Source organism: Leptodactylus fuscus, chromosome 1, assembly GCF_031893055.1.
Source record: "Leptodactylus fuscus isolate aLepFus1 chromosome 1, aLepFus1.hap2, whole genome shotgun sequence".
Lineage (NCBI taxonomy): Eukaryota > Metazoa > Chordata > Amphibia > Anura > Leptodactylidae > Leptodactylus > Leptodactylus fuscus.
Window position 1 is genome coordinate 316,225,522 of NC_134265.1, and position 144,179 is coordinate 316,369,700.

The 144,179-nt window shown below is 42.6% G+C and overlaps 2 protein-coding genes across 2 annotated transcripts; one reads left to right on the forward strand and one right to left on the reverse strand.

Moving 5' to 3' along the window:
- Positions 1 to 230: 230 nt before the first annotated feature.
- ADGRA3 (adhesion G protein-coupled receptor A3) lies at positions 231 to 46,072 on the reverse strand. Its single transcript, XM_075259862.1, has 19 exons — positions 45,597 to 46,072; positions 34,220 to 34,291; positions 29,015 to 29,086; positions 28,385 to 28,456; positions 26,080 to 26,151; positions 24,267 to 24,427; positions 20,804 to 21,017; positions 20,292 to 20,456; positions 8,741 to 8,942; positions 8,273 to 8,422; positions 7,371 to 7,532; positions 6,977 to 7,180; positions 4,924 to 5,143; positions 3,964 to 4,172; positions 3,356 to 3,480; positions 3,009 to 3,132; positions 2,363 to 2,508; positions 1,871 to 1,966; positions 231 to 1,774 (listed from the first exon to the last, which is right to left on the reverse strand). Exons 1-19 carry the CDS (start codon positions 45,806 to 45,808, stop codon positions 535 to 537), a joined length of 3,918 nt encoding a protein of 1,305 aa, XP_075115963.1. The 5' UTR covers positions 45,809 to 46,072; the 3' UTR covers positions 231 to 534.
- LOC142184896 (cytosolic beta-glucosidase-like) lies at positions 43,842 to 99,019 on the forward strand. The gene is made up of 6 exons (XM_075260041.1): positions 43,842 to 43,925; positions 57,742 to 57,819; positions 75,733 to 75,960; positions 78,736 to 79,538; positions 82,555 to 82,678; positions 96,919 to 99,019. Exons 2-6 carry the CDS (start codon positions 57,753 to 57,755, stop codon positions 97,116 to 97,118), a joined length of 1,422 nt encoding a protein of 473 aa, XP_075116142.1. The 5' UTR covers positions 43,842 to 43,925; positions 57,742 to 57,752; the 3' UTR covers positions 97,119 to 99,019.
- Positions 99,020 to 144,179: the final 45,160 nt, after the last annotated feature.

Sequence of the window (144,179 nt, forward strand, 5' to 3'; positions counted from 1 at the left end):
ATGAAGAACTGGGGACTGGTGAGTATTATTTTTTTAATGTTTCACCTTTCCCGACCTCATACCACAGTTTTGTATTTCCTGGACAACCCCTTTAACAACCCCTCTATTAGCCAGTGCAGAGAGCTGATAACACAACTCTTCCACAGAAGTGCAGGATTTTGCTAAATATCAGCAGAAATGTGACAGTGACAAATGCTGTTTATTACATGTTTAAATACAAATCCGATAAGAAACAAGGCATCCGGTATATGTCAAAAAAAATACATAAAAAAAAGTTGTTTTTTTTCCCTTTTGCTTTTTTTTTTTATACAAAAAATATTAAAAAAATACTAAAAACACGCGTGGACAAAAACACTGTCTCTTGAAATAGAAAGTCACTTGAAGTTAGAACAGATCTCCTCCTTCATAGTTAGTAATCTCCCATAACGGTAAAGGTTATAAAAGTGTCTGTAAACAATCGGATTGGAAAAGCCTTTGAAGCAATGGAATTGTCCTTTTCATGTGAACTTCAAAGGATGAACCGGCATGGCGATACTACACAGTAGTTTCATGTTTCCATAGGCCAGTCCTAACATTTCCATTGCTGTCTGTGCTTATAGGCGGCTCCTCGGTCACTTCATTTTTAATCGGTTCGTTTTGGACAGCCAAATTTAGACCGTACGACTTCTGCTGACTTTCAAGTTCCACAGCAATTGGTTCCCTCACAATGTCTTTTTTGTGGTTTGCGGACGGAGGCTTTTCCATATTTCTGCTATACCTGGGAAGAGTGCTTGCAGCGTCGCTACTGTCTTGATGGCACTGGTTAAAATGGCGCTCCCTGTACGCCAAATAAGCCCTTCGGCTACGAGAGTGACCATCTGAGTAGCTCTGACGACTTTTTGGTACTGCGTTCTGTACGCTGCCGTCAACGCTGGTGGGAACATCGTAGGCGTATTCCCTTAGAACGGTGAGGCGACTAGAACGGTGTTTACTTCTGTTTTTGTGGTGCCTGGACGGGTGCCCATTGGGGCGATACTGCACCTCCACTGGGGCGACGTGCATCTTAATATCATTATCCAAGGAATGTTCCGTCAAGCTGTTGTCAAGTTGTGGCGGCGTGTTAATGGGTAAGGGGTTAGTGTTACATTGTGCCGCCGCGGCTTGTAAATTAGTCAACTTGCATCCCTGGGAGGAGTTTTTGACACTAGACGCGCTTTTATTGGTACAGGAAGACTCGGCGCTGCTGTTCGTACACTTTGGGGCATCACCGTTGGTGGCAGATGAATTAGAAGGAGGGACGTTGACTTGCACGGAATATGTACTCCTACCTGGACAGAACGTATTGATTAAGGCTCGCCTTACATCCTCCCTGTTCATACAGTGGTGAACCACTAAAAAGGCACCAAGGCTTAAACAAGTCACCCCAAAAAAGCAGCTGAAGACCAAGTCCATTGGATAATACAAGGAAACAGATAAAGCACCGAATATCCAAAGGGAAACATATAAGAATAAAGTAAGGCTGGCGCCGAGAAGCTGGGCCTGGAATGTTTGCTCGTTCTCCAAGGCGGACGTAGACACCAAAGACACGGAAAGCGAATCCTGCTGGTTCACCTCCCCGTTTTCGCTGGCTGCTAATCTCTGCTGTTCCTCTGTTTGCTCCTTTAACTCAAACACTCTTTCGGGATGACGTTTCAGCTGAATGAATATACTGAGGAAGTACATGCAGTTAATAAAGACGATGAAACTGGCAGGGCCATAGAAGGCTCCAAGGCTGGGCTCCCACGCCATCCAGCAACTAGAACACAGAAAAAAACAACCACAAAGTTATAATCATCATTACGACATTGTAAACTAACACTCTTCTTACTAGGTCAGACTACTAGACACTTACTATGGGGCAGTCGCTTGGCTCCCGTAGTTCTTAATGTTGGCTGCTGCTGTTATCCCGCAGACAATGATAGGAATGCCGCCTCCGATAAGATAAAATCTAATAGAAGCGGGTAAAAAAACAAAAATAAAGGAAACAGATAAATGACTCCAACAAAAATATTAACCAAGCACAAGGAAAAACTCAATGTAAACAAGCGCTTCCTTAATGGCTTCCTACTTCTGTTGAATTGCTGACTTATTTGACTTCATTGAAACTTCCGTTAAGCAAACATGACCACTTCATTCGTCACTTTCGCACATGTATATACAATGTCAAATGTATTTTTCTTGGAGAGAGTCCAAAAGTGAAAGCTTAAAGGGGATAGAAAAAAAATAAATAAAAAAAGGTGCCATTGGGACTCCTGTGCCACCTGCTGGATAAGCCTGGAACTACAAAAGGTTCATTTCTGTGGGTCATTACCATGTGAATATAGATTGACACATTGCTACAAACCTCAGCATTGGTCTGGGAGGGGGAGGGAGCTCATCTGGATCCTGGCAGCGCTTGGCTTTTTTGGTGACTTGCTTGTATATGTTGCGTGCGGTGACTCCCACCCATAGCACGGTGGCTAGGGTACAGTAATGCAGGAGAATCCCAATCTACAAAGCAATGGAGAGTTACAAACAATTTAGAATGAGAGTATATGTAGTATTTTTTTTACCGCAGCATATACGGGATTAAACGGCAGATATGCTTGTGACTGATAATCTTGGGGGGGGGGGGGGGGTTTGGTGATATCATGAACAAAAGTCCATGATGGCCCATACCCTGGGTTTATCTAAAGTGACAAGGACACGAGAATAAAATAATTTTCTTCTTTCCCTGCACACTGTGTTCTCATGCACACTGGTTAAAGTGAAAGCAGTGATTATATGCCCCTCCACTTTAACCAGTGATTTCTATGTGGACTACAGACCAGATCTTGGTTTTATTTTAAAGCAAGACCAAGATGGCACCTCCAGCCCCTGCAGAGTTAGACCTGTTTAAAGTGATAGTGCCCATGGACATATTACTGCTAGGGGTTAACTGTAATGCACTTTGCTTAGGCCCCGAGCAGGATTCATCCAGAAGTTTATGGGGGTTAAAAATTCATACTTACAGCTTGGCAAACGCTGGCGTTTCTTGTCTGGTTTATGCCTCCTACATACACTGCACAGGTCAGAAAGATGTGAAGGTTCAGGTTCACCAACATGTGCCAGGACTTAAGGCTAACCCGGATCACACTGAAAAATAAAACAACACATGTACCTAACAGGATCTATCAAAGTTACCTACCATAGTCACACGGCAGGATACAGAGATAAAAGGTGACCTTAAGGAACAGCTTCTGTAACATATTATACTGGAATATATAATATTATATTCCATTACCACAATAGCCAGTTTCTGCTATCCATGAATCTATTAGAAGCAGAAGATAATATATGGAGGATGACATATCCATACCTGTGATAGTACAAGTAGCTGACTATCAGCATCAGCAAGCACAGGAGCAGCACCACGGCAGAGGCGTACACCACTGGATGCAAGAGAGTCACAGGGTGCAGGTAGCTCTCGGCTCCGGTTAGATCCTTTACAGAAACGGGAACATTACAAGCAAAGTGAAAGTTGTTAGTGATCATTTTCATACCAAAAGTCATATTTACAGCAAAAATAATTTGTAGAATTTTTAGCCTAAAATATATATTTTCATGATTTTTTGCTTCTATTTTTATTGCAGCTGCTAGCTTAGGCTACTGGGAATGGGCTCAATAGAATCAGACTCCTTCCCCCTCTGACAGCTAACAATATAGTCCCTCCTTGCAGATATAATTCCCTGCTATGGTCCTGCAGAGGCACTGTTATTATTATTATTATTATTATTATATATTTATATAGCACCATTAATTCCATGGTGCTTTACATTTGCTGTTCTGTTTCTCTGACAAGCAGAGCTGGAAGCCATTTCTATTGACTGATCTGCAGTGAACAGAGGACCACTAGGCCGAGACCTGGCTGGAGAGCTGCCACTTTAATGGGGATGAGCATTAACAATGCCTGTCTGTAGGTCGTACCATTAATACAGCATAGTTGCTGAGTGTGTGGCATTGTATGGTAGTGATATTCTCATCAGATGCTAGGATACTGCAGCCTTCTGACTTCCATCCACCTTGTCCATTAAGAAGGTCAAAATCCCACTGGGCAGCCACCGGGTCCTTCCCGTGAGCAATGCGTCGGAGTGTGATGTTAATGGCCACGTTGGGAGGGTTCTTGTTTGGACCATCTAAAAAGAGAAAACAAAATACATCATACAGTGCGTGACTATGAGCCGCTACCCAACTACAGGGACACGTTACCATCCACACTGTGAGACTGGATGGATCACTACTGTATATAGTCTAGTATCAGTATCCCATCTCAGGAGGAGTCATGTTCTTTTAGCACTTTTCAAGGATGTGCACAATGTATTAAAGTAAGTATACTTTTATTTTAATTTTTTTGGATGAATCAATAGTGCAGGTGAAGGGAACACACTCTGGAATATACTTCACAAAAGAAAAATGCCTGTTCTTATCTTATTCAGTATAACGGGCTCATCAGCTTTGTGCTGGTAACACCCAGTTGCCAATGTAATCCGGGGAACAGGACAACACAGAGTTATAAGAAATGATGATCCAGAATTGTTGCTTTATGGAAAATACAAGTATTTCCTGAAGCAGCCATGTCAGGTGAGATAACAGGTCCTCTTTAAATGGGTTATCTGGAGGATAGGGCATCAATATTAGATCTGCAGGGGTCCTACACCTGGGACCCCACAGATCATTGGTACTGAAGCAATGTGGCAGAGCCATACAACCTGTATACTCTCCCACGCTACCTCGGTACTGGTCATCTGGGGGGACGAGTCCTGGGTGTTGGACCTCCACAGGTCTAATAGGATAGGCCTTAGAAACTGGATAACCCCCTTTAATATAGAACATGTTGGGGTTACATAACTGCAGTTATGTACAACTCTAGGATGTTTCATCACAAACCTAGTTTGGCTAAAATGACAGGCGTCACCACAGAGCGTCTTTTGCCATCGTCAGCGAGGTTTGTGGAGTTTCCTGTGGCTGGGAAAAGCTTTCCATTTCTGAAGGCAATGAGCTGCAGCTTGTACACATACTCATCCGCCGCTCGTCTCTCACGCTTCTCTCTCTCCTTAGGTATAAATAGTGCAGCCGGGAGCTGGATAGAAGCCTCCACAACAGTGTTCTGGGGAAACAACAGGACACACGTTACTATATAAATGCAGGAAAAACGTATATACAAGTCAATGTGACCAGGATCCCTTCACAACCCAAACAAGTAACTAGTTCCAGGGCTCTACATTCACCAAGTTCTGCTCTAGGTGAATTTGTCAAGCTGTTTCCACAAAAATTCTGTCTTGCTCTGCACCTTTGGAGGTGTTTATGAACACTATCTATGTGGCATTTGCAACGCAAATCATGACTGTTAAGTATTTTCCAGGTTTGGGTTACCGTATATACTCGAGTATAAGCCGACCCGAATATAAGCCGAGGCCCCTAATTTTACCACAAATAACTGGGAAAACTTATTGACTCGAGTATATGCCGAGGGGGGGAAATGCAGCAGCTCCTGGAAAATTTCAAAAATTAAAATGGCCGGAGTTTTTGGGTGCAGTAGTTGCTGGGAAAGGGGAGGGGGTGTTTCAGTTGTCTGTCTGCCCCTTCCCTGAGCTTGAGGACTGTTTTTTTTTCCCCCCACTTCAGCCTGGCTGTATATAGGGTATCTGAGGTGCTCCTATTAACCCCTTCCCGACGGAACAGGAGCACTGCAGATCCCCTATATTCAGTAGACCGGGCACTGTCAGACGCAGGGATACCTAATGTGTAGGCGTTTCACAGTAATATTCTACTTTTATATGTATTATAGGGAAAGGAGGGATTTACAACTTTATATTATTTTTTGAAAGCTTCTTTTTTTTTTTTTTCTTCTTCTCTATTTTATGGCAGATTCTATACAATACTTTTGTGCTGGGCGATATATATATATATATATATATATATATATATATATATATATATATACATACACACACACACACACACACACACACTTGACTCGAGTATAAGCCGGGGGTGTGTGTGTGTGTGTGGGGGGGGTGTGGCTGAAAAACTCTGCTTATACTCGAGTGTATACGGTACTTATGTATGTGCATAAACCTACACTACTCCATCGGAAGAAATAATAAGGAAAAAAAAATTACACAAGATTTTTATTCTATTATATTTTTTATATATTTATAAAATATTATATGAAAAATAGATAAAATGTATAATTTTTTTTATCATTTCTTTTTAAAGTGCCTTTGATAAATTTTGCACATTATTATTATTTATTTTTTTAACGTACATGCCTAAAATGTGATTTTTTTTTTTCCTCAAATGATAAATTCCCCTCACTATACCCAAATGTACACCCAAAAGTGGCAGTTTGATAGTAGTGCTATCCATTTAACCCATTGTCTGGTCTGTTTAATAATATATATTTTTTCTCTGTAGGCAGTAATGATATGGGTCTGGGAGTGGATTAGTCCCACGGCTGCAGCACGGAAACTGCAGCAAGATGCAAGATGATTCCCATTGAAAACAATGGAGTGGCTATGAAATATTCAGTCATGCTAATTCCTAAATAAACACGATAGGCGTTTCATACTCTAATTCAAATGCATTTTGCACCAGCGGGGAAATTCACTAAGAGGCTCTTGCCCTGCCCCAGAAATGAAATGTACACTAGTCAGGAACCTGCATGGGTGTCTGGTATAACTAATGTCAGTTGACTGTGTGACTGCAAATTGATTCTTTTCCCCCTTTTATTACTAGATGGCTCAGTATCAATAAATTAATCTTTCCATAAAAAACACAAAGCCGGCATCTCTCTAAAGTTAGCTTAAAATTTAACTTTTAATCCATCAAAAGATAAAAAATATACAGACGAAAAAAAACACAAAAAAACAACAACAACAAATCAATAAATTAATAGCGTTTCAGAAACCTGAAGCTAAACTATATGAAAAAAAGTTACCTTTAAAGCCACCCCACTGAAGGTGCTGGACATATTGCACTTGAAGCTCAATTGTTTATCCAGGTTCCCGTCTGGGTCTCTTCTTCCAAAATCAGCTAATATAATGCGGTCTGATGCAGCCAGTTTCTGGAAGACTGTGCAGGTCATGCCGGTGAAGAGGGTGGATTTTATAACATAAGCTTCCAGGGCAATGTTTGGGGAATACTGAATAAAAGAAAAGAAATGGTCACCTGAAGTATAGACCAAACATGTGCAATGTGTATGTCATAGCTCTGCAACAGTATATATACCTCCTCTAAGGAATGAAAAATGCAAACACATACTGTCCAAAGGAAGACATCTATGAATATTAGATATATGGATAGTAAAGCCAGGTCATCCTATACAGACTTACTGTGGAGTATACTTGTGCCCCATTGGCGAGCCGGTAGGTAGCAATCCTCTGTAGACACTGCACTATACGTGTGCAGGCCTTGGCATCTGTTTGTGCTGCCAACAAGACCCGTTCATCGGCCAGCATGATGTTACTTGCTATATCAACCATGACATCGCCGAGCTGCAATACATAAGAGATTAGGCACATTATAAGCAAATCAAAAGATATGGGTGCCCTATACACAGAATATCAACTGCATATAAAAGGCATTACCCCTTCATGTCAGAGACAGACTGTGCATGTTTGGCCATCTTCATCTATCAACCACTCGGAATGGAGTGACAGTGTACATGCTTGGGGGTAGCTCTATTAAAATGGGGGAGGGGGATACCAGTACTTGGTATATAAATAAATTTAAAAAAAAATTATAAACTAGAGTTGGGCAAACTGGCTTGTGCCAAGCTGGCTTCAACCCGAATAAGCCATTTTTTTTTTTTTTGAAACCGATCAAATGGAGATTTTTTATTAAGAAGAGATTGACCAATAAAAGATTTCTCACCAGCATCAGCCGACAATAATCCACGTGAATATTATAAAAAATAAAAATTTACTTTTATTCCACATAGATAAAAAGAGTAACCGTGTTACAGCCAGAAAAATATGGATTCATGAAAAGCCTACGCATTTCAGGGCACAGAGCCCCTTCCTCATGGCCAGATTTTATTATGGGCCTCATATACCTGCGGTCACCGCTGAGGTCTATGAATAGGCCTCCACCTATTATACTCTGGAGTCTCAAGAGACCCCCTCCCCCCCAGAATGATAATATCACTTTCATATTGACATAACCTTGACTGTGCTTGCCTTAGAGAGCTAGAAATTGGATAGATAGGTTCTCATACACAATCGCTTAGGGTTACCTCTTTGTATTTATCTGCAAAACGCCCAAATTTTTCGATCATTTCCGCCACAAAGATAACATCCATCTTGTCGGAGAAGTTTGCAGCTTCTACTGTGTAAGCCAAAAGTTGCTTTGCAGTTGCCACGGCATTGGTGAGGTTAAGGGGCATCTAAAAACGAGCAACCATTAAAAACCAAGAAAGAAAAATACAGTGAAGACAAAGCAAGAAAGGAAGAACAACAAGCATAGTATTATTGTACGAGTAGTATAAATCATGGGATAAAGCCCACAAACCCACTGTAGAGTCTGGTTATTTCTATATGGGAGGAGGAAGCACTGCCTACATAGACAATTCTCCTGATGCGGCTGCTTTGTTATCCTATGGTCCTTATGGGTTATAAGAATACACAGTCCTAACCTAAGGTTGGCCACGGTGACGTGTAAATCCTCTTTATGTGTGCAGCTCTTTGGCCAAGAAAAATAATACCTGGTTGAACATGTAGAGCACTCGGGTAACATCATTGGCATACTGGCAGCGGGAATAGTCTTCCTCTGCCCAGAATCCTCCTCGGTCACATCGTCGCCAGGCTCTGATGTCATCTTGCTGAGTGCCAGGATAGATGCCACCTCCGGCAGAGTAACGTGTACACAGTAGATATGCCGTGATCCCTGCCAAAGTCCTCGGCCACCTAGCAGGTTATACAATATACAGGTCACTATTAGTGTAAACAGCAATGAACAATGACATGGTCACTGACACGACTCTCCATGTAAAACAGCACCTATAGAGAAAGGCAATGCATAAAATCCATCTATATCATGTGGAGTCTTTCAGTTTGTGTACTGAGTAACACCTAGGCCTTTGTATGCCATAAAGACAGAACTGTGTTCCAGTTAGCAAACATTAAGAAGACGGCTCCTGTGCGTCTAAGGAGCACCACAATAAGGGAGTGTTCACACGTAGGAATTTTAAGCACAATCCGCCTCATTTTCTACCTCTCATTCATTACAATGGGAGGCAGTAGCTGATTTTTCAAGCTAGCGGAAAAAAATAAGCGTCCTGCTCTTTCTTGGGGAGCCTTCACACGGAGTAAACGCACGTGTATTTTTGCAAAATACACGTGTAAAAATACATGTGTAAAAATAAGACTCCCATTGACTTCAATTACAGTTTACAGGCGTATTTTTACAGGCATAGTTTTACACGTGTAAAAAATATAATTGAAGTCAATGGGAGTCTTATTTTTACACGTGAATTTTGCAAAAATATTCGCGCGTTTACGCCGTGTGAAGGCTCCCTTAAGTCCTATTCCACCTCCCATTGAAATGGATAAGAGGTGAAAAGCACGCCTTATCTGTCAGCGTGGAATTTGGCACTGTACAAAAAAGGGCAAAATACAGTAATCATACAAAAAGTAATCTCTACAGCTCATGAATGTAATAGATCAGCGTGGCCGAGTGTGCACGAAAAATTTAACCTCGGTCCAAGGCAGAAAATCCAAACAGAGAGATAAAATTTCAGCACAACACAGCCATTAAGTTAAATTTTAACTTTTAATTCCCAAAAGATATAAAAAGAAAAAAAAAAAAAAGACCACCAGATACATAAGGCAAGAAAAAATTGGTGAAAACCTTACATAGGTATTTAGAATAAACGTGTGCGCTTGTGTGAGGCACCGGATGGAATAGGACCTACGCGTTTCAAGGCAGTCACCTCTTACTCAGGGTGATCTTTTTTCTTTTATATCTTTTGGGAATTAAAAGTTACATTTTAACTTAATGGCTGTGTTGTGCTGAAATGGTATTGCTCTATGTTAAAATATAGTAATACTTCTCTAAATTCTGCTTCAAATTCAACATCCAGGAGAAAAAAAATCTGCTTCAAATTCCTTGACAAATTCAGCAAACTCCCACATGTGTATACCTCCTTATAGGGGTAATGCCCCCCACATTTATGGCATATGCGTACACATCGTAAATAGGATATGCCATAACTGTGCAGTAGATAAGGGCCCCACCTCCAGGACTCACATCTATCTTGAGAACAGGAATCCTCTGATCACGGTCTCATGGCTGCTGAGGGGATCTGCTCCACTTAGGTCTGTAGGAGTTCCAAAAATAGCTAAAGCTGCCAGGTTGGCTATTTTTGGAACTGCCTCAGACATGAAAGAAGAGAGCGGTACAGGTATAACCATTATCTGTTCTCATGAGACACAGATCCCAGAGGTTGGACCAACCTAAATAGTCCATTTATGGCCATAAATGTGCGAGATGAGAATAGCCCATCTGAGATGCCCATACTCTATGGCTGGCTTTCGAGCAAATTGCTGGTTCTTCCTCCTTCGTCCATATACATGCACACTCTGCTTGGCAGAGCATGAATGTGTTCTTAAAGGGAAGAGGCACATAACTCACTGCTAGAAACGTCTGGTATATCTCCGTGACACCAAGGGATGGGCATTTTAAAATCCAAGAGCCAGATCCTTCTGTCCCCTTATATCTACCATTGGGGAGAGTCAGGACGCCTCCATATACACCCAGTCCTGCCATTGTTTAGTTAATGTGTTAGGACACCCTTTACAAGCCAGATCCACAAGTGCCGATAGAGGGAGTTTAATGGGTGTAGCAGCCAAATGTCAGAGATAAACATTAGCTGGCGAGACATTCTTGTTAATAATCTACTACACAATGTTGTAAGACTCTGTGCACACAGACAATCATTACAGCAATAGGGTTACAGATTTCTAGGTATCCTCACTTGCACTACACCACTCCTACCGAGGCTCCCTATGTGGGTGAAAGAGGACAAATGCTCAGACTGGGAATGAATCTGCACTAACAGGTCATATTAACCTGTTGCAAAGGATTGTTGTAGCTCTGGAGACATCATGTTTAGTATAAAGATCTGTGAGACAAGACTGTGGGTGCCACTTCTGGGAGATCTACACATATGCAAAGAATTGGGGGTGCCTTGACCACTATTTTGCTTCTGAAAGTGACCACAACATCCAGATGGGGAATACATGGAAAAGGTGACAGGGCATGGCTATTTCTGTAACTCCAATGGGTATGGGTGGCATATTCTATGCTTATGTGATACATGTCCAAGGTGGTAATACCCCTTACACCTCTTTGGGGTGTTACAACCATGGAGTATATATAAACCAGAGGACAACAAAACTTTTAATCTCTACGAACTGCCCCAGTGGTTTCAGTCCCTCCTTATATAGATGGGTCTGCTCTACATCACTTGCTTCACTTACTATACTATTTTTACATGTTCAGTAAAAATTTGGGACTTTTTAGATGTGGTTTGATAAAGTATTGTGCTTTGTTGTCCAGTTCTATCCCTTTGCATAAAAGCTAGAAGCTATGCGACCATCATCCAGCTTCATGTGGAACCTTCAGTCAGATTGGACCATAAGGTTTTTCCTTTCCACATCTTACCAAACCTCCATATTGTGTAGAAGATATAACATAACTGAATAAAAGAGTATGTGCTCAGATGGTTAGGAGGTTTTTTTTTTTTTTAATTATCTTTTTATTGAAAACTTTTTACTTTAACATTAACAATAACAAAGAAAGATATGCGAGAAACAAAAAATAAGCAAGCATATTGACATAAATGAAAAATCATAGGAATACATAAATTACAAATGGTATCTTTGTGATACAAAAGTCCTGTCATATGCAATTTCTGTCATACTTCCAGTTCCAGAGAGTCGGGAAGGGGGGAGATGTATATTTGTCCTAGAGTGCCATTTGAAAATATCGAAAGGCAGAATATTCCTACGAATACGATTGAGTTGTAAGTTCCAAGGCTCTAATGTGGGTGGGGGGGGGGGGGGGGGAGAGAGTGAGGGGGTATCAGATTTGGCTGACTGGGATGGTACAGGTACACAAAGATAAATATGGGAGAGGAGGAGACCAAAGGAGAGAAAAGTGGAGATGAGCGACATAAAAACAGGAGAAAGAAGGGAAGCAGAGAAGTGATGGGAGCGGAGTGTAAAGTGTGGACCATAGTTGAGGGAGACTAGGATAGGAGGGGGGGGGGGGGGGTAAGGAAGGACGCAGGAAGGGGAGGGGAAGGAGGGGGGGGGGGGGGTAAAGAAATTGGAGGAAAGAGGAAAATCTCTACCAGGCCAGGTCCCTCCAGGGCAACCAAATTTTTAGGAAACGAGGGTGTGTTCTGGTTTTCCAGCTGGAAAGTTCCTCAAAGCGGCAAATCTGATTTACCTTGCTAATCCATTCCCACTTTGTGGGTCGGTCAGTGCTTAGCCATTTCTTTGGTATCAGGGAGTTAGCTGCTTCTAACAAATAAGAAATCAAGTTGCATTTGGAAGGTTTATATGAGGGGGTAGAAAGTGACAGCAATACCATAGGGGCAGAGATCTCAAAATCCTGAGCAGTCAAGGAACGGATAGCTAATTCTACCTCTGTCCAAAAGGGTCAAATGTTCGGACAATCCCACCAAATATGGCTCAAAGAGCCAGGCTGAGAGTTGCACCTCCAGCACACATCTGTACTCAAGAGGCCTCGTTTGTGTAACTTCTGCGGAGTGTTGTACCATCTGGTGAGAAGTTTAAAATGCGTTTCTTGCAGGCGAACGCAGGGAGAGACGCCGTGCGAGTTGGCTAGCACTTGAGTAACCTGGTCTTCTGAGAGAGAGATGCCCAGTTCTACTTCCCAGGAGGACAAAAACTTTGGCTTGGATTGCTGAAGGGGTCTTACATGTTTAGTTAGGACACATGAGGTTTTCTTAAGATAGGGACTACGCGCCATTACAGCTCTTTCAAAGGGGGTACTATTGGTGCGCAAAGGATGTGAGGCATTCCAGTCCTGGACAACCTGAACGACATGATGTTTGTGTAAGAAAGACATGGATCTGGCGGAAAGAATGGCATCAAGCCTAGAGAGGTCAATTCGGTAATCAAGATCTAGCACATCGACTAGTCTATGCTGTAGAAGGCCTTGCCACACATTGAAAGGTGAAGTGCCCACGTAGCCGAGCCACTCCGGGAGGATCCCGATAGGAGTCATAATAGAGGGAAGGGGTGAGAGTTCATCGCGAAGATCTCGCCATGTCTCACAAGCTCCTAACAATAATTGATCCAGTGAGCGACTTCGAAACCTTGGAGTGCCATAAAGCCATAAATGCACTACTGAGGACAGGTGGAAGGTAGCTAATGATAGATCAGCAATAAGAGAGTCGTGACCAAAAGTGGTGAGCTCGATCCAGCGCTTAAGCTGAATTGCTCTATAATATACTCTGACGTCCGGCAATCCGATTCCTCCCTCAAGTTTCTTTCTCAGGAGATACGAGAGAGCTACTCTCGCTTGTTTTCCATTCCAGAGATAAGAAGAGAAGATGTGTTGCATTGTTTTGAAAAAAGTGAGAGGGAGACGGATTGGAAGCATATGGAGGTGGTATAGCACCTTGGGTAGTACATACATCTGGAGGAGGTTTCGTCTGCCGAACCACGAAAAGGATAGATGTCGGTAAGAAGTCAGCATATCCCTTATTACCTTAAGAAGAGGCAAGAAATTAGTTGAGTACAGTAAAGATGGGTCAGAGGTTAGGAAGATGCCGAGATATTTAATCGAACTAGAGGTCCAGCGAAACGGGGAAGAACTACTAAGGTGGGTCGCCAAATCAGAGTGTAATGAGATATTAAGGACCTCAGATTTTCCTAGGTTGGCTTTGTAGCCGGAGAAAAACCTGAAATCGGTTAGTAATCGGGTGATGGCGGGAAGCCCTTTCTCGGGATTCGAAAGCAAGAATAAGACATCGTCGGCGAAGGCCGCAGCTTGGAGTGTATGTTTACCTATTTTGTAGCCTGCAATGTCCGGATGTGAGCGGACAGCTTGGAGTAAGGGTTCAAGGGAAAGGATGAAGAGGGTGGGGGAGAGAGGGCACCCTTGCCGAGTTCCGTTTGAGATAGAAAAGGTGGCGGACAGAGTATCGTTTATCTTAATACGGGCATGTGGTTTATTGTATAGAGAGAATATGGCAGTGATCAGCTGAGGGGGGAAGCCGAATTTTTCGAGTGCGGATTTCATATAGAACCAGTCTACTCTGTCAAACGCCTTTTCGGCGTCCACCCCCAGCAGAACCAACTTAGATTTCATTTTCCTAGCATGAGTAATCGCATGTAAAATACGATGGGAATTATCCTTTCCCTCCCTACCATGGACGAAGCCGGCTTGATCGGTATGTAGCAAGGATGGAATTAGAGGTTTTAGCCGATAAGCCAGAATTTTTGCCCACAGCTTCAGGTCCATGTTAAGGAGGGAAATGGGACGGTAGCTACCACATTCTAGAGGGTCCTTACCCTCTTTCGGCAATAAGGTAATGTGTGCTTCCTGAGCTGAGGAGGGGAGAGGGGTACCAGAAAGATGGGTGTTGCACGATAGTGAGAAGTGTGGGAGAAGCTCATTCTGGAAAACTTTATAATATTGAAGGGGAAAACCGTCAGGGCCAGGGCTTTTCCCTATCGGAAAACTATTGAGGACTCGTTTCACCTCCTCAAGTGAGATGGGTTCAAGGAGTGCCGAAGCAGAATCCGAAGAGAGGGCAGGAAGAGAAAGGGACGATAAGAATTCTTTCACTCTCGACCGGCGCAGGGATTGTGCAGAGTCTGAGAGGTCCGAGTTGAGGTTATAGAGTTCCGAATAGAAGGTGAGGAAGGAGGAAGCAATATCAGCCGTAGAAGTACGAATAACATTGTCTTTATCACGGATGGACGCTATAAAGCATTTCGCTTTCCTTTTTTTAATCATAGAGGACATGAGTTTCCCCCCCTTATCCCCATGAGTGAATAGTCTGTGTTGGAAATGCAAAAATTGTTTCGCCGACCGGGCATTAATGTAGTCTTTGAGTTTTTCCCGTAAACGACACAGGTCACTTTCTCTAGTCAATCGGACACTCGCTTTCCTAATCCGCTCGATGTTAGCGATGTCTGAGAGGAGATTATCTAAATCTTTTTGCGCATTTTTTTTCACCTTGGATGCTAAGGATATGAAGATCCCCCTGATTACAGGCTTATGTGCCTCCCAGGTGATGGTAGGGCAAGTGTCAGCATTGGAGTTTATGCTAAAGTAGGATGTGAGGTGTTGTTTTACCGCCTCGGTAATGTCGGATCGATCAAGCAGCGCTTCATTTAGCCGCCAACACCAGTCTTTGAGTGGGAGTTGGCGCAGAGTCAACGATACCCAAATGGGGGCATGATCAGAAATCGTTATGGGTTCAATTTGGGCTTTCGTGAAAGAAGGTAGAAGTGCTTTGGAGGCAAAGATATAATCTAGTCTTTGATAAGTTTTCCTCGGGTTAGAAAAAAAAAGTATAATCTTTGGTAGATGGGTTACGAGAACGCCAAACATCAGAAAGCCCTAGGTCGCTAAAAACTTGTTGCAGTTTACCAAGCGCCCTCTGAGACAGAGCGGAGGTGCCTGCTGAAGCATCAAGAGACGGGTTTAGAGCTACGTTTAAGTCACCGGCTAGGAGGATAGACCCTTCGGCAAATAGTTCTAAGATACGGAGCGTGTCCACTAGCCAGGCCACTTGGCCCGTGTTTGGGGCATATAAATTTGCAAAGGTGTACTTGTGAGACGCGATCGTGCCCTTGACAAGCAAGACCCTGCCGTCCTTATCCATATAGCTTTGAGACAATTGAAACGGTATCGACTGGTGGATCCAAATCGAGACACCACAAGAAGAGGCTTTAGGGCTAGTGGAATGGAAGCTAGTGGGAAAGTTTTTAAGGGGCATGCGGGGGACATTATTCGTTTTGAAGTGTGTCTCCTGAAGGAAAACCAGTTGAGGATGAAGTTTACGGAGCAGAGTGCAAATTTGTGAGCGTTTATTGGGCGAATTCAGCCCATGTACATTGAACGAAGTCAGAGTAAGGGTCGACATTGTAGCCCGAGAGGGACCCGGCCTGAAGAGGAAGTTAAAGGAGGGCAGGAGAGGGTGTGGTAGAGGTGGTGGAGAGAAAGAGAATACGAAAACAAGAAAGAAAGAAGGAAAGAGGGATGGAGAGAATAAGAGAAGGAGGGAGGGGAGAAGATGGTAAGGACAGGCTAATTAAATTAGCGCTAAGTTAAGGGGAAGAAAGAGAGCAATGTGTGTGTTCAGAACGCTAGGGGTATGGTGGGTTGGAACGAGGAAGTATGAACAGGTTTATGTGACGTGAGATGAAATGAAAAGAAAAGTCGGCAGAGGAGCCTGACAACTGCCGAGCTGCTATTTATCTAACTACCAAGTATTGGTAGGGTATCCAAAGGGTACAGAGAAAGTCCTAATCATGTAAACCAGGAACCTAACACCACACTTCCAAATAAAAGCAGCATAGGTTCGAGAATGGGCAAACAAACTGATCATAACTATATAAAGGGTGAGGTTAGGGGTAAATGGGACGTATGAATGAGGAGCGGGTGGGGGGGAAAGGGGGGGAGGGAAGGGAAAAGGGTAAGGAAGGAACACAGATCAACTTATCCATATACTCTAAATAAGAATACAGTAAGGCATTAAATCGAAAAGTAAAAGAACTGAGTCATATATGGTATGGAACAAAGCAGTAAATACATAACCATGTAAAAAACGATTGCAGGTTAGATGCGGAGGGGGGTTGGGGGGAGGAAAGCAGGAGGGGGGAAGGGGAGCAAGGGAAACATCGGGGGGGTCCCCTCATCCGGGGTCACACCACACGCCCAAAAGGGGGCTGAAGGCAGGGCCCCGTCAAAGGGAGTATGCCCCCAACATAAAACTAACAGCCTCACATTAGGGGGGCCAAAGTATGATTGCAACACAAAACGTAAGCCGCCTCCACGTCCTGTAAGAGCTATAGCCAAAAGTACACTGAGCCGTAGATGCCAAGATGGAGGGCCAGTTCACTCAAACATGAAAAGAGCGAAAGTCTCCATTGACTATATATGGTACCTCTCCTTAATCTGCCGTGCGGAGAAGTTTGCGAGCAGGGCTTTTCCTCGCCCCAGACGGCTTCCGCTGTGTGGATTGAGAACCATCCACGTCCGGGAGAGAAGGCCAATCTCCTATGTCCTCTGGTATTGAAAGCCATGATGGTATTTGAATGGGGGGGATATCCAGCACCGGCCAAGCCAGTTCAAGATCCGCCGGCGTGCGTATGATAATGCGGCGGCCCCGATGCATGATGGACAGGCCGAAGGGGAAGAGCCAGGCATATTGTAGCCCTTTATCCCGCAAGGCCTCCAACAATGGCCGCAGGATCCGGCGTTTCATTAAGGTGGTTGGTGATAGATCCTGGTATAAATGGACCTCGTGAGACTCGTATAAGAGGGGTTTCTTATCCCGAGCTGCCAGTAGAATGGCCGTAGTGTCCACAGAGGAGAGGAGACCACAAACGACATCTCGGGGAGGGTCATCCTGTGCTGGCTTAGGGCGAACTGATCTGTGAACTCGCTCTATGTGGATTTGCCCTGCCCTATCTGTGCCAAGGAGAGAGGAAAAGATGGCTGCCATTACCTCTTTCAGCGTGTCCGGAGCGAATGATTCAGGTAGGCCTTTCAGTTGGACATTTCGGCGCCTGTTGCGATTCTCGAGATCTTCCAGAGAGTCGTACATGCGGTTCAGGTGAGAGTGATGGTTGGACAAGTGCCGGACGGCCATATGCGAGTGTTGTACAATCGCAGATGTGGCGTCTTCCAGGTCAGACACACGGCCTCCCATGCTGTTGAGGTCGGATCTGATAGCGGAAAGCTCTTCCATTACTGGGGCCATTGCTTGAGATAGAGCTTGGGACAATGTTTTGCGAAGATAGGATTTGGAGATTGCCGAAGGTGCAGCGTCGGGTCTCTCAGCTCCCGAGACGCTGTCTATGTCGGAGTCATCCGCTGCATCTCCAGACTGAATGTCTCTCGGCGCCATCTTGCGCGCCTGTAGCGGTGATTTCTTTCGCAGGAATTTCTCCAGTCCCAGCGTACCCGATTTAGTTTGTGGGGTGCTAGGGAGGTCACCCCCTCTTTCCCTGTTGTTTTTGCCCATAATCAAGGCTAGAAATCGCTATGAAGTGGGTGAAAGATTGGTGGTTCGACGGAGCAGCAGGCTCACGCGTCCATCGAGGTTAACGGTTAGGCTCCGCCCCCAGATGGTTAGGAGGTTGCCACTGCACCCCAAGGGGTTTGGTCACCCAGCTTTCCTACAGTACTGATTGCCACGGTGTCTGGGAAAGCTGCATGACAATCCCTATGAGAGGTGTAATGGCAGCCATACAAGCTGTGACCCAGCTGATACCTACAGGCTTACGCTAGGTTCACACTAGCGTTCGGCTCTCCGTTCTCAGGTTTCCATCTTAGGCTTGCAGAAGACGGAAACCTGTCATGCTGAGCCTGGCCGTGAGCGTTTTATACGCTCCGTGGCTAAACCGTTTTTTATTTTAAACTGGACACAGAGTACTGCATGTCCGACTGTGTCCGGTTTAAAAAAAAAACAAAAAACAAAAAAAAAAAAAACGGTTTCGCCGCGGAGAGCATAAAACGCTCACTGGTGCTCACGGCCGGAGACTTTTCAAACCCATTCAAATGAATGGGTATAAAAGATGCCGACAGGTCTCCGTCTCCTGCTCTGTTTTGCGCAGGAAACGGAAAACTGCAGAACAGAGTCCTGGGTGCAGATGTGAACGAGCACTTACTCACATGGGGCTCTGGGTAGTAGTATGGGAGGCTTTGCTCAGTTAGACAAGGAATGTCTTGGCAGTTCTTCTCAGCGTTACTAACTAATCCTGTTCTTACCTTGACCTTCTCGTGCAACAGCAAATACTAAAGGTACACAATACAGAAAGCAGAGCGATACATTACCTAATTTCTCCTACCCTAGAGCCCATTACCTGTTATTTCCTAACTAGAGATGAGAGAGTACTGTTCGGATCAGCTGATCCGAACAGCACGCTCCATAGAAATGAATGGATGCACCTGGTACTTCCGCTTTGACGCCGGCCGGCCGCTTAACCCCCCGCGTGCCGGCTACGTCCATTCATTTCTATGTGAGCGTGCTGTTCGGATCGGCTGATCCAAACAGTACTCGCTCATCTCTATTCCTAACATCTAGAAGGCCTGGGCTGCAGACAAGCACCTCTTAGATTGAGGCCAACCTGGAGACTTCACAGCAGTCTCATGTGGTTTTCCCCATAAACATGCACAGTATGTGTAGAGTATATATGGTTTCTCAATAGAGACATGGATTTAGCTGCTGTAAAGATACCTCTGCCTTATGTACATGAAGACAAAAATACTGGGCATGTTGAAATTCAACATGCCTGATCCTTCTCACCGTCTGGTTCTAACAGAATGATAAATACGTACATCTAATGTGTATGCACACAAAGTTTGATAAAATGTCAAAAAAAAAAATAAAAAAAATCAAGATGTCATGTCCAACTTTAGAGACATGACCACAAAATAGTGCCCAATTTATTTATGTACCATATGGCTACAAGTCACCCATAGAAACAAATGAGTTGATGTCTGGTAGGCAGCACAGAAAATGTGTCTCTGATGGACATAGAGGGCACATTGGGGCCTGGACAGAAAGGATCAGTCTAGTGCTAGAACACCGTCCAGTCAGAGCGGGTTCACACCTGTGCCTGTTCTTCCCTTTGCAGGTTTCCGTCTTCTGCCCAAGAAACTGGACAGGAGACGGAAACTAGCAGTCAGTTTTCAAACCCATTCACTTGAAATGGTTTGCAAAATGACCACCCGTGTGTGTCCTTCTGCCTCTCCGTAGCGAAATCGTTTTTTTTTTTAACCGGACGCAAAGTTGGACATGCAGGACTTTGTGTCCGGTTAAAACAAACCGGTTTCGCCACGGAGACCAGAAGACGCTTACGGGTGGACACTGACTGCCGGGTTTCCGTCTCCTGTCCAGTCTCTTGGGCAGAAGACGGAAACACACAGAGCGGAGTCCGGGCGCAGGTGTGAACCCGCCCTCACCAAGTTGGGGAATGCATGGTGTATGAAATACCCCAATACTCTTGGTTACCCTGTGCTAAGAAATGTGCACCCACCTGAAGTCCCCTTTGTTGTTGATCACTCTGTCCACAGGGCAGTACTGTGCTGAACTCTCCAGCACCACAATGTCCACAGTCCTAGTGTTATTACCACGCCTGCTCTGAACCCGGCATCCCCAATTCCCGGTTGATCCAGCTTGTATATTGGAAATGGTCAGGGCACTAAAAAAAAAAAAAGAAATAAAAGGTGTCAACACAATTCAGCAAGACCATATACTATTAACCAAAACTCATACCAGATACACAAGAGAAGAATAGATAGGGTGCAAATGGAAAGGCAGAGTGCCAACAAACCACATGCAGCTTTACAATTCGGTTTTGTCCTATTTTGCACCTACAGATAAAACCACAGATTTTCACTTGCACTAACCGTGCGGCTATTCACTATTTGCCAAAACAAAACGAGTGATGAAAATGTAAGAAACTGACATGCTGTAAATTCTTCAAGTGGATGACTCCACTGCTTGCTAGTAGTTACCATTATATATCAGATAAGGGTATAAGGGTACCTGGCAATGAGGGAACAGTTGTGGATCATGTTCTTCTGGACAAAGATCCCCTGAGACTCATCTGTTTCCACAATCTTCCCATCTTGATACCACAACACTTGCATGTCCTGGTCTATGTAGGAAGCCATACACTGAAAAGGGAGGCTATCCCCTTCAAAGACCACTTGGCGATGAGAAGGGGTCATGTAAAATGAAGGAAGCTCAAGAGGAGAATCTGGAAACAAATGGAAGAGAAAAAAAAAAGTTATATAAGGAATTCTTCTGCCAAGGCCCCAGATCCTGAGGGGTCAATTGGAGACAGTCTGGATCCCTCAGATATGTAATCCTCCTACTAATATTATAAATGTGAAAGTTTGTGCATTTGGATTTTGGATGTTTGTTCCTCAATCACGCAAAAACTACTGAATGGATTTGAACGAACTTTGGCACACAGATAGAGTGTAACCTTGATTAACACACAGGCTACCCCGGTAAATGACATGGCTTCACGACTGTTACGAATTTATGTTCACATACTATATTACACTGCTCTTGCAGCAGCTTATCTCAGGTTCTGATAAAGCCAGGTCTGTGATCCACCTATGTAAACACTCAACTAACCCTCAGTCCATTCTGTACATACATTTGCATATTATCTGATCTGCTCCAGGCAACATGCTGACACACTGGATGGGAAAACACCTTTAATCCAAACTGGCAGTTTGCCAATTTTAAACATGCCGGGAAAAAGAAAATCTAATTTGTCACAAAATTCTAAAACAACAAGAGCTATGAAGGCAGCTCCAGAAGTCACAGAGTTCTCCTCAAGCGGAGCTGAGGGATATCATCAACGCCAACAACACACATTATATGGCGTCCCAGCGAGCTGCTGAGATGCTGGAACAATCACGGGCATGACATGAGGAACAAGTTCAGCAGCAAAACAGCTTAAAAGTTGCCGAAACACTGGAGCATGCAGATCATTGACGCCGACAATACGCTCAATATATGGCTTCCCAGAGAGCTGCTGAGATGCTGGAACAATCACAGGCACAGCGTGAGGAACAAGTTCAGCAGCAGGACAGCTTAGGAGCTGCCGAAACGCCGGAGCAGGCAAACCATCAACGGCAGCAATTTGCTGAATATAGGTGGATCGTAGATGCCAACAACACGCAGACGAAGAAGCGGGCAGAGGCTAGTTTTTTAATAAATGTGTCAATGTCATCTATAGGATGCGTGTAATGAAAAAAAAAAAAAAAAAAAAAACACTCTTCCTCCCTCCCAAATGAACAAAGGGAGGATCCATCAGCTCCCCTTAAAGGTTAGTTTTAGTATATACTGTTAAAAGAGGACCTCTAGCATGTGCCCTGTTACAGATTTCTGCAAAGCTGACCGTATGATGAATTCAGCACACTGTATGTCCCCGGTACCAGAGATATCGGTGCCATCAGTCACAGAAGGTCCAGCCTCACCGCCCAGCAATCTGTCTCCGAGGCTGGACATTTGACAGTGCAGGGATATCGGTAATGAAAATAACAGCACGGATATCCCTGGCACCAAAGCACTTACCTGACAGTGTGCTGAATCCCACATGTTAGGGGACATGAAGGTCCTCTTTAAACAATAAGTCTGGAGCAAAGCCTGCTTCATGCTATTGTTCCTATGGAATTACATCAATGGGACAGTGTCATTGTCATAGTCAAATGGGAACGTCCTTACATGGTCAAATACTGTGGCATTGTCAGAGTCTGTGGGGTTAAACTTTTAATGACAAGGGAAATTGTAACACCCACTTGTCATTTTATTTTTCTATTTCCATGAGAATTAACAGAGGAATGGGCCAATGTAGAGTTATGAAGAAAGATGCTCCAGATTTATTATTTGACGGGGAACAAAGAGAGACATGTCAGGAAATCTGAGCAGACGTGTCCTCTTTAAAGGGGTCATGCCACAAAAAAATATTTATCCTCTGTCTATAGGATGGATGATTAACAGCTAACCAGTGAGGGTCTGACCGCTGAGACCACCACGGATCCTGAAAAAGGAGGGTGTTTAACTTCACCACTTTGGTAAATTCGGCCTGATCAGAGCCCGGCTGAACGTAGGCATCGCTGTGCAGGATGGAACAAATCTGGCGCTCCCATTCACTTCAGCGGGAGTGCCGGAGAAAGCCAAAATGTTATATTTCTGTGTATATGATATGCAAGGAAGACACAATATAAAGTTCATGGTAGATATTATAGGTTACTATCATGTGATTACGGTCAGTAAACTACAGCACATATGTAAGTACAATGTACGGGCCCTCTATAATCCAGTCTTCTGTCAGTATTTACATACCTCCTGCAGGTCAGGTCTCGCCATATTTACCCATCAAGCATTAAAAATGTATTTGACAAGCAATAACAGATACATTAATCCACCCCATAGGAGAAAGTGAAGTCATGCCTCATTTTCCTGACAACCATAAACACAGGAGACATGACGTGCAGCTTAACTACAGGGAACGACGAGCCAGAATGAAGATCGCTCAGCGATAACTCAGTGCCCGGTGGAAAAACGTGCATGGGAATTTACTGTCAGTACAAGTAAGAATCAGGAGACGAGGGGTGACCTCACAGGTTTGGTTGAGCCGTGAGTAAATATTAACAATGGTGGATTAGAGAACAAGGGAACGCAAACAGCGCCGTCCATCAAGGTGAGCGTCTGTATCATGAAGTCACGTTCTACAACATGAGCTCCGGGGCATCTCTATATAAGTGCTGTTTGGAAAGACATGTATTTCCAATAAAAACTACAGAATTCTGAAGAATTTTTCCCTATAACCATTTGTTGTGCTGTTCCTCTGCTATTCCTCCTGGAAAAGTATATGGTAACTGACAACTGGGTGTTATTATGTAAGGGCTTGTCTCTACACAGGATCACACTATCCAATCAGAGTCAGGGACATACCCAATGACATAAGGAAGCTGTCAATTTATTTGTAAATATCCAGGAGGAATAACAGAGGGACAACACAAAGGTATGCGAACAGATGTCCAAGAACTATTATTTCATGGGGAATATTATTTTGCTTACAGAGTGCCACCATACTCTGTAGCGCAGTACAGAGACGGCAAGCGCATCCACACTACACCAGAGAGATCAGAAGAGGTGACGGGTCATCCTCAGGGCTAGTTCACATGGAGTGCCGCATGTACATATTCCGATCCGGATTAAACCCAAATGAATGGGCCGGAGCCTGGCGCCGTGGCTGAATCAGCCACGGAATCCGCGGCAAGATAGGGCAGCTCGATTCTTTTTTCCGCTACTAGCTAGTGATAAAAAGAAGCGAGCGGCTCCCACTGAAGTCAACGAGAGCCATTTTTGCCAGCGGATTTTGAGGCAGATTCCGTGTCAAAATCCGCTGCCAAAAGACCCCGTGTGAACTAGCCCTCACATCTTAAAGAACACAGATGTGTGCTGCCAATACCTCTCCACTTACCACAGGTCAGCTGTTCAGGTTTTACCGCCGTTATTGGCTGCCCTTGAAGAGATTTGGGATAGGAACATTTTGTCTCACGGACTGTTATATTCTTTGCTTTGATCCACCGCAGCATCCACAGAAGATTACAGTCACATAGAAGATATTCTGTCTGAAACTCACTGTGAACAGAGAGAAACCGGTCAAAAATACATGTGGCAACTAGAGATGAGTGAGTAGTAGTCAATCGTATACCTCGCTGCCATAGGAATAAGCGGCTGAACACCAAGGGGTTAAGCACATCGAATATTCTGGGCTGAAACTATTGAGGTCTTATCCTAAGGAGACATATAGAGAAGTTACTTTTTCTTGGCTGCAACACTCGAGCTCTATTTTTCTTACACCCTCAGTCTCTTCATCTAGTTGGGAGCTCTCAAGGTCCTTCCAAAGACTGACACATGAAGGATAAATTCAAGATCCCAAGGACTATGGCCTCAGATGATTCCCATTGCACTTTTTTCTATACTTTCCCACTACTAATCCACAATGGCAGGTGGCAAACATGGCATGCAGGAAGATCTATATCAATGAAGATGATGAATTTACCATTCATGTGCCAGTCCTTGGATGGACCTTGAGAGCTGCTGGCTAGATGAGAAATTGAGGTATTAAGAAACAAAGAGCTCAAGTGTTGCAGCCGATATAAAGTTACTTTTCTATCTGTGATACAGAGAATGGAGAAAGAAGTAGACAGCGCTATTCTCTGTATAGTGGTGAGACCAGGTACTGCAAATCATCTCCTATTCATCTGGACCTCAGCTGCAGGTTCAGCCACTATACAGAATAGTGCTGTCTGCTTCCTGCTCCATTCTCTGTGTATGAGCTGCTGAGAACATCTGATCGATGGGGGTGTAGGCTGTAAAACCCTCAATGATCTGATATTAGGGATCTATCTTTAGGATAGGTCATTTATATTTTTAGTTTGGAAAACCTCTTTAAAAGGGAGTGTCCAGAAAGGCTATTGATGGCCAATTCTTATATGACTACAGTATAGTGTCCATACCCTGGTCTCTTGAGTGTTGATGGTCGTCATGATATGTGCATGTAGATGGAAGTGGAATATATGACCTCTGCACTGGCTGGGGCTCAGGTGACTGCTGCAGCCAATGCCAGGCCTTAGAGGTCAAAGATTGGGCATCGGTGATGCATCAGCAGTTATGTCGTTGGTACCAATCAAGAAAAAAAATGGGCGATCTGTTGCCTTATTGGAGGATCGTAGGGGGGGGGGGAGTGAGATAGGTGTCTGGAAAATTACTTAAACTATTTAGGCGACACAGTCTCCCCTCTGTATGGGTAAGGCTTTCAGCCACAAGCATAAATTTTTAGGCATTTTCTTACAAACATTATGCTTTGATACAAAATTGCAAGACGGCGTCCATAAGTGTAAAGTGTTGCAAAGTCCCAATATACCAGTCATCGCTTTTCACTATGGGTAATTTTATAATTCCTTAATTATAATTTTATACTATGCATTTTATAATTCAGGATTTATTTGGGTCGGACACACACACACACAAAAAAAAAATTTGTCCCTGCAGCAAAAAGGGTTAAACAGCAAAATATCCCCCATTTACCTATACCCATAAAAACTACATACTGTATAACATCATCGTTGGCCATTGTAGGACAAGTTTACATGGGACTGATCCATAGTGGGAAAAATACAGGAGGCAGAATTCACAGCAGTAGTTTCATCTTCTGTGTGGCCCCATGAGCAGAGGACAGGGTGCCTCTAGGAGACATATGTGGTGTCCAGCAGGCCCAGGATACTTACAGTGATTTTAAGGCAACCAGGCTAGCAAAAGTTCCTTGTGGCAGTGACGAAAATAAATTCCCAGAGAGATTTCTAGAAAGAAAAGGATAAACTTTCATCAGACACCGGGTAAATACAGCATCGGATTACAGGTTAACCATTTACTACGCGGAGGGCGCCTCGCCAAGAGCAGTTAGAGGATATCTATAGTTTACGGGCATTTTATGAGTGAATCATAGAACTAATGGAGGAGGGAAAATTAATAAGTGAGCCTAATGAAGGTAACAAAGCGAACAGTCACCTATTAATTACCATAATGAGCACCCTGTAATTATATGTACAGCTGAATGATGCCTGTATACAGAAGGTACAGCTCCACCCGCTGTACAGGAAACAACTCAATGACTGACGCCACCAGCTACTGCCTGAGAGTATCTAAGGACCGATTCACACCTGCATTTGGGCCGTTCCGTTCCCCTCTCTACGTGCAATATGCAGAGAGAAAAGTCCAGCAAACGGCATTTTCTCTCTGCATTTTTTGTGTGGAAACCACACGGACCCCATTATAGTATAAGGGGTTCTTGGGTTTCCTTAGGTAACCTCTTTTTGATATGGATAGGTTTCTGTTCGATGGTTTTCCCAAACGCAGATGTGAATCGGGCATAAACAGCGCCACTGTGCAGTGCACGCCAGACGCCATCAATGACCAGGCCTGTTGGGTCCAAGAGTATACTACTAATGACTTATCTTTAAAGGGCCATTCCCATATTGGCCAACCAAGGTTGAGATAGGAATAGAGCTCTCACAGGATGGGAGAAACAAACCGCCAAACGAGACTGTTCTACATGGTTTTCGTAACACCCATAGAAGTAAAAGGAAGTTCTGGAAACAGCGTAGCACAGTGAACTATCCTGTTTTATAACTCCCGTAGGTCACTCTGCTACGCTGTTTCCACATCTCCCATTCACACCTATGGGAAATACGGATAGAACACAAGGCAGCACTCTTTGGCTATCTTAAGTCCTGCCCAAGAGTTCGGGACTTATACGCAGTTATTCCTGAGATGGAGCTAACCCTTTGACACAAGTCACCTAGATCAGAATGGCAGTGGTCAGGCTCCCCCCTCTTCACTGGTCAGCTGTTTACAGTGTCTGCAGTGTACCAATAAGAGCACAACTTTACATACAGGGTGGTACTGGCACTGCGAGCTCAGTCCCAATGACAATAATAGGACTGAGCTTGCAGTAACTTCTTCGGCTGCTACAGGCTGTTCAGAGCTGTGCTAGATCTGCAGCAAACAGGTGTCCAGAGATGGATCCCCACTAATGTATTCCTCATGGCATAAGGACAGGACATCAATAGGACACTTCTGGAAAAACCTCTTTAAACTCCAGCTAAGTCAAATGGAGGCTATTAACATGTGAAAAGGACCTTACAAGCAGTGTGCCCATCACATGACCAGGACAGACACATCTACTCCAAGTTAACAATGAAGTTCCCTATCCAATAGCAACAGAGATCTTGAGAACCACAAATTTCCCAAAGCATCTTTTCTAGGATGACTGAATCCATTTCTGGCAACCTCACAAATAGCGTTTTCTTGTAAGATCTTCCCACATTTGGTAAATCCTTATTCCCTCAAGTGTGTTCTTCCACAAAAATCCAAAGATCACGCGGGGCAAATAATTTTACTAAGGCTCAAGTGGAGAAAACTAGTGCCATATGTAAAGTAAAAGCATTCTGCATCTGTATAGTCAGCGACAGGAAGGCTGAGGAACAAGTCATTGTATGTTCTTTAATACGGCTTACAGATTTGTTCCCATTAACCGTTTCATACCCCCCAGCTTTAGGCCGTTACTGACAATCTGCCTATAGGGGAATGAAAGGAAGACAAAGTCACCCTTGTAATGCCCTCTGACATTAGGTCAAACCTTTTCATTCACAAGTCGACCAGAAAGGGAGTGTTACCCTATTTAGGGAGGTAGGGTCCTCTCCCATAACAAATACACCATTTCTGCTTTCCTTACGTATTTGTCTTTAAGCATATTTGGCCCACTGCCTAGTTAACCTCACGGCTTAGGAATGATTCATAACCACATTGGAAAACTCCTTGCCGTTTCCCTTTAAGCAGGCCATAAATAGTAGTAGATTTCACCCATTGTCTTTCAGTCGGCTCTTTGAAGATAGGTAAGGAGACTTCACATGCGCTAAGAGACTTGAGAGAACTGTACACTAGTAAAAATTCCCCCATCTCTTACACATAAGTAAAAATACAGTGTCTTTGTGTTACAGATATTTTTTAGTAGTAGACATAATCTATACTTACAATCTAACCAGGTTGGGGAGTCCCTTAAATATGTCTGCATTAAGGCATCCGATCCGGTTATTGGCTAGATCTCTAAAAGAAAATAAAGACCATTAGTTATTACAAAGGTTCTCCAAGATGGCGGGAACAACCTCCCTGCCCTGGAGAATACATGCGATGGCTAAGAACCACTGGTCTATATTACATGCTGCACAGAATGCAGGTTACCAGCGCCCAGAATAGGTGCCCACGCTTGGCCGCAGGTGCCAAGCTTAGTTTAGGAGCTAAATGGGCACAGTATTGAAGGGAGCATTTCTAAGAGATCTCTACTTTGGGGTACTTGGGTGAAACTTTTTCTGGCTAGGAGGTAAATACAGGTACAAACTAAAATAAACTCTAGTAGACATGACAGTCACCGATATCACTGCGAGCCATTTCAGTACGCTACATATGAGCAGAATAGTCCTATTCATTGTAATGGGGACGCAGTGGGCCTTACATGGTCTATAAGACAATGACTTTGCCATGGCCTCTTCTTTGCAGTGACTAGCAGGGATCTCAGCTTATGGACCCTCACCAATGCTATATTGTAACTTGAGACACCCGATTATCAGTCTTGGCTGCATTTCTTTATATTCTTAGGAAACTTACAGTCGTTTAAGAGACGAGAGTCCCCAGAAGGCACCGGGCTCTATTGTGCTGATCAAGTTATTCCGCAGATCTCTGTAAATAGAGGATAATACAGGTTAGACAGAGGCATGTCTACTGTATACATAGCCCTATAACAAACACAAGGGTTATAACCACACAGCATGTAACAGGACTAGAAACAAGCCATTGTGGCCACTTGTGCATATGTAAAGGATGGCCCAACAAAGTGCCCTGTGAGTGGCCCCAAGCATGGCAAATGCTATACCCCCTCAGTGCTGAGGGATGGCTCCAGGTTTGTGCTACATCACTATGTAAGGCTACATGAGGCACATGAGGGTAATCTCATTTCAGGGATGCCTCAGACATGAGTCTATGGAGGGGTCTATCCACCTGTCAAATGGCAAGTTCCAACTTTGCTTGAATTGGTCATATGAGGTGTTAAAAAAAAAAGTAAATAGATTCATTGAAGTCTTTGGATCCGTGTGCTGGTGGTTAAAACAACGGCTAGCAAACAGCCATGGAAAACTGTTGCGTGAATAAGCCCGCAGGCGCTGAAATGTCCAGGGCCCGTCCACACACAGTATATTCCTCAGGTAACAGCCTCAGTGGGTAAGTGAACAAGAGTCACATTCATGTGCGGTATATCCAGAAGAGCTACCACAGCAGAAGCATGGTGTACTGCATATTTTTGTATGGGTGGTAGGGGAGAATGGGGGGAATTTTAGCGCATCAGGTTGGGCAGGGTTTGCTGACACTTGCTGAACTTTGCACCCCCAGTTGGGCATTTACCAGCTCAATTGCACATGAGATCAAAGATCAAAGTTTATTTCATCATCAATTCTATTGTAGGAATGCTAACCCATTGTGGCAGGAACTGACCTCCAATTTACTGCATGGCGGCAGTGACAGGTATACGGGCGGGCGGCAGAGCGGGTCTGTGACCTAGCCATGATGGCAGGGGAGTGTGCTGCCTGGACAGTCAGGAAACCCTTTGCATCTGAAGGGCTCAGACCGGGTGGGGCGGTGGAGTAATACAATAATATTTATAGGATAATTCGGTGTATAGTTTATTACATATTTATTTTTCATAGGAATCAATCACTGGATTACTAAGGAATTTGAGGATTTTTACTGCTTCTGTTTGACCATGGCTGACAGACATTTATGAAAGAGTAGAAGCAGGAGACAGGCTTTGGAAAAATGGGAATAGGACTTGGGGGGTGTTCACACTACCATTAGTAGTAGCAGTAGTAGAGTCCGTTGCTAGGATCTGTTACATAATAACAATGGACACTAACAGAACCGTCATAAATTTGTTAAAAATTCCATTTTATTTCAATGGGATTTTATCTGTTGTCTGTTAGTGTTAACATTAGTTAGTGTCCGTTATGATAGGCGTCCATTTTTGTTTTTTAATGGACACTGTCAGATGGATATCCAACGCTAGTGTGAATGCCCCCTTCACTCTAATTCTGTTTCCATTAGTCCACCATGATGGCTAAAGTGTACATAAATGCTGTTATGGAGGAGATGAAGGAAAATAGAGGAGTCTGAGCTGGTGCTTTGGCCTACAGATGCCATTGTCCCGGCTACCACTGCTGCTAGTAGCAGTTACACATGTTGTTGTATAAATGTCCCTGTAGCGGGCAGACTGTAGTACCATCCCTTATGTAAGCACATACCTCTTTGTCTATTGATACAAGTCCAGTACATGACTGTAACCTGGACAGTGACTAAGCCCAGTAAATCATTAGTCCCCATGTAAAAGTGCGCGGTCATTCCTTACAGCTAAAAATATCCAGCGTCGTACTGGAATGTCAGATAAATATAGCCCCGCATTACTGGGATGCTCTTACTGAATGGAGGTCAGACACGTGCCGCCATCCTCATTGTCCAATGCATTGCAGGACGACACCAGTAGAAAAAAAAAATATGCACACTGCTCCATTTAGATACATAGTCTATATTTTGCAGATTGGTCAGTCCGACTGCTCCGACCACCACAAACAGCCAAACTTCAGCACTCGGCTCTTCTGATCAGTGCTGGTCGGACTGACCAATCTGCAAGATATAGACTATGTATCTAATTTATTATATAACATCAGTACAGTGAAATCTCTGGAAAAAAGCCCACCTATTTGAGGAGACCCCCTACCCAAATCACATTTTGTGATGGATTTTCAGTCAGAGATGACCCCTCATCCCAGAAGGCCGTTTTGTTAAAGTATTTTTGGATTTTCATCTTATAAAGATTTCACTGTAATTGTATAATTTAATTAATCATTTTAATTAATTAGGAGCCGGCGTTAGTAACTTCTGTCACTGAATTTTCAGGCTGTTTGCTGACGCTAAATAACTACACACTGGTCTACATGTAGGGGCTGAAACCCCAAAGACACATGGTAAAATTGAGATTTTGTTACAATGGAACCTCTGTGGGCCTAAATACATCTGCAGCACAACTCTCTTTAGTCCTGATGTATCCGTCCCAGAGTCATCTGTGTTCACATCATGCCTGTAATATACATTTGCTGTACATGCGATATGTATTTCCTTACATATATACCAATGTGGCTGTAGCGGTTCCCTACACATTGGGGTGGGCAGGAGCGCTGCAGCACAGGAGGCAGCACTAGCCCCGATCTAATCTCAGGATAGGTATCACTCTATAAGGCCCGGTTCACATCTATGTTTGGGCCATTCCATTCCCCTTTCCGCATGAAATATGCATAGAGAAAAGTCCAGCAAACAGCACTTTTCTCTACGCATTTTTCGTGCGGAAACCACATGGACCCATTATATTCTATGGGGTCCGCGGGTTTCCTTAGGAAACTGCTTTTTTTTTAAAATGCAGATTAGGTTTCCTTTTTTTTTTTTTTTTTGGGGGGGGGGGGGGGGTGTCTCCAAGCGGACTCCCCAAACAGAAACCCATGCTCAGATGTGAACCAGGCCTAACATGGCAATAGCCAAACATATGCCAGGAGTATGTATTTTATCAGATAACATTAACCCTTTTCCTTTATAGTATTGAAAAGCGCAGTCTGCTATACCTTTATACCTGTGTATAGGGTGAGAAAATAACAAAAAAATGGGAGGAAAAAAAAATACCAGAGCCAATGCCATTGTATTCTTTTTCAATAGTCAACCTCTGATATTTGCCATGGTTATTGTGTATTACAAATACCAGGACATATATTGGGCTAAGGCTAGAAAATACACCCATATTCTGCAATAAAATTAGATGGAAACTTCCTCCAGCTCATAGAGTTAGGATGTACAAGAGGAACAGATAAAAGGACATGTCCCGGTCACCCCAGTCACATGGCGGCATTGCCTAGCTCTGTACATAGCAGATCCCAAGACCAGGAATCCTCTACTGGCAGAATACGAGCAGAAAACGTATTCACAACGCTGCAAATTCTAATTGTTTGCGCCAATTAAAGTGATAAGAAAAAAAAAAGCAGACAAGAGGAAAAAACAAAACAAACATTCCTGGGGATACATTTGTATCCGATCCATGGAAACGACATGAAAAAAAAAGGCAGCAAGACTTGTAAAATGTATGGAGTGTTCTTGGACTTGTCCCCCAGAGAGTCAATTTCCTGCAGAGTAAAACACATCAAAAACCACAAGTTCCCCTCCCCCGACAAGCAGGGTTCAGTCAGAGCTGCCACTCCGACTATACAAGTCATACTCCCACAAGAATTCACAGAAAACACATTTCTCAAGAAAAATGTGTATGCAGCATGACTCTATTAGAACAGCCTATACTTGGCGATATTATTCATACGGTGACGGAGGCCGCTTACATAACACCGGGGCACAGCATGGCATCATGACGTATAGCTGTAGCGCTGCTTTATATCTGTTAAAGGTTGTGATACTATACAGCCATGACGCGCCACGCCGATTAGGACATGATTTTTGTCGTGAAAAGTCAGATTTGTGAACATGCCCATAGAGAGTACAGGGCTGCTTTCTTAGAGGAGTTGTCCCGTGAGTTGTAATTTACCTGGTCCAGGGACCACCGAGGATGGACCCGGGGTTCTGGCAACGTCATGATCGGCTGGTCATATGATCCAAAGCAGCATTCCACCCCATGGGTCGTTCCGTCACCTACCAATCTCTCAGACAATTATTTATCTGTGCCTGCGTATTGGGGGCTAGCTGACTATAGTAAAGTCAGCCCCCATAGTACAGGTAATTTGGGGGAGGAGGGGGGTTGAGCGACTCAGGAGCTTCAGATCATATGACCTCGGGGTTGTGACATCGCAGGAGCCACCGCATCTAGAGATGAACGAGTACTGTTCGGATCAGCCGATCCGAACAGCACGCTCGCATAGAAATGAATGGACGTAGCCGGCACGCGGGGGGGGGGGTTAAGCGGCCGGCCGACGTCAAAGCGGAAGTACCAGGTGCATCCATTCATTTCTATGGAGCGTGCTGTTCGGATCGGCTGATTCGAACAGTACTCACTCATCTACGCATCCATTATCAGTGATCCCCGGACCAGATAAGTTACAAATCCCCGGACAACCCCTTTAAAAACAGCATCACACTTGTCCACAGGTTGTGTGTGGTATTGCAGTTCAGACCTATTCATTTCAATAAAGTTGAGCTGCGATACCAAGAACATCTCATGGGTATCTGTGGCAATTTTTCTGGATAAAAGCAGTCATGTTATTAAATCCTGGACAACCCCCTTAGGGTAAGTTTGAGTTTTTTTGTAGGCAATTTTATTTATGAGGGTGGAGTCAGTCTCAAAAAACACCTATCGGTTCTCCCATTTACATCGGTGTTTTTTCTGCAGCAGGTAAAAACCACTGCAAAAAATAAATAAATAAAACTTTTTTTTTTTTTTTTTTTTTGATCTGCATCAATTTAATTTCACTGGGGTTTGCAAGGAAGAAGCCGCCTGAAGATAAAATTGAAGCGTCATGACTTGATTTTTTAGCTAAAGGAAAAATCCTGACTCCCATTGAGGTCAGTGGGAGGAGTTTTTTTTTTTAGGTGGATTCGTACTCAAAATCCACCTGCAAAAAACTCTATGTGAACTTACCCTTAAGCGAAAGAAATCAGTTTACAGGTTGCAGAGTCACTAGAAGCCGTCTATGGAGGAAGACTGGCTAGTGGGTCATGTATGGGATTTCCCATTCATTCAGCCATCCATTACTGTGAGCGCTGGCCGCACAAGGTAATACTCACATCCTCTCCAGGAAGCTCAGGCCCTCGAAGGACGCGTTCCTCAGCTCTGTGATCTTATTACTATTCAGAATCCTACAGGGGACAAATAAGAAGAACAATCAGTAAAAATAACAATACAGGAAAGAGAGAAAAACATGAAAAAACTATCTTTATCTCCTCATATACAGCACAATCCCTGTACAGGTATCAGCATGTACACAATGCAGAAAATCCCCGTAAAATAAAATGCCCCAAACGTGTAAAGACGTTTCTCCTTCTGACTTGAGCTTATTGAGAGATGTGAAAACGGGGAAAAACCAGACGCCTTACTGTATATACTGTAATGAGTATTACTGTACTCTCCATGGGAATACTTAGAGCATTGCTAGTGGGAACTTTACAGGCTGCTTTCTATTAAAAGGAAGTTAGATAGGTTAATTAAAAGGGTTATCTGGTTTTTAGTACTGATGGCGCGTCCTTAGGAGAGGCCATCAATATAAGGCCTGCTGGGGCCGGACAACCCCCGTAGATGACCTGCTGCTCTCGCTCATTGTTATATACCACATGCTGCTCACTCACTGTAGTCACCGCAGCAATATACCATGGACTTAAAAAACAAATACAGCACTTACACTTTAATAAACCTCATATCCTGGCCTTGACCGAGCACTGAGAAAGGCTGAAGGCAGGTCATGGTTGGATGAAATCTTATTATAGTGCAGTAATGTAAACATCATATGGAAGAAATGTATCCTAGACACCGCGCCTGGGGCATAACACAAGCTGCACAATGAAGCCTCTACAAAGCACAGTCACAATATATTATAGAGAGAATGTGAAATACACCCGAGGAAATGAACAATGGTTGGGGGTTATACCTTTTCACTTGCTGATACATGGATTGGGGGAGGGGGAAGGGAAGTGCTGTATAGACCCAACGCTTGTAACAAAAGCACTAGACATAGTTGTCTAAATACAAAGTGCTGCACGCAACGGGAAAAACATGACAAAGATATATATATTAATTAAACAGTAGTACTGTGATGTATATGGATAGAAGAAGGCATCCATGGCCTGCTACATAGTGAAAGATGTCACTGTGTACACAGCTCATGATAGGATTGGGATTAAGCGTCCGATCACCCCCGACTAACTGAAGCCAAAAGAACGAGAGCCCTATGTGAAAAGTATGGTGGTGTGTATGTCTGGCCATCACTTCATTCACTTCTCTGGGACAGGAGGCGGACAACGACAAACATTTGTAATGAGTTTCTCTCACCAAATGACTCAACGCGGAGTGTTCTGGAGTATCCCCGACACCCACAAGGGTCACTTTATCTATCAGTATTGTGGGAGAAGACAATCAGAGACAGACACACAAAAATTAGGTATCAACACGTTTTACCCTGTATGTTTATTTGGCAAAAACCAGCAAAAATAAACAAGGCCTTAACTTCAGGAAAAAAAACAAAAAACACAAAACCTGCTAGTCTGAGCTGCTAATTAAACACCAGTACTCCAACTATACATGTGGCTTGCTTCAGCCACATGGAAAAACAATGCAAAACAGAGACTGTGGCTCACACTGGTCGCTCACCAGAGGTCAGCTGTAGAGACAGAACCCGGCTCCTCCACAGTCCCCCGGGAACTGCCCAGGTCTGAGGTCTTGACAGGCTTTATAGGCCTTAAATAAGGCCCAGCTCCCACCTGTGCTTGAAAGTTCCCCCCTGCTGTAGGATAGGAAGTGGTTAAATTTGCAAGGCTGCAGTGCTAACCACTGAGCCACCCTGCTGCCTTATCAGTACATTTTTGGTGTACTCAGAGAAAACCCACACAAACACAGGGAGAACACACAGACTTTGCCCTTGGTCGGATCCAAACTGAAGATGCTCCAAGGCACCATTGCTAACCACTGAGCCACCATGTCCACAGATTAATAAAGATGGAGTTCTCGAGGTAGAATGTGGGCACTCTTTCTAGGGGAGGTCGGGTTGTCCACGAAAATACAATACATTGTGTGTACCAATGATGTAAGTAAGCACCTCTCTTTGTGCAACCATTCTGAAACAGCCATATAACAGCACATTCACAACTGTCCATAGAAAAGCTCTTGTGAATGAGAGCCTATGTATACGTTAAAGGGATCCTATCATTAAAACTAAATTTTTTCTCACTAACACGTTGGGATATCCTTAAGAAAGGCTATTCTTCTCCTACCTTTAGATGTCTTCTCTGCCCCGCCGTTCGGTAGAAATCCCGTTTTTCGTCCCCAATGCTGCGACAGAACTCTCCAGCGCCGCCTCCATCTTCTTCAGGAACGTCCTCTTCATGCGTCTTCTTCCGGCGCAGGCTTCAGACTTCTAGACCTCGGACAAAGTCGACTGCGCGTGCCCGCCGGCCACAAGAAAATGGCTGCTTACACAGTATTGTAGTTAGAAGACTCTCCTGAAGAAGATGGAGGCGGCACTGGAGAGTTCTCTCGTTACATTGGGTACGCCCCCAGTGCTGTGAGAGAACTAATTTGCATACCAACCAAACCGGGATTTCTACCGAACGGCGGCGCAGAGAAGACATCTAAAGGTAGGAGAAGCCTTTTTTAAGGCTATTCCAATGTGTTAGTAAGAAAAAAAAATGAGTTTTAATGATAGGATCCTTTTAATGTATACTCGAGGTTGAAACACACATTATACACCCCGTGGCTACACTTTGCTAAACAGCTGTGTTATTTGTTGCAGATTTTGTTGCGGTTCTTTGCGCCAAAGCCAAGAATGGATTAAGTATAAGAGCTTTTTATATGTTTTTCTTCCCTCTCCCACTCTTGGCTTCAGAAAAAAAAAAAAACCAGCAGCAAAATCTCCAAAAAGCACATCTCCAGCAATGTGTAGCCTCAGCCTGAGCCTACAAACAAGGGCCCAATCCACGTTCAGCGCTATGGAAATGTGCTGACTGTTGGAAATTTATACCCTGGGCAGTGGTGTAGCTATAGGGTAAATCGTAATGGAGTGGTAAAAATAAATAAATATATAATAATAATAATAATAATAATAATAATGAGGCGCCACCTGCTATATCCACATCCAACCAGGCGAGTTAGGGTTGCATACAGGAGGGGCATAGTTGGCCTCTACTTCATGAACACAAAACCCGAAAATGGACCCACAACATACCTCATTGAAACCATTCCATTCTAGACTTACCCGTAGCTATAGGGGGGTACACATGAAGCAATTGCTCGAGGGCCCTGAAGCCACAGGAGGCCCAAAGTCACCTCTAGAACATAAGACGACACCGGTATCACAGGTAACAAATGGTAGGTTGGGCCCCATTATGAAATTTATTTACCTTCTCAATACTACAGCAAGACATCTGTGCCAAGTAAACCCTGTACCAAAGGCTTCAAGTCATTATGTAAGCAGCAATATGTCCCCGCCCGTCATACAGGACATGAAACACAACAAGAGAACCAGCACGGACTTGTATTGTTTAGGCTGGGGGGCTTATGTTCTCCCCCAACACAATGACTACAGAGCCGCCACAAGCTTCGGGGTCTTTGATGTGGTTTCTAAGAATGTTTCCACTTTTAAAAATCATCTCTGAAGTTTGGGAATGAACAATGACGCACGAGGACGTCTTCTTAGCTCTGGAGACCTCATTTGTCTTGTTTCCTTTAAGACTAGGTCTGCAAATCATAAAACAAGGAGAAATCCTCCCTACATGGAAGGCGGAAAAGCAGGTCAGTGTCCGGGATTTATCACCACCAATAAATCGGCTGCTGGGAGTTTCTCACAGGAAGAGCCCTATAACTCATGGCTTTCATGGTAACACCTAGGTAGAAGTGGCCATTACTATGGGAGAGGTGTCCATAAAGGTTTACAAACAGGCTGGAAAACCAGACCAGTCCTATAAAGAGCTCATCATAACAACGTAAATCTGACATGGAAAAATGTGGAGATTTACCAAAGAATCCAGAACCTGAATACTAGGCCTCACGTAAACAACAGGCCCCAAATTATTCCGGATTACCAGACATTCCTAGAAAGGACACACAGAAGCTTTATATAAGATTCGTCTATAGGGGTCCGCCCAGCTGACATACAAGTGCTTCACTAATGTTAGTAAACGGAGCTGCATTTGCATTTTGCGTCTTTTTTGGTCAGGATTTTGAGGCGGATACGGCCTCAAAATCCTCACTGAAAAACTCTGTGTGAACTCAGCCTCAAGTATTAGTGTACATGGGGTATTTTGGACCGTAACCTGAGGTGAAAGCCACCTCAGGTTCCAATCCAAAATACGGGTAGCCACGAATGGATGCCGAATTCTGCCTCAAAATCCTGACCAAAAAACTCTGTGTGAACTCAGCCTAACACTTAGGCAGCAAGTGCCACAAGGGCGGTCCCAATCCTGGCAAGTGCCACAAGAGTGGTGTCAATCCTGGCAAGTACCACAGGTCACATTTAAAAATCATTCCCATTACAGATCAAGACTGGCAATACAAAAAAGTGCTGGGCACAACTGGCAAGCGAGACCTGGAGGACTGGTAAGGACTGGGACCAGCCTTGCACCAAAATCCTTTAGACATATAAGGTGGCAAGTGCCACAAGGAAGGTGTAAAATACTGGCAAGTGCTCCAGACGTCACTTGTCGGCCCTGTCTAGCTCCCCTCTTTGCCTCTACCATAGAGAGTGGCTATCCAACAAGACCAGGATTGGGCTCGTCCTTGTGGTACTTTCCACCTAATTTCAATTAAAGACAAATTATCTGCTAAGAACAGTCACAAGCATATCCGTACACATGTTGCTAAGTGTCCAAACAAACATTGGATGTAATCTAGTAGGGATAAATGGGTTGGCAAGATAACATGTAAACATAAAATGTGTTCTATCAGTGTGTAAAAACTACCATCAAAAGCAAGCCATACACGTCGACCACCTAATATGTACGGGGGTCTCCTGACTCCATGCCCAATGACAGATGATCAGCGAAATAAGGATTGGCCGGTTGGATTTTAACTCCCTGATACTTTAGCTTTCAGGAACATGACTGGTGCCCGATGATACGTCTAGCAGTCGCTTTCTCAGATGCAGGCTGGGCTAAGCATGAATATGTATGGGGGAAACTGGCTAAAAGTGCTTGTTGGAGTATCTGATAAGTATGGCTTCTTCACTTGACTCAATGGTTAGCACTGCAGCCTTGTAGCACTAGAGCCCTGGGTTCAAATCTGACGAAAGACAACATCTGCAAGAATCCCACCCTCAAAAGACATACTAATAGGGAATGTAGATTGTGAGCGCTATATGGGACAGTGGCTGTCCATGACTGTAAAGTGCTGCGGAGTATGATGGCGATATATAAGTAAGAGAAATAAACGATGTATACTATACAGAGGTTTCTATATTCCAATGTAATAAGACAACAACCACCAGCGGTGCACACAGTTTTATCTAGTCCTCCAGACAAGCCTGTCATCACCTATACTGATGAATGTTTCTAGAAGATGATATAGAATATATATATATATATATATATATATATATATATATATATATATATATATATATATATATATATATATATATATATTACATGACATCAGAGAAAACCTGCCAGTACTAGAAACCCTAAAGCCAGCCATGCAATAGGAATTCCAGGCGGATGTTTTCTGAATGCCTTGTTGCTCATGGTCGGTCAGTGACTTCTTGGACACCAATGCCACCAGTTAAAATAAATGGCTGATCTGCGATTTTATAGATCGGGGCAGATCTGCCTTTTCAGCTTGAACTTTTCAACTACAGCACCCTAGGACAATGACTGATACAAATACAAGATCGACATTTTGATAGACATCCTCCATATCCCTCTGTGCCACTAAAAGGCAATGATGGTGGAACGAAAAAAGTCGAAATCAACCCTATATGACAGTCCATAGGGCTAAGACTATGAGGAGACATTTTAAAGGTTGGGTGACATTAAATTCACAGCATTGAGTGACCTTCATAGTCCCCTATGGGGGAGGTGGCTGATGACAAATGCAAGGACACCGGCCAGGTCCAGACATTTTCCCCACATAAGGGTATACTGAAGTCACCTGCGAGTCATGGTTGGGTTCGGGCAGAGCCAATAGTGCATGCTCCGGTGGCCATCTTGGTTCTCCTTAGAACTACACAGTCCAGTCATATTAATGTGACCACCGCCTACTTTTGACGTCAACGTTAAATAACCAATCACAGAAGGCCCGTGTCATCAGCCATCTGGGTGCACTCATCATTGTGGAAGGCATGATGGATCAACACAAGTATGAATCTATCCTTGCGGACCATGTTCACCCCTACATGTGAATTGTTTTTCCAGAGGATGATGGCATCTACCAGCAGGACAATGCAACGTGTCATAAAGCTCGCAGTGTACGTGCGTGGTTCGAGGAGCACCAGGATGAGTTTACTGTACTCCCTTGGACAGCAAATTCCCTGGACTTGAACCCAATCGAGAATCTGTGGGACCACCTCGATGGGGTTGTTTGCGCCATGGATGCTCAACCGCATAACCTAGCGCAGCTGGCCACGGCACTGGAGTCGGCATGGCTCAACATCCCAGTGATCATCAACACAGCATCCCCTCTCTTCCTGCACGACTCGCAGTGGTCCGCTCTGCCAAAGGTGGTTATTCTGGATTTTGACAGGTGGTCACATTAATGTCACTGGACTGTATACATGAGCATACTGCGCCACAGTACATTCATGTAGGATGAAAACTTGTATTCACGCCCAAGAGGAGGAAGCAAACACACTGAAGGCTATGACGCTGCTGTGCTCGGAGAACAGAAGGAACATCCCCTGTGCTCCGTGATCTTCATCTGATATCTGCAGAACACGAATTCACATAAAAACTGTTGCCTAGAAAACAAAAACAAAGGTAGGACTAGAATAGCCTTTAGAAAGTCTATTCCAACATAGGGTCAGAGAAATATGTGTTTTATGAATGAGAGAGTCCCTTTAAGTTACTGAAGCATACCACAGCAGGTGGACGGCCATGCAAGTGTCTGGAGTTCACAGCTCTTTCACTTTGTACCAGAATCAACAAGGGCTCTAGTAATAGGAAACCTGACGCACTAGGGACACGCGATCCTCCACTGTCCCAAATAAAAGTTAAAAGGATTTCTGAGTAGGCCATTAATATTCTGATCCTGGAAAACACCTGAGGCCCCCACTTTGTGGAAATGCAGCTTTTTTTTGTTGCAGATTTTCTTGCGGTTTTTTGAGCCAAACCCAGGAGTGGACTGAGCAGAAGGGAGAAGTATAAGAAGTTTCTATATATTTCCAATTCCATTTGTAGCCATTCCTGGCTTTGAATCAAAAAAACCGCAACAAAATCTGCAACAAAGAAAGCTGCGTTTACACACCGTGGGGCCCAAAAACTAAGGACCCACACTGCAGAAATACAGCTTTTTTTTGTGCCTAAGTCAGGAGTGGATTGAGCAGAAGGTAGAAGTATAAGAGCTTCCTATACATTTCTCATCCCTTTTGTAGCCATTCTTGGCTTTAGCTGAAGAAAACGCAGCAAAATCTGCAACAAAAAAAGCTGTGTTTCCACAACGTGGGGCCTAAGTCTAAGGTGTCACATTGCAGAAAAGGTGTTTTTTTTGTTGTTGCAGATTTTGCTGTCGTTTTTTGAGTCAAAGTCAGAAGCGGGTTGAGCAGAATGTAGAAATAAGAAACTTCCTTTATATTATCAATTCATTTTGAAGCCACTCCTGACTTTGGTTCAAAAATACGGAGCAAAACCTGCAACAAAAAAAGCTGCTTTTTCGCAACGTGGGGCTTCAATCTAAAGGGGTTGTGTCAAAGCAAGCTATGACCTATCTCCATGTGACTGGAGCAGCTTGTCACCCATGCACACCGCGGCTCTATTCACTCTCTATGGGTTTGCCAGAGATAGCCGAGAATTGGACTTGGTAACCCTGGCAGGCTCAGTGGAGCAGCGACGCACATTGCAAAGGCTGAAAGCCGAAGGGTAAACCCGGAGCGTAAACTGGTCACTATATGCTGCAATTATGTGGGGGAGATTTGGCAAAAGTTGAGAGAGGAAATTACGGTGCAAAACCGAACTGAACTAATTTCACTAGTATTGCATGCTATATGTAAACTTATCCAAATCCCATCAATGCTTACCAAAGACTAAAAGATCACATAAATGCTCAGTATGAATTAAAAAGTAAGACCTTGTGCAGACAATGCAGCAGAGAATGTCACACAATATCATCTATCAAAGAGATCCAGGGAATATACAGAGGTAAGTGACGGTAGTACAGCAAATACATCCCCATGTACATGAGCTCCAAGACCTGCGCACATGTAACAAGCAGGACAATAAAATCAACTGGACTCTGACCAATGTGTCCGTGATAAATAAGCCATAAACATATAATTACAGGATCCGCCACAATGATTACACCACGATACAGCACAGTATATACAGTGGTACATAAAAGAAACTCTTATACACTTTATTAAAGGGGCTTCAGCATTGGGAAAAGTCATTTTTAACTAAGCACATCCTTGTATAGCCTTTAGAAAGACTATTCCACACCTACCTTTAGTATGTAAATCGCCTCAGTGGTTTTTGAATGAGCCCGTATTTATTCATAAGAGGTCGGTTTACTTTGGGTCAGACTTATTAAGACTGGCACTTCCTACGCCAGTCTTTATAAATGGCCTGACCGACAGACATGACAAATTGGAAATCTACACCAGTCAGGAATTGGTATAGATTTCCTGGATAACTCACATAAGAAAAACTAGTGTGAGGTATAATAAATATTTCGAGCCGAGGCATCCCTGCAACACATTTGCAGAAAATGGTGAGGGGGGAGGGGTGTGCAAGGAAGGGCCTTGCCACAAAGATGGGCCACATTATCACACAACGCTGTCTAAAAACTGGCGTAGATATGTTGATAAATCCCCACCTTCGCAGCGTATAACGTTAGGCTATATCTGTCAAGTGCAATAGACATAGCAGGAGAAGCAGGGCGCTCTTGAGCACTGCTCCATTCAATGTCTTCCTCATTGTGGTCATAGATTGAGGAGAAATGGACTGAAAAAGGGGCTCAAGACCCCAATTCTAGTGAAGAGCAGTAGACCCACCCATCAGACATTTACCATCTACTTTACCCTTGTGCAGAGTTACAATATATGTTAATTCTATATAGGATTATTCTCGCTTCCAGGGTTTAATACAAGGCACCCTATAGCGCAGGGGTAAGGAACCTTCGGCTCTCCAGCTGCTGTGAGACTACAACTCCCAGCATGCTCCACTCACTTCCATGGGAGTTCCAAGAACAGTAAAGCAAATATGCATGCTGGGAGTTGTAGTTTTGCAACAGCTGGAGAGCCGTACGTTCCCTACCCCTGCTATAGAGGGACACCTGGACATTATATGTACATGAGAAGTAAGACGTGTGCACACAGGACAATAAGACTCTGCAGAAGGCTGCAAAGCTCTTATCTCACTCACCAATTTATTCTTAGGTATATGATCGGACCACGTCCTGTATGGCAAAGTACACCCCAGAGATGCCCCCTTGATCAGGGGAGGAGAACAGGGCAGTGGCATTTATAGGGTGCAACACAAAGTCTAGACATCTGGGCAAAGTAAAGGGAGTGAAGTCCACAAGTGAAGCTAACGGCAGCCGATCAGGCAGAGCTCCAGCGCTCAGACTCTCCTGGGATCACAGGTATTCAGCGCCGACATTGTCATAAAAGGGCCCTAAACTCCAGCAATTTGCAAAACGTGATTGACTAGCACTGTATGTAAGATGCTGCTGATTCTCAAGAACACGGCAGGAAAGTAGCACAATACTTAGGCAAAGATTTGAATACATAAGATTTGGAGATAGAGCGGGCGTAGGGCAAGGGGCCGGCTGTGGACCAAAAACATCCAGACCATTAGGCTACATGTACACGCAGAAGTGACAAGGACTGTCTGTCTCATATCAAACAATTAGATTAAGAAAATCTACTGGATTATGTCATCTGCAATGTGAGCATGTGAAGGGTTAAGTTGTGGAGGGAGACGGCGGCCATATGGGTGAGAGTGGCAGAGATTGGCCATAGGACAAGGGAGCAGAGATACAACAATAGGGGGGTCACTAAGAGTAAAAGTAGCTTTCCAGAAATGCACATATGACATAAGTATATGTAGTATATAGGACATATTACAGTCACTTAGTACACTATGAGTATATAATGCATACTATAGGCAGATAGTAAACACTATAGAAGTATATCTTCTAGTTGTATACACTACTGGAGTATATCCTCCAGTTGTATACAGAGAGTATATACTATTGGAGTATATCACAAGTTTATACTATAAGAGTATACCCTCTAGGTGTATATCGTCCAGTTGTATACCCTCTGTATACCATTAGAATATACTACAGCAATATATCCTCTAGTTGTATACCAGTAGTATATACTACAGCATTATACTCTCTAGTTGTATATACTACAACAGTATACCCTCTAGCTGTATATGGTCCAGTTATATACCCTCTAGCTGTATACCAGTAGTATATACTACAGCAGTATACCCTCTAGTTGTATATGGTCCAGTTATATACCCTCCAGGTGTATACCAGTAGTATATACTACAGCAGCATACCCTCTAGCTGTATATGGTCCAGTTATATACCCTCCAGGTGTATACCAGTAGTATATACTACAGCAGTATACCCTCTAGTTGTATATGGTCCAGTTATATACCCTCCAGGTGTATACCAGTAGTATATACTACAGCAGCATACCCTCTAGTTGTATATGGTCCAGTTATATACCCTCTAGTTGTATACCAGTAGTATATACTACAGCAGTATACCCTCTAGTTGTACACTAGTAGTATATAGTACAGCAGTATACCCTCTAGTTGTATATGGTCCAGTTATATACCTTCTAGGTGTATACCAGTAGTATATACTACAGCAGCATACCCTCTAGTTGTATATGGTCCAGTTATATACCCTCTAGTTGTATACCAGTAGTATATACTACAGCAGTATACCCTCTAGTTGTACACTAGTAGTATATAGTACAGCAGTAGACCCTCTAGTTGTATATGGTCCAGTTATATACCTTCTAGGTGTATACCAGTCGTATATACTACAGCAGTATACCCTCTAGTTGTATATGCTCCAGTTATATACCAGTAGTATATAGTACAGCAGTATACCCTCTAGTTGTATATGGTCCAGTTATATACCAGTAGTATATAGTACAGCAGTATACCCTCTAGTTGTATATGGTCCAGTTATATACCAGTAGTATATACTACATCAGCTGCTGTAGAGAGTGCAGGGCATGCTGCTCCTTGTAGTACCTCCCAGCACTAGTCCCATCTCACTACTCACAGGGTGGAGGTCCGGTTGGGCAGCGCTCCCAGGGGTAAGATCCTCCCGATGTCCAGGCTGCTACACACCACCTTCCCGGCGTCTCCTCCAGTCCCTGGCGTTCTTCCTGCTGCTCCCCGCGGCCTCCCATCCTGCTTACACCCGGGAGGCAGCACCCAGTCGCTCGCCACCAGGGAGACAAGAGCGAGCAGCGTCAGGCCCGGGGCCTCCATCCCAGCGACGACTACCAGCCCGGGCCGAGCACACTGTACTGTCCGTGAGCGGCTCCAGAATCTCCGGACTGCGAGCGGGCGCCCCCTGTCTGCTGAGCGGAGAATATTCAGCGGTAAATCCTTGTCTCGGCTCCGGTCTCTGTGTGAGGGTCCCCGGCTACACAGCTTGGGAGGTCCGGTCACATTATTGCCCCGGGCAGTGGTAAGGAGGAGGAGGAGGTCCCTTCTTTCCCATACAGTCGCAGCTGCTCCAGACTGTCCTCCCCCCAGTACCCGGGATGGTCTCCTCCTCCTCCCCCCTGTCTCCTCCTCTCCAGGCACAGACATGTCAGCGGGAAGAGGGGGGGATCCGGCACTAATGTACACAATACAGCGCGGGCTGTGTAAAGTGATCCAGCGCAGACTGTGGTGGCGGCAGCAGCACATGAGGGGAGGCCAGGTAGTGCCCTGACTAGTAGTATACAGGGTATATCGTGTGAGGTGATATAGTAGTATACAGAGTATATCATGTGTGAGGTGATATACTACAACACTATAGTAGTATACAGGGTATATCATGTGTGAGGTGATATAGTACAACACTATAGTAGTATACAGGGTATATCATGTCTGAGGTGATATACTACAACACTATAGTAGTATACAGAGTATATCATGTCTGAGGTGATATAGTAGTATACAGTAACACTATAGTAGTATACAGAGTATATCATGTGTGAGGTGATATACTACAACACTATAGTAGTATACAGAGTATATCATGTGTGAGGTGATATAGTACAACACTATAGTAGTATACAGAGTATATCATGTCTGAGGTGATATAGTAGTATACAGTAACACTATAGTAGTATACAGAGTATATCATGTGTGAGGTGATATAGTACAACACTATAGTAGTATACAGGGTATATCATGTCTGAGGTGATATAGTAGTGTACAATAACACTATAGTAGTATACAGAGTATATCATGTGTGAGGTGATATAGTAGTGTACAATAACACTAGTAGTATACAGAGTATATCATGTGGGAGGTGATATAGTACAACACTATAGTAGTATTCAGGGTATATCATGTCTGAGGTGATATAGTAGTGTACAATAACACTATAGTAGTATACAGAGTATATCATGTGTGAGGTGATATAGTACAACACTATAGTAGTATACAGGGTATATCATGTCTGAGGTGATATAGTAGTGTACAATAACACTATAGTAGTATACAGGGTATATCATGTGTGAGGTGATATAGCACAACACTATAGTAGTATTCAGGGTATATCATGTGTGAAGTGATATAGTACAACACTATGGTAGCATTTATTTATATAGCACCATTAATTCCATGGTACTTTACATTTGAGGGTTTACATACAGTACACAAAATATACAAATACTAACAGGGACCGCCTGGCACAGCGGGATAGAGGACCCTGCCCACAAGGGCTTTCAATCTATGAGAGTATACAGTATACGGTACAGTATCAACACTATAGTAGTATACAGAGTATATCATGTGTGAGGTGCTATAGTAACAACACTATAGTAGTATATGGTACAGTAACAATATTATGGTGATATGCAGTATATAGTACAGACACCGCACTACAGTAATATACAGTATATAGTACATTCTAGTGTACAGTAGGTATATATTATATACCTAATAATAATGTACAATTTGTAGGGTTCAAGTACAGACAAAAAAAAAGAGACATTACAGAGAAATAGTCACTTCACACAATAGGACTGAGGGCCCTGCTCGCAAGAGCTTACAATCTATGAAGTAGAGGAGTTCTAGTACCGTATATTGTGTACTGTATGTAATATATAGTATATTATGTACAGCATTTTATGTATAGTACAGGCTTGTACAATATGTTATCTATAGTATAGCATGTTATATACAGTATATTACAATATATTACATATGTTATACAGTATAGCATGTCATGTTTCATTACATTATGCTTAGTGCAGGTTATGTATAGTATGTTATATAAAGTATTAATTTACATTGTGTATAGAACAGTATATTATTAAATACATGGAATAACATGTCATATACTGTCTGTTACAGTGCAGTATTATGTTACACACTGCAGTTATGTTATATGGCAGGCATGTCAAACTCAGGGTACCCCGAGGGCCACATGAGTAACAAGAGGTTGTTGCGAGGGCCGCACACAGCAGCTAATGACTAGGGCCTAGGGGACTGATCACTAATACCATGCATCGCAAAAATCCGGCATTTCTATTGCAGGTTACATAGAGAAGCCTACAATAGAAAGTATAGAATGACAAGCTGGAGCCTCACAAGGCTCCCGGCTGCCATAAAAATGTACGCAGGCCCCGAATCTTGCTCCGGGTGCCTGCGATTGCCGGTAAAATGGCATCTCAGTTAAAGCTGGCAGACACCATTATTGTGTTGGAGTGCTGGGGAAGGGGGGGGCGGAGCAGGCAGAGAGCAGGCAGGGAGACCTGATCTCTGCGAAGGGTGAGGGGCGGCTGCTGGAGCAGCGCTGCGTCCAGCAGGCCCGCCCCAATCCACCGCTCACTTTCCCTATGGAGACGGTGACACTAAGCCAGCCCAGGACAGTTTGTCCTGGACTGGCTTAGGTCAAAAAATGCCGCCCTCCCCGGGGCCCCGGCATAGCGCCGCCTGAAGCGGTTGATTCAGGTCGCCTCATGAGAGGTGTGGCGCTGCTATCCCTGCATTTGACCTGCTTATGTGAAAAGCAGGCAACCAAAGTACACACGTCATGGATTGACACGGAGCTAGTTGGGATGAAGAGCCAGAAGTGCTGATCGTGAGTTTTGTACATCTGCGGCCGGCACAAAAGTCTCAAACTTTGTCTCTAAACTTTAGAGACAAAGTTTGAGACTTTTGTGCGGGCCGCAGATATACCTGTAAAGGGCCGCATGTTTGGCATGCCTGTTATATGGTACATACAGTGTTGGCCAAAAGTATTGGCCCCCCTGCAATTCTGTCAGATAATACTCAGTTTCTTCCAGAAAATGATTGCAAGCACAAACTCTTTGGTATTAATATCTTCATTTATTTTGCTTGAAATGAAAAAACACAAAAGAGAATGAAAAAAAAAAGTCAAATCATTGATCATTTTACACAAAACTCCAAAAGTATTGGCACCCTCAGCCTAATACTTGGTAGCACAACCTTTAGACAAAATAACTGCGAACAACCGCTTCCGGTAACCATCAATGAGTTTCTTACAATGCTCTGCTGGAATTTTAGACCATTCTTCTTTGGCAAACTGCTCCAGGTTCCTGAGAACTGCCATCAAGAGATCTCTCCCCCACAGGTGTTCTATGGGATTCAGGTCTGGACTCATTGCTGCCACTCTACAAGTCTCCAGTGCTTTCTCTCAAACCATTTTCTAGTGCTTTTTGAAGTGTGTTTTGGGTCATTGTCCTGCTGGAAGACTCATGACCTCTGAGGGAGACCCAGCTTTCTCACACTGGGCCCTACATTATGCTGCAAAATTTGTTGGTAGTCTTCAGACTTCATAATGCCATGCACACGGTCAAGCAGTCCAGTGCCAGAGGCAGCAAAGCAACCCCAAAACATCAAGGAACCTCCGCCATGTTTGACTGTAGGGACCATGTTCTTTTCTTTGAAGGCCTCTTTTTTTTCCCTGTAAACTCTATGTTGATGCCTTTTCCCAAAAAGCTCTACTTTTGTCTCATCTGACCAGAGAACATTCTTCCAAAACGTTTTTGGCTTTCTCAGGTAAGTTTTGGCAAACTCCAGCCTGGCTTTTTTATGTCTCTGGGTAAGAAGTGGGGTCTTCCTGGGTATCCTACCATACAGTCCCTTTTCATTCAAACGCCGACGGATAATACGGGTTGACACTGTTGTACCCTCAGACTGCAGGACAGCTTGAACTTGTTTGGATGTAAGTCGAGGTTCTTTATCCACCATCCGCACAATATTGCGTTGAAATCTCTCATCAATTTTTCTTTTCCGTCCACATCTAGGGAGGTTAGCCACAGTGCCATGGGCTTTACACTTCTTGATGACACTGCACACGGTAGACACAGCAACATTCAGGTCTTTGGAGATGGACTTGTAGCCTTGAGATTGCTCATGCTTCCTCACAATTTTGCTTCTTAAGTCCTCAGACAGTTCTTTGGTCTTCTTTCTTTTCTCCATGCTCAATGTGGTACACACAAGGACACAGAGGTTGAGTCAACTTTAAAGAGGACCTTTCACCATTTTGCCCACAGGCAGTTCTATATACTTCCGGAAAGCTGACAGTGCGCTGAATTCAGCATACTGTCGGCTTTCCCGATGTGGGCCCAGTGTGAAGAGCTTACGGTCCCGGTACCGTAGCTCTTCTATGGTCAGAACGGCGATTCTGACACTCAGTCAGAGACGTCCTTCTTCACAGCACAGCACTGGCTGCAAGTGTGATTTAGTTATTGCCACCACCTGTTTGGTGCCCCAGGTAAGTAACAGGTGCTGTTAATTACACAAATTAGAGAAGCATCACATGATTTTTCAAACAGTGCCAATACTTTTGTCCACCCCCTTTTTTATGTTTGCTGTGGAATTATATCCAATTTGGCTTTTTGACAATTCTTTTTGTGGTTTTCCACAATTTGTGATTGCAATCATTTTCTTTAAGAAAACAAGTATTATCTGACAGAATTGCAGGGGTGCCAACACTGTATAGTATAGTGTGTTAGTATTGTATACTATGTTACTTGCATATGATGTGTATAATGGTATGTATGGTATGCTACACATATTGCAGTGATATATAGCAGCACAAGTACAGGTTACTTCCTTATAATGTCATCGCCTTCAGTGCTGTCAGTGTGTAAAGGTGCGGTGTGGAATGGCGCAGAGGCAGTGGTGAACCTAACCTTTCTGCTGCCTCAGACGGATGATAGAAAGGCAACCCCCCCCCCATGGGACTGAATACTGGGTGGGGGGCTGCTAGCGGTAACATTACAGTGGTACAGTAGTGCGTAACATTTTGTGGTGACTTACCAGAGACGTCCCTGACTAATCACTCACATTTCCCATCTCTTCCCTCTGGACCGCCATGACCACTTCTTCCAGCTGTGATTTGTCTCTGTAAAGTTTGCAACACAGACATCTTTGACTCCTCACTTCTCCAGGCACCCGACCCATATTGTCCTCACCTACACAAAGCCCCTTAACCCCTTCCCGATGGCATTTTTTGATTTTCGTTTTTCGTTTTTGACTCCCCTCCTTCTAAACCCCATAACTTTTTTATTTCTCCGCTCCCAGAGCCATATGAGGTCCTAATTTTTGCGGGACAAATTTTTCTTGATGATGCCACCATTAATTATTCTATATAATGTACTGGGAAGCAGGAAAAAAATTCAGAATGGGGTGGATTTGAAGAAAAAATGCATTTCTGCGACTTTCTTACGGGCTTTGGTTTTACGGCGTTCACTGTGCAGCCAAAATGACATGTCCCCTGTATTCTGTGCTTCGTTACGATTCCGGGGATACCAAATTTATATGGTTTTATTTACATTTTGACCCCTAAAAAAAATTCCAAAACGGTGTTAAAATTTTTTTTTTCTAAAAGTCGCCATATTCCGACGGCCGTAACTTTTTTATACATAGGTGTACGGGGATGCATAGGGCGTCTTTTTTTGCGGGGCCGGGTGTACTTTTTAGTTCTACCATTTTCGGGAAATGTTATTGCTTTAATCGCTTTTTATTCAAATTTTTATCAGAATCAAAACAGTGAAAAAACCGCGGTTTGGCACTTTTGACTATTTTTCCTGCTACGGCGTTTACCGAACAGGAAAAATATTTTTATAGATTTGTAGAGCAGGCGATTTCAGACGCGGGGATACCTAACATGTATATGTTTCACAGTTTTTAACTACTTTTATATTTGTTCTAGGGAAAGGGGGGTGATTTGAACTTTTAATACTTTTTATATATTTTTTTTTTTTGCATTTATTAGACCCCCTAGGGGTGTTGAACCCCAGGGGGTCTGATCACTAATGCAATGCATTACAATGCTAATGCATTGCAATGCATTGCAAAAAATCATCATCTCTTTTGCAGGCTGTATACACCAGCCTGCAAAAGAGAGAATTTGCAGACCAGCTGGGAGCCTTTAACAAGGCTCCCGGCTGTCATGGCAACATGACGTTGGCCCTGGAAAATGCTCCAGGAGCCAGCGATCCCTGCCAAAATGGCGGCGCCCATGCGCCGCCGGGAAAATGGCGCCTCCGGCGCCTTTGACAGCAGCGCCGGAGGGGTTAATGCCTCCGATCGGTCCGGGGACCGATCGGAGGCATTAGAGCCGGTTGTCTACTGCTTAAAGCAGTAGACACCCGGCGGCTATGACGGCTGTCCGGCTCCCGGGCGGTCGCCATTGTTACAGACCCGACACGCGCCGTACTATTACGGCACATGTCGGGAAGGGGTTAAAGAGGACCTTTCATGAGCTGGGGCACATTCGGTTTTATATTCCGCTGGAAAGCTGACAGTGCGCTGAATTCAGCACACCGTCGGCTTTCCTGTTCTGTGCCCCCAGTGAAGTGCTATCAGTGCCGGTACCATAGCTCTTCACAGTCAGAAGGGCATTTCTCAGTCAGTCAGGAACATCCTTCCTCACAGCAGCGCCTATTGCCCCTCCAGTACTTGTCTATGGACGAGAACTATCATGAGGGGAGGGAGGCGTTTCTCCCCACTCTGACAGTACAGCACGATAGGCTTTATACACAATATATTGCTAAAATAATAATGAATATGCCTACCAAAGACCAGAACGCCCGACGCGCGTTTCACCACAGATGGCTTTGTCAGGGCGTCGGGATTTCCGGTCTTTGGTAGGCATATTCATTATTATTTTTGCAATATATTGTGTTCAAAGTCTTTCATTTGTTGATCTTTGTGTCATGCCTTACTTGTAATGTCTTTTCAGCCTTGCACTCACTTCATTATTTAGCTACCATGCTTTCACTTGTGTATATGGCTACATGTGTGTATTCCCTTATGCACCTACACTGAGTTCTATCTCTACTAAGGGGTATTGCTACTATATATTTTTTGTGCATATATTTTTCAGCTAGCTGACACATTATTATAATATTATTGTTTTATACAGTCATGGCCAAAAGTTTTGAGAATGCCACAAATCTTCTAATTTCACATGATCTGCTGCCCTCTGGTTTTTATGTGTGTTTGTCAGATGTTTTTATCACATACAGAAATATAATTGCAATCATATTATGAGTAACAAAAGCTTATATTGACAGTTAGAATGAGTTAATGCAGCAAGTCAATATTTGCAGTGTTGACCCTTCTTCTTCAGGACATCTGCAATTCTCCCTGGCATGCTCTCAATCAACTTCTGGATCAAATCCTGACTGACAGCAGTCCATTCTTGCACAATCAGTGCTTGCATTTTGTCAGAATTTGTAGGTTTTTGTTTGTCCACCCGTCTCTTGATGATTGACCACAAGTTCTCAATGGGATTAGGATCTGGGGAGTTTCCAGGCCATGGACCCAAAATCTCTATGTTTTGTTCCCTGAGCCATTTAGTTATCACCTTTGCTTTATGGCAAGGTGCTCCATCATGCTGGAAAAGGCATTGTTGATCGCCAAACTGCTCTTGGACGGTTGGGAGAAGTTGATCTTGGAGGACATTCTGGTACCATTCTTTATTCATTAAGGCAGGGCTGCAATGATGTTGAAATGTGTTTTGGTGGATAAAGTTCATTTTCTAGGCAAATATTGACATTGCAAGTAATTGCTGTTAAGCTGATCACTCTTTATAACATTCTGGAGTATATGCAAATTGCCATTAGAACAACTGAAGCAGTAGACTTTGTAAAAATTAATATTTGTATCATTCTCAAAACTTTTGGCCATGACTGTACAATTTGTTACACTTTTGCATGTTTATATTTTACTGTTTATTGTTGCCTGCCACTCACCGTATTTTGTGGTGTGTTGGTCCTCCTATATCTGGCCAGGATTTTTTATATTTATATGAACTACAATTTTTTTTTTTTTTTTTTTATATTTGATTACTAATAAACAACAAGGAGTAGTATGAGTGGAGCATTACACTAGCCCTCCATACAATATTAGGGAGCCATTCAGGGACAGCTAACTTTAGCACTAGGCTGTTTCTGTTGGCCCCTGTAGATTTTGGATAGTGCGGCAGTCCACACATTGTACTTGACCATTGCTCCATTTAAAATCCTCATCATTATGTAATGAGGAGAAACCCCGGGGTCCCAGAAGTGCGGACTTCAGTAGTAATACAGGTGTCACTTTTCCTATTGTTATGGATGATATTGTGGCCATTTGTTCAATGCTGTTCAGTCTCCTGAGGCTCTCTGCTCATTTCCCTGCAGTATTACATGATGACCTTTCTTGTGAATAGACTTATATATATATATAGAAGTCTATATATTATATATATATATATATATATATATATATATATATATATATATATATATATATATATATATATTGGATTATAGAGTGTGGCCCTGATCGGGGAACCTGACTACTTCCATAGTTCACATTAGGGACAGCCCTGTTAACTAAGGACTGTCATATGTTGGCATAATGTAAGGTGGGGAAGAAAAGGGTTTCACATTTTAGGTTGTGTTCTGGTCTCATGCAGTTCATATGAAATGTCAAAGAGATTCAATTTACATACAGTAAATATATATAATGTTTTTCCATTGTTATGCTGCCACCTACTGGCCAAACTGCATTAATGTCTGAATGTTTGATATGTTAAGTGACCAGGGCCTGTGGTGGTCACTTGATCATTCTGATGGGCCCACAAGCTGGCAAAGCACCCTGATTTTAAAGAGAGTCTACTACCACAACCAACATGTCTTCTAAACCACTACTATGCTGCTGTATGCAGGATAGTGAATATACCGTTTTCTTTGCTGCTGAGAAAATCAACTTGTCTGAGCACTCATTTGCACCTATGCTTGCTGCCCAGCAGGTTGTATTATTCTTTATGTTAAGGGGTGGCTCTGGGTGATGACCACAGGTGAAAATAGCAGATGTGGCCACACCCCTAGTGCACTGAAAATCTAATCTGCATATTGAGTTTTTCAGCAGTGAGATTACACTTTGACACCAGGATCATTGACTGCTTCTACAACAGCATATAAGTGGTGTAGGAGAGATTTCAGTAGGGGTAGACATCTGTCACACTTTTTGTTATTGCTGTGACTACTGTACAGCCTTCGGTTGCTCACCTGATGTGACTTTGGCGCACCTTGAAGCTCCCGAACCCCAGTGAAAATACATAATGGGGCCCCTACCTTGTGCCAATGACAATAGTGGTATGTTTTATGTGACAGAGGGACCTTTTAGGGCCCCCTCATGGTCCAGGACTGGGTTGTAACTGCTACCTCTGCACCCTCTATAGCTGTGCCCCTGCTTTGTATGCCCGTGTGCCCTGTTGCCATGTTGATGAAGAAGTACCGGTACATCCTGAGCCCCGTGATTGATTGGGCGACTCAGGTGAGGGGCATTTAGCAGCATGCCATTACAAAGTATAAGGTCTAGGGATGTTACATTCTTCGCATTTGGTATAGATTTTAATCTGTTACATGGTTGTCCTCCAGTGGGAAGGAGGATGTACGTGTGAAAGCAAATAGATGACCCTGTACAAAGGAGGCGGATAGAGATGAGACTCGAGCAAGTGGAGTAGAGTCTCCCCAAATAATAAAGAGATAGGGGGTAGAGGGAGAGATCCCCACTGAGAGTGATAGGAAGAGAGTGTCAGGATAGCCGCAGCTGGGAATTGTGAGACATAGCCGCTCTGCTGCCAGATCCCACAGGCACCTCCGTGATCTCTGCTAGGTACGGGCTGCTGGAGCTTCTGACTTCTCATGGATCAGCTCCGGGCATCCATCAAGCCATTTCAGCTTACACACCCTTGGCCTTGGCATTTGATTTTGCACCGTGAATGAAGCACGATATGGACATATGCCTCTCCTAAATGCAACCTTAACCCTAACCCACCTGCTGTGACATGCTAGTGCCGAATAGTCACTCACTGGCTTTTTGTGAATTAGGGGATCTCTACTACTTCAGACTGACCATGGATGTCAGCCATTTATGAAGTTGGATTGAGGAGTTGGAGTCGGAGTGGTTTGGCCTAGCGTCTCCACAGCTCTGGTTATAGGAGGTCATGTAGACTCAGAGAGTGGTGCCGAAACCTCTTAAGAGCCCATACAATCTAGGAACTACTGAACCTGTATGGACTAGCAAGGTAGACCCGGGACCAACTTGCAGGCTGCAGGGGGCGCTATTTGATCTTTTTTAAATCTCTTGAGAAGTCAACTTGAAATGAACAGGTATAAATGGAGTGTTTAGCCATTATAGTCATGTATCCCGTATCTACAAGGTAGAGGATAGGGGTCTGCTTGATAGGACCCCAAAGTTTCCCCTAATTCACATGAGTGAGGGCCTCCACTTCACCACTTCTATGGGGCCTCTTCAGCAGTTTTATAGACATGAATGGCGCAGTGGCTATCCTCGCTTCATTCACATGAAGATTTACCTATCTCCATCCTCGTGAACACTGGTGGCTGCAGCAGTCATACCCCCAGTGGTTATTCAAATACAAATGAGCTTTATTAGCATTACCAATGAATAAGACATTTGGTGTTGCCAAAGCAAAAGGAGATTGGGGGTGGGTACAGGGTCCATGGGTTTGAGTGTCCTCATATTTGTTTGGGGTGTGTGGGTGTCGGTGGGTATGGGGTAGACAAGTGATGGGGGGGCTTAGGGGAGTTTAATAGTCCATGGGGGATGGGTGGTTTGATAGTCCATGTGTCTCATCTTCCTCTTGTTTGGTGACAGCTGGACACGTATTGGGCAGCGATCTCCATAGTGGCCTCTTGTTCTCCCAGTGGGATGTAGAGTATCCTCTTATCGTCTGCAGATGTGTATATCTGTCTGTGTATATCTATATATAAATATCTATATCTGTGTATATCTATATAAATACTTATCCTGTGGATAAAGGGATAGGTGTATACAAAACATGAGCTTTTGTAACCCATGTGCCCTTCACACCCACACTGGATTAGCAGGCACCATACTAATGTGAAGGATGTTCTGTGGACACATCCATAACATTGAGGTGAATGGCTGGTCAGTAGTGGTGGTCTGAGAGCGCCCTCCAGCTGCCGTCACACATCACTCCAGGAATCCTCTGCCAGCCATTGTGTAACATTTGGCTGACGTTTAGAAAATTTACTTCAGCTGGAGATGAGGTTACCCCGGATTTACAAGCATTGACCACAAAGGCGTGAAACACAAGATTTATCACATATCTTCTTCATTCTACCACTTTCAGTCATTACTTAACATTAGTCCTTGGTGCAGTCCATTGTATACATCAGGTTAGAGCCCTAGCCATAGGCTCCATTTACCCAATGGCGATCCTTATGGCCTGTCAGGCCAGTATATGTCTTTGTATGGCCACCAGTGGTTTTGTTATGTGCTGTGACCTATCAAGGGTTTTGTTAGTATGGTAACATATTCCTTGAAGTGGTTTTCCAGGCCCCAAGGTTTTCCAGGCCTCAAGTTTGGACCCTGCACAGATCAGCTGCTGGATTAGCAACACATACAGCAATGGAAACTGACTTGACTTACTTTACATAATATTATAATAAAATAGAAGAACACTAATGTAGTATGTAATAATTGACCGCTTCTAAAGTGTAAAGTTGTATTAGAAATGCTGCAATGGCGCCATCTAGTGTGTATTTCATTATTAGCAGTGTCATTTATATACTGATAGGTATCATTCTGCTTTTTCTGTATTTTTCTCTCAATTTTTATATGAAGCTTTTGTTTTGTTTTGTGAAAGTGAATGATGTTTTATATGCTGAATTCCATTTATTTTCCAGAAAGCGAAGATATGGACAGTTTAAAGTTTCCTGAATCATTTGCTTGGGGAGCATCGACGGCGGCCTATCAGATTGAAGGTAAGACTGGAAACTCTTTGCAAATGAGTTTTATGTTATAGTTATTTTTTTTCATGGAAATCTTGTTTTAGTTTATAGGACTGATATAGATTTGATTCAATTTCTGACCATCAGTCATAATGTGATCATTCAAAATACTTTATAACCCATGCTGGATTTTCAACCAACAATTTGACCCTTTATGCTGCAAAGCTTTGCATACATATGAATTGATGTACGAGGGGACGCCTCTGGCAGCAGCACCTTATTACATGTGGTTGTGATCGTGCTGCAGGTTAGCCCTGTCCACATGTACCCCTTTGTTTTGCAATGGTAAGGATTGAACCCAAAGCATAAACTATAACCCCTTTAATCCCTCAGTGATAGTGCTAGTCCGTTCTTACAATAAACCAGAGGTGTTCAATTCCTTTTAGTAAGGCTCCACTGACTGGGTCAGCCATCCAGTGCGGTCCAAGCTGAACTGCCTGGTTTGTACATATGTAAAAACAAACCTGTACCCTCACCCAGCCCTGCCCAGTCTCTTTGTAGCCCCATAAAGTAACAGGGCGTAACTCTGCGTAACATACAGTATTGTATAATGCTCCTTAGTGACTCACATATTTTCTAATACCCTATTATTACGCCCACACAGTGAAATGCTTATTAATGCCCCTCACATAGTATAATGCCCCTTAGTGCTCCAACACAATATAACCAACCTCAGTGTCCTCACACATTTTCTTGCCCCCACACAGAATGACACTGACAGCGATTGGGAGATAGACTGACTTCCCATCCTCTGCCCCTTTAGCACTAATACATTTCAGTAGCAGCAGCAAAATCATCTCCACTGCTTACACATAGGTCTAGCCATATTACTCCTGTATAGGCAGCAGCAGCCACATACAGAGTGGCCACCTAGCAGGTAGTTCCCACTATTATTCCCATTGAATAAATGTAGGACACATAGCAATGCAGTATTGTTCATAGCATTGTACCCAAGGTGTAGAAATACCCAGAATACAGTATCAGTCACATCACATTCTACATAAGGCAGCTCCACAGTGCACACATAGTGACCGCTACAACAATGCCAATACTTGGGTGCCAGCTACAGGACGGGCTATACACATTTTTCCCTACTCATGTGCTGTCCTCTGTAGCTGGCCATACAGTTTAGATAGCTGTCATATAAACAACAATCTCAGACAATCCCTCCATACACATGCACACTTGTTTCAGCCAAGTGGTGCATGTGTCATGAACAGGCAGAGGGGATAGAGTCACTGCCAGACATTTCTGGCCTGAGTACAAAAGTATCAGACAGTGGAAGTGATTCCGCGCTGAGCCAGGCCTGGAGCTGCTCATTGACAGTAAAGGAGAGCTGTGGCGTCACATTAGCAGCTGGATGCATCGGCTCCAGGAAAACCAACACTCACTATTCCCTGCAGGCCCAGTGTCTGCACAGCGCTCTGGTGACTTGTGTTCTCATAAGCCGACATGGTACAGTAAGCAGACGTAACATCCCACTGCAGGATTGGAGCGCAGCTAAGCTGTTAGGTGGGGCTGACAACAAATTTGTCAACGGTTTCCAATAGCAACCAGCAAAACTAGGATGGCAGCTCTGGGGTATTTAATGGCAACCGTAATTTAGGATTCAGACATGAGGACAAAATAAGAAATTCCTTGCTGTTAGTGATATTTTTGGAGGAAATTCACCCTGTATGTGTTTTGCTAAATTTAGTTTTTAGACATAAGATAAGATAAGATAATCCTTTAATAGTCCCACAGTGGGGAAATTTCAGTATGTTACAGCAGCAAAGTAATACAGATACAGGATAATACACAGTAATATATTACAGAAGTAGACACACATATGCTGAGAAGAGAAGATATACTAGGAGTCCATAGCAGCTAAGGAACAGAAGAAGAAAGAAGGAAAACTTCATAATCATAATCATTAGTTCTCTGTGCGGAGTGATCTTCGCTCGGTCTGATTTAGATTATACAGCCTGGTCGCGGTTGGAAGGAAGGACCTGCGATAGCGCTCCTTCTCACACTTGGGGTGAAGCAGACGGTCACTTACAGTGCTGCCAAGTCCCATCAAGGTCTCATACATGGGGTGGGATTTGTTCTCCCGCATGGAGGTCACGACAGACAGTATCACCCACCACCTGTACTGGGTCCAGGGGGCTCCCCAGGACAGAGCTGGCCCTCCTGATCAGCCTGTCAAGTCTATTTCTGTCCCTGGTTGATATACTGCTCCCCCAGCAGGCCACACCAAAAAAGATGGCTGAAGCAACCATAGAGTTGAAAAAGGCCCTAAGATATTTGTATGTATCTGTAAGAGTATATTGTTAAATTGAGAAAACCCAATATAATGTAAATGAAAATGTGTTATATTACCAGAATGTCCTGGTCACCGGAAATCCAGATACTATATATACAATCCCTCGCTGTCATCTTCACAGGGCGATACGTGAGTAGTGGACCATGGCTAAGTAGATGTGGCCTTTTGAAGGTGTGGCTTATATAAAATAGTGTGGCTAAATGTTCTCAGACCCCTATATTATTTTCAGACCCCAGACCAAATTCTCTAAATATGTTCAACCTTTACATTAAGACCACCTAACTTGATTCATATATATATATATATATATATATATATATATATATATATATATACATATATATATTCAGACCCCTGGTAAAATAAGTAGAGGGGACATGTCTGTATCCTGCCTGTTACATAAGCCGCACATCTCCTGATGATGCCAACCTGTCATTTAATAGTTATGGTGCTTGTTGTAGGATGCCTATATTCTACTGCCCTCTACTGGCCAGCAGAGGAGTAGGAGTCTTTATTGTCCATGCAAAAAGGAGAGGCAAGTACAAGGTGGGGAGAAGAGTAACACAGTACAAGGGAAAATAAAATTAATTCTTCCAGTCCTCAACAGAAGATTTTTACTATTGGGAAGTATATGTTTAAAGTCTACCTCCAGTTATAAAACAACTTCTTATAAATGATAAGGAAGGTGAATGTAACAAACGTTGTAATACAGTTTATTAAACAAAAATGTTTTCTTCTTTACTTAGTTAATCTTTACAAAGTCTGTGGAGAGGAGGAGGATAATTCTGCTTGCAAAGGCATATAAGGCATATACATACAGCTCTTTTAACATTGCTGTCTTTCAGGATGACCCCTTGTTCACATCTGTGTTGGTATTCTGTCCAGGGGAGTCCGCATGGGAACCCCCCAGAACGGAATACCAAACACAATTGCAGGTGCTGTGCAGTAAAAGCACACGGATCCCCATAGACTATAATGGGGTCCGTGTGCTTGCCGCGCACTGCCACATGAATCATGCGGACAGGAAAGTAGATTGTGAACTACTTTCCTGTCCACATGTTCTGTGCGGAGACCTGCCAGTAAGCACACGGACCCCATTTTAGTCTATGGGGATCCGTGTGCTTTTACTGTACAGCACCTGTAATTGTGTTTGGTATTCCGTTCTGGGGGTCCCCATGTGGACTCCCCTGGACGGAATACCAATGCAGATGTGAACGAGGGGTAAGACTTTACCACTCCCCAGAATGAGGCAATAAATCAATTAACTAGATGCCTTCTCCTCCAACTCCTCCTCCCCCTCCCCCCTCCCCTCTCTATAGCCTTCTGTGTATGAGCTTGGATTACAGATAACAGTCTGAGTGAGGTGAATAACAAGGAGAGCAGTCTAATAAATGGAGAAGGAAACAGATTTCCTTAATAACATATGTTACAAAGTTTCTTATACGCTTATGTCCTGTTCATTTCTAAAAAGTGGAGGTACGCTTTAAGACTGTCAGACTATCAAGAGCTATAGTTAAGGGGATTATGAATGAAAGGGGTTGTCCCGGAATTGTTCATCCCCTGTGGAGGCCGAGGGGAAGTATAAAATAAATAAAAAGCATACTCACTTGGCCCCGATGCTTCCTTGTCCAGTATTTGTTCGGTCTCATGCCAGCATCTTGTTGCTAGAAGTCTTGCACCCCACTTAACTTACAGCTCCCCCGGCTTTCACAGGGGTTGGTCCAATTGCAGGACTTGCTTGTATAAACATACCTACCTATGTATAGAAAAAGGTATAGCCATGTTTCAGTTGTGTGCACAGTCCCTGACACGAAGACATTATACAATAAAGCTCCATGCCTCAAATGTCATTAAATGTTCATTTTACTGAGGGTTAATACATTGAACCCAAGAGGAAAATCGACAAAAAAAAAGAAGATTCAGAAGAGGAGGAGACTCTGAACGTATTCAGCCAGAAATCAATGCAGGAAAATTCACATTCAAGCCTTTTATATTGAGAAATCAATAGAATAAATTCTGAAGTATACCGATATTACACACAAAACCTTAAAGATTATTATAGCTATGGATTTTTATAACCTATTACACAACTAATAAAAGAGGATTTATTTACACAAAAATGCTACAAAGGGACAAATCAAATTATTTCATTTCGCTTCTATTAGATCCATGTCACTGGTTGTCAGAAATGCCTCGCTTTTCTATAGATAAGGGTTATGCTATGTTCTGAAGTGCATTCATAGATATGGGCCACTAGAGGGAGACAGCATCAAATATAAGAAGAAGTACCTGGTCTGACTATACATTTCATTTCGGTCAACTTGGTTGTTTTTGGCCAACACCTGGTTCAGAGCTTTATACTGAGCTATTATATTATAGCTGAAAGCAAAGTAAGTGTAAGACCGTGTGTGCCAGGGATTCCACAGAGAGAGAGAGTCCAGAGAGCTTTCATGTGTAGGAATGTAGTGAGATCACTGTGAACAAATCACCCAAGTTTGTATAGAAAATGGTCTTTTATAGGGGTGATCCTAAAAACAAATTTGTACAGAATGCTGGTTAAAGTGATTCTATCGTAGGTTATTAAGAAAGGCTATTCTTCTCCTATCTTTAGATGTCTTCTCTGCGCCGCTGTTCAGTAGACATACTAGTTTTCTTCAGTATGCAAATGAGTTCTCTCCAAGGACGCCTATCTTCTGAAGTGGCCTTTCTCCGCGTCTTCTTCTGGCGCTGTTGGTCAAATTTCTACACCATCGGGCCTTGGGCAGAGCCGACTGCACATGAAGATGGAAGCGCTGATGGAGATTTCTCTTGCAGCATTGGGGACACCCCCAGTGCTGTTTGAGCGCAGGGGACCGCCCCAGTGCTGTGAGAGAAGTCATTTGCATACCAAAGAAAACTGACCAAACAGCGGTGCAGAGAAGAAATCTAAAGGTAGGAGAAGAGTAGCCTTTCTTAAGGCTATTCCTATGTGTTAGTGACAAAAAATGTCATTTTAATGATAGAATCCCTTTAAAGTGTCTGATGGACTCATCAAACATGTATAGCACACATAAACCTCCAAATAATGTGGTAAGATCGCATGTGCTTTATGCTTCAGTATATTACACAGAACCAGGTATCACATCAGTATATTACACAGAACCAGGTATCACATCAGTATATTACACAGAACCAGGAGTCACATCAGTATATTACACAGAACCAGGTGTCACATCAGTATATTACACAGAACCGGGTATCACATCAGTATATTACACAGAACCAGGTATCACATCAGTATATTACACAGAACCAGGTGTCACATCAGTATATTACACAGAACCAGGTATCACATCAGTATATATTACACAGAACCAGGTATCACATCAGTATATTACACAGAACCAGGTAACACATCAGTATATTACACAGAACCAGGCATCACATCAGTATATTACACAGAACCAGGTATCATATCCATATATTACACAGAACCAGGTACCACATCAGTATATTACACAGGACCAGGCATCACATCAGTATATTACACAGAACCAGGAATCACATCAGTATATTACACAGGACCAGCTATCACATCAGTATATTACACAGAACCCGGTATCACATAAGTATATTACACAGAGCCAGGTATCGCATCAGTATATTACACAGAACCCGATATCACATAAGTATATTACACAGAACCCGGTATCACATCATTATATTACACAGAACCAGGTATCACATCAGTATATTACACAGAACCTGGTATCACATCAGTATATTACACAGAACCAGGTATCACATCAGTGTATTACACAGAACCAGGTACCACATCAGTATATTACACAAACCTGGTATCACCTTAGTATATTACACAGAACCAGGTATCACGTCAGTATATTACACAGAACCAGGTATCATATCCATATATTACACAGAACCAGGTATCACATCAGTATATTACACAGAACCAGGTACCACATCAGTATATTACACAGAACCAGGTATCACATCAGTATATTACACAGGACCAGGTATCACATCAGTATATTACACAGAACCAGGTATCACATCAGTATATTACACAGGACCAGGTATCATATAAGTATGTTACACAAAACCAGGTATCACATCAGTATATTACACAGAACCCGATATCACATAAGTATATTACACAGAACCCGGTATCACATTATATTACACAGAACCAGGTATCACATCAGTATATTACACAGAACCTGGTATCACATCAGTATATTACACAGAACCAGGTATCACATCAGTATATTACACAGAACTTGGTATCACATCAGTATATTACACAGAACCAGGTACCACATCAGTATATTACACAGAACCAGGTATCACATCAGTATATTACACAGAACCAGGTATCACATCAGTATATTACACAGAACCAGGTACCACATCAGTATATTACACAGAACCAGCTATCACATCAGTATATTACACAGAACCCGATATCACATAAGTATATTACACAGAGCCAGGTATCGCATCAGTATATTACACAGAACCCGAAATCACATAAGTATATTACACAGAACCCGGTATCACATCATTATATTACACAGAACCAGGTATCACATCAGTATATTACACAGAACCTGGTATCACATCAGTATATTACACAGAACCAGGTATCACATCAGTGTATTACACAGAACCAGGTACCACATCAGTATATTACACAAACCTGGTATCACCTTAGTATATTACACAGAACCAGGTATCACGTCAGTATATTACACAGAACCAGGTATCATATCCATATATTACACAGAACCAGGTATCACATCAGTATATTACACAGAACCAGGTATCACATCAGTATATTACACAGAACCAGGTAACACATCAGTATATTACACAGAACCAGGTACCACATCAGTATATTACACAAACCTGGTATCACCTTAGTATATTACACAGAACCAGGTATCACGTCAGTATATTACACAGAACCAGGTATCATATCCATATATTACACAGAACCAGGTACTACATCAGTATATTACACAGAACCAGGTATCACATCAGTATATTACACAGGACCAGGTATCACATCAGTATATTACACAGGACCAGGTATCATATAAGTATATTACACAGAACCCGATATCACATAAGTATATTACACAGAACCCGGTATCACATTATATTACACAGAACCAGGTATCACATCAGTATATTACACAGAACTTGGTATCACATCAGTATATTACACAGAACCAGGTACCACATCAGTATATTACACAGAACCTGGTATCACATCAGTATATTACACAGAACCAGGTGTCACATCAGTATATTACACAGAACCAGGTACCACATCAGTATATTACACAAACCTGGTATCACCTTAGTATATTACACAGAACCAGGTATCATATCCATATATTACACAGAACCAGGTACCACATCAGTATATTACACAGAACCAGGTATCACATCAGTATATTACACAGGACCAGGTGTCACATCAGTATATTACACAGAACCAGGCATCACATCAGTATATTACACAGAACCAGGTAATATAAGTATGTTACACAGAACCAGGTATCACATCAGTATATTACACAGAACCAGGTACCACATCAGTATATTACACAAACCTGGTATCACCTTAGTATATTACACAGAACCAGGTATCATATCCGTATATTACACAGAACCAGGTATCACATCAGTATATTACACAGGACCAGGTATCATATAAGTATGTTACACAGAACCAGGTATCACATCAGTGTATTACACAGAACCAGGTATCACATCAGTATATTACATAGAACCAGGTATCACGTCAGTATATTACACAGAACCAAGTATCACGCCAATATATTACACGGAACCAGATATCACATCAGTATATTACACAGAACCAAGTATCACGCCAATATATTACACAGAACTATTCCTCTTATATTACTGTTATTGCTCTTGTTCCTGGTCTCCAGGATGATTTCCTTTAAACTGTGGTCCTCATCATGGTTCACACAACCTTTCCTGACTCCCTGGTGACCTCCATATTTACTAGTTCAAGATGACCCCATCATTTCTGGTCCCCGGCATGATATGTCATGTATGGTTGACAATGACAAATATTTGTAATGTGCTTTTTTTCACACATTGGACAGAAGCTTTCTACAGTAGGGGAGTTAGAGACATCAGTACAGGCGCTCATTCCCAACATCTACAAGTGTTTTACAGGAAGCCAGTTTATCAGTATATAGCAAACCTACATAAACATGGAGAGAACATAAAAACTCATTGTTTGGATTGGAATCCCAGTGGTACAAGACAATAGCTAACCCCTGAGCCTCTGTGCGGCCCTCTCCTTCTAAGTCTCTTGTACTATACCACTTTAACTTATACGTTTATCTCTAGTGATAATTGTTATCACTATTATTTTAGCGTGTATCGGATATCACTAAAGACGTATTTTACTGTAGAGAGATCAGGTATGGACACAACAGTAATTGGGTGAAATGTAAACTTTAGTGATGGCTTTGTGCATGCGTTGTGTGTTTGGTGCGACTCTTTTGGTGCTGTGACTTGGACAATGGTGAACTTCTGGGTCAACGCGCCAATGAACTTCCTGGTTATGTTCAGAGGGGTATTACATAAGAATACCCCTGTGATTAGGCTCAGAGGAGTATCACATTATTGCACTATGTGATAATCTGAGCGCAAAAGTATAGTATTCTCTTTAATTGATAGGAGAGGGATAGCATGGACATGGATTCAGGCTGCTTGCACCAAATTCTAACCAACAGAGAACTGGATTCATCTGACCAGGTGATGTTTTCCCACTGCTTAGTGCACTCCTTTGCCCAATGGAGTCTTGCCTTTCTGTTTCCTAACATAGCAACGGCACTCACACTGGTAGCCTGGTTGTGTTATTGCCCATCCAAACTAACAATGGGTTGTTTGTTTGGACATGTTAGTTAGTTAGTTCACTAATGTTTTATTCAACTGCAATTTGCCTGACTGTGCATCGCCTGTTATCAGAATGATTCTTGACATCCACCTTTGAACCCTTTTGTCATCGAGTATACATCCACAGGATCCCTTTTCAATGGATTTTTTTGCTCGATCACACTATTTTGGATATACTATCACCACCATTGGATGAAAAACCGCACAAGCATGGCATTGATGACCGTGCCTTGTTCAAAACTGCAATTTCCCAATTCTAAAATGAATCAATGGAAAACTTGTTTACTTGATTCTATTCTTCAATCAGGGGTCATATTTCTAATTTCCATAGAGGGAATCTCCAATTGTTAAAGGACTACTGTCTCTAATATAATGGCCATTCGGTGTAGGTTGAGTAAAAAGCACCTTAGGTTATCATGGAAAACCCCTGTAAATTCTTTGCTAACCTTTTTTATCACCCAAAGGAGCAATTCAAAGAACAGATGTATAGTGTTCATACAGGAGGAAGCTGATATAGGAAGCAGAATTGACAGAAAATATATTTAAAAAGAAAAAAAATCTTCCAGTTCTGACTTAGTATTGGAATAAGTGTATTTTACGTCTCCAGTGAATTTCACCATGTTCCCATCAGGACTGCAGAGTAAGCAGACATATTAGAGAACTAATTGACGAGGACTGTGAGTCATTTACATCTGCATGAACAATTGAGAACGGCCCTTAGGACTTCTCAACATATTGGGAACACTTAGCCCTCCATTCACTTACTGATTGAATCACTTTACTTCCACAGCTGTTCACAGCAATGACCAGGAAACATGATGGAAGACGATAGAGCGCTTACGAGTTCATGTAGGTTGTCGGCACATATTTTACAAAACATGAAATAAAAAAAATCTCAGCTTATTTTATTATGGACAATTCACATTTAGGTTTATGTCTAATAGTATATCTGTAAAAAGACGCATTTTCTAACAGAACTAATCAGTTATACATACAGTAATACCACTGCCCTTCTTAAGGATGGAGCAGATTGCCTTCACTAGAGTGGTTGTCCCCATTTTTTGGCTGAACTCCTCTTCCTTTTTGATGATTCATAAAAACCCAGTTGCTAACCCAATGGTTACGGTAATTTTGCTGAAGGTAGCACCACTCTTAAACCCACCCCTAATTACTGTAACCCCACCCCTGATTACTGTAACCCCTCCCCTGAATAATTTAACCCCACCCCTGGTTATCCTAGCCATTCCCATGCCCATCATTGAAGTCATAACTGTGGGACAATTCTGAATCACTTGAATTGTGTCAAATGCCACTGCTCACAGCAGTCTATCTCTGTATAAAGCCTATAAAGTAGTGCAAGAGTAGATAATCTCCATTATAGTGATCTTAACCCATTTATGCCAGAGGTTATATATTTTTGGGTTGTAATAATGGAAGTCTAAGCATAAACGGGTTAAAGCAGTGGTGATAGAGAGTATACTAATGGCATCCAGATAAAGGTATGGAAAGTAAGTTGTTCCAACCCCATCAAATGACTGGGATGTTAAGGACTGTGTGATATATCTACTTGGTATCTCTACTAGTTTGCCCTTGGGTGAACCTCATGGCCCTTGCTTGTGCAGTGCATGCTGATGTGCAGGGCACACTCTGCAACCTCTCCTGTGCCTTATGTTTGCACCCTTTTCTCTTCATCTTGCCATCCCGATAGGTTTTATGTCTCTTCCTGTCACTATAAAATGTCTTCACAAATCATACTTAGTCATTTAGTTAGTTACCAACAGCTATCGAATCAGAGTTGGAGTTAAGGAGTTGGTTGGAAAAAAGTTACCGACTCTGACTCCACTTTCAAAATAAAATGATTAATGTACAATATATTATTCAATTATTGATATTGTATAATTTGTTGTAACAAATTTACATTATAGAATTCAACAATGGTTTTTTTCATGAAATACCGGAAATTTATTGTTTCTGTCTGACCATGGCTGTTATCCATGTATGAAAGAATCGGAGCTGATGCTTACAAAGAATTATTTCTACAAACAAGATTTCAGAGAGCAGCTAGATTATTTTTATTTTATGATCTTTTACTTTTTTATGGTCCTTCCTTATGACATCGCTGATCATTCCCTAACATCACGATTGCCTAATAAGCTGTTGGACAGCTCTGGAAACCTGACTTAAAGATTTGGTCTGGGAGTCAGATCCAATTGAATGATGTATAGTATATCCCTTGTTTATCTCACAGAAAATCCTCTAGTGTACGCGTTATGGTGGTGTTATTTAATAGTATACTATTAAAAGTTATGTCTTAAAGGCACTCCCTTTTGGAGAGTTGTACATTACCTGGTGGTGAGTTATACAGTACCTATTATACTGTTTTTGGCACTGTGCTTTTTAGGTTAAAAGGGTTATCTAGCGTTTTAAAAAATGATCTGTAAATAAATCCACAACAGTGCTGAATCCACAGTGTTCCCATGTGCAATCTTTGCTTGATTTTATTTTTACTTGCTTCTCCTTATTTACATGCAATGAATCTGTGGACAAATTACATTTCCCATGATTCATCTGCCTGCTCTCGCTCTCTGTGCACTCCTCCCTTCTCCTCTTTCCCCTGCAATGAAATCACAGATAAATCATTTCCACATCTGAGGTCATGTGCTCCTGTGATGTTTCATTCGCTGGCTGGACTGCTTACAGGGAGGGGTATTGAATTTGTTAATGAAACATAACAACTGAGGCCAATGTCCTAGAAAAAAAATCAGATAAATGGTTCTGAATTTAAACTGAAGGAAGTTTTTTGTATTGATCCATCCTTTTATTTGGATCATATTTTTGGATATGCCGATAATGTTTTAAAGCTTAAAACTTTAATAAGTTTGTTCCTTGTATGCTTTAACTAATCTGCAGCTTTCTTAGCCTATTTTAACTTTTTGACGTCTGCAAAAATGTTGGATAATTATTGTCCTAGGATTTAGTAGGTGGTGGCAACACGTTTTGTACCTGAGGTGTGTGGGCGGTGTTGGGGTGAGATTTATGGTCAATATATAACCTAGAAGGTGAGATTTTAAAATTGAGTGAGCTGAAGTACTTGAATGCCTTTTATACATAGTGACTAGAGATGAGCGAACAGTGTTCTATCGAACACATGTTCGATCGGATATCAGGGTGTTCGCCATGTTCGAATCGAATCGAACACCACGTGGTAAAGTGCGCCAAAATTCAATTCCCCTCCCACCTTCCCTGGCGCCTTTTTTGCACCAATAACAGCGCAGGGGAGGTGGGACAGGAACTACGACACTGGGGGCATTGAAAAAAATTGGAAAAAGTCATTGGCTGCCGAAATCAGGTGACCTCCATTTTAGACGAATAGTGGATTTCAAATCCGGGTCATATGAGAATGTGAACTTTGTGACTATGAGACAGGGATAGCTGTACAGGCAGGGATAGCTAGGGATAACCTTTATTTAGGGGGGAATGTTATTAAAAATAACTTTTTGGGGCTCTATCGGGTGTGTAATTGTGATTTTTGTGAGATAAACTTTTTCCCATAGGGATGCATTGGCCAGCGCTGATTGGCCGAATTCCGTACTCTGGCCAATCAGTGCTGGCCAATGCATTCTATTAGCTTGATGAAGCAGAGTGTGCACAAGGGTTCAAGCGCACCCTCGGCTCTGATGTAGCAGAGCCGAGGCTGCACAAGGGTTCAAGCGCACCCTCGGCTCTGATGTAGGAGAGCCGAGGGTGCACTTGAACCCTTGTGCACCCTCAGCTCTGCTACATCAGAGCCGAGGGTGCGCTTGAACCCTTGTGCACACTCTGCTTCATCAAGCTAATAGAATGCATTGGCCAGCGCTGATTGGCCAATGTATTCTATTAGCCTGATGAAGTAGAGCTGAATGTGTGTGCTAAGCACACACATTCAGCTCTACTTCATCGGGCTAATAGAATGCATTGGCCAGCGCTGATTGGCCAGAGTACGGAACTCGACCAATCAGCGCTGGCTCTGCTGGAGGAGGCGGAGTCTAAGATCGCTCCACACCAGTCTCCATTCAGGTCCGACCTTAGACTCCGCCTCCTCCGGCAGAGCCAGCGCTGATTGGCCGAATTCCGTACTCTGGCCAATCAGCACTGGCTAATGCATTGTATTGGCTTGATGAAGCAGTGCTGAATGTGTGTGCTTAGCACACACATTCAGCTCTACTTCATCGGGCTAATAGAATGCATTGGCCAGCGCTGATTGGCCGAATTCCGTACTCTGGCCAATCAGCACTGGCTAATGCATTGTATTGGCTTGATGAAGCAGTGCTGAATGTGTGTGCTTAGCACACACATTCAGCTCTACTTCATCGGGCTAATAGAATGCATTGGCCAATCAGCGCTGGCCAATGCATTCTATTAGCGTGAACTGAGTTTGCACAGGGGTTCTAGTGCACCCTCGGCTCTGCTACATCAGATTGCTACATCTGATGTAGCAGTGCCGAGTGTGCATCAGATGTGTAGTTGAGCAAAACTGACTCAGCACTGCTAAGTCTGCATTCGCATAGGAATGCATTGGCCAGCCTTCGGCCAATCAGCGCTGGCTCTGCCGGAGGAGGCGGAGTCTAAGGTCGGACCTGAATGGAGACTGGTGTGGAGCTATCTTAGACTCCGCCTCCTCCAGCAGAGCCAGCGCTGATTGGTCGAGTTCCGTACTCTGGCCAATCAGCACTGGCCAATGCATTTCTATGGGGAAAAGTTAGCTTGCGAAAATCGCAAACTGACAGGGATTTCCATGAAATAAAGTGACTTTTATGCCCCCAGACATGCTTCCGCTGCTGTCCCAGTGTCATTCCAGGGTGTTGGTATCATTTCCTGGGGTGTCATAGTGGACTTGGTGACCCTCCAGACACGAATTTGGGTTTCCCCCTTAACGAGTTTATGTTCCCCATAGACTATAATGGGGTTCGAAACCCATTCGAACACTCGAACAGTGAGCGGCTGTTCGAATCGAATTTCGAACCTCGAACATTTTAGTGTTCGCTCATCTCTAATAGTGACAGTATTATGTGTTGGGCACATGGACCCATAACCATTGCAAATATTAAAGGTTAAGATCGAGAAACTGATGATAACACCGTTGATGAGGGTTTTATGTATACAGCCATTATTGAGCTGATACAGTTAATAAGGCAAACCTTAGGTAGGCACCTTCAATAGATGTGGTCATACCCCAAAAAGAGCAGCAGAGAAGGCATTGTGTGGTTTGTGACCGATGGCATGGAGAGCATTTTAGTTTTACTTTGATAATGTGAGCAAGGTAAGAAGTGTGGTGGAAATGTGAATATATCTGATGGGCAAGGGGCAGATTAAGGGTACCCCGAGCCACGAGCTGTTCAGAAAGTTTGAGCCCCCCTTCACATCAAAGATACCTGTGATAGAATAAGGTCCCATAGCGGCCCTCTCACACAGTTTAATGTCCCCATAGTTTCCGCTCCACACTGTATAATGTCCCATTGTGGCCCCTCTACTCACTATAATGGCACAAACAGGGTTGACCAAATGGGTTCTTGTTATGAATTTTTGAGGTTCACCACCCACAAGCTACTGTTATACGCTGGTGCCTTTAGACCCCAGAGTATAATAACCCAAGTCCCCAGGGAGGTAAGTAAACATAACAAACAGTGTTACTCACTTCCATTGGGCTCTGACAAATCCTCTTAGTGCCTCTTCTGCCCTCCTGAATAATGTCAGGGACCACTAAGGCCTATGATTGGGCTTCGACATTCACATGGGTCATGCCAACGTAATGACGTACAGATGCAAGCGTCATTACTCCTGCGTTATCCATGTCACTGCTGAGATCCATTCGCAGGCCTCATTGATCTTTGATACCATGCTGGAGGCCAGAAGAGGCACAAAGAGGATGCAGAACTGTGCACTGGGGTCCAGGAAGGTGAGTAATACTGTTTGTTATGTTTGATCACCTCCCAAGGGTCTCTACTTATTATACTCTGAGGTCTCTTCAGATATAAGATTAGCATTTCCGGTTTGGACATGCTCAATCTGAACAAAAATGCCAGACACCTACAGGCCAAGCGCCTTACACTTTCTCACATCCAGTAGATTCTCCTGTCCGTCCTCGGCAGATGTAATACAGTTGATTATTAAGTCTGATTATAATGGGACAAATATGCTGCAAATTTCTGCTGGGCTGCCTTACACCCACGGGCCCCGGACAGTCACCCATTTCACACATATTATAATCCGCCCCCAAATATTCCATACAATTCCTGTTATGTTGCCTCATTTACAAGCATATTTTTACCATAATTTCAGATGAAAAGGTTTACCTTTGTATAATGTCCACCGGTTCTAATATTACTAGTACGTGCTATATAGAATTGACATATGGGAAAAGGTTAAGCTGGAATCGCTCTTGTGCTACAAGTTTAACATTATTTGTATTAGTTCATAATTAAGATGAAAAAAATCCCCTTTTTTTGTGACCTCCCGCTTTAATGAAACCTTGCTCACCAATAGGGAAAGCATTAACTAGCCATTAATATAAGGGCGCTAAGCCTGGGGGAAAGACGAGAGCGATCACAGCAAGAGTGAAGAAGATTCTATAAGGAGCTGCATTTTATAGAAAACAGCACCGTACTGATGAAGGTCATTTACATCCTTATACCAGGAATATCCCTTAGCTACTCATTTCATGTCCATCCTGTCCAAAAATATCCTTTTCTAATCAAGCGCTGCACACACAATTAGTTTTCTGACATATGTAAATCTTCCCTCTGCTGGGAACTAAATAATTTAAGAAACCATTGTGGATCTCCTCACTATTTAATGCAGATTAAACATTTCATTAATACAATTAAAGGGACACTAAATCTAGAAATGAGGGAGATAATACCGAAAGACTTGCTTTACTTATTGCTTATTTTACTGTCCTCAACATGGTGCCATCTATACTTGGTCTCTTCTGGATCAGGAGTGGATATAGCTAAAGTATAACTTGTGTGGGGAAGGTAACTCGGTAGTAGCAATGGTGTGGACCCAACCAGTCAGAGACAGGGATACAAAACTGTAGCAAAACAGGTTTATTTAGAAAAAAAATCCAGCAAAATAAATAAACCTTATGTCAAGTACAAAATGAGCAAAATAAAATACAACCTTAACTTCAGTCAAAAGGATTGAAACTAAACCCTGCTCGTCTGAGCACTAACTAAACAATAGAGTATTAACTGTACATGTGGCTTACTATCAGCCACACAAATTAACAAAAAGAGCACAAGACAGTGTCACCAGACTCACAGTGTCAGGACAGACCCAGATACCTCCTCTCGCTCCCAGGACCTGCCCTGAAGTGCAGGCTCTGCAGCATTTTATGGCCCAGTAATGAGCTCAGGACCAGCAACTGGGACAGAAGCCTATTCAAGACCCGCCCTGGACCACACATAGGTCAGAAACCTGGGGTAGATATAGTGGGAATCTGGCACTCTGCCTGTCACCTTCTCACACTTACCATAGTGTAGACAGAGCAATGGAGGAAGGTTTCTGTTATAGCAAGTGCATGGAGCAACAGCAGAACAGTAGAGATGTATTATTACTTAACTATGACCAGTATATGCAGTTTTAGTATGATTGTGGTCCTTGACAAAACCACAACCATTAAGTAAAATCTGTGTACAGCTAAGGTCCCAAGTAGCGAGCTGTAGCCAAAAAACTCTGCGGAAAGACCGCAGTGGAAATGCATTGGAGCGTTCCTGTAAGTATAATTGACATGAAATCGCATCATTTCCGCTTTGGATATTTTTCTGCAATGTGTGGATTGAATTAGCCAGAATCCCAACCACTTTACAGGTACTGTAACACACAGTGTTTTCTTGTTCACAACACCAGTGTAAATGAAGGTGATGGTGACTGTAAATGGCAGGATACATAATAGGCACCATAACACCACATTTCCTTCAGATAGAGACAGGGGCTTGAAGTAACGATGACATCAGTGTCCGGATATTGGACAAGGAAACTGGGAGCTGTTTGTGAATGTTGTTGGATAAAACTATTCTGTCTACCCGACAAAGTGGTCAAGTCTGGGCCGAGGCATGTGCAGCAGTAAACCGTGTCTCACCAAAAGGTACACTACCCAAAAGTAGCCTTAGAGTCTTTTTATGGGACAGCGAGAGATGCTCAGTGACTTGTGCAGAAGTCACTGTGCGTGGAAGAGGAAAAAGTGAGTTTGGACTATCACCTACTATCAATGGTAGACATTTGTTATCTATATATAGTTGTTACCCTTCTTTGTAATCCGTCTGTGACAATAATATGAACATAGAGACCTAGAATTGAAAAAAGATAAAAACAATCAAGCAAAGTAAAAGAAAATAAACACATATAACAAAGAAATCTATTTCTAATGTTAGATTCCTTTTCATGTAAAATGTCAAATTGCCAGCGCCTACCTACACAGAGGCCATACATTGGAGAGTAACCTTATATTAGCTCGGCAGTCTTTCAATTTCCATTAACCATGTTTGCTAAAGTGTAAGGCTATCTGCCATGGAATGTGTCTTGCAGTAATGTCCATTGTGTATTTATAGTCTGCACAAAGACCTATAATAAAGCACTGCCTGTTTGCCTTTCGCCAGGAGGATGGGATGCAGATGGGAAAGGCCTGAATATCTGGGATACGTTCACTCATCAGGGAGGAGATCGAGTTTTTAAGAACCAGACTGGAGATGTAGCTTGTGGCAGCTACACACTGTGGGAAGAAGATTTGAAATGCATCAAACAGCTTGGATTGACTCATTACCGCTTCTCTCTTTCCTGGTCACGTCTGTTACCTGATGGGACGACAGGTTTTATCAACCAGAAAGGTAATTGTTTCTTACGGATACAAGGTTGAAGCTTTAATCAAGGTTATTGCTATTGTCTGGCATAATTAATTCTGGGTGTTCACCGGCATCAATCTATGTATGGCTACACGCGCAAGATCAAGGCAACGCTCTATGGTATATTTCCTGTCTATTACTAACATGTCCTAATTAGGATTATATGTCATATATCGACTTGGCGGAGCCAACTACATTGTTTATTCAATGACAGCTACACCTCAACGTAAGGATATATAGATTTATAAAGCAGGGACCGCTATACATTGGCGTAGAAGTAACAAAATATTAAAAAGGTATATTACAGCACAGCGAATAATAGTAATAATAATAGAAATTAAATAAAAATACTTAAACCCCAAAATAATAAAAAATCATAATGCCCAAGAGGTGCAGAAGATCACACTCCGCAGCAAAGCACACATACTTGGAAAAATATTTATAGAGGACCTGTCACCACGTAGAAAATCTGAAGTAACGTACATTATTGGATTCTCGCTGTTGCCCTAATCATTTTGGTGTTTTTCTTTTTAAAATCCATCCATCCATTCAAAAGATACGGCCCCTGAAAGATCATATGTGAATTAGCCCTGATTCTCCAAGTGGGCGGGAACCTCTCATAGAAAAACATAACGTTACCGCCCACTTGGAGAATCAGAGTTAGCTCACATGTAACCTTTCAGGGGCCGTATCTTTTGAATGGATGGACCGATTTTAAAAAGCTAAACATCAAACTGATCAGGGGAACAGCGAGAATCAAATGATGTGTTTTGATTCAGATTTTCTACTTGGGTACAGGTCCTATTTAAAGGGAGCTTGTCAGGTCCAAAATGCCTCCCAAACCAATAATAGTGTTGTGTACTGGAGAAGAATAGTACATTGTAGTCAGGGGTGGGGCCTGACTTGCCAAATTTACCTACAGAGGGCTGGAAATGCTTTCGCTCTCATCTAGAACAGCAGATGTCCTTGTAGCGCTGAACGATATATTTATTATCTGCTTGTGTCTGTAGACAAATTTCCCAAATCAGGCCCCACCCCCAGTGCACTTACCAGGTGACTTGCATAGCATTAAAAAGATGATTATCTTTATCGGTTTGTGGTCATAAAAGTATGTTTTTGCTCCTATTAAAGTCCCCTACACAGCTCTATTATTGTTTTGGGAGGAATTTTAGACCTGACAGACCATATTTAAGGCCCTATATCCTTGCATGGGACACAGCAAAATGTTACTAGCAAAATGCTGGCTTATTCCTATAATGATGATAATAATAATAATAATAATAATAATAATAATAATAAAAAAGATAATCTATATATTCGTTATTTCATCACTAACTTACCTGAACCTATGACTGGATTTGGGAAAAGTACCACTGCTGAAGGGAATAGTAAGGGATTGTAAAGTTTTGCCATAGGCTTTTTTTGTTCTATAGAACTGAGTAATGTGAAGACCATTTATTGCTCTTTATCTAGCTGCAGTAAGGAGATATCAGTATATACAGGTCACCACTGCAGCCAGTGTCCGGCCTCATGTATTGTTGAGGCCAGTGGTTGTCTATAGTAGTGAGGTGTATATACAGCAGCTCCACACGGCAGCCATCTGAACAGATCCAGACACTGAGGACCAGAGGGCAGTTCTGGAAACGTCAGTAGAAAGGATCAAGCATAGTTTTCTTTTATGATTGTTATCTATCATCTACTCTTTAATCTTTATAGCAGACTGGAGATCTTGAGAAGACATGGTACTCATGACAAAACCCCTTTGCGCTGCATATACTGTATACAGTAACAATTCCATACATATAATACTTCATTGTTATTATAGAGACCCCTCTCCCTGAACATTACATATGTTTGTTTTACTACTTAAACCATGAGCACTAATATAGAGTGACTTCCCACTATTCCAGCTTCCAACCAGGCTTCAGTCCAAAGATTTGGAAACATGTCTACGTGGTTTCAACGTAATTTTACCATAAGAGCATTAGTGCTGACTAGGTGCTAGGGATAGGGTCTATGGAAAATGGTAATTTTCTTATTCATCTTTCACAATAAAATTACAAGGGTTTTCTAGTCTTAAAAGGACTTTTTATGCTGATGAACTATTAACAGTTCAAGTAATAGGATCGATGCTGCAGCCCCTTCTCTATAGTGGTAGTTCTGGGAAATTGCAGTTCTGGTCCTATTACTTAAATAGGAACTGTCTGCATGTGATCCTTGTCCATTTCTCTAGTTTCCAGCACCTGGAGGGTCCAGATCACCTGTTCTATGTGGGGTCCTTGTTTCAGACCCCCACAGATCACATACTGATGATCAACTGGATCACATACTGATGTCTTGAGTTCGGTTCATCGGTATGAATAATCCATTTGAAGTTGGAAAATCCTTTTTTTTTTACTCTATGATCTCAGTGACAATGGTCGACCCCCAACATGGCCAAACCCTCTAATAAGAAGAGAGTGGAGGTATTAAAAATGCTAGCAAGAACATTTGCGGACTACCGACTATTCAACACAACTTTTAATAAACATTTATTTTGGTTAATCAACTAAAGATGTATATGGATGACCCTTTATGGATAACCCCATAATATGCCATACTGAAAAATAATATAGTACTGATACAATGCAGCCAGTTTGACAATAGAAGAACAACCTTATTTGGTAAATTGCTTTTTTTTTATGCAACCAAAAATATAATTTCCTAAAATGTACAATGTAGTTATTATGTCATAGTAACATATTGCTGTCATTACGTTAGGGGTCGACTATTACAACAAGTTGATCAACAATCTTCTTGCGATGAATGTGACGCCACTGGTGACGCTCTATCACTTTGACATGCCTCAAGCCTTGGAGGACCAAGGTGGATGGAAATCGGAGAAGACAGCAGAAGTCTTTGAACAGTATGCCAAATTTTGCTACGCTACCTTCGGTGACAGAGTTAAACTGTGGATTACCATTAATGAGCCATATATCGTTGCCAAGCTTGGCCATGAGACAGGCCTATTTGCCCCAGGGATAAAGGAACCAGGCATTGGTCCCTATCGTGCCGCTCACAACATGATAAAAGCCCATGCCAAAGCATGGCATGCGTATAACACCTTGTTCAAAAAAAAGCAAAAAGGTCATGTCTCTATTGCTCTGGATTCTGATTGGGCAGTGCCATTGGATCCTAAGTCTATGGATGATAAAGAAGCATGTGACAGATATTTACAGTTTCGCCTCCATTGGTTTGCAAATCCAATTTTCATCGATGGGGATTATCCTGCCGTGATGAAATCAGAGATTTCTAGAAAGAGTAAGGAAGAAGGCTTGGTGACATCGAGGCTCCCAGAATTCACAGATGAAGAAAAAAGCCTGATAAAAGGCACAGCTGACTTCTTCTGCCTGAACTATTACACCTCCCGAAAAGTCAAACCTCTCAGTATAAAGTCCAGTGGGCCAAGTTTTGACTCCGATATGGGAGCAGAAGGAATAAAGGATCCCGAATGGCCTGAATCTGGAGTGGAATGGCTAGCTGTTGTTCCTTGGGGCTTACGTAGACTTCTGGCTCATATAAAGGTATATGATTTCTTCCAAAGGTAATATTTATAGAGATGAGCGAGTACTATTCGGAATGGCCGTTTTGAATAGCATGCACCCATAGGAATGAATGAAAGCGTCCATTCATTCCTATGGGTGCGTGCTATTCGAAACGGGAGTTTCAAATAGTACTCGCTCATCTCTAGTATATGGAGTCAAAGACACCAAATACATATTGTACTCTGCTAGATAGTGTGACTAAAGCTTCAGATACAAACACTGGGTAATATTATAATCCCATCAATTGTGTTTTCCCATTCTATTTAGAAATAAATACAAATTTGTTCACCTCTATAGAGACCGATAAAGTCCTGATACTATTCTTGGAAAATAAATCTTTTTACAGATTTTAATGACCAAAAACATTAGATAAATGTAGGTGGGACAAGCTGACTGTTTAATGTATATGGGAGTGTCTCGAATCCCCTGAAATCTGCGATCATTGCATCTCAACATGTGCAGTCCTTTTATTTTCAAGAAATATGAGACACTACTGGTAATGCACACAAGGCTCAACTGAGCATGCATGTATATGGGGGAATAGATGTTGGGCAAAGGAGTGTTCTGAGATATGGAATATGATAGCTATAGCCATGTATTCTCTTTATAAAGAATATGAATCTGAAAATACTGATCCAAAAATAAATTGTTCATGGTGGTGGTCTCACTACTATAAGAAGCTGCAGTAGTACACTAAGGAAAGCAGACCTATATCATGTGCTCATCTTGTCAATATATTTTCTATTTTTTATCTGTCTTTCGATCTGAATATATTACTTTATGTGTGAAGTTTTGTGCTCCTCTCCAGAGCGCTGATCTCATCTTTGCTTCTTCGATGCACACAGTGTTTCCTGCTTGAACTGGTCTACATATCAGCGTCAACCTATTAGAGTCTCAATCCCACTTGCATTGTGAGTTTGTCTATTCATACAGGATATACTGCATCAGAGGAGCCCAGTGCTCCAGAGGAGAGCACCTAACTTGTCATTAAAGGGATTCTACCATTAAACTACCTTTTTTTTCTAATGAACACGTCGGAATAGCCTTAAGAAAGGCTATTCGTCTCCTACCTTTAGAAGTGGTCTCCGCTGCGTCGTTCCGTAGAAATACCAGTTTTAACCGGTATGCAAATGAGCTCTCCGCAGCAATGAGGGCGGGCCTCAGCGCTGAAACACCGATGAGCGCATCCCCATTGCTGCCCAGAGCTCTTTCCTGCGCTGCCTCCTTCTTCTGCAGCAACTCCGCCTCTTCTGGCTTCTCTTGCTCTTGTAGTTCTATACAGGAACATAGAGAGGCCACCCCAAAATGGCCGCCGGCCGGCTCCTGTATTGAACTGCAAGAGCGGCTACCCAAAAATGGCCGGCAGCCATTTTGGGGTGGCCTCTCTATGCTCCTGTATAGAACTACAAGAGCAAGAGAAGCCAGAAGAGGCGGAGTTGCTGCAGAAGAAGAAGGCGGTGCAGGAAAGAGCTCTCGGGCAGCAATGGGGATGCGCTCATCGGCCTTTCAGTGCTGGGGCCCGCCCTCATTGCTGCGGAGAGCTCATTTGCATACCGGTTAAAACCGGTATTTCTACGGAACGGCGCGGCGGAGACCACGTCTAAAGGTAGGAGACGAATAGCCTTTCTTAAGGCTATTCCAACGTGGTAATTAGGAAAAAAAGTAGTTTAATGGTAGAATCCCTTTAAAGCTCCATAACATGTCATTCCATAACATCACACTACCCACAAACTCATTATCAAATGGAAAAGACAAATAAAATGTACTGGAGTGCTTCTTTATGATTACATTACTATTGGACGATCCCACCAATTTTGCCGGGATTAGCATACAATATAATATTTATGGTGATATACAGAATCTCCCCAATGCCAGGTTTGAGGGCAAACAAAAATTGGACTGTTGAATTTCAACATGACCTTCTTTTCCTAAGAAAAGCTTACTCCACTCTCCCAATTTGGAAAACATGCCAAACCGAGCGTGCGTGTGTAGGATTGATTCTGGATAAATCACTATCTATCGGTCAAGTGTTCTGCGCATGTTGTAAACTTGTAGCATTTAGGGAGGCCTTGAATTTATTGTACATTTCATTATAAGAATACACACTCAATGGAGAATGTAAATATGATGGTCCTTAAGAAAAAACTGATTTTCCATCTTCTAATTACTACTATGTCCTGCATCTTGGGCAGATAAGATGAAGCCGTACACACAATGGCAGAATAATTATAAAATATTGAATGCAAGTTGTGAGTCCATCTACTATGACTTCTAGCAGATAAGGACTGCACTTCAGAATTGTTAATACCGCTCTTCTATGTATGGCTTCTAATGATCCAGACTCCATTGTAAGAAGATTGGTACTCCTAATGTATAAACGCTATTTCTAGAGGATGTTATAGAAATAAAAAGTGCACTGTCTAAAATGTAGACCCAGGGATGTCCAGAAAATTACCGGTTTATAAGCTGAACATCGATAGCAGAGGCTATTTGAGGCTCTATTAAGGCGTAATATTCAGCATTGCCTCTTGTAAGATCACATATATTACTAATAATTGTCATGGTTTCATGATTCATTCCTAAAAATGAGCTGTTCTAATTGGCAAGCATGGCAGCTAAAAGACATCTATCGATCTAACCTGATATACTAGCGTTTTATACACTGAATGTAGTCAAGATGGACATCTTATGTAAGAAATTGTTTTAATAGGTTACAGTCGATGAAAAAATACTAACCTACTCAGAAATATTATAAAATATATATACCGTGTATATATATATATATATATATATATATATATATATATATATATATATATATATTATTTATACATTTTAGATTACAGTGTTGTTCTTTTATACCCCTGGGGCATTCACCATGAGTCCCATACAAAGACCATTGATGCCTCAGGGTGCATAATGTTCAGTTGTGATACTCCCCATAGTATTTATGACACAGGACTGCCAATTCAAGGTTGTCATATTTTCTTCCTAGGACACATTTGGAGACCCAGACATCTACATCACCGAGAATGGATTCGCTCAAAGTGAACCTCCAGTCCTCCAGGACAAACACAGATGGGGATATTTTCAAGAAACTTTGTCAGAAGTCTTGAAAGGTAAGCTATAATGAAATATAGTGTAGTGTTATGGATAAGGAGGAGAACATACCGGTATATCGAGGAACAGTATTATAAGTGCTGTGCCCAAAAACTACTGCCATGAACTGTTTCTGTCATCATCAAAACATATGAAATGGAGTGGTAGGACTTAAACATTCTTCATTTAAACTCCAGTTTTCTGCCATCATGGGAGTCAACCAGTGATGAATCATTAATTCTTAATAAAGATTGTACAGCTCAGTGATTAACACATGTGGCGCTTCTAGATTTAGTTAAAATGTCTCCAACACGTGGGCATGGCCTAGATGAACGGAGACATAGCTAAAAAAGGTTTTTCCTAGTTCAGGGTTTCATCTGCTCTCCTGTCTCCTCTCCTCTCCACTTTCTGGTTTCAGTGACAAATTGCAGCTTTAGGGCTAGTTCACATTGGAATTCCTCGTGTGCATATTCCGTCGCGGCTGTTGCAGTGCACGGCATCACGTTGCGGCTTTCCCCTCTGGATTAGGCTGAAATGAATGGGCGTAGTCTGGAGGGTGCTGTCATGAGGCGGACGACGTGGCTGAATCAGCCGTGGAATCCGCCTGAAGAAATTGCAGTTCGCTTCCTTTTTCCGCTAGCGGGAACAAACATCTAGCGGAAGAAAGAATACTAGCGGTCTGCATAGACCTCTATTGTGAGGGGGCGGATTTTGAGGAGGATTCCACAACAAAATCTGCCCCTTCTTGCCCCGTGTGAACTAGCCTTTAGTCTGTTGTACTATTGAGGCCTAGCCCTTATCACTTTAGGAGGGACAGAGGGCTCCATTAGCTATTAATCACAGTGAAGAGCAAAGAGTAGAATTATCCGTGAACGAGGATGGATCGCCGGCCCGACCACTGCAGCTACATAGCAGATGAGGTCTGAAACCTAGGTAACAACCTGTAAGCACTGAGACGACATATTCAGTTATATCTGACAAAGAGAAATAGACAGATAAAGCAATGTATTGTGTGACATACTGTAGCCTAAGCTATGAATTTAAATATGATCCTCCATCCTTTAGGATATATCAATATCACCTCCAATTGCACTAAAATTGTCGCGTAAAATTCTTAGTAAGCCAACGTATAAGTGGTATAAAGATGCCCCAGATTTATTATATAGAAAACAATAGAAACCAAAGATTTTTACTAAAAAAATGTGATAGAAAGTTCCCTTAAGCGGTCCAGTAGTAAATAGCAAAAAGCGGATGGACAAACATAAAACACAGATAAACTCTACTGGTTATGCTAGGTTCACACCTGCGTTCGGCACTCCGTTCTGTGGTTTCCGTCTTCTGCATGCAAGAAAGCTGTCCGGCCATGCTCTCTGCCGCAAAACCGTTTTTTTCTAAAATCCGGACACAGAGTACTGCATGTCCGACTCTGTGTCCGGATTTTAAAAAAACGGTTTCGAGGCAGAGAGCATAAAACGCTCACTGTCGCTCACGGCCGGACAGCTTTCTTACCCATTCAAATGAATGGGTGAGAAAGAGTCCTGCAGGTTTCCGTCTCCTGCCTCTGTGTTGTGCAGGAAACGAAAACCTGCAGAATGGACACCGGGCGCAGATGTGAACGAGCGCTTAGGCAAGAAAAGCTTGTCACCAGTCTGGATTTGTCCCAGAACCTGATATCCAGCACGCCAAGGCGAATTGTAGAAGTCTTGAACAATAAGGGTCAACTCTGGAAATGTTGAATCTTTACATAAACGTGATGCATTTGTCAATAAAGACTTTCTTATACTACAGAAATATCTGATTAAGTCTGGGGCCCCTCGGAAACGCTGCAGAAAAAAACGCGGCGTTTTACAGTCTAGGAAATCCCATTCACACATTGCAGAAAAATATGCGCTGAGATTTCCAAAATCGTTGCATTTTTGGAAATCGCAGCATGTGAATTATACCTACCGAAATGCTGGCAGTTTCCTAATAGGTTTAACTGAAGCTGAAAGTCCTCAGAGGAAAACTGTGCCGCCTTTCTGTGAAAAGTGCTGCAGTATAAAACAAAATATTTGCAACACTCCCTATTGGAAACACAAGGACACTGAACCAACCCAAGTGTACACGAGCATAGGCAGGAAGAAATATTTATTGGTAGAACAGACATTTGGCCACCAGCTTCTTAGGTTCATGATCACTCTAAGACAAAGGGTCCTGCACCGTATATCTGGTATATTCTACATCATACCAATGACCTGAGTTCAGTTGAACTGTGGGTGGTCTCGGTAAAATCCAGACATAATCCAGCCAGGTAAAGCTGCTTATATAGTTTTTGCCTTATACATAAAAACATTTTTTGTTAATCCCTAAACACAGCATCATCTACTTTATATTGTAACAAGCCATTACACCGTAATATTCCTATACAGCACAGCTAGCACTTACAGCTATTATCCTTTGTCATAATGACTGACATAAAAATATAAAAATTGGCCTTATGACTAAGAAATGTTTAAATGCCTCGCTAAAGCTGAATAGATCCGGGGAAAGGAATGGTTGTGTGTGAATTGCGTCCTGTCACCATTTCTTGGATTTTCAAATTGTTCAAATGACTTATAATCAAAATTATTCAAAAGTTATAATTAAAAATTATAGAAAACTGACACACAGAAGAAAGGCTGAAATGTTAACACAAGATCTACTACCCTGAAGGTAAAGCCACGTACATGGAACCAGTATAATAGCTTACAAAAATCTATATTATGGACCCATGGGCTCCTCCTGTGCCTCCATATGGTGCCTCAGTAACCAGTATACTCCCTGGAAAGCAATAATTCCATAATGTGATACAATAGATGTGATAAAATATGCTGCAATCCGTGTGTATAAAATAGAGAGAAACCATATAGTAATCAATTGCATTATCAAAAACTCACCCAAAAAGACCTGAAAAAAAATAAGTGCCGCAGTGACACCCCCGTGGACCTTTTTAACTGTAACTGCCCATGGAAGATGGATGCTTAAAAGTGTACTGTTACCATGAATACAAGCAATGGTCGCACATCGGCTTGCAGGACGTATCGTGTACCCCTGGAACGCATTATTAGTAATACAAGGGAGGTTCTGAGAAAGACAAATGAAGGACAGACAAAAGAGGAATAGTGGCGGGTCCACAATATATCAGATACATGTAACATGAAACATCAGAATAAGGCAGTTCTCTCTGAAACACTTTTCCACTTTCCAAAAATCTTCCCCCGGGGAAAGGTTGCACCACTTTAACGCCCTGGAACTTCAAACTTTGAGGCCTGCTTGTATGGTGTTCCCATATGTGTCAAGCAACAGGAGTGTCTACTTTTCATCTGATATAGTTCGTGGTGTTGTCATGTACTCTCCTGCGGCAGTCCATGATGATTTTATCCTCATATTGGATCCCACAGGAGCAAGTGATTAAAGGGACCACACCGCTTGTTTTAGAGGATGCACTGTCCTGTCCGATGAGCTTGTAAATGGCTTGCTGACCCAGATGAGATCTGCAAGTGCCATATATAGAAACCCCATACAGATGCCCCCGTGAGGGCGTCACTGTGGCACAATGTCTGATAGGCAGCATTTGTGCCTTGTTGTGACCCAGGGGCTGAGGTAGATGTTACAAATAGCCGCCATCTCAGTTCCCTGGCACGATCATTCCACTAGAAGCCTGAATTTATTGGAGGTTTTTGGGGCTGGCTGTTTTAAAGGGATTCTATCATTAAAATCACATTTTTTCTCCCTAACACGTAAGAATAGCCTTAAGAAAGGCTATTCTTCTCCTACCTTTAGATGGCTTTTCCACGCGACCGTTCAGTAGAAATCCATATTTTCTTCGGTATGCAAATGAGTTCTGTCGCAGCACTGGAGGCGTCCAGAGACCTGTCATAAGGCTGCCGAAACTCTATCTTAGTCAGGCTTATTTTTTGTGGGACCAGCTGTAGTTCATATTGGGAGGCATTTTTAAGCACTGCCACTTTTTTGGCATAGTTTTTTTAGTAGAAGTAATATGTAATGCTTGCTAAAAGCATGTGTATATGTGTGCCATATTCTGAGACCATTTTTAGACCTCCCATCTGCCATAAAAGCCCACTCGGCACCTTGTCTTGTGATCATACCCATTCCTTAGTCAGAACCACAGGGAGAGTTAGGCTACTTATGTATTTAGTTCACATGATACGGATGATATTGTAGAGCAGATTTGGTGCAGGGCCTTTTCTTGCGCCACATGTGCACCACAACCTCCAATCCGCCTGTCATATTGTGTGAATGTGGGTGGGGCTGGATCGACATACTCATTATAATTCCTAACCTGATGTAGATTTCCATCCTGGCGCTGGGACACGCAGGTGATATATGAAGAGATCGGAGCCTGTACCAGGAAAGGCCTTTATATTAAGACTCGGGTACAATACGCCAGTCTAAATAAATTTTCCACATGGGCATTCTCCTAGCCTATTGCTGACATCTGATAAAATCAGTCATTGCCACTACTGAAGTCTATCTGTAGCCTCAGGGCTTTGGCAGTCACATGTAGTAGCCAAAGTAATATCCTGTGCTCCATTGTCCAGTCTGGTCAACCTTCCCTCCCATTCTAAAACTTGCAAATCCAAGATGCTCTTATAGCTGCTGAGACCAATCCGTGGACTGAGTGGTTGCTGGTAAGGAACTGGAGACGTATGTGAGTGGCGTCATCGATACCTGTCCAGAGACCACTAAGACCACCGATTGGTCTTAGTGGTTATTTGAGCCTCTCAGCTTCATGTGTGGTGACTCCCAAAGGAGACCAGAACTGGAGAATGGTGCACAGGGGATAGGTGACTATATCTTACACCCACCCCTACTGCTCCAAATCCTAAATGACCCCTTTAAACTTTCTCTACATAATCAATCCCCTGAATGGGTGAGGGTTTCCAATGCTTTGTTGTTTAGTTATGAAACTACATATCCCAGCATACCCTGTCAGACACTTAGGAACAGACGCTGACTCCTTTTTTTTTGGATTGTAATGTATCCCCATCCTGCCTCTGGAGTTGCCTGATCACAGACTGGAGAGGGCAGTGTGCTTCCACGTCTCTAATACTGTGTCTAAATCATTAAATCCAGCGTCTTTGAGATTCCTACAGAATTCTCCCAACTTCTAGATGCGAAGCATGTACACCTGTTCAAAAGTTGTTCTAGGAAACGGAGATTAAGTCGATATGAAAAATGTCTTCACTTAAATAAAAAGCTTTTTCCAGAACTTTCCATTCATTAACATAGGCAATGTATATAAATGACGGTAATAAATGCGGGAAGGGAACTACTCTGCATGCAACAAGGACAGCTTTGTTCTGAACCCAAATACATCTCTCATACAATCCTCTTAAATACAGGAGATGCATGGAGCGTACGGCACCAGCCCCTGCCACAATCAGACACAAACACACATTTGCTACTTTCTGCGGATGGGAATAGAACATGTGGTTGGCATCAGAAAAAGAGACATTTGAAGCTGTGGAAATGTGCTGAGTCACGAGAAGCTCCGCCGCTCGCTGCCGCCGAGCTACAGTGTAATAAGTTCAGAATTTGGGGAATTTGAGTTACTGCCAAGAATGATTTAGGTAATGTGCTGGAGAAGCCAGGACTAGGGTACTTCAGCTCAAGGATCCCAAAAACTTCCTCGTAACACCAAAGTATTTACAAAGTCACCACTCGCAGTGCAGGAACGTAATTTGAATGTAGAAATGTCCGATCCTATTCGCAAATCTCCATGTACTTTTATAGATGACCCAGATCTCATCCCATACAGTAGTGGTGGCCATAGGTCTCTCCCATAAAAGTGAATCGGGTCTGCTCCAGACCCATAGCCCTTCTATAGGAAACAAGAGGTCACAGAATGTTTTAGCTTTAGTGGCAAAAGTTGGAATTGGAAGATTTAAAAAAAAAAAAAAATTAAATGAAGATATTAATTTGAAAAATAATGGAAAAAATATTCACCAAAAATTCTAAACGCATATGTTTAACATAAAAAAAAATGATTTAAACAATAGGTAAGAACCCATAGTGTAGCAACCACCAGGGATAACTTTACTGCAGAAATGGCAGAGGTAGAGGAGTGACAAAAGTTTTTTGGTTCATTTTCTGGTGAAGCCATCAGGTCACCACTGGTTGAGAACAGTGACATCCAAGAGATAGCCCATAATTCTATCTGATGCTATTTTATAGGCCCCATGGGATGTCCCATAGTAAAAGGGGCGGGTTCACATCTGTGGCTGGGTCTCCGTTTTGCAGGTTTCCGTTTCCTGCCTGACACTGGGCAGGAGACGGAAACCTGCAGTCATTTTTCAAACCCTTTCATTTGAATGGGTTTGGAAAGTGTCCAGCCGTGAGCGCCTGTGAGCGAAACTGTTTTCTTTTAACCAAACACAAAGTCGGACATGCAATACTCTGTGTCCGGTTAAAAAAAAACAAAAAACGGTTTTGCTACAGAGAGCACAAAACGCTCACGGGCGGACACTGTCTGCCAGGTTTCTGTCTTCTGTCGGCAGAAGACGGAAACCTGAAAACGGAGATCGGGCGTTGGTGTGAACCCGCCGTTAGACAGAAAGTTTGAAGAGGTTTCCTTTGCGGACTTTCTGGTACAATTATACCTATGGGGAAACAACCTACGTTTCCATAGATATAATTGACTTGCTGCGTTTTCCAAAACCGCGCTGGTTTGGAACTTGCGGTGTGTCCGCACTGCGGTTTTTACTGCAAAGTGGGCATGGGATTGGCTAGAATCTCGTCCACTTTGCCCTGACTGTAAAACGCCACAATTTTTCCCTTGGCGTCTCCGCCGCAGGCAAATCTCAGCATTTACATCCTGTGGGGCCCTAGCCTCAGGGGTATGTTTCACCACAACCCAGAATATCAACCCCAGCAGATAAAAAGGTTTAGGGTCGGCCGGCTTCAGTTTTTGTGTTGAAAAAGTGCGCCTCGGCTTATACTAGCGTCAATACGGTAGTTGAAAATGTCACATGCCTGATCCGCAGTGAAAGACATCTGTGGGAGGCCTCTGGAGCAGCGCTGCTGCCGATAGGTGGTCGGTGAGGCAGCGCTGCCTCCAGGACCGCCCCGAGATGTTTCCAGAGCATCTTCTCTGCCTTGGAAACATCTTAAGGCGGCCCTGGAGACAGCGCTGCCTCACCGACCACCTATTGGCAGCAGCGCTGTTCCAGCGGCCTCCCACAGATGTCTTTTACTGCGGACCAGTTAAATTACCACTCGAGTCAATACGGTAATTGACTCGGCTGCAGCAGGCCTCCGCTCCAGTCCCGGCCCCCTCCCCCGGCTACATCACACGCTGGGTGACGTGGCCACGTTAGCTCAGGCCCGCACCCGGCGTGTGTCATCACGCCCCCTACGCTGAGACGCAGGAGCAGCCGCTGGAGAAGACAAGCAGCTGTGGGAGAAGATGAGCAGTGGCGGGAGCAGCTGCGCGAGGTCGGTAAGTATGAGAACTTAATGTTTGTTTCTTTTATAATAGGCCGCTACCTGCTGAAGTATTCCCAGCAGGTATCGGCCTATTTACCAACCTCCCCGATCCTGCTCACTGCCGACCCCCGCATCACCTTATACTATAAGCCGCGGAGGCCGGCAGTGAGTAGGCCCCAGCCCCAGTCTTTTCAGCCCCCCGAGTATAATAATCAGAGCCCCAGGGGAGGTGAGAGATGAGTTTTGGATTTATTTTAAAGGGTTAAAAGGTACATCATACAGAATATTAAATGGTACCATTACAAAGTACAATTTGTCCTACAAACATTAAACCATCATATGGGTTTGGAACATGGGAGTCATAAACAAAAATTATTAATTTAATGCCGGCGATGGGCATGGGTTAAAGAGTGTCTTTCAGCAGGAAAAGTGGTATCTGTAATGACCATACCTTGTTGGGTGACCTTTGCACTTTTCAAAGATGTCTTTGTTATTCTGCATTGCAGCTCCATTTTCATGAAAATCAGTGATTTATTCTTATGCAAATTATGTGACTGCCCCAGAGACACTTTCTGATAATCCGGTGATGTTCGATTTCACCGCTTCCGCAGAGGTACCTCACCATTCCCCCCCCCCCCCCCCCGCCGCCCCCCTACATCCCTATCCATACTTATCAGCCTTGCTGTGCGTGGGAATAGATCCTCCCCTCTTCCTCTCTGCTAGTAGTATGGGCAGAATAGCTTAGCTATGGGGACAGGGGAGGAGCTAGTAGTGTGTGGGATAGCTTAGCTTGGGAGACAGGGGTGGAGCTAGTAGTGGGCGGGATAGCTTAGCTAGGGGGACAGGGGAGGAGCTAGTAGTGTGTGGGATAGCTTAGCTTGGGAGACAGGGGTGGAGCTAGTAGTGGGCGGGATAGCTTAGCTAGGGGGACAGGGGAGGAGCTAGTAGTGTGTGGGATAGCTTAGCTTGGGAGACAGGGGTGGAGCTAGTAGTGGGCGGGATAGCTTAGCTAGGGGGACAGGGGAGGAGCTAGTAGTGTGTGGGATAGCTTAGCTTGGGAGACAGGGGTGGAGCTAGTAGTGGGCTGGATAGCTTAGCTAGGTGGACAGGGGAGGGTGGAAGGGGATAGTAATGGTCAGGATAGCTTAGCTAATGAGATGGGGAGGGGCTAGTAGTGGGCGGGATAGCTTAGCTAGGGAAACACGGAGGGGGGCTGTAATGGAGGGAAAGTGGAGGGGAGCTGAGTCAGAGGGAACTAGTGTGGAAGGTACACAGAAATGTAAACAAATGCAGAGGATGCCATTAGATATATGGGTGTACTTATTAACCCATTACTAGCACTACCAGACCTTTCTTTAAAAAAAAATAAAAAAAATTTCTGCCTGGAAAACCCCTTTAAATAACTGCCCCTAACTGAAGGCAAAGTGAGAGATGTGATTCAAGCAATAGGGAGTGTTGTTGGGCAGCAGTTAGGGGCAGTTACCTAGAGCAGAGATGGGGGGACCCTAAAATACTTCTCAGCCTCTTTGTATAAGAATAAAAATCTTATTTTCATGAAAATGGAGCTACTGTGCAGATTACGAAAGCTATCTAGACCTAAGGACTGATTCACATGAATCCTCCACAATAGCATGCCATCATAGACACTCTGTGTTCTGCCATATTGTGCTTCTGTATGGCATCATATTATAAAGGTTTCGCCCCAGATGGTGAATCCACCCGGTAAATTTTTCTCGGTCAGGTTCCATATAAATCCTGCGTTAAAAAAACCCCTCCATATGGAATACAATTACATACACAAATACCCTATGGTTTTAGAGACTTCTAAAGTAGTTGTAATATGGCCATGTGCTGTTATTGTAGCAATATTGTGTGACCGCACTTAGTGTCAGCCATTCCAGTGACCACAGGGGTTGTCACCAAGTTGGCCTGGTATAATTACATATAGTCACTATGCTGCCAGGAGTTGTACTTATTCTGTATCTCTAGCATTAGAATTACACGAAGCTCAGGAAGAATTATAGGAATGTTTAAGGGAACGTCTGAAATTGTGCAGCAGATGATGGTGATTACTATCAGTAAGAAGCTATACATGCTGCCTAGAACAGGAATTAAAGTGGGAACATCATTTATGGAAGACATTTACTTACTGCATTGTTACCCTAATGCTATTTTATATAGACATGCTATTATCTATGCATACATATATACTAGGACTGGGCCATTATGACCTAAATCAGAAATACAATAAACATTTTACCTCCATTAGGTCACTAACTTCTCATTTAATACAGCATGTGATTCTGGACCAAATTGTAATGAGCTTTAATTAAACAATGTTGTTTTCTACCTGAAAATCCTTTCTAAAGTTCCTTCCACTAGGTGTCTCCCTTCAAGCTGATTTACAGTTCAGTTCTTGTTACTAAAAAAGTCCCATCCGTAAAAGCAAGTTGGTGTTACAGTGAGTGGGGGAAGACTGGTGTCTCTTCACACAGTGAAGGGGAGGGGCTGATTCTCCTCACGGCCCCACACATTTCCAAACTGCTTTCTCTGTGCACTGGATTGAACATTCGGCACAGCTCACTGCAAAAGAAAAGTATCTCCTTCTGGCTGCTTGTGTGATTACACGTGGGATATTATTTACACACAGAAAACAGCTTTCCAGGCTAAGCTCATAGAATGTTCTTTTACTGTGACAGGAAACTTATTACCTGCATCACATCTACATACATTTGCAGCCCAGTGTCCCTGGTTCTCCTAAGTCCATAATGGCAGACCTACGGCACGCAGAGCCCTCTCTGTTGGCACGCACGCCATTGTCCTGATCGCTTACTAACAGAGAATCTGGTATCTATCCCCACGCAGATGTGAACCAAACCTAAGATTGAAGTCTGATCTGCATTAAATTCTGAACGCTGATATAGTGATTGACGGAGATGGAACCTCTCTTTTTGCAACTCTTCCCATTCACACGAACATGAAACTTTCTTCCATCACGTTTATTTGCTTTTCTAACAGAAGAGAAAGTCATACCTATAGAACATTTTCTTCCGAAAAAAGTAAAAAAAAAAAGATGGAAGAAAGCTTCCTTCATGTTTTCTTGTTTTACATTAGAGTGAATAGGAGTGTATGCAGACAATAGGAACGATATTTGCATCAGCATTTAAGTCTATTGCTCTGATCCTATGATGATGAGAGCAATGTACATCATTAACGGTAATATAAACCAAGCCTTGTGCCTCCTGGAAAAGTATAAATATATTGAGATTATTAACAGACATGAGACATTGACAAGAGAAATAGTAATAGCCTTTTATTGATTGATTTTCCAGGTGGAACAACAGAGGTGCGGAACAAATGTAGAATTCTAAGAAAAGAATTCTTATTTTATATTACACGAAATTATTTGATAAAACTGACTTGCGTTTAATTTCGGACAATGCATCCTGGCATTGGAGACAATTCACGGTCATTTTGGTTAAGCCCTCTGGTTGCAGGTTAACTGCGCTGTCACAGCCATCACGGTTTTTTTTATTGAATGTGATCTTGAGCACCTCCAGAGCAGCAATCCCGAAGTCCTCTAAATCACACCGTAATTATAGCTGGGGGTCTTGTAAGACTTTCAGATGGTTTAAGTAATGTGTAGCTAGTGAGACGCCTTAAGAATAGCGCGATACATCTCGCCTGTTTGCTCCTGCTCTTTTCTTCTTAATATAGTCTTCAGGTACGAGTGAATGTTCTTGAAACTTAAGAAGAGCGGCGCTTATCGCATTTGTTCCAGTTTCCTTGGATCCACAGTCATTCCATTCTGTCTGTTATCTTAAAATTCCACTCAGTTTTAAGGAGAAGTTGAGCACACAAAGGTTGCTTTTTACTTTACTTTCACTGCTTCAGTGCTTCATAAATCATATTGGCATATCACGCTATTACATTTCTTTGCCTTTTTTCTTGGTTTCTTTGGATGGATTATAAAAGTTCTACTTGGATGTGTTTTTTCTTCTGTATTTGGAAATGTGGAGTTTTTTGTACTTTTATTTGTCGGATAAACATTTTTCTCGACAAGAATTCACAAAAAGTTACAGTCGCTACAAATACCGTATCTTTTATGTTATTCTGCCTCGACACCATTTTACATCTAGAATTCATTTACATAGAAAGTTGCAACTTTGTAAATACATTGTATGGCTTATCTTATTCTTATAGTACTATTGGCCATACATCTTCATTTTGCTGGCGGCTGAACACTTGTTCGAAACTCGAGGGCTATTCCTCCTTACCCCCCATACATATGCATGTTTGGGTCGGAAAGGAAATACGTTGAACAAACAATCAGGCGTGTTTAACTTGCCCTGCCACAACCATTTGCAGTTTTTTTGTTGTTTTATTTTACAAAAGCCAAGACTTTTTTATTTTTCCATTCACAGAGCCATATGGCGGCTTCTTTTAGCACACTGCCAAAGCACATGGTTGTGTACATGTATCCTAACGCCGCACTCTTTCGACCAAGTTTCACAGGTGAAACTTGGTCCATGTGTGGAGAGGACCTGGGAAGTCACAGGTGACGTATGATAGTGACGTCCCGGGTCCTTTCCTTAGGCTGCTGAGGTCTCTGATTGTCCTCAGTGGTCATATGTGGTGGGGAATTTCACCGGAACAAGCCCCAGGGCGTCACACAAGATCAGGTAGATACTTGGGAAACTGGAGAATTGGGGACAGATAAGTATGCCATTGTATTTTTTACCTTCTTCGACCTCCAGAGAAAAAAGAGTTTTTAACCTTAACAACCTGTTCAACAGTGAATGTAAAGTAGCCTCTCAAATGACCATAGTGGCATCTAACCATGGCATTTGAGGAGTTAAATGTTTAGAGATATCTGACTACACATTGTGAGACTGTAAGGAACCTCCCTCCAGCTGTAACCTCCAGTTGTCAATTTATTCATACATTTCTAAGAGGAATAAATACCGTATATACTCGAGTATAAGCCGACATTTTCAGCACAGTTTTTATGCTGTAAAAGCCTCCCTCGGCTTATACTCGAGTCAGCCCGGGCGGCGGCAGCACCCTGCTCCTGAGCTCAAAGTGAAAGTAAAATACACAGGTAAATGCTAGAGTTACAATTCCTATTAATGTCAGGCATTTGGGGTTATTAATTTAGTTTCAGTAACTCCATGTGCCTCACATTAATAGCAGTTAACCCCATCATGTCCCTCATATTAACCCCTGTGTGCCCCATATAAGGGTTACTAATATGTGAGACACGTGGAGGTAATAATAAAGTGCCTTGATAATGTTTAATGTAATAATTATTACCTCCATGTCTCTCATATATCAGTAACCCTTATGTGAGGCACACAGGGGGTTAATGTGATGGACATGATGGGGTTAACTGCTATTAATCTGAGGCACATGGAGTTACTAAGCTGTAATACACATGACCAGACTTTTTATCTGCAATGGTGGTTAAAATTATGGACTATTACATTTCAAAGGGCCTGTACACATAGATGGCGTCGCTTTTGCGGCCGTGTCTGGGCCAAATTGAAGAGCTGTAACATATGGAGCAGGCCCTATATGTGTCCTATACCTGTCCTATATGTGTCTGCATTTGCAGCCCTATAAAATAATTTTTAATGTGAAGATCAATGAACATTTAATGTAATTTTATTGGTATCTATTTTAATTTTTGAAATTTTCCAGTAGCTTATACTCGGCTTATACTTGAGTCAATACGTTTTCTCAGTTTTATGTGGTAAAATTAGGGGCCTCGGCTTATATTCGGGTCGGCTTATACTCGAGTATATACGGTATATATACCGCTGATGTCAGAGAACATGAAAGGTCTTCTTTAAGGTACATTACCTGAGCAGATAAGAAAAGGAATTTGAGGAAGGGTGACAGGTTATTTAACCACTTAAAGGGAGTCTGTCAGCAGGAAATGACTATTCCCGCTGCCTTCCATTGCTTAAAATTTCAGTAATAGGCAATGTAAGGCAGTGACGGTGGTCAGTTTCTGCATCACACAGGAATACATTGTTAGCCAGCTGAAAGTGCAGTCCAAATCTTCCAGGTGTAGGTGAGGTGAGGCACGTATGTGCAGTAAAGCGCTCTGAGACTCAGGGAAGGAGGGGGAAAATTCCTCTGATTTACATCAAATAGAAACATAGTATCGCACCATGTTCGGTGCTCTGAGCACTATAAGGTATTGTGGCTGATTTCATCACAGTTGTCCTGCTGACAGACTCCCTTTAAGCTTAAAGGGATTCTATCATTAGAATTCCCTTTTGAGGTAATACTACGTCGGAACAGCCTTAGGAGAGGCTATTCGTCCCCTACCTTTATAATTCTGCGCTGCTGTTCTGTTGATATTCCAGTTTGTTCTAGTATGCAAATGAGTCTACAGACAGCACAAGGGGCGTTCCCCCTGTACTCAAACAGCAAAGGGGACATCTCCTGTGCTGCCTAAAGACTTTCCAGCGACACTTCAATCTGCTTCAGCCGTGTCCTCAACGCCGAGCCGAGCCTGCGTTCGGGATGGAGCAGCAATACACACCTAAAGAAAACAAAAGGAATTAATAAGCCTGTTCATTGAATAGTAAATGTATGTAAAGCAGTGATATATATGTTATTATACTATACCAGAGGCAGGATACATACTCCATAGCTTTATATTACCCACTCCCTGCTATATACTGCTTTAATCCTTGATTTTACAACTGGGAACAAATGTACTGATGTCTATAATAATAACATAATTGTTCATTATAACACATTGCATCTGTTTTCTTGGCAGCTATCAAACAAGATGGGGTGAAGCTTAAAGGTTATTTTGCTTGGTCCCTACTTGACAACTTTGAGTGGAATTCTGGCTACAGCGTTCGCTTTGGATTGTTCCATGTGGATTTTAACCAGCCGAATCTTCCAAGAACGCCGTACTTTTCAGCTATTGAGTATGCCAAAGTAGTAAAAGGAAACGAGTTGATTTACAATTAGAAATCGCGCCAACTTCCTCTTACTGTGATGTTTTTGTCTTTTTTGGGGGGATATTGCACAACGCACCAGTACATTTGTGTCATGTGCTTTATACAGATGATACAATGTAACAGTATTTTGTTAGAAATACATTCCTAATTAAAAAAATAATTAAGCGAATATCATTTCTTTAATAGGGACTGCCATATAATACAGAGCGGCTAGAAACGGCCAAATGTGTATTTCATCTTACTAAATCTGGTTGATGTGTTGTCTAGAAACCCGTCCAGCTGGAAATCTGTGACCATGATGGAACACCTTACCTTACCGTGACTAGAGTTGTCTCTCAGAGTTAGGGGACATCCATACAACCCTCATTACAGCCCAGGATCAGAGCAACAATCTGAAAAAGCAGCGTAATGACTGATGCAGGCAGATCTGTGTTTGTCCGCATTCACTGTAATGTAAAAAAACAAGATGGACGCTTGCATCTGGCATGTTTATAGTGGAAGATAACGTCATACCTGCAGGACTTCTATCTGAAAACGAAAGACACAAGATGGAAGCGAGCATCCTACTTGTTACATTACAGTGAGTGGGAATGGACACAGGCGGAGGGTGCTCTTTCTGCATCAGTGTTTCAGTCCGTTGCTCTAATCCTATACTTTAATGATGGCCATGTGAACTTAGCCTTATTGGATAGTCCAGATTTGTTACAAATTGCCTGGACCACCTTCTAAAAGCATTTTTAAAGCAGAATGAGGAATGGATTCCCTAAAAGGAGACCGGTTGTAGGTGTGAAGCCATCCTTAGTGCCAATGTTTCTATGTAATAGTTATAGTAAATAAAGAGGTTATATCACAAAGATAAGCCTTGTCCATACACTCTATTCGAGGACAGTGATATAATAGAAAAAGGTCACTCAATCGGGGACCCCCTCTATAAGCCAGAGCAGGGAGTCGCTAAGTTATAGTAGCCCCGCTTCTGTTCTTTCCATACTCTACATGGGTGTCCATTCATGTGAATGGCGGTATGTAATACTCCCTTTTCCCGGCAGCATGTCATGCAGGTGAATTGTATGAGGGAACATACATGGGCGATTACAGTTCATCACTGGAGTCAGGCCATAGCTTTCAGTGTACGAGCTGTCTTCATAAGACTGCCTGTTTGTACATAGATGAGTTCTAGGAGGTTAGCATTTTGTGAACTACGGTAGCTTTTCTTTGCTATAGACAAAGTAACCCAGCAAGACATTATTTAGACGAGATTTTCACAGAAGTACATTTAGAGAGAACACAGTGGTAGAAGCCACTTTAAAATTCATAGATCTCGGTGCCTGCATATGGTACAGCTGAGAAATCTGCAGGTCATAGCGAAACACTAGAAATTCATGATCTCAGTTCTTTTGGTTTATTACAGTGCGTTCTGTGCAAACATAGCATAAGGAGATGTGATTACCCAGGAAAAGTCACGGTGCCGAGGCCCGATTCATTCCGTGTTTACCACTGGTGGAAAGATACAGTCTCCAACAGGAAGGTGAGGAAATTGTCCAAAAGAACAATAGCAGATTGGCATATTTGTATTCTGCTTAAAACAGGATGGAGATGGTTGGTTCATTCCATCTGAATAATGGTCTTCATAAGGCTAGCTCATTAATATGAAAAAAGGATAGACAACCCCTTTAAGACCCAATAACAAGAAGGGAAATACAAAAAAAAAAGAATGTTTCTCCGGCTGTGGTATTGGCAATTACTATGTAACTATGTTTGTGTCACCCCATGTTCTCTCATACATCTGTGTAATTTCATATCTTTACCAGTCTTCAATAAAACATTTGTGATTGTAAAATTGAAACGATTATGTTGGTGTCATAGGCTTCAATGCTGGTTATATGAATGAATAAACATAACTGAGGACCGTTATGTGTGTTTGGATCATTTTTCCCATTCCTATATTTTCAGCTTTGTATTTCCTGGTTGTCGGTGCTTTTCCAGACAGACTTTCCCAGCTTCCACTCGCTGCACCTCCGATCTGTTGTTCATTCAAACCCAATATATTTACTCATATACTTGTTATTATGTATTTGTATGTATTATCATACAAACACACACACACACACATATATATATATATATATATATATATATATATATACGATCACACAATCTGGTTCTATGATATAACACTTCCCACTAAGGCTCTGTTTATGTGGTATGGTAAAAAAAACAAAACAAAAAAAAACATCATACATTGTTCAAAAACACGTGCATTAAAGCATTCCCATCTTCACATCTCCGATCATTTACAGAAGAATGCCTTTTCGATGGAGACACGGGAGAGGAAGGGAGTGATTTAACTTTCTATGGTATGAAAACCAGCCATGGTAACCTTAGGCCCCGTTCACACGGGGCAAGAGGGGGCGGATTTTGGCGTGGCATCCACATCATAATCCGCCCCCTCACAATAGTGATCTATGTAGGCTGCTAGCAGAAAAAAAGAAGCGAGCTGCCCTTTCTTCAGGCAAATTCTGTGGCTGATCCAGCTGTGTCGTCCGCATCGCGACAGCTCCTTCCAGACTAGGCCCATTCATTTGGGCCTAATCCGGAGCGGAAAGCCACAGCTGCGACGGAAAATGCACACGCGTATTTACGTGTGAACTAGCCCTTATTGTGTGCCAGGTTTATCTTCTTGTGCATGCACTGTCTCTGCCTTTTTTGTGTAAGGAATAAGGACACCATGGCTGAGATGTTGACAAGTTTCAGACCTTAGAAAGTTCCTGTATCCATGGACATATCCATTGGCAATGATCAAGACACCATTTTGTCACCTGTAAGCCTCGGTTCAGATCACTGTTGTTGTTTCCACATACAATCAGTTTCTATGGTCTATCTCACCCCTCGTCTTCTATCTACATTTCCTCCCTCATCTCTGTCTACCACCCAACCCGTGTTCTCCATTCACTCAATGACCTAACACTTACATCCTCTATTATCAGAACCTCCCATGCTCATATACAAGACTTCTCCCGAGCTGCACCACTTCTCTGGAATGCTCTACCCCGGACAATCAGATTAACTCCAAATTTCTACAGTTTCAAACGCAAACTAAAGACGCATCTTTTCAGACAGGCCTATCACGTAAACCCTTACATAATATAATTAGAATCTCCAAAATTTAACCCTCCTCTGTCCCCGTTCCCATATTTCCCCACATGATATGATGCCATTTCAGGCTAACTTTATATGTCCGAGCTCCATCCACATGTTAAAAGACACGACTAGTGACGGCTCATAAAGTTTTATGTTTGTGTAATGACAGTCACCTCTATTACAAGTGTTTGACCTCTATATAAGCAATGCCACCCCTGCTACCTCTTGTGTCACCCCTCTACCTCATAGATTGTAAGCTCTTGCGAGCAGGGCCCTCAGTCCCATTGTGTGAAATGATTTTCTTTGTTATGTATCTTTCTGTCTGTATTTGAACCCTACAAATTGTACAGCGCTGCGGAATATGTTGGCGCTATATAAATTGATTTTATTATTATTATGTTATCTGTATGTAAAGGGGTGTCCTGTATACAGAATGAAACCAACTAAGACTGAATCTCCTCTTTCTAAGGCCTCCATAACAGCAGCGTGATCTCTCTCTATTGTCCTTGGATTGAATGGTTTACCACTGAGAAGCACATTATTAAGTATCAAACGTCTACATTAAGAATATATCTCTCAATATAGAGATTCCGGTATTTCCCAGCCAAGGGAACCCCAATGCCTATTTATTCCTTCCTTGTAGTATATGATATCTTTGTTATACCAGCATGCTGAGATTCTGAAAGAAAATGACCATCTGTATCTGTGTATAAAGCCGTCTTTTCCTGCCAAAGACTCCTAATACAAAGGTCAGTCCAGTAATTAGAGCTATAAATTAATGTGGCCATAAGGTTACAATAATAAAAAACCGCCCGTCCCCACAGTATTACAATTCATTCTGTTCTAAATAAATCATATTAGCCATTGAAAAGGAATTAGACTGTCAATGGTAAAACAAATACGCTCTGATGTCTTAGTGATAGGAAGGAAAGTTTTTCATTGTAGATGTGTTTGGTCAGCAGTGCAAGGAGGCTTTATATTACTACGATGATACTATGTCACTATTATAGAATAATATGGAAATAAGGAATACATACATGCATATAGAAGCAAAATGTCCCAGTGTAATTTCATATTAAAGAAAAACATATAGCAGAGTAGTTACTTAAAGAGGACCTTTCATGTCCTCATAGATGTGCGGTATTATATACCGCTAGAAAGCCCACAGCGTACTAGGCTATGGAAGAGCACAGTCCTCAGAGCTGAGGCCCGCCCTTCTGACAGTGGAGGGATAGCAGTGACCATATTAACATCACCGATATCTCCAACTCCGGGGCACATAATGGGAAAGGCGACAGTGCGCTGAATTCAATGCATGTTATACCGCACATCTATGGAGACGTGAAAGATCCTCTTTAAAGAGGACTTTTCATGTCTTATAACATTTGGCATCTTATATATCATTGCAAAGCTGACAATCGCAATGCTGTTTCAGTTTTACATGTGTCTGCTCCAATTCCAGAGATATGGCTGCTGTTAGTTTTGACTTCTGATATCATCTCTGGTTGGCAAGTAATGCCCCACTGACGGTACATTTCTAAAGTCTTGTACTGTGAAGGAGGGTGTTCCTCATGATGACACTGAGCTGTAAGGCCGAACACTCTGAGAGTGTAGTGTTATCGGTATCCAAAACTAATGGCGCCGATCTAGAACTGGGGCATACAGTATATGTGCAAAACTGGGAGGTCGCTGAATTCAGCACACTATCAGCTTTGCAGCAGTATATGACATGCCCTATCTTAGAGGTCATGTCTCATCCTCTTTGAAGCTTCTCTTGTGCTGCACCTGTTTTATGGGGAGCTCTTTCTTGATCAGTCACATTCTGTTTTAATATTTATTCTTTTGAAGGTATCCATTTAGACTTCCATTTAGTGTTCTATATGACTTTGTGTGCTGGGTCTGGGTATAGATTTTCCACATGGGCTTGGTTTATTTGGTATTATTTGCATTTACTTGACACCAGTCCACACCGAGCACTTGCCTTTAGGGGTGGTTCATATAGAGGAACTAGCTGAATTTGTCGAGCAGAATTTATTTTTTTTTAATGTAGATTGTGAGCCCCATATAGGGATCACAATGTACATTTTTCTTCTTCCTATCAGTATGTCTTTGTAGAATGCGAGGAAATACACACAAACACACAAAAACATACAAACTCCTTGTAGATGTTGAACCCAGGACTCCAGTGTTGCAGGGCTACAGTGCTAACCACTGAACCACCGTGTTGCCCCCTGAAAATTTCTGCTATGGGAATTTGAAGCAGATTTTTTCTGCTTCCCAAAACAGATGCATATTTTGGTGCTGAATTTGAAGTAGAATTTGGAGAAGATTGTCATTGTATTTGCTTATATTACCTTTATTGGGCAGGGTCAAATTCTACATCTAGTTCCGCATCAAATTCCTACGTGTGAACACCTCCTTATAATGACCTCTTTTCTCCAGGCAAGACTCTTGCTTCACCTTTACTCCTTATACTACATTAACCCATATTCCAAAGCCTTTGTAGGAACAGATATTTCTTTTTACGTTTTTGTCTCCTTTTTGAACTTAGAATTTGCACATGACAAAAAGAAGGGGAAGGTGCTTGAGTTGTCCTATTGGATGAGGATGCTGACGCCTGGTTTCATCTATAAAAAGATGAAGACACATTTAGGAACATAGGCAGATGTGCCACTTGGTAATGTAACAAAAGTCAAGCACTGGCCGGGACAGTAGGTGTTGTAGTCAGCACAGGCCAAGGTTATGGAAACAAGCAGATCAGCAAAGTCAGGAGCATGAGGCAGACTGGATATATCTTTAACAGATTGGGAACACAGAGATAGGAAATGGCTTCAGAGTGACACGCTGGCCTGGGAAGTGTCGCCTGGACAGAAAATTATGAAAATAGAAAGTATCAAGCTGCAAGTTTTAGGCCGGCCTGTGCATCGATCTCTAAGGGCTAGTTCACACGTGAACTGCCCGCGCGGGTTTTGACACAGAGAGAGACGCGGCGAGCCGTGTCTCTCTCTTGTCAAAACCCGCCCGCCGCGACCATCGCTGTCGCGGCTTAACCCTCTGCTGTCGGCTCAAATGAATGAGCCGACATAGGAGGGAGCTGCCGGGGGCGGAAGCCGCGCGGCTGAGCCTGCGCGGCTTCCGCCTGAAGAAAGGACATGTCCTTTCTTTTCTCCGCTAGCAGCAGCCCGCCGCTAGCGGAGAAAAGAAGCCCGGCGGTCTCCATAGACCACCATTATAAGGGGAGGTTTTGGACGCGAAATCCGCTGTCAAAAACCTCCCCTTATACTCACGTGTGAACTAGCCCTAAGGGGCCCAGTACTGTGTGTCCTGTATGATGTAGTGCAACCTTCTTCATCTCACACTGGCTAGCAGTAATTGGTCATGGCTTCAATTAGGTTCTTGTCTTTCACTAATTATTTACTAATTGTCTTTTTCCCTTTGAGTAGTAATACATATACAGTCTACTGCAGCAATGTCCTGACTCTACTACTGGCTATGCAGCTTGTGTGGTGAATTCACTATACTAAAGGTTTGGATAGCCCCTTGTGTCTGAGCCGTCAGCTCTTCACCTCTGGTTTCTATTCAGCATTAAGGCTGAGGAAAATGGCGTAACTAGAATGACTGGGTCCCCCTTACCCTAACTGACCCCCTCCTACCCCCCTTCTCCGCACAAACCACATTCCTGCACACACTATTATGTCCCATAGTGGCCCCTGCACAAACTATTATGCCCTATAGTGGTTCCTGCACAAACTATTATGCCCCATAGTGGCCCCTGCACATACTATTATACCCCATAGTGGCCCCTGCACACACTATTATGCTTCATAGTGGCCCCTGCACACAGCATTATGCACCAAAGTGGCCCCTGCACATACTATTATGACCCATAGTGGCCCCTGCACATACTATTATGCCCCATAGTGGCCCCTGTACACACTATTATGCTTCATAGTGGGCCCCTGAACACAGCATTATGCACCAAAGTGGCTCCTGCACATACTATTATGACCCATAGTGGCCCCTGCACACACTATTATGCCTCATAGTGGCCCCTGCACACACTATTATGTGCCTTAGTGGCCCCTGCAGACACTATTATGCCCCATAGTGGCCCCTGCACACACTATTATGTCCCATAGTGGCCCCTGCACACAGTATTATGCCCCATAGTGGCCCCTGCACACATTATTATGCCCCATAGTGGCCCCTACACACAGTATTATGTCCCATAATGGCTCCTGCACACAGTATTATGCCCCATAGTGGCCCCTGCACACATTATTATGCCCCATAGTGGCCCCTGCACACAGTATTATGCCCCATAACGGCCCCTACACACATTATTATGCCCCATAGTGGCCCCTGCACACACTATTATGTGCCTTAGTGGCCCCTGCACACACTATTATGCCCCATAGTGGGCTCCTGCATACAATATTATGCCCTATAGTGGCCCCTGCACACACATTATTATGCCCCATAGTGGCCCCTGCACACACTATTATGTGCCTTAGTGGCCCCTGCACACACTATTATGCCCCATAGTGGGCTCCTGCATACAATATTATGCCCTATAGTGGCCCCTGCACACACATTATTATTCCCCATAGTGGATCACCCATGAACAACTATTATACTCTGGGGAGGATACAAACATAAAAAACAATGTTACTTACCTCACCCTGGTTCCGGCGTATTCCCCGCTGATTTCAGCCATCTTCAATGTTGGCCAACATGTTGTCTGGGACGTCACCAAACAGGCCTGAAGCCTGCCGGAGTACAGGAGAGATAAGTAACATGTTTCCTCACCTCCTCTGGCCCTCCGATCATTATACTGGGTGTCTGAAAAGACCCCATAGTTTAATGATAGCAGTATTTGTGAGGTTCGCGGGCCCATGTCCTCAATTACTGATCCCCACTCCTGATCACAGCCGCCTCCGCAGAAGGGGAAGATTAGGCAGCTGTGAGCAGGAGCGGGGATCAGTAAGTAAATAGGCCCGTCACGTGCTGGGGTTACTTGCCACCAGGTCTGGGACATTAGGGGGCCTGGCGGACCTCTGATGTTTTTATTTATTTATTGTTAATAGGTTGTTACCTGGTCAAGTAACCCCAGCACGTGCTATACATTCTGCCAATCAACGCTGGTTCTTCTCTTACCTTTAGAAGTCTTCAAGGAGAATCCAGCCCGACCGTCACTCGTGGACTTGGTAAGTATAATTTTATCGAATTTTGCGTACCCCTGAAACGAGCATTTCCCCCCATAGACTATAATGGGGTTCGAAATCCGTTCGAACAGTCGAACAGTGTGCGGCTGTTCGAATCGGATTTCGAACCTCGGACATTTTAGTGTTCACTCATCTCTATTTAGGACACCTTTACGACTTACATGAAAAGTGGATGTTGCTTAGGGATAAAGGATATGGCTTCATGGGAAGTGGGTGTGGTCTATATTTGCAAAAAATGTGCATTTTTCGGTGTAAAATTAGATAACCAAGGCTAAGGCCCCAGTAGCGTCCCACAGCGAGAAAGCGCTGCATGAAAAAACAACGTATCGCGACTTTTCCCATACTATAGACAGAAGGTTCACAGAAACTTTCTGTTTCAATATCTACCTATGGAGAGCCCACCAGTGTTTCCATAGCTATAAATGACATGCTGCGATTTCCGCACCAACTTTGGAAATTGCGGCGTGTCCGCAGCATGGTTTTACCGGAAAGTGAACATGGATTTGTTAGAATCTGATCCACTTTGCCCTGATTGTAAAACGCCACGATTTTTCGCACGGCGTTTCTGCCACTGGCAAATTACGGCATTTCTGCCACGTGTCTGCCTAATAGGAGGCGTTAGAATAGACAGTCAAGAATGCAACAGATTTATTAAACAGCAGTAGACACTTTGATAAATCTGGTATAGTTTAATGCTAAGGGTCCATTCACATGGAGGAAAATGGCTTCCTTAGCAAAAAAAAAAAAAAGGAACCCATTGAAGTCAATGGGAGGATTTTTTTTCAGCGCTGAAGTTCAACCCCAAATTCCTCACCATTTTCCTCCATGTGAATGGACCCTAAGGCACAACATTGCGGAAGCGCAGCTTTTTTTGTTGCAGATTTTGCTATGTTTTTTGAGCCAAATCCAAGAATGCCTACAAAAGGAATGGGAAGTATATAGGAAGTTCTTATACGTCTCCCTTCTGCTCAATCCCCTCCTAGCTTTGGATCAAAAACCACAACAATAAAAGGTGCATCTCTGCAACGTGGGGCCTTGGCCTAAGACTGTCTGGTCTATCTGGGTAGTGTCTAACTTTTAGGGTGCATTCACACGGAGTAACGTGCCACGTGACCTGGCAAGTATACGCCGTGTGTGATTTTGAGCGCCGTATACGCTCCCATTGATTTCAATGGAAGCCTGGATCGTATAAAAAATCACGGCCGCAAAATAACGCGGCGTATAGGATACTAACTACCATTGAAATCAATGGGAGCGTATACGGCGCTCAAAATCTCACACGGCGTATACGTGCCAGGTCACGCGGCATGTTACTCCGTGTGAATGCACCCTTAGATAGTATTAGTTAATGTGCCCCAATCTTCAGTCATGTATTAGTGTTTTCCCTTTAAATGTGCGTTATTTTACCAAAATATTTGACACAATATTACAGTACCGGGTCGATAAAAGAAACCAATAATGATTTAGTTGTTCATTTTATTGTATATTCTTATATTTATCCCCACAATTACATTATTGTATTCTAGTAAAGAACGTTCCTGAGATTCTGCGCAATATCAATTGTAACAATTTTCTTGGTAACTTTCATCTCATACAGAATGACAACGTTGTTGCGGCAGGATTGTAATTAAGTAGCAAATCCAATTACCAGTGTCTGAGTTGTTTCGCTTCCCTCAGCCTTCCCCTTTACTTTTTTTTCCCTTCTGTAAAATATTAAGAAATCTTATGTATTACAATGTTGCTCTGGACGATCACTTTCCAACTTTGACAGAAAATCATTTTTAATGCAACTCTTCGCTGTCCACCGGCCTCAAAAGAAACATCATGGAATAAAATTTCCGTAGAGGAGTTACTGTCATTGTGCACTGACAGCATGCAAAGTAACGCCCTTGCTAAGTGCAGCACAATTGCCTATTCAAGCATGTACTTCTGAAAGGCCAAGGATGGATATGTTTGTCAAAGCTTATTAAGTTAGTCAATTAGATTTAAGATGAATGGCATAAAAACAGTAGGTTGCTTTTCGATTTTTGGACTCTAATTTAGTGATTTTTCTGTTTATTGCAGTTTGCTCAAAATATACAAAACTGAAATTACTTATATGGCTGTAACACCTCTATTCTTAACTATCGGTTAACGTGATAATCTGGGTGTAGAAGGAAAGCAAATTTAAGGGGTACCTGTCCCTGGCAGCGGAGGTTGTGATTCTATTTAGTGATTGTAACTATGGTCCTATAATATTTATATTCTTATAGACATCAGGATTAGACATGGCCGGTCCTCGTGACATTTGTTTCTCGAATATTTGCAAGGTTTACCTACAGGTTTGTTTTGGACCGAACTTGCCCAGTCTGAACCAGAAGTACCTCTTCTGACCTTCTGCAAGCATCATGATGTTGACGTGCCTCATGTGACACTGATGTCACGTAGGAGGTCAGAAGAGGCTGGAAGACGCCTGAGACAGAAGACAGGATGTCAGAAGGGAGGCTAGGAACGTTGTTCATCATTTCACTACACCTCCCCTGAGCCTTCGGCTATTAGACTCCGGGTATGAAGAGATCCCACAGTATAATAATTAATTGTGGGTGTCAAACCCCAAATTTTTTAGAAAATCTTGGGAAATTTTTTAAAGAACACTACTAGAGATGAGCGAGTAGTATTCGATTGAGTAGGTATTCGATCGAATACTATGGTATTCAAAATACTTGTACTCGATAGAGTACCACTTGCTATTCGAATGGAAGAGTTCGATGCAGAACCAGCATTGATTGACCGAATGCTATACAGTCGGCCAATCAACGCTGGTTCTTCTCCTACCTTTAGAAGTCTTCTCCGTGCAGCTTCCCCGCTGCGTCTTCTGGCTCTTCATTCACTCTGCCAGGCATCGGGCCCGGGCAGAGTCGACTGCACATGCCCGCTTGTAGTGCGGACATGCGCAGTCAGCTCTGCCCAGGCCCGATGCCTGGCAGAGTGAATTCAGAGCCAGAAGATGCCGCGGGGACGCTGCATGGAGAAGACTTCTCGGAGGATCCAGCCCGACCCTCATTCGTGGACTTGGTAAGTGTAATTTGATTGAACGTTGCCTACCCCTGAAACGAGCATTCCCCCCCCCCCATAGACTATAATAGGGTTCGATAGTCGATTCGAGTAGTCGATTATTGAGGGGCTACTCAAAACGAATATCGAATCTCGAACATTTTACTGTTTGCTCATCTCTAAACACTGCTCATTACAAACCAGTTTGCTCATAAGTTCACACCTGTGATTGAGTCTCAGCATGAAACTCCATCTCATTCCGCTTAAAGGTGGTGGAGAAAAAGGGCTTGGAAGGAGGATTTTTCCCTCCGCCAGTTTCCTTATAAAATTGGAGGAACATGGTGGACCCTAGTCTATGGGGTCCATGGGTTTCCAAGTATAACTACATTTTAAGCAGATAGGGTTTAGTTTTTCGGGATCTGAAGAACGGAAACCCAATCACTAGTGTGAACCTACGGTTATCATTATTACAGTGAGGCCTGGTTCATATCTGCGTTCAGTGTTCCCTTCGGGAAGTGCGCTTGGGAACCCCCAAACAGAATACTGAATGCATTTAAAAGCGGTTAGCAAAGAAAGCACACGGACCCCATAGATTATAATGGGGTCCGTGTGGTTTCCGCGCGGTGTCCACATGAATCGTACTGGTAGAAGTACTTTTCTCTCCTCATGACTTGTGCAGACCGTGCGGAAAACACACAGAACCCATTATAGTGTATGGGGTCTGTGTGCTGTCTTTGCTAACCGCTTTTTAATGCATTCGGTATTCCGTTCAGGGGGTCCCCAAGCGGACTCCCCGAATGGAATACCGACTCAAGATGTGAACTGGGCCTGATATATAGATCTGACTGATAGGTTCTGTTTTATTTGACTGTTGCACATGCTCAGTTGTAGTGTTGAGGCTGGGTAGTGGGTACGCTGTCGCAGTGTTATGTTTGTATGTGTGTAATATGCACTTTACCAGGCTTTATGTTTCTGTTCACACTACAGTTTTACACTTCATTGTTTTGATCCAGATACTAAATCTGACACAATGACTGATACAAAAGTAACACTTTCCACTTGTGTCAATCATCACTGACTTCTGTCTTCGTTCCTACCTTGAGCAGTATGAAATCTTGCCGTGCGCCTACCTATTGAGTAATGAAAGGAATACATAAAAGGTTAGAGTCTGACACATGGACATTGCATGGATAAATAAAGAAAAAAGCTACAGTGCTACAATGTAGACACCATACTGTGATAGAGAACACAAGAAACACAAAGCCATCTGAGCGCAGACAAAAAAATAACAACAGAATCAGGCAAGAATAGAATTGTTTGTATCTTTTCCTCTAATCTTTTCCTACTATTGCCTGTTGTAAGCCTCTGCTGCTGCACCTATTACTATATTCTTATGTTACTGTGTGTTGTTTTATATTGGTGGTGTGTGATATAACCTTGGGGGAGATTATGACTATTACAAGGCGCCCATTAATGCATTGACATTGATGTTAGGAACAGATAGTGGATACCATTGTTACCAACCATTTCAGCCTTAGGCGTTTCTCCTACCCTATCCTCACGTCCTGAAGCTTCATCATCTTTCAATTATTCTTTTGTCTTTGGATCCTTGTTTTTTTTTTCCTTCTTGACATTTGTTTAATAATGGATAAAAAAAATCCTGAAAAACAGGTCAACACGTGTCTATTTCTAATTACAGACGTGTATTAAATATACAGCATATGTCCTGCAGCAGTCAGCTGGTTCAGTAATAAATAACAAGGTGTTGGACCTCCATGACATAACAGGAGCCCCCAATACTTGATATTATGTGTCATATTTGATGTGCACCAGATTCAGTACAGTTGTTTCATTTATTTGCTACAAATGTAGTAGCACATATATCATCCAATGCAAAATATTGGCTCATAATCTCTGAATATCAGTTGTAGTTTCATTCATAGCTTTAAAGGGGTTATCTGGTATAAAAAAAAAAAAAAAAAACATAATGGGATCAATGTGAATCACATTCTACAGAAGTATATATCTGGTTTATTTTCAGGCCATTGACCTCAGCTGTGATGTCTCATTTGCAAGCTCACTACCCCTCCCTGTGAGCAGTTCAAACAGCAAACGAAACATCTCAACAGCATATGACCTCTGATGTGGGAGTGAATTATTACCTGTGATTTCATTACGTGGGAAGATTGAGAAGGGGAGAGCAGGCAGATGAATCATGGGAAATTTAGTTTGTCCATGTATTCACTGCTTTTAAATAACAGTGGTACAAGGAGCAGCCCTTAAAATAAAGCCAAGCAAAGGCTGCACAATGGAACAGTGAGTATTTAGTACTGCTGTAGATGTATTTGTAGATTCTTTTTGGAAGCTGGATAATCCCTTTACCTATATTGCTGTATATTAATCCATTAAAAACACCTTTCACCTTCTCTACCAACTCCTACTCCTCACATCCTTCAATAGACACTGATTCTGTGCAGTTCTAATTTCTTCTCTGGCCCCAATTTCTGACAATCAGTTGTTAGTTTCAGCATTCAATATGCTAATGAGGCTCTACAGTCAGGTGGGAGGTCCTTGACTGGATAAAGACAAATAGGGACCGCCCACCTGACAGCAGAGAGCATACTTAGTTTATTGGGTGTTAAATCTAACAGCACTGATTGTTTATGAATAGAACCTATTGAAGGATGCAAGGAGTTGAAGTGGGAAGAGGTGGCAAAGAGAACTCTTCAATGACAAGTATTATGGTTTCTATTCATCAGAAATCTGATTTTGTGTACATGGTGGTTCTCTATTTTTTTGGTCTACCAAACCATTTTTTCTGCCATACAGCGAAACCTCTTTGAGATGACATTCAAAATTGCATAAAAAAGTGGCTTTCTGGAAAGACGGTCTTCTCAAAGAAGATGATTAGAAGGTAAAACTGAAAATCTATAAACAAGAAAAATGTGGTTTGGATAAGGACTAGAGATGAGCGAACAGTGTTCTATCGAACACATGTTCGATCGGATATCAGGGTGTTCACCATGTTCGAATCGAATCGAACACCGCGTGGTAAAGTGCGCCAAAATTCGATTCCCCTCCCACCTTCCCTGGCGCCTTTTTTGCACCAATAACAGCGCAGGGGAGGTGGGACAGGAACTACGACACCGGGGGCATTGAAAAAAATTGGAAAAAGTCATTGGCTGCCGAAATCAGGTGACCTCCATTTTAGACGAATAGTGGATTTCAAATCCGGGTCATATGAGAATGTGAACTTTGTGACTATGAGACAGGGATAGCTGTACAGGCAGGGATAGCTAGGGATAACCTTTATTTAGGGGGGAATGTTATTAAAAATAACTTTTTGGGGCTCTATCTGGTGTGTAATTGTGATTTTTGTGAGATAAACTTTTTCCCATAGGGATGCATTGGCCAGCGCTGATTGGCCGAATTCCGTACTCTGGCCAATCAGTGCTGGCCAATGCATTCTATTAGCTTGATGAAGCAGAGTGTGCACAAGGGTTCAAGCGCACCCTCGGCTCTGATGTAGCAGAGCCGAGGCTGCACAAGGGTTCAAGCGCACCCTCGGCTCTGATGTAGCAGAGCCGAGGCTGCACAAGGGTTCAAGCGCACCCTCGGCTCTGATGTAGGAGAGCCGAGGGTGCACTTGAACCCTTGTGCAGCCTCGGCTCTGCTACATCAGAGCCGAGGGTGCGCTTGAACCCTTGTGCACACTCTGCTTCATCAAGCTAATAGAATGCATTGGCCAGCGCTGATTGGCCAATGCATTCTATTAGCCCAATGAAGTAGAGCTGAATGTGTGTGCTAAGCACACACATTCAGCACTACTGCTTCATCACGCCAATACAATGCATTAGCCAGTGCTGATTGGCCAGAGTACGGAATTTGGCCAATCAGCGCTGGCTCTGCTGGAGGAGGCGGAGTCTAAGGTCGGACCTGAATGGAGACTGGTGTGGAGCGATCTTAGACTCCGCCTCCTCCAGCAGAGCCAGCACTGATTGGCCGAATTCCGTACTCTGGCCAATCAGCACTGGCTAATGCATTGTATTGGCGTGATGAAGCAGTGCTGAATGTGTGTGCTTAGCACACACATTCAGCTCTACTTCATCGGGCTAATAGAATGCATTGGCCAATCAGCACTGGCCAATGCATTCTATTAGCGTGAACTGAGTTTGCACAGGGGTTCTAGTGCACCCTCGGCTCTGCTACATCAGATTGCTACATCTGATGTAGCAGTGCCGAGTGTGCATCAGATGTGTAGTTGAGCAAAACTGACTCAGCACTGCTAAGTCTCTGCATTTGCATAGGAATGCATTGGCCAGCCTTCGGCCAATCAGCGCTGGCTCTGCCGGAGGAGGCGGAGTCTAAGGTCGGACCTGAATGGAGACTGGTGTGGAGCGATCTTAGACTCCGCCTCCTCCAGCAGAGCCAGCGCTGATTGGTCGAGTTCCGTACTCTGGCCAATCAGCACTGGCCAATGCATTTCTATGGGGAAAAGTTAGCTTGCGAAAATCGCAAACTGACAGGGATTTCCATGAAATAAAGTGACTTTTATGCTCCCAGATATGCTTCCCCTGCTGTCCCAGTGTCATTCCAGGGTGTTGGTATCATTTCCTGGGGTGTCATAGTGGACTTGGTGACCCTCCAGACACGAATTTGGGTTTCCCCCTTAACGAGTTTATGTTCCCCATAGACTATAATGGGGTTCGAAACCCATTCGAACACTCGAACAGTGAGCGGCTGTTCGAATCGAATTTCGAACCTCGAACATTTTAGTGTTCGCTCATCTCTAATAAGGACGGGTTCACACCTGCGCTCAGTCTCCGCTTTGCAGGTTTCCGTCTTCTGCCCGAGAAACTGGGCAGGAGTTGGACACCGGCGCTTGGTTTTCAAATCCATTCACTTGAATGGGTTTGCAAAGTGTCTGCCCATGAGTGTCTTCTGCCTCTCAAAGTCGGACATGCAGGACTTTGTGTCTGGTTAAAAGAAATGGTTTTGCCGCAGAGACCGGGCTGACACTGACTGCCAGGTTTCCGTCTCCTGCCCAGTTTCTCGGGCAGAAGACAGAAGCCCACAAAGCAGAGACCGGGCGCAGGTGTGAACCCGCCCTAAGGAGTGGTCTTCTCAAAGAGATGGATTTTTAGAGAGGTTTCTCTATATATTGCGGCTTTAATATAATTTTCAAACCCTATTTTTTCAGTCTAAGGAGTAAAATATAGTATCTTGCTGTATATGATCTTTTATTTGTATACAATTGGGCATAACTTGAGGGGGTGCAGAGGGTGTGGTTGCCCATAAGGTGTCACCTTCCAATATGAGGAAACTAGTCCTACAACTATACATTATAGATGTTGGTATAGATTTTGCTCTGGAGCCCAGGAGCTTCATGTTATGCCTCTGTTTCTGTTGCCACCCATAAAATACCTCACTTTATAAAGGGTAAGATGCAAATAAACTACTGTATTCTATTCAGCAAGAACTTCCTGCAATATTGTAAACATTTTTGTGGATTTTTTTGGGGGTGCTGCTTCTTTGGTCACGAGTTCAGCAGAAGACCATGGTCTTTTTTCATATTTACACTAAATGAGATATCCATATTTCCTGTTTTGGTATATCATGTAGATATATAATTTGTAGTGTTCTAGGTAAGGCCTGGTTCATATCTGCGTTCAAATTTCCATTTGGGGAGTTTGCTTGGGGGAACCCTGAACGGAAACCTATACGCATTACTTGCAGGACTTTTCTCTCCGCACGTTTCGGGCGGAAACCACCCGGACCCCATTATAGTCTATGGGGTCCTCGGGTTTCCCAGGTAACCATTATTTAATGCGTATAGGTTTCCGTTCAGAGGTCCCCACGCAGACTCCCCAAATGGAAGCCCAAACGCACATGTGAAGCAGCCTAATTGGTAAAGAGACTATGGGGCTAGTTTTTGTTGAAAGTAGTCATTTGTATTTTATTCTTGGTTTTCTATTTGCCAATTTAATGTGTGTTTATGTATTTTTTATAAATTATATGTAACAGAGTTTTAAATCAATCTCAAACCAAACCCATTTTTATTTTTACAGTGAACAGCTACTGTAACTAGGACACCAACAGGAGATTTACAGGGAAAATAACCCTTTATGGTGATATTAGTTGTAGCCAAAGAGTCCCACGGCCATTGTTCCTTCTGCCTATTCAATGCAAAAGAGCTCTGTACTCTGTCGGGATCCTAAACAATGTAAATGTCATGCAGTCATAGATCCTTATTATCTCCAACATTACATCATGACAACCTATGCCTGCAATATAGTCAGGAAATGCAGGATGATAGAATATATTCTGCTGAAAGCTTCAGTAGAGGGGAATTTATTGCAAATTAAAATTTACATAAAGTGTAACATTATATTACTACTACTAATATTTACTAGACACAAGTTAACGGGGCTCTATCAGAAAAATTATGCTGATAGAGCCCCACATATGCGTGAATAGCCTTTAAATGTTAGTTCGTGAGTTTGACGGGACCCGAAGACATCGCTGGAAGAGGAGGCGTGGCTGAAAATGACGTCGGCCCACCGTGCACGATTGGTAAGATGAACATATTTTGTTTTAGGGTTTTATTTTAAAACGGGAGGTAGTTTAATATAACTTTACCGGTGTAAACGGTAACGGTAAACGCATATGTGGGGCTCTAACAGAATAATTTTGCTGAGAGAGCCCCTTTAAATAATGATCTGTACCATCAACAAAGAGTATATGATATTTCCTTGTTCTGTGATATGGACTGGACTCTTCCATGGACTGGACTCTACACATATTATTAATATATACCTGTGTTATAGGCCTGACATTTCGTTCCCCTATTCGCATGAAATTTGCAGAGAGAAAAGTCCACTTTTCTCTCTGTATTTTTCGAGCGGAAACCACACGGACCCCATTATAGTCTATGGGATCCGCCAGTTTCCTAAGGAAACCACTTTTTTATGCAGATAGGTTTCCATTCGGGGGGTCCACAAGCGAACTCCACAAATGGAAATCCGAACGCAGATGTGAACCAGGCCTTAGCAGTATACTAGGTGACTACTAGAAGACCAAGGTGGTCTATTGTTGTAACTCACTGGTTACTAGACAACCATTTGTGTCTGCAGACCAAAAAAACTCTTATTTTTTTAATTTTTTTAATTTCAACAGGGTAGTAAAAAAAAAAAAATATCTACAGAGGTAGCCCACAGGTGATTTGCTTATTTTACTATGTCAATAAAGTGGAAATTATCAAGCTAATATGATATACTGTAGGTTATCACAATCAGACATGAAATATTACCCACATAGTGATCTGATGGAAAATATATTGAGTTGCCTGATAAAGACTCAGGCTTTTATTCAATCCATCAGTTCTTGATGTTGGAGCCAAGCCAAAATCTGACCAGAAATCGCCATTCTCGTGCCAGATGTAAGGAGCCCAAGTAACACTCACTAAACTGACAGTAAAAATAAAGACCATTACAAAGCACTTTATTATAAATTTGCTGCTTTTCGGCCAATTTTTTTTTTTTTTTTTTTTTTTCATTGAGATAGAATTAATAGCTTTCAATTGATTTCTTCTAGATTCTAGATTGTTAAATTGTGATTTTTTATGCTGAGTGACATTAAATACAGATGGTTATAGGGTTATAAAAGTATACTCATTGTGCTATATAATATCACTAGGCGGACCCTTTATGTAACATAACATTACTAAAGAGATGGCGGTGGGAACATCTGCCGCCTCCAACTTATAAGTAGGCTAGAATTAAAATGTCTGTTTAGGGATAGATACCATGTAAATCCCCTCTCTGCAAAGGGCTCTTTAAGGGGCCGTGCGCACACAGTACTCCTTTATATCTGCCATCAGCATGACAGATGGTATGTGAGTATTAACTAAAAGTAATATTGGTATATCTCAAAGACATTGCTGGTTTGTTCCAGGAACAGTACCGCATATTCCGCATCAGTCTAAAGATATTGTCAGTCACTGTCCCCTATAGGGCCCACAATCTACAATCTCTATCAGAATGTCTATGGCGTGTGGATTGTAACCCACACAAGTATGGGGAGAACATACAAACCCCTTGCAGATGTTCTTGGCTGGATTCAAACCCAGGCGTCCGGCACTACAAGACTACAGTGCTGACCACTGAGCCGCCATACTGCCCATACCCATTGAAGTGAATGGGATGGAGCTGCAATATGATGCAAAAAGCATGGACAAGTAGGTTACTGTTTTTTGAAAGAAGCAGTCTTGTTTTTATAATCCTATACCAGGGGTAGGGAACCTTCGGCACTCCAGCTGTTGTAAAACTACAACTCCCAGCATGCACACTTGCTCTGCTGTTCTTGGACCTCCCATGGAAGTGTATGGAGCATGATGACAGTTGTAGTTTCACTGCAGCTGGAGTGCCGAAGGTTGCTGACCCCTGTTCTATGCAATCCCTCTAAATCTAATACCCCCTGGACTGAGATATCTGTTCAGTTTTCTGGTTAGTGAGCTGCAGAGTCAGCGTCATGGAGTGTGGGTCCACTTTAGGTGGAGCCAGAGTCAGTTTCACAATAAAATGCATCATTATTTTATATTATACAATAGTTGATATTGTATAAGTAATTAGATACATCATTTGTAGATATCATAGGAATCAATCACTGGCTTTTTTTTATGAATTAGAGGAGCTTTAGCTGTCAGCCATTTGTTAAGGCATTGGCGCACAAGTACATGGAAAAATAGAAAACAGAATTGGAGTCCATGACTTGTGTATTCCTGCTCTCAGGCTCCATATTCCCTCTTTCTCAATAGCTGCGGACTTTACCGTGTGATGTCTACACTTGTTAACTTTTGCAAAGGGGTGCCCAGGAAATGTCACACTGAGCACACTGCAAAAATATTTGGATCACGCCATTCCCCCTATAGAGTAAGTCACGCCCCTTTGATTCAGTGACATGTATGCCTATGATGTGATGGGCACACCAAGTGATGAATAATGGGCAACACAGTGGCTCAGTGGTTTGAGTCCTGGGTTTGAATCCCGCCAGGAGCAACATCTGCAAGGAGTTTGTATGTTCTCCCTATGTTTGCGTGGATTTCCTCCCATTCTACAAAGACATACTGATAGGAAACAAAACGTACATTGTGATGGCTATATGATTCTCACAATCTACATAAAAAAAGTGATGACTAGAAACCCATCAGACCCCATTATAGTCTAATGGATCCATGGTTTTTCCCAGGTAACTGCTTTTTAAGTAATATTGAGTTTTCGTTTTTGGACCTCGAAGAATGAAAACCTAAGCACAGGTGTGAACCTAGAGTCAATGATATATGTAATGGCATTCTGCAGGACTTGCAGGGACCACCATTATTTAAAGGGATTTATTTTAAACCACTTAGCCCATTCCTTTTTTTTTTTGTTTTGCCTTGGTACGGTACCAGCACTCCTTCCATTTGGTCCAGATATTTATAAATTAAGGGAGCCTTCTACTGGCCCAGTGTTTTCACACCATATGGCAAGGTGAATTTTTTGAGACCTGTTCATATGTTGCAGTCTTTTGACTGACGTCAAATGGCAAGGTGAACTTTTTTGTGATCTGTTCACATGGTGCAGTGCTATGTGATGTCTGCCGTTGCTGTGGTGCTGTGGCTATGGGGTGATGTGGCCCAGAGCTTGGGGGCTTAGCCTGGTGGCAGGGGTGTTGCTAGAACACTGGGTTGTTTGCCCTGTGGGCACTGTATTGTGGTGTGGTCGCTGTTCAGTGCCGCACCTAGTAGTCTAGGGACCCACTATAAAGTGGTCACCTTAAAGTGGCTAGTGGGCTTATACACCTTGGTCAATATATAAACTAAGACCTCCATTTTCTCAGGTTATAGAGTATAATAAAGCAGACCCCATATCCAATGTAACTAGTTGTGAAAATGGGAGAGGAGGTGGAGCGACCTGGGGGGCCAGTTGCTTGTTGTGATCAAATGACTCTGAATCGGAACGAACCCCGAACTGCCAGGTACAGCATAAAAAAACAAAAGCAGGGAAAGGGCCCCTTCACACAGAGTTTACGTTCCGTGTATTCTGTCTACGCGCTGTGTATTCTGTTCATTTTACACGTGTAAAAATACACGTGTAAAATGTAGTTAGCCATTGAGTTCAATGGCATGTTATACGAAAAAGCCATTGAACTCAATGGCTAACTACATTTTACACGTGTATTTTTACACGTGTAAAATGGACAGAATACACAGCACGTAGACAGAATACACGGAGCGTAAACTCCGTGTGAAGGGGCCCAAAGCAAGTAAAATAAGACCCCCTGAACAACCCCATTAATATAGTTACCTGTGCTTTGAGATCCCATTACCATAAAGGAAATCACAGCAATTATATGGAATATCCAAATCCTGTTTCCGTGTAAAAGCCTAATAATAAAACTAGAAGCAGAATTCACATAAAAAGCTGAAATAAATCACACTGGTGATTCAATCCATGTTTATCAGACACTAATTTCTTTTCAACCATTACATTAGATTAATGCAGATTGTGGAAGCGGATGATTAATTATAAGTTTTAGATTATGTAAATGCACCGTCAGCCCTTTCTCCAGCTCCGATTCCGAGGAGCGAATTGATCCTGCTATGTACTATACAGTATATTTAACATTAATTTATGTATTATTCAAAATTTGTCGCGACTGTTCAATGCCATTGATCTGCCATGTGTTCAGACCTTACAGAATTTACCGATAACACACAAAAAAGCATACATGAGGCTGACATATAATCCATGCGTTGTAACCCGGGTCTGCGGCTCATCGTTAACTGTGATTAAAATTATTCCGCGGTTTTTAAAATGCCATCCTCCACTGGTGATCAATGGAGGCGAAAAAATGGGAAACATTCATTTTAAAGGGAATCATTAAAGTAGTTTCCATGTCAACGGATGCAGCCGCTTACACAGAAATACCAGTAGAGTACTATAAAATAAAAAGTATTTGCCCCCTGACAGATGGCTGCTGTTATTACATATTTGTTAATTTGTGTGGATTCTGATCTTTAACCAAAATGTAATATTAGGCAAAAGCAATCAGGAGAACCCCAGAACATGGTTTAGGAATTATTAGTGTGATATCTTGAATTACTACTGCATTTAGTTAAAGTGACCCTTCACTCTGCTGTAAAAAAAAATGTACATTATATTTTTATTGTACATGAAACATGTGTAGGTCCTGATGCTCCTGTTGCTCCGTTTGACTCCCGGCCGCCAACTTGCTCCAGAGCGCTGTCTGGGAGCAGCGCCGCACCTCCCATGAGGCGACCTGAAGCGAGCGCTATGCCAGGGCCTCACTATGCCAGCCCCCCCCCCGCGGGGGGCGGCTTTCTGTAGTTCGCCTCGGGCGGCGAAAGGGGCAGGATCACCACTGTCTGGGAGTCAGGGACATGCCCCCTGCAGTAGGTACTGGCCTATCACAGGGCAGTGGAGTGGGGGCGTGTCTGTGATATCTACTGGATCCAGTCTGAGAACAGAGACAGCTGATTGGTGAGAAGGCTGGATGTTGGACCCCCACCAATCTCAGATTAATAATGACCTATCCATAGGTAAAAGACAATAATTTTCAGTCTTGGATAACTCCTTCAATCTGCCACATCACTCCAAGGAAAATGTATCTTAAGCTGAGGCCCCACGTTGCGGAAATGCAGCTTTTTTTGTTGCAGGTTTTGTTGCGGTTTTTGGAGCCAAAGCCAGAAGTGCACTAAACAAAAGATAGAAGTATAAGATTTAGCTTCCTACATATTTCTTATTCCTTTTGTAGCCACTCATGGCTTTGGCTCAAAAAAACGCAACAAAAAAAGCTGCGTTTCAGCAACATGGGGCTTTAGCTTTAAGGAGATCTTAAGGATCTTTTCCAAATACACAGTCCAGCCATATTAATGTGACCACCGCCTACTTTTGACATCAACGTTAAATAACCAATCGCAGTAGGCCATCTGGGTGCACTCATCATTGTGGAAGGCACAAGTATGCATCTATCCTTGCGGACCATGTTCACTCCTACATGTGAATTGTTTTTCCTCAGGATGATGGCATCTACCAGCAGGACAATGGGACGTGTCATAAAGCTCACAGTGTACGTGCGCGGTTCGAGGAGCACCAGGATGAGTTTACCATACTCCCTTGGCCTGCAAATTCCTCGGACTTAAACCCAATTGAGAATCTGTGGGACCACCTCGATCGGGTTGTTTGCGCCATGGATGCTCAACCGCGTAACCTAGTGCAGCTGGACACAGCACTGGAGTTGGCATGGCTCAACATCCCAGTGAACATCAGCACAATATCCCCTCTCTTCCTGCACATCTCGCAGTGGTCCACTCTGCCAAAGGTGGCTATTCTGGATTTTGACAGGTGGTCACATTAATGTGACTGAACTGTGTAATAACATTTATGAGCTCCCCACAAGATAGGGTATAAGTGTCTCATCGGTGAAGGTCTGAAAGCTGGGACCAGGGTTCACCAAGTTCTCAAATGAATGAAGCAGTAGTGAGCATAGTACTAGGGAATAGACAGAAACTGCTGCCTGGCAGACCTGGAGAGGTGAACGAAGCAGTGACTACAGATGTACACCACAGTTTTGTTCACATGGAGCACTCAGGAATTTGTGAATCCCTATTCTCGTGTTTTATGGGAGTACTGTGAATAGGAAATACCTATAGTTAAGCAACCCCTTTAAAGCTGACCTGTTACCCGGTCTGCACAAGCCATATGACATACATAATCTGATTTTGGTGTTTTGTTTTTCCAAATCTGTTCAGCCATTCCAAGGATATAAGCCCTGTTAGTGTTCATGCAATTGAGGGTATACTAGCCAAGTGGGTAATAACACTGCATGATATAAAGCACACAGAGACCCCACCCCAAGATAAACCAGTGTTACTAACTACTAGGCTAAAACACCCTAATTTTCATCAACAATAAGGGCTTATATCTATGGAACGGTGGAACAGATTTTCAATAATGTGTTTAAAATTGGTCCATGACCCTGTTACAAGTTAAGGACATCCACTTCATATGGACTCTACTAGTCAGTGCTGCTGTAGTCTTGTTGTTTTGGGTTACTGTTGACCTTGTTGTGCTGGTAATATTACCTTATTACAGAATCTGTGTGATTGTGTTGTAGATGGTATGTTATGTTGTTATAGTCGAATTGACTATATCCTGGGTCAATCAGTCAGTCCAAATTAAATGAGCATGTTTGTGCACAAATCGCTAATAATGAGACAGACACAGAGTTCCGTATCAAACCAGCCATGCTCTTCGCCCACCTCAGCATTACTGGCTCTTTATTGAAAGTACACACACTTTAGAGACAAAGAAAGGAGGGGTTAATGCATCCTTTGGAATTCCTGAGTGTTGTCCATCTCTCATTGGCTTCAGACCTCTGACATCCAGCTGGGCACCACCTCCTCTGACCTAAAGAATTCCACCATGAGGCATGGCAAACAAGAACTAAGCTCCATTTTGGATTCAAAGTCCTTTGTCTCAGAGTTGTAGGAAAAATTAGTATTTCCAAAACACATCATACATATAAAGTATATGAAACTTGATTCATGTTCTCAGACTTGACAATGTAATGTTTTGTCCTGCTATATATACTGCATTCCTCTTATCATGTCCTATATTTTTGGCTGTTACAGTGATGTCACTTTATTAAGTGAGTGTTATTACAGCTATTATGTATGATTATGTAATGTGTCAGGTATACAATAGATATTAGGCTATATGTGAGATTGTGTCGTGTTTGATTGGAAACGTCTCAAGTAACTGGGTAGCTAGTGTGGAGTCTGAGATATCCCCAGGGATGGAAAAGGGTTTCGCTCATCCCAGTCTGAAAAGGAGCAGAGTTCCTTCTGCAAGTGTACCTAGAAGAATTCATCCTGTTTTGAAGGCAAAGGATGGCCAATATAAACATTGATGGACTTTAGATTTCTCTTTTCCTCATCCATTTGGTTAATAGGGACCAATAGAATGCGATATTGTTGTAAGATCACCACACTGGCTAGCATAGGCCAAACAATACTCTCTGGGAAAAAGATCTGCAGATTAGATCTCACCCACAAAAAAAGAGATGTCTCCTAAGTGCCTTCGATTGGAGGTAGCCTCTATATAGGAGAATGTCTGACAATTTAACAGACCTTGTAATGTGCCTTCCAAAGTACCTTGTCAGTACAAAGCAGTTGCCTAAGTGAAAGAGAATCGAAACGAGGGGGCAAAAACCATGAAACAGCTGTCTACAAATGGGTCTCTTGATGAAGACTCTATTTTGGCTAATATGGTCTGTTTAAAGAGGACCTTTCGCCACCCCAAGCCTGTGCAGTTTTCTGCACCATGTTATAGGTGCTGTTGCACAGACTCTGGAGCACTTTGAATTTTCTCTCTAGCTCCCCTCGTTGCAGAGTTCTGAGCCGCGTTATTTCTGGTGCCCTGTATGTTAATGAAGCCCTTCACTGTCAAAAGGGCGTTTCTGACAGTGAAGGGAGCAGTGCCATCATTCTGACACTCTCCATTTAGCAGAGGACAGTGTCAGAGCAGCTTCAGCAGCGTGATCTTGCGAGTTCTCGCGAGATCACGCACTCCTCTCTTCACAGGACTGCAAAGAAGCCCCAGAGGAGCGATCCAAAGAGAGTTCTGAAGCGGATGAAAGAGAACTTCAGTGACATCGGTACTTGCAAGTATAGAAACCCTAAAGCAATGAGCATAAATGCTCAGTAGACCCTAGGTCTGAACCCTATATAGCATTATCCCTAGGAAATGAGCATTAACCCCTAATAGCTCCTAGGCAATGAACATTAACCCCTAATAGCCCCTAGCAGTGAGTGGGTACTGGGCACTTATACTCATTGTTTAGGGGTTTCTATACTTAACAGTAGCGATGTCAATGAAGTTCTCTTTCCTCCACTTTAGAACTCGCCCTGGATCACTCCTCCGGGGCTTCTTTGCAGTCCTGTGAAGAGAGAAGTGAGTGATCTCATGAGAACTCGCGAGTTCACACTGAAGCTGCTCTGACACTGTCCTCTGCTAATTGGAGAGTGTCAGAATGATGTCGCTGCTCCCTTCACTGTCAGAATCACCCTTCTGACAGTGAAGGGTTTCATTAACATACAGGGCACCCGAAATAACAGGGATCAGAACTCCGCAAAGTTCCACAGAGTCTGTGCAACAGCGCCTATAACATGATGCAGAAAACTGCACAGGCGTGGGGTGGTGAAAGGTCCTCTTTAAGGGTCAGGATTTGACATGTAGTATAGTTTAGGTACCCCAAATTTTTGGCATTAGAGAGATAGCATATTCTTTCCTGGCACACTGGATCAGACTACACAGGTTATGTTTGTAGTCTGTTACCATTGAGGTCTATTAATAAAGTTGCTTCATTTTTCACGTTAGGGCCCCTTCACACTATGGACACGCTGCCTGATTCTGAACGTTAAAACACGGTCAGAATCAGCGCATATAAAGCAGATCCCATTCATTTCAATGGGAGCCGGCATACGAGTGCTCCCCATTGAAATGAATGGGCTGCTTTTTACTCTATGAGCGCTCCCATTGAAGTGAATTGGAAGCGCTCGCATGTACGGCTCGGACTGAGCCGAGCGCCGGGCCCCTTCACACGACGAGCCGTACACGTGAGCGCTTCCCATTCACTTCAATGGGAGCGCTGGTAGAGTAAAAAGAAGCCCATTCATTTCAATGGGGAGCACTCGTATGCCGGCTCCCATTGAAATGAATGGGATGGATCTACTTTATACGCGCTGATTCTGACCATGTTTTAACGTTCAGAATCAGGCAGCGTATCCGTAGAGTGAAGGGTCCTAATAATATACAACCCTCTAATCATTGTGTATGATGTAAGTGAGCTGACTCTACAGAATTGTGTAACATGATATGCTATCGGCCGCGCCACTCCTCTGGCCCTGCAGAATAGGGTTATCATTTATACGGGTAATGTACATGAGTGCTATTTCTGTATTTAACGCTGTCACTTTTAGACTACTTATTGTAGAGGCATTAACAATATGTGCTACTAGTTTTGCAGCTTTAACTGGGGAAAAAAGTGAAAGGAAATGACATCAGGATAAATGTAAGTTCTCTCTAGAATATTATTAGTTTAACAACATAAATTATTCAAGCAAAAGATTTGACAAATATAGAAATGTTCAGACAAAGGCGGCTATTCATTTGCAGGCTAAATCAGGGGAAGACAGATCTGAGTTGTAATACAACTGGTGCGGCTGGAGATTTGGCACTTTGATGGCTATGTGATAGTCTATGGAATGGAATTATAATTGGTTTAAAGAGGTTCTATGCATACATTTATTATTAGGAAAGATGATCACAGGCGCAGCTATGGTTTGATATAAGCGCAGCCAGGAGTTCTCCCCACCTCGTCCTGCCATTCTACTGTTGCATAGCTGCAGGGATAGATATAGACAGCAAAGGGCCCCGTGCAAAATTTGACCCCCTTGTTCCCAAATGGTGCAGCAGAAAGCACTGTCCATTATACACAGTATATTAGTAGGAGTGAGCTTTAAAGGTGACAGCGGTCCCCTTACCTACTGGGTCCCTTTGCAACTGCTAAGGTTATTTTTATGGTATGACCACCAAAAGCCAATGGGTTTTAACTGATTCACTGCCTAAAAACTGCAGTATGTTAAAAGTGGTTCTTAGGGAGTACATTGAAGTCAATAAATAGTCTGAAATCTGGGGGATCCGTATGGGAATCATAGCTGAATGATGAGTCAAAATCCTGCCAATTTTGGCAAATTTTTGCTATGGCCAGGGCCACTGAGGTAATACCACTATGGAAATACCACTGTGTGCCTTGGCCATAAAGGTAACTAGTCATGTGGTATCTGGTCCTCAGACAGCATGATATACACGAAGAGCTAAGCAGATTGATACAATACACTCGGAAAGTCTTCAGACCCTTTCACTTTTTGTTTTGTTGCGGCCTTGTGCTAAAATGAATCAAGTTTTCTCCTTCATTTTGCACTCAGTACTCCTCTCTACCAAAGTGAATACAGAATGTTAGAAATCTGTGTTCATTTATTGGAAAAATAAAATTTTGTATTGGCATAAGTATTCAGACCCTTCAGAATCAGTACTTGGTTGAAGCAGCTTTGGCAGTAATACAACCTCCAGTCTTCTTTAGTGTGATGCACACCTGGATTTGAGGATTTTTTGCTTTTCTTCTCAAGCTCTGTCAGGTTGCATGGGAATCATGAACAGCCATTTTCAGGTCTCTTCAGAGATGTTTGATTGCCAGGACTCTGTGTAGGTCACATTCATAGATTGTCCTTGGGCCACTTCTGTGTTGTTCTGGCTTTGTCCTTTGAGTCATTGTCTTGTTGGATGGTGAACCTTCAGCTCATTTTGGGGTCCAGAACACTTTGGATCAGATTTTCATTAAGAATATCACTGTACTTTACTCCATTTAGCTTTCCACTATAGCTTGATGCTGCCACCACCAAGCTTCACCGTAGGGATTGCAATCAAGAAGGTAATGAACAGTGCTTGGTTTTCTCCAGACATGAAGCTTAGAATTGAGTCCAAAAAGTTCAATATTGGTTCCATCAAACCAGAGGATCTTGTTTCTCACAGTCTGAGAGTCCTTTAGGTGCTTGGTGGCATGCTGCAGTAATGGTAGACCTTCTGGAAGTTTCTCCCATCTGCATACAGGATCTTTGGAGTTGAATCAGAATGACCATTGGATTCTCGGTCACTTCTCTTATTAAGGTCATTCTCTTCCAATTATGTAGTTTGGTGGAGAGGCCAGCTATAGTAAGAGTCCTAGTTGTTCCATTTATGGAATATGGAATCCATTGTGTTCTTAGGATCCTTCAGTGCAGCAGAATGTTTTTTACCCTTCTCCAGATCTGTGCCTCCACACAAGTCTGGATGTGAGCATTATGGGATAATGTTTTCCTCCTTGTGGCTTGGTTTCTGCTTGATATGCATTGTCACCAGTGAGACCTTCTACATAGAAAGGGCTATATCTTATGAAACACATGTCTGAAGACCTGAATCTATCACAGGACTCCGCTAAAAGTGTAGAATCATCTCAAAGATGGTCATAAGAAAACTGGAGACCTCCATAGCTAAATTTCAAGTGTTAAAGGGTCTGAATACTTTATAAGAAATTTCCATTCCATTTTTTTCTCATTATGGGGTACTGAGGGCAGATTGATGTGGGATTTTTGTTTTATTTTAGTAGAAGACTTCAACATAAGAAAATGGGATAAAGGTAAAGGGTATGAAGACTTTCCGAATACACTGTATATAGTTTTGTTGGAATCGATTCAGTACACTGTTATGTGTCATTGCCTTTACTTGTAAGCATTTTTTGTATACCATTTACCTGTCAGCTGAATCAGCTAGCCGATCATTTTCATTGCAATGTGTTTTGTGTTTTTATATCCTCTCCTTAAAGCACTTACTGCCTCCATTACTGCTTACAATAATAACAATTAACTTTTAATTATGCTAAGAATAGCAGACACTGTGTTACTTGTTATGACCACAGTACGCTGTAATAGATCTAGCAAATGTCTTCACATTCTGCCGTAGATTATTAGGTTCTCATATCAACATCCTGTATTACTTTATTTTATAGTGTTCTATAGCCCTATAAATATACAGTTTTTTATTAATGCACTATTACCAGTATCCCATATGGCTATGTGGCATTGATCATAATGGTAGGTAATATAGGGTACTAAGCTACTACATGGTACACCTGTATTTTTAAGGAAACATTCACACAATGTTGTAATTGAATGGCACAGATGGCACGTGGCCATAAAATGGACAGGATTTGGACCTGTCCTGAGTTAGCCCATTACAAAAGACTGTAAAAATACATGGTTGTGTGTATGGGGCCATAGAAATGAATGGATCACTGACTAGCACACTAACTGTTCACACAGTCATGTACACGAGAACTTAAATCAAAAGCTGGACAGGAGACGGAAACCTGAAAGCGGAGACCGAGCACAGGTGTGAACCCGCTCTGAAAGGGTATAATGCCCCTGTATTCTCCTATGTAGCACAGAACCTATTGTCTATCCTAAGATTCCCAGATGTGAAAGCCACTTCTTTAACTGCTATAGTTACAAATGTATCCTTCCTGACCTATCCTTTTGGCAGGACTTAGGCAAATATGTATGTCACAAGTTAGGCAGTTTTTCTAAAAATAGCAGGATTTTGTGATAATCTAACCCAAGATGATATGCTACCTATCCTATTTATATGACTGTGGGCGGTGTGAATTACAGCCTTCTAAGGCTTTGTTACCAAATCCTGATACGGTGTTGAATTGGTTTAATGAGAAATTGAAATCCTTAACCAAACTGAAGATCAGTTAAGCGTGGACACAACCATATATCTTGGGATATTAATAGACTTTTTGCCTGGACTCCCAGATGTGGTCTAGAAACAGGGACATGACATCTCTGCTCTAGACAAGAACATCTGGAGCGAGGTCTGCCATTACTTTCAGACTTTAAGAAGTTACAGCATTCCAAAATTTCCAAAAATATGTTTTATTGAAGAAATTCAGCGCAGAACCAGCAGGATGTGTAAACTTAGTATACTCCAGAGAGTTCTGAAAAATGTTATAAACAGATGGATTCTTATTGCTTGATTCACTAATGTTCTACAATTAACTCATTAGCAGGTTTATTGCCAAAATTAGCAATAAAGTTTTGAGGATCTTCGACCAAAGCAGCCTTCTGCAATTACATCGAATGCGCAATCTGCAAGACGGTTCGAGGCTAAAAATGTTTTGATCAGGACGTCACCTGCTGGGTTCAGATAAATGTTCCATAGAATAAAAGTAAAAGAATGGAGCATATCAGCTCCCGCCGCGTTTCCATATTTTATATTTACAGATTTTAATTAAGGACTATGGCGTTAGCTTGGGGAATGGAGGAGGATCCTGGAGGAGTTGTACAGGGACCCAGATCCGTCAGTATAAATGGAGCCGGAGTTCTCTGACAAGTCTACAGTGCCAATAAGTTTTAATGTTTTACTTTCTGTAACAGACAAGAAGATTTACTATCCCTCTGCAAACACAAGCATATTATTTATTAGATGTTACTCGAAATTTATTCTGGGAAGAACAAGTTACAGATAAATGTGAACAGCAGTTTATTGAACAAGAAGCAATAAAGCATGTAATCCTTGTAAATTCTCCAAGGATCATACTGCACTCCTGGAAAGCAACTTGTAAAACACTTTACTCCCGCTCTATAAGGATGACTGAGTCACAGCATGCTGTACATAGTTATTGGAATCACTGCTTCTTCGTATGTGGCTGGCTTCATCAAACATTTATCATAGAAAACTCTACACCATGATTACATACACAACTGGCATGTAGTAAATTAGATTTTAGTACTTATTATTCCAAGAAACCTTACCGCTTCTTATATGACTATATGGCTTGGAACTTAGTGTTAGACTGAAGAGATGTGAACACTTATGCAGCCATTTTTGTTCTGCTTTTATGCATTTAAAATAAAAAAAAAGCAAATTGCTACTATGTTAATTATGCTGCTGGATGTGTCTCCATGCTGACAGACTACAAACAAACCAGGCATGTAGTCTGATCAGGCATAAGTGGGCAGTGATGTATCAAAAGCAAATGGACCAACAGGTTCAGATGTCGCCAGAATATTGTATTAAAACAGCCTTTTAAAGGGAATCTACCAACTCCACCCAAACATATTCAACCTCCACCACTACATTATAGAGCGTATTACAGCAATAAATATTGTATCTTTGTTATGTATGTCGCTTTGGTAGATTTGGAGAATTACTACTTTGAACTCTTATGCAAATGAGGAAGTTGGTGCACTGGGGGTGTGATGTGAAACCTAGGTGCACTGTAGGGGGCCACACGGTGGCTTAGTGGTTAGCACTGTAGCCTTGCAACACTGGAGTCCTGGAGTTTGAATCCCACCAGGAACAACATCTGCAAGGAGTTCGTATGTTCTCCTCGTGTTTGCGTGGATTTCCTCCCATTCTACAAAGACATACTGATAGGAAAAAACATTTTACCGTATAAGCCAAGGCCCCTAATTTTACCACAAAAAACTGGGAAAACTTATTGACTCGAGTATAAGCCCAGGGGGGGAAATGCAGCAGCTACTGGAAAATTTCAAAAATTAAAATAGTCAGAGTTTTTGGGTGCAGTAGTTGCTGGGGAAGGGGAGGGGGTGTTTTGGTTGTCTGTCTGCCCCTTCCCTGAGCTTGAGGACTGAGTTCCCCCACTTGGAGTTCAGTCTGGCTGAATATAGGGGATCTGCAGTGCTCCTATTAACCCCTTCCCGACAGAACAGGAGCACTGCAGATACTCTATATTCAGTAGACTGGGCACTTTCAGACACAGGGATACCTAATGTGTTTGTGTTTCACCGTAATTTTCTACTTTTGTATGTATTCTAGGGAAAGGAGAGATTTAGAACTTTTATTAATTTTATTGTTTGATTATATTTTTTTAAAACTTTTTTTTTTTTACTATTTTATGGGAGAGTCTATACATTACTATTGTGGCTGGTCATAGACCCCCTCCCATAAAAAAATAAAAATGTTTTTATTTTTTGCTTGACTGAAGTATAAGCCGAGGGGGGCTTTTTCAGCACAAAAACTGTGCTGAAAAATTCGGCTTACACTCGAGTATATACGGTACATTGTGATCCCTAAATGGGGCTCACAATCTACATAAAAAAGAAAACCTAGGTGCACTACGGTAGTGGGAGGTGGTAGGGATCTGAGTGGCCCCAGTGCACCAATTAGGATACCACAAGGGTAAGCACCCACCAGATTAAAGGGGTTGTCCAGTTTCAGTTGTAAAATTTTTTCAATTCCAGTGGATACAAATCCGACCATGGTCATGCGATAGACACACAGATGCATGTATCGTTACAAGACAAATATCAGATTACTGTACTGTATCAGTAACAAGCCGTGCACTTGTGTGTTCATGACATGACCATGGACTGATTCCTATCCACTGAAAGTGCTGTAAACAGAAATGACAGCAAGCAGAGATCTATTGTAGTAATCCAAATAGCTGAAACAGGAAAACCTCCTTTATTCAGAATTCCCAAATAGGTTGCATTTACTATTCACCATTTAATTGGATGAACTGATTATTAGTTGTATTGTTCTAGTTCTCTGTATGCCATTGTATCTACAGAGTCCGGTTACATCACTGCCAGTAGTAGGACCTATAGTGCTCCTTCCCCTAGTAGAGATACTACAGCCTCTGATGAGATTACATCTGCACCTTTTTCCCCATCTCTTCTATAATTTATACCCCTGCTTGCACAATGTATTAACACACAGTATTACTGGTCCTAAGAAGCAACTGAGTGTCAGTGAGGGGTTTTGCTGCAGCAAAGATCTTAGATATACAATAGTGGGAAGAGGGGCAGTTGATATTGTACTCCTTGTATATCCCTCCTTCCACAGTGTATACCCTGTTGCACATCTGACTCTGACCTATCCTTCAAGCCACATATTCAAGCCCTCAACACCTCCTGCCGCCTCCAGCTCAAGAACATCCACCGAATTCGCCCCTTCCTCACCCAGGAAACTACCAAGATGCTCGTCCAGGCCCTCATAATCTCCCGCTTAGACTACTGCAACACTCTTCTCCATGGACTCCCAGCAAACACCCTCGCCCCCCTCCAGTCCACCTTAAACTGCGCTGCTCGCTTAATCCACCTCACACCCCGATCTTCATCGGCTGCTCCCCTCTGCCAGTCCCTCCACTGGTTACCCATAGCCCAGCGAATTGAGTTCAAGCTACTAACACTAACATACAAAGCAATCCACATCCTGTCCCCTCCATATATCTCTGAACTAATCTCCCACTACCTGCCCACACGTAACCTCAGATCCTCCAATGATCTTCTACTCCGCTCTGCTCTCATCCGCTCCTCACACAACCGTCTCCAAGATTTCTCCCGTGCATCCCCCATACTCTGGAACTCCTTACCAAGACACATAAGACTGACCCCCACAATCACAGGCTTCATGAAGGCCCTGAAGACTCACCTATTCAGGAAGGCCTACAACCTCCAATAACACTATCACCGTACTGCCATCTGTACAGTCTCCCCCTCTCCTTCTGTCTCTACCCCCCTTCCCCCATAGATTGTAAGCCCTCGCGGGCAGGGCCCTCTACTCCACTGTGCCAGTCGGTCATTGTTAGCATTATATCTACCTGTATATTCTGTGTATTGTATGTAAACCCCAAATGTAAAGCACCATGGAATTAATGGTGCTATATAAATAAATAATAATAATAAAATAATAATAATAATAATAATAATAATAATAATGGCAAGGATTAATCTTTTTAAACAAAAATATGGGACTGGGACAATAGAAGCAGAACAGTTTGGCTTCTCTGTGCTAAAGTAGAGGAAAGTCTGGCAATTATTTATTTTCTTCTCCCCTCTGAAAACTGACTTGGCCAAGAGGAGAAAATATTATATGGTTTCAGAAAGAATAGCTATTGGCTGAATACGTGTTCATGCTATAGTGGTTGAACCTTAAATGATCTCTAACTTTTCAGCAAATTTTGCAAAAATCATTATTAAAGGTGAATGCAAAAAACTTTGTTATGTACCACATCAGAGAAAAATCCTCCACTTATCTAACTCTTTTCTTGCCATCTCCCCACTGCAAAACTGACTTTCACTCTGAAATATCTGAATGAATTCCATCTTGCTAGAGAACAATGGACAGAAGGCTGCAGAGATGTCATATTGCAACTCCCAACATGGAGGGAAAGGGAGGAATAAGCAGAAACTGAGTGAAACAGACAGAAAATATGACAAGCAGCTAAATAGTAAGTTTCTATTTCACTCCAAGTGCTTTATTTACATCAACACATCTCAATACTTTTGTGTAATGTCCTATATGTTCCTACTGCTGCTTCTGAGTGAGAGAGAGAGTTATGTAGTAGATTCTCCTCTTCTCTCTGTGTGGTTTGGTTCATAGCAACAATTCTCCACTCAACAGGTCAGAAAGAAATGAAAATTAGATAAAGGCTGCAGAGAGGAAAACTGGGAAAAAAAGAGACCGTGGCCACTCAAGTTACAATATTAATTGGTCCCAGAACAACCATTGTAAGTTAAATCCGTTATAACTTGAGACGGTCTCTCTATGGAAAACTATTAATTGGCTCTGAAGACTCCAAAATGCCACCAAAATATTAAAATAAGATAAAAGAAAAATAAATAAAACTATGATAGATCTAGCAAAACTTTACACATAAAAGTCAGGTCTGCTGAAAACTGTAAATACATTTCTTTGATGGTTATGGGAGGTTTTTCTTTTTTTATGTAGATCGTGAGCCCCACATAGAGCTCACAATGTACATTTTTCCCTTTCAGTATGTCTTTGAAGTATGGGATGGAAATCCACACAAACAGGGGGAGAACATACAAACTCCTTGCAGATGTTTTTTTGCCCTTGGCAGGATTCAAACTGCTAATCACTGAGCCACCATGTGGCCCTGTAACGGAAGGTTCTTCAATGTCTTGAAAACCATCTATGATGGGGCACATTTATCTATACCAGGGGTGCCCAATACGTCGATCGCGATCTATTGGTAGATCACAAAAGACGTATGGGTCGATCGCGGGATGCAGTGTCTGCTTGTTCACAGTGTAGGCTGAGAGTCATCTCCGGACAGTGGCAGGCGGGGCTGCCACAGCCCCAGCCTGCCAGTGTCCAGAGATAACTTTCAGCCTGCGCTGTGAACAAGCAGACAGCGGGGATCCCTAGGCGGCCACAGAACGCCGCTGTCTCCTGCTCTCACGATCTGCCCGGCCCCGCCACAGACATGCCCACCCCACCCACAAGCCCGCCCGGTGCTGCCCATAGGTATGCCCCGCCCACAGCCCTGCCCCAGCCCCGCCCTAGTAGATCTTTTGCCTTGGTCAGCTAATAAAGTAGCTAACACGCTGAAAAAGTGTGAGCACCCCTGATCTATACCATAAACTTTGCACTTCCCATTGGTAGTTCTACATATATTTATGAATCTGTTGCATGGATAAACATGGAGTGTGTCTAGAAGGGCCAAAATTCTGACTCAAATACCATCCGACTAAAAGTGTCAAGTTTTACCATGCAACACATATTTGGCACAAGAATACAGTCGTATTTTTCAGTTCTTTCTGGTGCACACTGTTGATGAATATGTCGGAAATGTTGTGCAGCATAAATTTTGGTGCAAATGTAGACAGAAAAATGTCAGACTTCTATTAATAAATATGCCCCAGTGTTCCCAAAAAATTACTTGGAGCCATTTTCACCTGGTATCCAAAGTAGCAGCTCATCCCGATACAGAGTACTGCACTAGACTGTATGGCGGCGCTACTACTCAGCCAGTTAGTGCATGCATCCCATGATGATGTGTTGGATCCCCCAGCCAAACATTGTATATTGAGTCTGGTTTCACATTATAAGGGTTGAGAAAAGATCATTGTATACCGAAAATCTTATATCCTGAAGCCATTGTGACACTTTAGTGTTATTGCTCATGTGCACTCACTATACTATTGATTTATGGGAAGTCTGTTGAACAGTAAGGTACACTTTATGACCAAAAATAGGGGAAATATCCCTCAGTACAGTGGCAAAATAACTGAATGGAGCCAAGGAGATGTCATAGTAAAAACTGTGAAATTGAGAAGTTAGTCACCCGTTTTGGAATTGTACAAGTGAGAATGGGAAGAGCTCCTGTCACAGACCAGTGTGGTATTATTGAGCAGACAGGTAATGTGACGAAGGACACAGCATTACTGTCAGAGTGTCTCATTTACAGCAGACTAGACACACATAACCCAGGTACACCACAGGAAAGTCATCCAAACTGACAGTGTCGTACATAGATGAGTTTGGCACTTCCAACAACCGACTCAATGCCAAGAATCTGTAGGAAAAAATCCAAATAAATGAACCATTGCATTTGTCAAGTAGAAGAATAAAATTATTAGAAAAAGACTGAAGAATTTATAAATGTACTTACAGAATATTCTTAGGAGGTTGCACATTATGAATGTGGTAATAAATCCCATTATCCATTGCAAGAAATGTTGTCCAAGTTGTCACATGTTTGGTCCTTCATGGAAGAGATTGATGAAATATACAGTAGGACATAAAGTCTCATACATTGGGATTATATAACTGGAGGTCATACCTGTGTATAGTATATATCACACATACTAAGAACCTTAATCTAAATGGAGATTCATTTTTCAGTGCTGATTTTCCTGTTGTATTCAGGTCAGGAACCAGGTTGTGGTCAGGAACTTGCAACCTTCAGAAAGAATTTTGAGGTAAGTAAAGATCTGGTCCATGTGGTACTAGAAGAAGTCAACTGGATGTCATAAATGACATATTACATTACTTTTTTCCATGACTATAGTTAGGATCAAGGCACTAAAATAGCCCTAAGACTGGAGTGATCATTGATTCCTGGAATAGCAAATACAATGGAATAGCTGAAGGTACATTGGCTGTATATCATGACTTGAAAACCTGTTAGAAATGTACCAGGGAAGAGTAGGATGGAGAGATGGGATATCAGAAGTGTCAGGCAAGTTTGTAGTCTGTAAAAGAGTTCAGGCAGAGCTAGTTATGAGGTATCGGGGTGGTAAACTTGAATGTAGTCTGTCAAGCTAAATACACTGTCTACCAATAAGTATTTGGACACCTGTGGTAGAATAGAAAACATTTATTCATATTCTATAGTTGGCAGAGCCTCCACGAGTGGCAGTTACAGCCTCGACCCTCCGGGGGCATGCTTTCCTCAAGTCCTTGTATGATGGCTAGTGGTATTTTATTCCATTTGGCTTGGAGAAGACAGTTAAGTTCTTTCACCAATTTTGGACGGCTGCAATTTCAGGGGTCTGCTGACTCGGGGCACATTCCGACAATCACCGTTTACCTTCCACTTCGTAATCACATAGGCCACTGTCGATTTTGGGTAATTCAGTTTGCTTGCTATGTCCCTTAAGGATCGACGATCTCTGTGGTACCCCACAATTACCCCTTTCTTGAAATTGGACAACTCTGCACTTCATGGCATCTTACATGTGACTAATGCCAATGCTGTTTCCTACATGATATGTAATGGCGGAAGGCATGATGGACATCATGACCACAGATATCTTCATTTGCATGGGTATCCAAATACTTATTGGTAAACAGTGTATCAGGTATCAGATACAGAAAGAGGTAACGTCTACAGATAAGCTAAACCTGTTCATAACAAACTGGGCTCATTACAAATTTTGTAAAAATGTTGGGTTCTCCTGAATCTGAAATTTTTGTCACCCACAAATCACGATTATTCTATGTACCAAACTTTTGTTAGAGTATTCTAATACTCTATTATTACCTCTTTAGACCCAGAAGTATAGTAATCCGAGGCCCAGGGAAGTTGCAGCAAAATAAAACACATACTCTCCTTTCCTGGCGTAGATTTGAGAGATTATTTAAGATAGTAGACTGGCCTAAATGTTGATATATATAGTGGGACTCACTTCAAGGAAAGTGGAGAGGGCAGCCAAAACTTAAGTTGTACAAAAACCATTCACCTTTTTTGTAATGATAGAGAATGACAAACAGATCTATATCTCCCTTCCCCTCCATATCGGTTAATTTTCTATATGTTACTCCATTAGTGAAGCCATCGAACCTCTTGTATCTACCAAGGGAGACGCTATAGGAGTGTGCAAACCAGCACTCATGTCTTGGTACCAGAGGGGTCTTACATGTCCATATAGGATTATAAAAAGCACATGGTGGAGTGGGGTCCTTTTACAAATTTTGCATTAGGGTCTAGGATCTTCCAGTTACTCTTTTCGTACATGCTCATCAGTCTCTATTAACCATCGCTTATGTTTTTCATTCATGTTATCGAAAGGCAGACATCTGACAACCTGGTTATACTGTACAGGCTTATACATAAAAACCTCTAATGTATTTTAACTCTTAGGGTGCATGGCCACATTTATAATCTCTGTGCATCCCCTCAACTATTCATTTTGTACCTTATTTGCATCTTTGTAGATTATGAGTTAATTGGAAATATTATTGGTGGGATAATTGATAGGATTTACATATTTTATAACTCATTTGTTTCTCCCTTCTACTTTTAATACACGTAATGTAACCTTATGAGAATATATTTACATATTGTTATTATCATTGTAATATATTTATAGAACCTAATTGATTATTTATATTAGTATGTGGTGGGCCCAAGCGTTAAATCAGGTGGTGGGGTCACATATATCCTGCAGTGTAGAATATAATAGAGACGAGTAATTGGCTGGAGAGACATTTGCTAGATCTGAACTCCATTGATCATAAAAGTTTGCTGACAAGAGAAATACAATCTGTGCATTAACCAGTGATGAAATATTCAATTTACATATTATTCTGAATGGACATCATGCAACATTGGGAACATAGAGTATAGATTAATATTGTATGAAGTTTTATTCAGTCATTTGGTATTTTCTCATGAGACTAACCTCCCTCTCTCCTTTGAAAGGATACTCAAGTGGTTGTTTTTTTACTCACTATATTGTCTACTGGACCATTCCCTCAGTAGTAATAGTTGTCTATACATCATGTATTTCCTTAGGGAGCCTTTACACGGAGTAAACGCGCGTGTATTTTTGCAAAATACACGTGTAAAAATAAGACTCCCATTGACTTCAATGACATTTTACAGGCATATTTTTACAGGCATATTCGTACACACATAGGTAAAGGAGCTAGATATAGGTACAGGTACAAGACATAGGTAAAGGAGCTAGACATAGGTACAGGTACTAGACATGCTCCAGCAGCCTCCCCGCACGCTCAGGCAGAGCGCAGGCAGTCTCCGGGCCTGCTCTCTGCCGGCGAACGGCGCTAAGCCCCGCCACCTCCGATAAGCTCCGCCCCTCTGATAAGCCACGTCCCCGCTCCGCCCCCTCCCCCGGCGGGGGGGGGGGGGGCTTTCTGCACTTCGCCTCGGGCGGCGAAAGGGGCAGGTTCCCCCCTGGCTGGTAGGACAGATGGAATTTTTAATTAATTAATCAATCAATCACAGCCTGGCCCTATAAGAGGGCACAAGGACCTCCCACCTGCTTCTTAATACAAGAGTACATAATCTATACAACACACACCTTGTGTCCTCTGTTGGACAGGGTGGATTTTACCTCCTATCTCCCTCCGGCTGTCCAGTCTTGTTGGCGGCGGAGGATCCTCATTCTCTGAGGCGGCTGCCGGGGATGCGGTGCCTCCGGCGGCCGTCCCTTTCTTTTCGCCGGCGTATGGTGCCGGCCACGTCACTTCTAGCACGCCTGGTTGGTGAGAGCTTGGCCGGTGCTCCGGGGTGACGCACTTCTGCCACGGCCGATGGCGCAGCCCAGAAGTAGGTTCTTCCAACCAGAGGGAATTCAGGGCGGTTTACATGGTGCTACACTTCACCCCTTACCTCCGAGGAAGGGCGGTCAAGGTTCGGTCAGACAACATGACGACAGTGTTGTATCTGAACAAACAGGGAGGAACCAGGTCCAGCAGTCTCCTGAAAGAAACAAACCAAATTTTCACCTGGGCAGAGAAGAACCTGTCCCAGTTGTCCGCAGTTCACATCAAGGGCTCCCTGAACATAGTAGTGGATCAGTTGAGTCGGGGTAATTCCGTATCAGGAGAATGGTCACTCAATCCCGAAGTGTTCCAACGTATTGTCCAGAGGTGGGGTCTCCCGGATGTCGACCTCATGGCAACCCGACTCAACGCCAAGGTGGAGAAGTTCTGTTCTCTGTATCAGGAGGACGATCCCTTGGCAGTGGATGCTCCTGTGCCAGAGCGGAATCCACAAATAAGAGTTACCGCAGAATCTGGAATATCTTCAGGACCTGGAGCTCGGAGCATGGCACAGGAACATCTGATCCCTCGGTGGAATCAATACTGGAGTTCCTCCAGGACGGCCTAGACAAAGGGCTATCTCCAGCAACCTTGAGGGTACAGGTAGCCGCCTTGTCCGCCTATCTGAGGAGGCATTTATCTCAACACCCCTTAGTGAAAGGGTTCCTTAGGGGTGCAATGAGAATTAGACCTTCGGTGTAAGCCCCTGTTCCCCAATGGGACCTGGGGATCGTGTTGGCGGCTTTGTGTGACCCACCGTTTGAGCCACTGGAAAAAGTGGATTTAAAGCTAGTAACGCTTAAAGTAGCCTTCTTGCTAGCAATCACCTCGACTAAGAGGGTTGGAGAGCTCCAGGCCCTGTCATCAGAGGAGCCTTACACCTCCTTCTTCTGTGACAGGGTTCAACTCCGGTTTTTGCCAGGGTTTATACCCAAGGTTCCTTCTTGGGGAAATTTGAACCAGCTCGTCTCATTACCAACATTTGTACCGGAGCCTTCCTCCCCGGAGGAGGTTAGGCTGCATTCTTTAGACCTGGGCAGATGTCTTAAGATCTATCTCAACCGGACTCTGCCCTTTAGGAGGTCAGAGAACCTCCTGATCAATCTGGCTGGGAGGTTTAGAGGTCAGAAGGCCTCAAAGGCCTCCATATCCCGTTGGGTGAAGGGGGACATCAAGTTGGCCTTTTCAACTCGGGGTTTGTCCCCTCCTGAGTGTCTAACGGCGCATTCGACCCGGGCGGTGTCTTCATCTTGGGCGGAGAGGTCGGCGGTCCCATTAGAGCACATCTATGCAGCCGCCTTTTGGTCCTCTCCTCTTACCTTTGTAAGGCATTACCGCCTAAACTCCCAGGCGTCTGTCACGACGGCCTTTGGGCGGTCAATCCTGACCTCTGTGGGCCGTGGAAACCCTCCCTGAGTGGGAGACTACTTGCTACCTTCCCACTTGTGCTGCTGTATGATGACAGGGAAGCTGAGATTATAAAGGATAATCTGTTTTCCCTTTAGTCATAACAGCAGCACAAGGCTCCCTCCCTATTTTTTGGTAAATGTTTTGTTATGTGTGTTGTATAGATTATGTACTCTTGTATTAACAAGCAGGTGGGAGGTCCTTGTGCCCTCTTATAGGGCCAAGCTGTGATTGATTAATTAATTAAAAATTCCATGTCTGTCTTACCAGCACACAGGGGCAGAATACCCCACTTGTGCTGCTGTTATGACTAGGGGAAAACAGATTATCCTTTATAATCTCAGCTTCCCATTGGTGAGCACCCTATGCCTAGACTGGTGCGGTCATATATGTTTTGTGTAGCATATATTGAGACTACTTCTGATGACTACCATGCATAGCTAAAGGCAAAAATCATGGGAGTTTCACTTTAAGAACTAAACTAAAAATGGCAAGTCTATGTATGGGGCAACGGATAGCTGTTAGATGACACTGCTCTGGCTTCAGATTCCCTCTGGCTTATTTTGTACAACACCAGTGAAAACTACAATGGATAACATGTATATATGAACACATCCTACGCCAACTATCCTCTTAAGAGTCCCCCAAATAATCAGTTTTTTTCCAAAAAGCTCTTTGCGTCACAAATTTTCCCGATAGTCTTTGAGATCTACGCTCCACAGCTCCGTATTTGTCGCCTTTTTAACTTTTATTTATTTTGATTCATTCATGGAAGTTTTAGATATCATTAATTAGATTCTGTGAAATGAGTCGGTGTAAAGAGAAGAAGATTCCCAATACTATCGGTGTTAATTATTTGAAGCAAGCTGTCATTTATGTTTTTTCTCGCAGTCAAGAACATTGCAGAATTAATTAATCATTATAAATAGAAAACCTGCAGCCTCAGCTATTCAACCCAGTGTAGTCTAAAGTGGCAAGGTTGAAGGAGTCAAGAGGTTGCTATAGGGGATCATTTCCATCCCTTGACATGAGAGCAATTAAATTATTTCCTGAGTCCATGTGAAGGCTTTGAGTTTTGAATGAAGATTGGGTCAAAATTCTATATTTACAGAAATTTTTCAGAATGGATGTTGTCCGTAAAATTATGCAAGCAATGCAATTGGTAACACATTGAGTCACAGCATCAATTAAGAAGAAATCTTTAGAAATGTCATTATCAGTTCAATTTTTCCTTATGAAGACAAACTTAGATTGGTTGACCAGTTTCGCACAAGCATATTACAACATATTTGCTTCCATACCGTATATACTTGAGTATAAGCCATACGGCCATACCGTATATCCCAGCCAGATAGTGTGAGCTGGCCTACCAGTCTACCAGAGCATCCTCTGGTGGGCCCAGGCTCTAACACAATGATGTTGAAGCAGTAGACACTCAATTTTGAAGGGTACTATGCTCTGTTTTTTAGAGATTGTTGAAGAGTGGGCTCCCAGATAATCTTATCTGGTGAGTCCAAGGCATCTCCGGCCAACACAACAGCCAGACCGTTACTCTAAGTACCTGAACTGACTGTCTCATAGAGATCTAAGATGCTGTCAATTGGTTCATCATTAGATGCACAGTCAGGAAAGGACTGAGACACTTGGCCATAACCTGGTTGGAAAAATGGGCACATAACATACTTGTGTGAAACTGACTATGGTTCTGAAATGCGTCTGCGTTCTTTAGGGGGTTCATTTTTTTCTTTTCTATTTTTTCTTCTTTTCACTAATTATTTTTGTCATTATATGATGTTAAATTAAAAGTTAAATTATATAATCAATCGGAGAGTTGCCGGAGATTCTTTTTCTTCATTTGAATAATTTCATACTGCATACATGCCTGCCTACATGCACTTTGTGTGCATGTAGCCATAGATTTTAGTGATGCCTAAAGGTATTAGCCTTCCTAGTCTGTTAGTGACCAACTGCTTCACCCCAAGTGTGAGAAGGAGAGCTATTGGAAATCCTTCCTCCCAACCGCGGTCAGGCTGTATAATCAATATCAGGCTGACGCTGGGTTCCGTATTAGGTTTTTGTCTTCTGCCGGCAGAAGACGGAAACCTGTCATGCCGAGTCCAGCCGTTAGCGCCGGGGAGCGTTTTGAGCTCTCCGCGGCAAAACCATTTTTTTTAAAACCGGACACAGAGTACTGCATGTCTGACTCTGTGTCCGGTTAAAAAAACGGTTTCGCTGCGGAGAGCATAAAACGCTCACCGGCGCTCACGGCCGGACACTTTTCAAACCCATTCAAATGAATGGGTTTGAAAAATAACTGCAGGTTTCCATCTCCTGCCCTGTTTTGTGCAGGAAACGGAAACCTGCAGAACGGAGTCCCGGGCACAGATGTGTACGAGCCATAAGCGAAGATCACTCCGCACAGAGAACTAAATGATCCTGAAGTCTTCTTTTCTTTCTAGTTGCTATGACTCCTAGTATCTTTTCTATCTTCTGTGGGCTTGTATGTGTTCTTTCTTGTAATTTATTACTGTATTATCCATGCTGCTGTAACATGCTGAATTTCGCCATGGTGGGACTATCAAAGAATTATCTTAATAATTGGTTCTATGTAGAACATAAAATGTAGAACCTGTAGAACATACAATACTTTATTTTTGGCAGTACATTGCCCTGTGTAAACAGGGAATGGAAACTGAATGGGGACGAACAATTATTAGTAAGTACTCATAGGAATGTCCGTTCCCGATCATTGCCTCTGGGATTGGTCCATGTAAAAGGTCCTTTAAAAAAGTTTTAAAATCTCTGTATTGGCATTGTGTCTATCTAAAAGTTAAGCTTTGGAATTGGAGAAAGTATTAACATAAGAACTACTACCAGTCATTCACCTTGGTTGCCAAACATCAGTCCGTGAAAATCTGTAAAGCCATCATTCATCATTAAACTACAATTTAAATACCTTGCCTGAATTGCTTGTTATGCCTAGTGAGAACATATTAATTGTTCTTTAATGGTGGGTTATTTTCTTTAACAAAATCACTTGTCTCCATTCTGCTGAGAAACACAGTATTCAAGTAGTTCCTTGATCTCAGAGGAATTTTTCTTAATAAATATTGTGGGGAATTGGGCAGTATCAACATTTTGTACCATCTGTAGGAATAAGGAAGATATGGAACAATGCACATACAATAATTAACAGATGGATAGTACACTATATACAGTATCCATATAAAATTCATTTCATTAGTTTTAATAGGGGGATCTAGGTAAGATTCTTTTATGTCATATAGGTGGTTTTCTGAAGATTTGGACCCCCCAGGGATCCTCTAAATGAAGGAACCATTGCACTTTATTGAGCACTCGACTACTGAAATTTGTGTGCTAAATAACGTCCATTGTTAGCCTCTTACAAGTCTCATCTCAGACATTGAAGACATACAGATGTGTCTTTCTTTACCTTTAATTTTTTTGGAGATATGAAGATAAGTGTATCATAAGATGACTAGCTTTTCAAAACTACATAATTTCTCCATACAGTGTCAAAAGATTCCTATGCTATATGTGTTTGTGTATAGCCATCCATTTATCTAGATAAATGCCTCACAAGACTACCAGCTTTTCAAGACAACCCTATTTATCAATACTCTGTCTCAAGATCAAGATTCATTTATCTGGACATGTGAAAATCTAAGTATAATGTTTGCTTTTTAAAATAACATGATTTCTTGATACTCTGTCATAAGATGCCCATACTTTTGATTGGATATGTTTAAGATGACCCTATACTGACCTCTGTAGCACCTCACTGGAGACTGTGATCCAATCTGAGTATGTACCCTTAATAACCCTCCTCTGCTTCCTATCACTGAGCCAGTTATTCCCCCACTGACATATATTTCCTCTAGTCCCTGTATTCTATTTTATGTACCAATCCTGTATGTGGCACAAGATCAAATGCCCTTGAAAAGTCCAGATACCTCGCATTTTCAGCATAAAATGTCAAGTGGCGACTGAATGCTTTTCTTAAAAGCAAGAATATCTCAAGATGACCAGCTTTTCAAAACAACAGAAATTCTGTCATAAGAACGCTATCCTACTTGCATGTATGTGAAGCCATCCTTAAAACTGGATATGTTAAAATATCATGAGATGACCAGTTTTTCAAAACAAACATGATTTTTTGATACTCTATATCCTTTATGTATCTATGTGTGATCATCATTTTGGTTGGAAACATCAAGATATGTGTCATGAAATGACCTGTGTTTCAAAATAACATGATTTCTTGATATTCTCCCACCAGTTTATATGCGTTACCACCCAGTGGTTGGGTTGTAATTCGCAGACTGTCAAAAGTTTTGTTACAATGTTGAGCTAGGATTACTTTAGATAAGGTATGGGTGGTGACATCTGTAATGATACAAGATATTGTACATTTAGGGGAGTTAATTCTTACTGCTAATTATTAGAGATGAACGGATTCGATCGAATATCAGGCCGTTTGAGGTGTTCGATTCCAATCGAACACCAGGTGGCAAGCTCACTAAAAATTTGATTTCCCTCCCACCTTCCCTGGCGAGTTTTTTGCACCAATAACATCTCATCTGTAGCAGAGCTCAGCACACACTCAGCTCTACTACATCTCTACAACAAAGTGTAGAGATGTAGCAGAGCTGAGTGTGTGCTGAGCTATGTTACACCAGAGATGTGTGTGACAGGAGGAATAGCCAAGCTGAGCGCACGGCTGGCTCTGCTTCATTTCGCCAT

Coding starts and splice junctions, on each gene's coding strand:
- ADGRA3 (XM_075259862.1), bottom strand. CDS start 45,808: ATGGAGGCCCCGGGCCTGACGCTGCTCGCTCTTGTCTCCCTGGTGGCG. Junction 7,181..7,370: donor GGGCACAAGTATACTCCACA/GTAAGTCTGTAT, acceptor TCTTTTATTCAG/TATTCCCCAAACATTGCCCT. Junction 1,967..2,362: donor CCTCCCAGACCAATGCTGAG/GTTTGTAGCAAT, acceptor CGCTTCTATTAG/ATTTTATCTTATCGGAGGCG.
- LOC142184896 (XM_075260041.1), top strand. CDS start 57,753: ATGGACAGTTTAAAGTTTCCTGAATCATTTGCTTGGGGAGCATCGACG. Junction 75,961..78,735: donor AGGTTTTATCAACCAGAAAG/GTAATTGTTTCT, acceptor TCATTACGTTAG/GGGTCGACTATTACAACAAG. Junction 82,679..96,918: donor TTTGTCAGAAGTCTTGAAAG/GTAAGCTATAAT, acceptor TTTTCTTGGCAG/CTATCAAACAAGATGGGGTG.